Below are 129,411 nucleotides of genomic sequence, written 5' to 3' on the forward strand. Positions count from 1 at the left end.
GTCGCCTCACGGAGTGGGCAATGCGGCTGCTTCCCTGAGGGGACTGACAGGGATATCCACCCTCTTCGGTGGAAGCCCAGAGGGTCCCCGGTTTCCTCAGCAGCAGCTGCAGCCAATGTCTGCGCGCAGAAACAGGCCGCGCTGCCGGACCTCAAATCCCGGCCGCCGCGTCGGCTCCTGAGGGGTATTCCCTTAACTGAGTTACTGCCGAGCTTTCCCGCTCCTCCAGCCCCTAAAATGATGCCTGTACTGCACTGCCTGGCAGGCACACAAGGCCCCCTAAGAAAAGAGGGTTGCTGATATGTTTGGAGCCGGCTGCAGGCCTGCGATTTCGCCACTAGGGAGTGAGCCACTCGGGTTCGGACCGGAGCGGCGCTGACCGCGTGTGCAGCCCTGAGGGGAACTGCCCAGTCCTGCGGGAAGAGAAGAAAGCCTCTGGATTATGATGCCGGGAGTGTAGTTGAGCCTGGCTTAGGGTATCAGCCCAGATATGCCTGGGAAGGAGGAAGGCGGGGACCTTGGCAGCAGGGACCAGGTGGCAGGTGCTGTGCGTTAATGAAAAGCAGTGGGATGGACAGGCCTCAGGAGACCTGGGTTCCGGTGCCGGCCTCACCTGTAATTGGCAGTGTAATATGAGTGAAATCATTTCCTTTTTCACCGAATACTCAGTAATAATAAATGATATTTGCACAAAGCCATCTTCATACATATGTTCTTATCTGGTAAAATGAAGATAAGCTCTGGTTATCCAGATTTCTTGGGAAAGGGTTCTTTCTTTTATCACACTGTGTTTCCATATTAAGCCGAATGCCTCCAGAAAAGCATTATCAAAGTCTTGTGTTTTAGCTTTAAAATTCACGTTTCCATTCTATTCCATAAATCTCTTTTTCGCTTTAATTAAAAAATAGCTTCTCCCCCGCCCCCCAAAAAAGATCTTTTAGTAAAATTGAAATATTATGTACTAGGAAGGGGGCTTCCCTGGTGGTGAAGTGGTGAAGAATCCGCCTGCAATGCAGGAGACCTGGGTTCGATCCCTGGGTTGGGAAGATCCCCGCAAGAACGGCATGGCAACCCACTCCAGTATTCTTGCCTGGAGAATCCTATGGACAGAGGAACCAGGGAGGCTGCAGCGCATAGGGCCGCACAGAGTTGGCTAAGACTGAAGCCCCTTGGCACCGCACAGCACATACTAGGAAGATATATCTATTCATCTTGTAATCTTACATATTCATTTTTTGCCCCAGCAACTATTGCATATTTATGCCAGACAAGGTCCTTGTTCTCCCAGAGCTCATAGAACAATGGAGGAAACAGATATTAAAACAATCAGATGAATAAGGGCAACTGTGATGTGTTCTCAAATGCAAAGGTGCTGAGGGTTTACAAGGAAACCTAATATGAACTACAAGATTGGGTAAGGCTCTACAGGGAAATGACTTTTCAGTTTGCCCAGGAGAGGCACTTCCAGGTAGACAGAAGGAAATGTGCAGAAGCCCACCCAGGTGCGCCTGAAGTGAGAAGGAATGAGAGATGGGCAGTTGCAGCCAGAACCTTGGGGGCCTTTTTTGAATAAGGATTTTATTCTGTGTGCCTTGGAAGGTCACTGCAAGACTGTAAGAGTTGGGAGTGAGTGATTATGATCACATTTTAGTTTCTTAAAAATGGGTGAGGGAACTATGTGAAGAAGTGTTTCATGGAGGGTCGAGACATCCATGCCTGTATATTCGGTAAATATTTAGGGTTTTCAGTTTTTACACGGACTGTTCTTCTGTTTGTTTTTAGTTACTGCCTCTGCTTCCATTCATACTAGTTTTGTGGTCTTTCTGTAGTAGTGCCTACTTTGTTACTTTTAATCTGCTGTGTTTTAGGGAAGAAATGAACTAATCTTGTGAGAATTTCAGGTTGAGTAAGAGGCTTTTTCTGTGCATACACTTGGTGTCATTTGGTTTGTTAGGCTTATTTTCTACTTTTCTGTTGTGCTTACATTGAGGCAAAGTTCCTTGATTCATGAATAAGAGATACATTATTGCTTTAATAATGTAATATATTTTCCTCAATCTTGCATCACAGGATTTTTGTGCAGATTAAAGAAAGTGTGTGAAATGACTCTGCAAAGTATTAAGTGCCATATAAAAGAAAGTAATCATTGTAATGGCAGCTTCAGTTCAGTTCACTTCAGTCGCTCAGTCGTGTCCGACTCTTTGCGACCCCATGAATCGCAGCACGCCAGGCCTCCCTGTCCATCACCAACTCCTGGAGTCTACTCAAACTCATGTCCATTGAGTTGGTGATGCCATCCAGCCATCTCATCCTCTGTCATCCCCTTCTCCTCCTGCCCCCAATCCCTCCCAGCATCAGGGTCTTTTCCAGTGAGTCAACTCTTCGCATGAGGTGGCCAAAGTATTGGAGTTTCCACTTTCGCATTAGTCCTTCCAATGAACACCCAGGACTGATCTCCTTTAAGATGAACTGGTTGGACCTCCTTGCAGTCCAAGGGACTCTCAAGAGTCTTCTCCAACACCACAGTTCAAAAGGATCAATTCTTTGGTGGTCAGCTTTCTTCACAGTCCAGCTCTCACATCCATACATGACCACTGGAAAAACCATAGCCTTGACTAGATGGACCTTTGTTGGCAAAGTAATGTCTCTGCTTTTGAATATGCTATCTAGGTTGGTCATAATTTTCCTTCCAAGGGGTAAGCGTCTTTTAATTTCATGGCTGCAGTCACCATCTGCAGTGATTTGGGAGCCCCCAAAAATAAAGTCTGACACTGTTTCCACTGTTTCCCCATCTATTTGCCATGAAGTGATGGGACCAGGTGCCATGATCTTAGTTTTCTGAATGTTGAGCTTTAGGCCAACTTTTTCACTCTCCTCTTTCCTTTCATCAAGAGACTTTTTAGTTCCTCTTCACTTTCTGCAGGAGACCCGGGTTCGATCCCTGGGTCGGGAAGATCCCCTGGAGAAGGAAATGGTAACCTACTCCAGTATTCTTGCCTGGAAAATCCCATGGACGGAGAAGCCTGGTAGGCTACAGTCCACAGGGTCGCAAAGAGTTGGACACGACTGAGCGACTCACTCTCTTTCACTTTCTAGAGACCTCTAAACTAACCGCTTACCTAACTCCCTCCCTTCTCCTCCCCTGAACCTTCCACAAAAACCCAGAAATGCCTGTTTTCTTTTGGTGAGCACAAATGTTGTCCGAAGTGCTCAAGTTACTCTTTGTGCCTTGGCTGACAGGAAACTCAAGCCTAATTTGCAGGTCATTGTAGGAAAAGGGTAAATTCATATGGCATTCTTATCTATGTCATAGCTCTTCCTTTGGTCTTGTTTTTCTATTCTATCTATAGTTTTCCTGTGCCTGCTTTATTGGTATTTTCTATTTTATTATAGGTATTCTTATAAGCATTTCAAATATGTGTACCCACCTAATTTTAACAAGGGTCAGAACTGCACTTCAAGGTTTCAGAAGCCAGTATATAAAACACTGACACCCTGCCAGCCATTGTAGCAGGTACAATACTATAGAAACTGTGCCAAGTGACTTGGGTTTAAATTAGGCCTTGTCCAGGATTGCATGTGGATATGAAGTCTCTATGCATGCCAGTCTAGAGCCTCCTATATATAAGCAAGCCAAGTTTGTCTCCCAGTGGCTTATAGATAATTTCATAATTTTCTTTAGTGTGATCTCCATGTTCCCAAACTCCATCACCCTGCTCTGTACTTACAAGTATATCTTAGTGGCACAAACACTGTCTGTCACTGGTAAGAGGGCAGGGATCCATGAACTGTTACTCATTTAGGTTTCTTTTCATCAGCAAAGACCTGAAGATTCTAGGATTCACTAAATTCATTCACATTTTAAAAGAGTGTGACCATATCTTTCATCCTCTTTTATGATTCTGGACAGCCCAAACTGGACATGTCTCATTGGATAATTTGTTATTGTTCACTCGCTAAGTCCTGTCCGACTCTTTGTGACCCCATGGACTGCAGCACACCAGGCTTCCCTGTCCTTCACTATCTCCCAGAGTTTGCTCAAACTCATGCCCATTGAGTTGGTGATGCCATCCAACCACCTCATCCTCTGCTGCCCCCTTTTCTCCTGCCCTTTAGCAGCATCAGGTCTTTTACATTGAGTCGGCTCTTCCCATCAGGTGGCCAAAATATTGGAGCTTCAGCTTCAGCATCAGTCCTTCCAATGAATATCAGGGTTGATTTCCTTTAGGATTGACTGGTTTGATCTCCTTGTAGTCTCAAGGGCTCTCAAAAGTCTTATCTAGCACTACAATTTGAAAGCATCAATTCTTCAGCTCTCAGGCTTCTTTATGGTCCAGCTCTCACATCCGTATATGACTACTGGAAAAACCATAGCTTTCATTATACAGACCTTTGTCGGCAAAGTGATGACTCTGCTGTTTAATATGCTGTCTAGGTTTGTCATAGCTTTTCTTGCAAGGCTCAAGCGACATTTACTTTGGTAATGGTAGATTTTTTTCCTGGATTTCAAGTCTGTATCAATTGCATTCTATCTCAGGCCTTGAGTTTAAGTCTTATGAGCTGAGTCTGTGTGTAGAACAAATAATCAGCAACCTTTGGGTAGTGAGGTTTTTCTTGAGGATTTCAGCTTTGTTAGCATTAGATAATCTAGCAACCTTTTCAATTTGTTACTTTTGTCACAGAATTTTAAGTATATGGACAAAATAAACAATTATGAAATGTGTATCTCCTAAACTTCCATGAATCTTTTACACATCAATTCTTATTTCACCAGCTTTTCCTCTAGATATACATTCTGTCCTGGTTTCAGCCAGATCCTTGTCTTTTCTATTCCTCAAATAGGTCAGGTTCCCTCTCTCTCTTCCTTGAATCACATTCACTGTACCCTTTAATGGTTCCTATCAGAATTTTGTACTGTAGCTATGTGTATCTGATGCACTGGAAGATATTCTGGTTCCGCACATAGTAATTCTACCACTGAAAATGAAGTTTCTGAATGAGAAGTGTCATGGGATCATATTGTCTTATTTAAATGGTTACGTGCCCATTCCTGAACCAACCTCCATGGCTAACAGCAAGGCTCCCACCCCTGTAGCTGGGTCAGTTCTCCCCAGACCACATGGTTAATAATAGAAAAAGACCTAAATACTACTACAAAGAGGGGGAAATGGACAGAAGCAAAGGAAAACAAAACAACTATCTTGTTCATCTCAGGCTTGTACTAGAGAAAAACGAGAAAATTTAATCCAACTGTACAATAATAAGGGAATTAGTACATAGATGAATATGTCTTTATAGTGTTATATAATGCAGCCATTAAAAATGTTATGTCCATAGATTTTTTTAATAATATGGAAGAAATACAAGCTTATGTTCTCATCATAGTTTTTAAAAATCAGGATTCAACATTAGGTAGAGAGTTGATCAAAACTTTTGAAAAGTGCATAGAAAAAAAAAGGTACATCAAAATGTTGGCGGTAGTCCACTTGAGTAGTACTGTTCTTTTCCTCTTTCTGTGTTGTAGTAGTTTAAAAAAATTTTACACTATACACATGACCTTAACAATTTGAAAAAATAAGGTTACTAAAAATGTGGTTGTAAAAATTAACATTACCACCAGATGCCTAGTGACATCCCAAAATAACTATTGGGTCACTTTGCATTTCTAAAGCAGTTTTCCAAATTTGATTTATCCTTCAGGCTTATTTCAAATACCACATACTTGAAGAAAATGTTTTCAGACTGTGTTGCTATCATTGATGTACCTTACTATCTGAGCGTTTGTTTGAAGCACTGGGAGCCTTACCGCGTCTTTGAAATGTCAGGATATAAGTAGACAAAAATTGATCAAATTGTTTGCTCATTCTGTTTAACATCTGCTTATGCACTTGTTGTTTCCCATGTTATGTCAGTAGTAAGACAGCTGAATATTATGGTCATCTGGTTGGAGCAGCATAAAATATTGACATATTTAATTCATCATACACACTGGGAACAATTTTACTGGAAGAAAATATGACCATGTGTTCTAGATAAAATATAACATTGCAACCAGGAGTGTATTTACTTAAAAATAAGAAGTTGGGAAATTAAGTGCTCAGCAATTTCAGAAAAATTTTCTCTTAATATGTGTTTGCTATAGATTTATATCTTTTTGCCACTTTACTAATTTTAATAATGATTGAGAAAATTCTGATAACCAGTCCTTTTCTTTTATCAGTTTAAGAAATAGGCAACCATTATTCATTTCAGGCAGGAGATCCCCTCAGTGCTGCTTCAACACTAACACTAACACATGAAAGTGTAATTTAAAAATCACTGTTCTAGTCCTATTTTCTGTTAGGTATTTTGTTCTGGGTTTGATGTATCACCTCCCCAATTAGTTCCTGAAAACTTAAAGATTAGTGACTAAATGTCAGTTATATTCCCTTTGTGTTCCTTCTACCAAACACCTAGTATATTAATAAAGTATCTAGGAAGTACTCATCAAATATTTGTTGGCTGGTTGCTTTATTTGCTCTCATTCCAGTCACAGTTGGGTTGTTCAAGAAGACTATTGAAGTGATTTGCCTTTAAAATAATTTCCTTTTCCTTCGTTACTATTTTTATTAGAATTCACATGGCCTTAACAATTTGAAAAAATAAGGTACTAAAAATGTGGCTGTAGGTCTCTCTATTGACTCAAAAATAAAGAGCTCAGGTAAGGCTTTGAAGGTGAAGTTGCTCAGTCGTGTCCGACTCTTTGCGACCCAGTGGACTGTAGCCTACAAGGCTTCTCCATCCATGGGATTCTCTAGGCAAGAATACTGGAGTGGGTTACCATTTCCTTCTCCAGGGAATCTTCCCGAATAGTTTGGTCTACTATTAAAGCTGTAGTAGACAAAACCAGTGTCAGCAATTTTATCAGAATTTCATGCCCTTTGCCAGCCAAGAGGGGTAATGTTTTCTCTCCTTCTCTCTCCCTCCCAATCCTTCCTCCCCCTCATATTCAGGATGAGTAGTTAACAATATAAGGGCTTCTCTGGTGGCTTAGCGGTAAAGAATCTGCCTGCAGTGTAGGAGATGCAGGAGATGTGGATTCTATCCCTGGGTCAGGAACATCCCCTGGAGGAGGAAATGGCAACCCGCTCCAGTAATCTTGCCCAGAAAATCTCAAGGACAGAGGAGACTGACAGGCTACAGTCCAAGGATTGACAAAATAGTCAGACATAACTGAGTGACTAAACAACAAATAACACTATAACTAACAATTATGGCCATACTGACAGTTTTCAGTAGGTTATACTATCAAAAAGTCACTAAATACTGCATTTTCATTCCTCAAGCTGCATATGCTAGTCACTGTGGTAGGCATTTGTGAGACCAAGTCAAATACCACAATCTCTCTACCCTTGAGGACTTTTGTACTTTAAAAAAGGCAGACAGATCTATAAACAAATCATTTCAGGGGTTGTACTGGCTGTGATAAAATGAGGTGCAAAGGAGAACCTGGCAAATTTTTTTTTTTTTTTTTTTTGTTAACATCACTTTGTTTTGCTAGATACTATGTGTTTAGGGAATTAAATAAATTCTCTAGAAGTCAGGTCTGTCATGAAATGAGTAGGACTTTTTTTTCCTTAAAAGAAATTTTGTTTCCTAATTTAAAAAAATACTATAATAAACCCAAAGCCTTGTGAGTTTCTCCAAGATGAGAAATACATGTATTTTTAAAGCACCTATGGGCCGACCATTGTGTCTGCTTCCAGAAAAATAATTGAGATCATCTCCCTAATGAACAAACCTTCTGAAAGCTGAAAAAAAAAGGACTTAAAGTCTCTGACTTTTTCTGTCAAACAGAAAACTGACTCTTTAAAAAGGACATTAGTTAACATTAAAAAAAAAAAAAGAACTAACCACTTTCTACTTTTATTTCTCAAAGCAATTTATCCTTTTTCTGCCTTCCATCTCAATCTCATACCTTTTTATTAAATCTAACTGTGGAGATGCTTCTAAGTTAGGTCAGTTTTGCTGTGGATTGAAAGCACACTTTAATTTCAGCATTCATGCAGCCGAGCACTGCTAAATTGAATAGGCTGTGGTTATGGGAACTGCAGGAACTGAGATGGAACCAAGAAATCTGTTTCTGGAGAAACCTTTTGAGAGCTGACAGATTTTAAGTTACTCTTAATAAGGTCTGATGGGTTAAGGAATAACATGTTCTGGAATTTAGGAAAGCAGCTTTTCACCCTTCCTTGCCATTTGGGAATTATTTTCATCCTCAAGCTACTGCAAGCCTATCAAGAAAACTGAATTGAAATGGGTCTCAGTGAGCTGTGTAGCATAAATCTAAAACATGCAATAATAAAATTCTCTTGCCAAGTGAATAGGCAGGCTGTGTTGCTAGCATGCTCTCAAAGGGAATCAGGTATACATTTTAATTCTGTTTGTATAGAATATAGAGTAATCCTTTAGGTGTCTGATATATATATATATATACACACACATAGTTGAGAGATTTCATTTACAGACTCTTATGATCAATGTTGAATCTTAATGTAATAGAAAGTTAAGTATTTCCCAAATTCTTCTATGGATCACTAGTTCTGCGGGAAGATAGTAGTTATACAGTTCATTTCAGTTCAGTCGTTCAGTCGTGTCCAACTCTTTGCAACCCCATGGACTGCAGCATGCCAAGCCTCCCTGTCCATCACCAATTCCTGGAGTTTACTCAAGCTCATGTCCATTGAGTCGGTGATGCCATCCAACCATCTCATCCTCTGTCATCCCCTTCTCCTTCTGCCTTCAATCTTTCCCAGCATCAGGGTCTTTTCAAATGAGTCAGTTCTTCGCATCAGGTGGCCAAAGTATTGGAGCTTCAGCTTCAGCATCAGTCCTTCCAATGAATATTCAGGACTGATTTCTTTTAGGATGGACTGGTTGGATCTCCTTGCAGTCCAAGGGACTCTCAAGAGTCTTCTCTAACACCACAGTTCAAAAGCATCAATTCTTCGGCACTCAGCTTTCTTTATGGTCCAACTCTTACATCTGTACATGACTACACAAGAGAAAACTCTACATATGAACATCACCAGATGATCAATGCAGAAATCAGACTGATTATATTCTTTGCAGCCAAAGATGGAGAAGCTCTATACAGTCAGCTAAAACAAGACCGGAGCTGACTGTGGCTCAGATCATGAACTCCTTATTGCCAAATTCAGAATTAAATTGAAGAAAGTAGGGAAAACCACTAGACCATTCAGGGATGACCTAAATCAAATCTCTTACAATTATACAGTGGAAGTGAAAAATAGTAGTTATTATGTGGGAATAAAAAAGTTCCAGGATCACATAAATCTGAAGAACATAAAGTAAAATTTACAGTTTGTTGTTGCTTTGTTTTTTAATTTATTGCAGGACTTCTACAAGCCTTTAATTGTGAATTTCCAGGAGAATAGAGATGAAAGATCTAAAATATTTGGTATTCCCTTTGCAGGACATCTTTTAAGAGACAGACAAGGCTATATTATGACTTTTGCTGGCTCCTTCCTTCATAAAAAATAGTAAAGGATACATTTTATAACTATATTTGTACAAAGATGAATATATTAATTTATACAACAAAACATTTTCTTGGACTTAAAAGTTCTCTTTCATCTCCTATTTTAAAAGAAATTAAGACATCTTTATGGGTTCCTTAAAGTATTATGTGGAGAAGGCAATGGCACCCCACTCCAGTACTCTTGCCTGGAAAATCCCATTGACAGAGGAGCCTGGTAGGCTGCAGACCATGGGGGTTGCGAAGAGTCGGACAGGATTGAGCGACTTCACTTTCACTTTTCACTTTCATGCATTGGAGAAGGAAATGGCAACCCACTCCAGTGTTCTTGCCTGGAAAATCCCAGGGACGGGGGAGCCTGGTGGGACGCCGTCTACAGGGTCGCACAGAGTCGGACACGACTGAAGCGACTTAGCAGCAGCAAAGTATTATGGGCCTAAGGCATTGTACCTGCTCTGATAGGTAAGTTGGCCATAGATTTAGGTGCTACATAGGAGGAGTGAATCACTGCACAAAACCCACACAATGGAATTGAGAGGCATAACATGGCATTCAGTCTGAGGTACTAAGACGGTGGGTCACAGGGTCATTCCTTTCCTTCATGTTATGGGAACTGAAGAAACAAAAGGAGACACACTATGGCAAGACTGTGACAAATCTCTATCATTGATTCTTTTTGAACTCTATGGCAACCCATTCCAGTATTCTTGCCTGGAAAATCCCATGGATAGAGGAGCCTGGCAGGCTACAGTACATGGGGTCGCGAAGAGTCGGACACGACTGAGAGACTAACACACAACACATACACCTATGCAGAAGTGTTTCCTTAAACTGAAATACTGTATCTGTTTTTATATGTTCAGTGTAAATCCACACAGAATTAGGTACAATAGCTGGAAAAGGAGATTCTTAGTTTCTCACCTATGTATATGAATATAAACAGCCCCATTGGTCATATTCAAGTTCCATAGCTTAAATTTACATCACCAACCTTTACTATATACAGTTCTTTCAATTTGTGGTTCTATTATTTAGCCACAGTGAACTGTCTGTTTAGAGATAAAAAATGGACTGTATTGATCCTTACTTGACAAAGTAGGGGAAAGAAACTGTGGGTGAGGCCCAAGCTGACTTGGGCATCATACCAAATTTGACCTTTTTAGCCATGTTGACCATATTGCCCAAGACTGATGATTTGTCTTGAAAGATAAATTAGTAAAAGGAAATTTTTTATACAGTCTAAAGATGTTCAACTCCAGAACAATAGTATTTTGTTTTTCTATTAAAAGTGTGTTTACTCAAAGATAAATTGCCCCTTTATGGCTCAGAAGCAAAGGTAAATGGATCCCAGAGATACACAAGGTCTATATGAGAATTTAGTACATCATAAATGTGGCATTTCAAGTTAGTGCAGAAAGATGGATTATTTAATAACTGATATTAGGTCAGCTGGCTAGCCATTTGTGACAAAATAAACTGCATCTCCATCCTACTGTTTATACCACTTGGCCTGTAGGATCATAGTTTCTGGACCAGTGATCCAAAGGCATTCCCCTGCAGTAGAAGTATGGAGTCTTAAGCACGGGACCACCAGGGAAGTCCTTATCCCACTCTTTATATCAAAATAAAGTGGAAGTGGATTCACTCAGTCGTGTCTGACTCTTTGCTACTCCATGGACTATAGTCTACCAGGCTCCTCTGTCCATGGTATTCTCCGGGCAAGAATACTGGAGTGGGTTGCCATTTCCTTTTCCAGGGGATCTTCCTGACCCAGGGATCAAACCCAGGTCTCCCACATTGCAGGCAGACACTTTACGATCTGAGCCACCAGGGAAGCCCCATATCAAAATAAATTCTACATATTTAAAAGATAAACATGAAAAGATTAAAATACTTGAAGAAAACACAGTAGATATTATTTACAATCTTGGAGTGGAAAGGACCTTTCTCATCATGTCACAAACCCAGAATTAGAACATTCCAATAAATATAACTACTTTAAAATTAAAGAATTTCTACACCAAAAATTGAAAACAAAGCATCAAAAGAAAACCTTAGAAAATTATGCAAATAACATAATGAAGGGCTACTTTGCCTGATATAAAATCAGTTCTCACAAATCGCTAAGAAAAGATAAATAGAAATACAAAGGACAATAATGGTCAATTCCTAGAAGAAAAACAATTGACCAACAGATTGGTGAAAAGGTGTTCAACTTCTGTATTAATTAAAGAAATACAAAAGATGATAATATTTTACACCTATTAGATTGGCTAAAACAAAACTTGATAATAAACCACATTATTAAAAATGTAAGAAAACAGGTATTTTCATTAAATGCCTGCTTAGCTAATAAGCTTTGACCCTAAAATTCCATTCCTGGGGATTTATCACACAGAAATACTTGTCATGGATACTTATTGTAAAATAGTCATACAATTCAGATATTTTTTCATTGTACAAGTGTACAAAGACATGTACATATTCAGTGTAGCATTGTTTATAATAATGATTTGGTAACCAAAATGACTCTCAAACGGGAACTGGTTAAATAATTTATCAGATCAGATCAGATCAGTCGCTCAGTCATGTCCGACTCTTTGTGACCCCATGAATCGCAGCACGCCAGGCCTCCCTGTCCATCACCAACTCCCGGAGTTCACTCAAACTCATGTCCATCGAGTCAGTGATGCCATCCAGCCATCTCATCCTCTGTCGTCCCCTTCTCCTCCTGCCCCAAATCCCTCCCAGCATCAGGGTCTTTTCCAATGAATCAACTCTTCGCATGAGGTGGCCAAAGTACTGGAGTTTCAGCTTTAGCATCATTCCTTCCAAAGAAATCCCAGGGCTGATCTCCTTCAGAATGAACTGGTTGGATCTCCTTGCAGTCTAACGGATTCTCAAGAGTCTTTTCCAACACCACAGTTCAAAAGCATCAATTCTTTGGCACTCAGCCTTCTTCACAGTCCAACTCTCACATCCATACATGACCACAGGAAAAACCATAGCCTTGACTAGACGAAACTTTGTTGGCAAAGTAATGTCTCTGCTTTTGAATATGTTATCTAGGTTGGTCATAACTTTCCTTCCAAGGAGTAAGCGTCTTTTAATTTCATGGCTGCAGTCACCATCTGCAGTGATTTTGGAGCCCAGAAAAATAAAGTCTGACACTGTTTCCACTGTTTCCCCATCTATTTCCCATGAAGTGATGGGACCGGATGCCATGATCTTCATTTTCTGAATGTTGAGCTGTAAGCCAACATTTTCACTCTCCACTTTCACCTTCATCAAGAGGCTTTTTAGTTCCTCTTCACTTTCTGCCATAAGGGTGGTGTCATCTGCATATCTGAGGTTATTGATATTTCTCCCGGCAATCTTGATTCCAGCTTGTGTTTCTTCCAGTCCAGCGTTTCTCATGATGTACTCTGCATATAAGTTAAATAAACAGGGTGACAATATACAGCCTTGACGAACTCCTTATAGTATACCAAAAATGGAACATTTTAAATCATTAAAACAAAGGAGGGGGCCCATGAATTCTTTCAAGGGAAACTGTCTGCAATACATGGTTAACAAAGTTGCAAAATAGTATGTTTAGAATGATCCCATTATTATTTTTTAAGTGTTAGATATTCATAAAAATTTGGAGTAACATACACCAAACTATAGTAGAGTTAGTCACTGTATCATAAATACCTATAACACTTGAAATGTTTATAACAAGGATTTATTATTCTTATATTCAGAACAAGTAGTTTAGAAAACAAACAAGCAAAAAAATTACCATTAGCAGACATTATTTTTCTAAAAGATGCTTTTTCCTCCTCAGCCCCAACTAATCATCAGATGTCTTATAGCACTGAAGCACCAAGCAAGAGAATTTCTGGTCAAACTTTTTTTATATACTCAACTTCTGATGGCTCTTATTAATAGTTCTAGAAGGCATTAGCAAAACCATCATCATTGGCTCAAAAGTTTATATTGAATTTCATTAAACTCAGAAACCTGGAAATCTATAATAAGCACATACTGTGAGATTTCCCTGCTGCCCCAGACATAATAGTGATTGTTTATGAGTCCTACTATATATTATAAAATATAAGCTAATATATTCTTCTCATAGAAAATGTGACCCCATGGACTGTAGCCCACCAGGCTCCTACAACCATGGAATTCTCCAGGCAAGAATACTGGAGTGGGCAGCCACTCCTTTCTCCAGGGAGTCTTCCCGACCCAGGGATCAAAACCTTGTCTCCTGCATCTCCTGCATTGGCAGGCAGATTCTTTACCATCTGAGCCACCAGAGAATCCCAGTATATTCTTCTCATAGAGAACGAGGTAAATACAAGAATTGAAAGAACAAAATCTGTTACAGCTTCTCCACTCAAAGCTACTATAGTTAGCATCTACTTTTTAAAATCATTTTCCCCCAGTCTTCTTTTTTACAGGTATGTGATCATATTGTATAAACAATTTTGCATCTTACTTTCACTTAGCACATTTTGTCACATTATTTTAAAAGTTCTTTCATAAACATTTATATGGCTATATGATATTTTACTATTTATCTAATAATTCCCTATACAGCTTGACATTTAAGTTTTTTAAATTTTCATTAAAATATAGTTCTTATTGAACATTTTTATATATAAAGCTTTTTCTTTTGTTCACGATTTCTCTTTAGGGTGATTCCTAGAAGTGGGGTATCTGTATTCAAGGATGTCAGGATTCCTTACACAAATGACTAAATTTATTATTCTTATTTACACTCCCAACAATAAAGAAAGAGGATGCACCTTTTATTATACTCTTGCAAACATCTGATGTTATTACTAAAAACAAAACCAAAAACCTTTGCTAATTTGATAGGTATTGAAGTCTTATTTTAATCTGCATTTCTTTTCACAAAGACATTATTTTTCTGTTTATCTGTTAACTACCAGTTAACTACCTTTTTGTCTTTTGTGTGTGTGTGCTTGTGGATGTATGTACTGTCTGTTTATATTCTTTACCCATTCATCTACTGGGCTTTTAATGGTTTTTTTTTATCAAATTGCAGGAATTCTTGTATCAAGGGTGTTTATAATTTTTTAAAATAACCCTAAAGCTTACAAAAAAGTTGCAAATAGAATGTAAAGAGCAACATTCATTTTTGGCGTTCCTTGCAAGTATTACTTTTCCATTGTTTATCTTTCCGTTGTTAGGATTTTACTTTTAGATTTAAAATTTGAATTTACTGGGTATTTTGGGGGGCTGGTCAATTCTTTTTCTAACTGAAAGATAGTTAATTTACAATATTAGTTTTCAGTTAAGTTGCTCAGTCGTGTCCGACTCTGCGACCCCATGAACCGCAGCACGCCAGGCCTCCCTGTCCATCACCAAATCCCGGAGTTCACCCAAATGTGTGTCCATCGATCGATGATGCCATCCAACCATCTCATCCTCTGTCGTCCCCTTCTCCTCCTGCCCCCAATCTTTCCCAGCATCAGGGTCTTTCCCAATGAGTCAGTTCTTTGCATCAGGTGGCCAAAGTATTGTAGTTTCAGCTTCAACATCAGTCCTTCCAATGAACACCCAGGACTGAAATCCTTCAGAATGAACTGGTTGGATCTCCTTGCAGTCCAAGGGACTCTCAAGAGTCTTCTCCAACACCACAGTGCAAAAGCATCAATTCTTCGGTGCTCAGCTTTCTTTATAGCCCAACTCTCACCTCCATACATGACCACTGGAAAAACCAAAGCCTTGACTAGATGGACCTTTGTTGGCAAAGTAATGTCTGTTTAATATGCTGTCTAGGTTGGTCATAACTTTCCTTCCAAGGAGTAAGTGTCTTTTAGCTTCATGGCTGCAGTCACCATCTGCAGTGATTTGGGAGCCCCCCAAAAATAGTCAGCCACTCTTTCCCCATCTATCTGCCATGAAGTGATGGGACCGGATGCCATGATCTTCATTTTCTGAATGTTGAGCTTTAAGCCAACTTTTTCACTCCTCTTTCACTTTCATCAAGAGGCTCTTTAGTTCTTCCTCACTTTCTACCATAAGGGTGGTGTCATCTGCATATCTGAGGTTATTGATATTTCTCCTGGCAATCTTGATTCCAGTTTGTGCTTCCTCCAGCCCAGCGTTTCTCATGATGTACTCTGCATAGAAGTTAAATAAGCAGGGTGACAATATACAGCCTTGATGTACTCCTTTTCCTATTTGGAACCAGTCTGTTGTTCCATGTCCAGTTCTAACTGTTGCTTCCTGAACTACATATAGGTTTCTCAAGAGGCAGGTCAGGTGGTCTGGTATTCCCATCTCTTTCAGAATTTTCCACAGTTTATTGTGATCCACACAGTCAAAGGCTTTGGCATAGTCAATAAAGCAGAAATAGATGTTTTTCTGGAATTCTTTTGCTTTTTCGATGATCCAGTGGATGTTGGCAATTTGATCTCTGGTTCCTCTGCCTTTTCTAAAACCAGCTTGAACATCTGGAAGTTCATGGTTCACATACTGCTGAAGCCTGGCTTGGAGAATTTTAAGCATTACTTTACTAGCGTGTGAGATGAGTGAGATTATCAGACATATCATTTACAAATATCTTCTTCCATTTAGTAGGTTTTTTATTTGTTAATGGTTTTCTTTGCTGTCAAAAGCTTTTAAGTTGAACTCAGTCCCATATGTTTATTTTTGCTTTTGTTTCCCTTGCCTGAGGGGATAGATTCAAAAAAGTATTGCTGAGCCTTAGGTCAAAGAGTGTACTGCCTAGTTTTTCTTCTAGGAGTTTTCTGGATTTTTCATCTTTACATTTATGTCTTTAATGCATTTTTAGTTTATTTTTGTATATGGTTTCAGAAAATGTTCATTTTTTTATATGCAGCTATCCATTTTTCCCAACAACACTTATTGAAGAGACAGTCTTTTCACCATTGTATATTTTTACTGTACTCCTTTGATTAATTGACCATATGCATATGGGTTTGTTACTGGGTTCTTTATCCAAATTATTTAATCATTTCTAAGGTAAATAATTTTCTCCACTTCAGAAATTCAATATTCACTTTTATTTTTCTCAAGACTTTTAAAATAGTTTGACTTATTTTACATTTATGTTTTTATGTATATCTAAAAATGTGAGTATCTGAATTGATTTTTCCCAAAACATTTAATGAGTGTTTCCCAAGCAATTTATTGAATAATTTTTCCTGTTGTTACTGGTTTACAATGCTCCATTGACCACATATTAAATTCTCATCAACAATAGAGACTGTTTCGTAGGTGTGTCTGCCTACTCCTATGTCTATATATGTGTTAAATTACTATAGCTTTAGATATGGCTGTTCTTCCATTGAACAGTCATATTTATTTTTCCAAACTTTATGGTCATTTTATAAAGAAAATTGTTAGCTATATTAAAATTCAGTTAGATATATTAAATATGATAAACAAATTTACAAAATGTGTTTTCTCCATCAAAGAATGTGACCTCTCTCCTTTTATATCTTTCAGGAGTTTTGTGAGTTTCTTCATATAGGTCATTCATGTTTCTTAGTCTGTTAGAATACATGGTGAACAGAATCTTTTTCCACATTTTATTATGTTTGATAACTGATTTCTGCTGCTGTGTTGAGAAATAGCAAAAATGTCTTCCAATAACAAGGAACCAATTGCATACTTATTTTATGTCCAGCACCTTATTGAGCTTTGAATCTAGAAATTCCATTTTTTATCATGGCTTTTCTAGTATATAATACCATTCATAAGTAATAATAATTATGTTTCCTCTTTTCCAAAATTTAGATCTCATTTATGTGCCATGTATGGTTTGCACTAGCATAATTCCAACTCAGTATTAATAATGGTAGAAGTTATATACCTGAATTTTGTTTCTAATTTTAATGAATATGTTTCTGTGAAGAATTATGTGGCTTTTGGTTTCAGATAGATTTTGTGTGTGTGTGACTTATATTAACCTATTTTTTTAACCTTAGGATATTTCTTTATTATGAAAATAATACATGTCCATTAGGAGAAAAATTGAAAGTACAAATAAGCAAGAAGAAAAAGATGAAAAGAAATCATTAACAGCAAAACCATCACTAACACTTAGGCATTTCATTCTTCAGGTCTTGTTCTGAGCATGCTAATGCAAATAAACAACTATACATTTTATAAAAGTGAGGATATAGTATACATAGTCTATAACCTGTTTTACGACTTAAAAAACCTACAGCTAGTATGTTTCCATGTTATTTAATGTTAGTGTCCCCAGATATCAGTATTCATGACAACTCCTTAGGAATTATCACTTAGCTTTCTAAACATTCTCTTCTTTTAACTATTTACAAATTTTAACTGGAAAACATTTCTTTAAGTAGCTTCATGCATACGTTAGAATACCTAACCACATTCATCATTAGAATAAATTATTTGAAATGGAGATGTTGAGTCAAAGTTTTAAAGGTCTTTGAGTCTTGCTAAATTGCTGTCCCAATGATATGTGGGCTCCACCACCAGCAGGAAAGGGAAATGACTGTGTCTGAACCAACACTGCATGTTGTCATTGTATAAAAAAAAAAATTTATTTAATTGGAGGCTAATTACTTTACAATATTGTGGTGGTAGATTTTTTAGACATTACAATAATAGTTTTTGAGTCCTGGGTTATTAAGAGCTTTTTTTTTTTCTTTTTTTCTTTTTTCTAATTTTTTTTTAAACTTTACATAATTGTATTAGTTTTGCCAAATATCAAAATGAATCCGCCACAAGAGCATTTTTTTTAAAAAGACATGATTAATCTTGATTTTATTTTGTGCCTTTCAGCGTCAATTAAAATGATCTAGGTTTTTCTTTTTTCTTCCTTAGTTGGGCTACTGATCTTATATATTAATATATTTAAAAATATTAAACAATCTTTAAGTTCCTAAGATATGTAAGCTTCTCTTCTATATTATAATGTATTATCAATTAAATTATATATGTTTATCTATAAGAAATCATTTCCTCCACTTTATCTCAGTGGATTGAAGGCTGCTTTTAAGAGTATGTGCAATATAATAGGATAGCAAAAATTCAAAATGGGAAATGTTACATAGGCTAGGCCAGAGAGAGGTTAAGTGACTTGCCCATGTTCTCACGGCTAATTAAGTGATAAAGCCTAATTAAGTGATAAAGCCAAGTTCAAACTCAAAGCATATGCTCTTTACTACCACAGTTGCTCCAAGAGTACCTGGCTTTCTGATATCCTTCTAGCTTGATCTTGGAGCACAGGTTTTAAAAGTGCATGGATCTTTGTAGCCTTCTGAAATTCTCCGTCAATACTGTGTTTCTCAGCTGGAATTTTATTAATGTTGGGCAACAATGAACTTGCATTCCATAATGAGTTCCCAGACTTGTTACTTTATATTCCCGGCTAAACAGAAACACGTTTTCCGTAACAGACAATTCAACTGAGGATGGACCTATATTATCTTATGAAAACAAAGGAGCTGAAAAAGTTCTAGAGCTGTAAATAAAATGCCCTGCCTGATAGAAATGAGCAAGGGAGGGTTCCAGAGGCAGGGTCAAGCTTTTCCTTACAAAGAGCTTTGGACCCCCTCTAACATAGGTATAAAAGGGTGGCCTTTGGTGCCAGGTTTTGTTTATTATATCACAGGCATGATATTTTTAGTCTGCATATATATAAGGCAGTAAAACCAGATGCCTGCTTTAGGCATGAAACAGATATATTAAAAATCATTGATCACTTAAAAAACAATAACTTCTTAAAAGTTACGTTACTTCTAGGAGCACTATTCAAGGTGAATGTGTATAACAGACCCTGCTGCTGCTGCTCCTAAGTCGCTTCAGTTGTGTCCGACTCTCTGCGACCCCATAAATGGCAGCCCACCAGGCTCCCCCGTCCCTGGGATTCTCCAGGCAAGAACACTGGAGCGGGTTGCCATTTCCTTCTCCAATGCATGAAAATGAAAAGTGAAAGTGAAGTCGCTCAGTCGTGTCCAATCCTTCGTGACCCCATGGACTGCAGCCTACCAGGCTCCTCCGTCCATGGGATTTTCCAGGCAAGAGTACTGGAGTGGGGTGCCATCACCTTCTCCTAACATACCTCTATGTTCCTGGAAAGTTAACTGTGTGGGATTATTATTTTAAATTTGTTGAGTAGTGGGAAAGACTTCCATAATTATGAACTTTGTTTCAGAACAATTCATCTATAGTAATTCTGCTATGGCAATAATTAGGTAGCAGTGTCCATCGTCTTTAAAATCACTCTTGGTTTTATATAAAATTATAGTTATAGTATCTGCACATAAAAGAATGCTTTTCTTTCAACTGTTACATTCAGGTAAATCCCCAAATGACAGACTCATTAAAAACATGTTAAACAGCAATCCTGTTTTATCCTGTTGGAAAAATTTAACCATTTATGAAGGGGCTATTTCTTCTGCAAGTGTTTTTAAGTGTTGTTCTGTGTAAGACAAGTGTAAATGACTCTTAAAGTAATCAACAGAGGGTAGATTCTTCATTGGGGCTAGGCTATGTGAGTGCAGCTGGCTTAGAACAAATTCCTATCTGTGGATTCATAAACCAGGGCATGGAAATAAATGCCATAATCTAACATTGTTCCTGGAGATTTCTCAAGGTAGTAAAGAATATAACAAAGATTTGAGGAGAAACCTTTTGATTTTTGTATGTTGCTCATCTCACACGCTAGTAAAGTAATGCTTAAAATTCTCCAAGCCAGGCTTCAGCAATATGTGAACCGTGAAACTCCTGATGTTGGTTTTAGAAAAGGCAGAGGAACCAGAGATCAAATTGCCAACATCTGCTGGATCATGGAAAAAGCAAGAGAGCTCCAGAAAAACATCTATTTCTGCTTTATTGACTATGCCAAAGCCTTTGACTGTGTGGATCACAATAAACTGTGGAAAATTCTGAGATGGGAATACCAGACCACCTGATCTGCCTCTTGAGAAACCTATATGCAGGTCAGGAAGCAACAGTTAGAACTGGATATGGAACAACAAACTGGTTCCAAATAGGAAAAGGAGTACGTCAAGGCTGTATATTGTCACCCTGCTTATTTAACTTCTATGCAGAGTACATCATGAGAAACGCTGGGCTGGAAGAAGCACAAGGTGGAATCAAGATTGCTGGGAGAAATATCAATAACCTCAGATATGCAGATGACACCACCCTTATGGCAGAAAGTGAAGAGGAACTAAAAAGCCTCTTAATGAAGGTGAAAGTGAAGAGTGAAAAAGTTGGCTTAAAGCTCAACATTCAGAAAATGAAGATCATGGCATCTGGTCCCATCACTTCATGGCAAATAGATGGGGAAACAGTGGAAACAGTGTCAGACTTTATTTTTCTGGGCTCCCAAATCACTGCAGATGGTGACTGCAGCCATGAAATTAAAAGATGCTTACTCCTTGGAAGGAAAGTTATGACCAACCTAGATAGCATACTCAAAAGCAGAGACATTACTTTGCCAACAGATGTTTGTCTAGTCAAGGCTATGGTTTTTCCAGTAGTCATGTATGGATGTGAGAGTTGGACTGTGAAGAAGGCTGAGCACTGAAGAATTGATGCTTTTGAACTGTGGTGTTGGAGAAGACTCTTCAGAGTCCCTTGGACTGCAAGGAGATCCAACCAGTCCATTCTGAAGGAGATCAGCCCTGGGATTTCTTTGGAAGGAACGATGCTAAAGCTGAAACTCCAGGACTTTGGCCACCTCATGCAGAGGGTTGACTCATTGGAAAAGACTCTGATGCTGGGAGGGATTGGGGGCAGGAGGAGAAGGGGACGACAGAGGATGAGATGGCTGGATGGCATCACTGACTCAATGGACATGAGTCTGAGTGAACTCCGGGAGTTGGTGATGGACAGGGAGGCCTGGCGTGCTGCGATTCATAGGGTCGCAAAGAGTCAGACACTGATCTGATCTGATGTTGAATCATACAAAAGCCCTTCATTTTTACAACAAATCCTGCTTGAAAGTGAAAGTCACTCAGTCGTGTCTGACTCTTTGCGACCCCATGGACTTTTACAGTCCACGGAATTCTCCAGGCCAGAATACTGGAATGGGTAGCTATCCCTTCTCCAGGGGATCTCCCCGACCCATGAATTGAACTGGGGTCTCCTGCATTGCAGGCGGATTCTTTTCCAACTGAGCTAGCTTGGTTGTGGTATATAATCTTTTATATTTTGCTGGATTTAGATTGCTTCTATTTTTTTTTTTTTTTAAGGATTTTTGTGTCTATATTCATAAGGGATATTGGTCGTTTTTTGTGTGTCTGTTTTGGGGCTTCCCAGGTGGCGCTAGTGGTAAAGAACCCATCTGTCAACGCAGGAGGTCATGAGATGTGGATTCAATTCCTGAATTGGGAAGATCCCCTGGAGCAGGGCATGACAACTCACTCCTGGAGAAGTGAAGTGAAGTCGCTCAGTCGTGTCTGACTCTTTGCAACCCCATGGACTGTAACCTATCAGGCTCCTCCGTCCATGGGATTTTCCAGGCAAGAGTACTGGAGTGGGTTGCCATTTCCTTCTCCAGGGATCTTCCACTCCCAGGGATCGAACCCGGGTCTCCCACATCGTAGGCAGATGCTTTTACCATCTGAGCCACCAGGGAAGCCTGGAGAATCCATGGATAAAGAAGCCTGGCAGGCTATAGTCCATAGGGTCACAGAGAGTCAGACATGACTGAAGCAACTTTGCACACACGCATGTGTCTGCTTTTGGCATCAGAGTAATATGGGCCTTTGAGAATGGGTTCCTTCCTATTTTTTGAAATATTTTGTGATGGATTTTTATTTCTCCCTGAAACATTTGGTAGTGTTCACCAATGAAGTCATCTGATTACTGTTGTTTGTGAGAAAAAATTTATTACTGAATCAATCTTTGTTAGAAGTCTGTTTAGATTTTCTATTTCAAACTGAGTCAGTCTGAGTAGTTTTTTTTTTTTTGGCCATTTCGTATAGGTCATCTAATTTATTGTTTGTAAGTATTGTTTGTAAGTATTTATAATCCTTTATATTTCTATTAAGGTTGTTAGCAACGCCCCTCTTTCATTTCTGAGCTTAGTAATTAGTCTTCATTTTTAAAAAAATGATCAGTCTAAGTTCTTTACTTACATTGATCTTTCCAAAGAACGAACTTTGCTTCATTTGCTCTAGTTTTTTTCTATTCTCTATTTCTACTGTTGATTTTATTATTTTCTTCCCCCTGCTTATTTTAATTTACCCTGCTCCTCCCACTTTTTTAGTTTAGTAAGCTGGAAGTTTAAGCTACTGGTATGACATCTTTCATTTTTTTAAACATAGGCATTTACCACTATAAATCTTCCTCTGAGCACTTTTCTTTTGCTGCATCCCATAAGTTTTGGTATGTTGTGTTTTTGTTTGCATTTGCCTCAAATTATTTCATATTTTAAATTATGATTTTTGTCTTTGACCCACTTGTTATTTATGAGTGTACTGTTTAATTTCCATATATTTGTGTGTTTCCAAAATTTTTTTCCTGTTATTGATGTCTGAATCATTCCATGGTGGTCAGAGAATAGATTTTGCATGATTTGAACCTTTTAAATCTATTAACTTATTTTATGGCTTACCACATGGTCTATTTTGGAAAATGTCCCATCACACTTGAGAAAAATGTGTATTTTGCTGTTGTTGGGTGAAGTATTCTATAGATATTAGATTTAGTTGGTTTAGTGTTGCTAAAGACCTACTATGTCCTTGCTAGTATTCTGTCCAGTTGTTCATTATTGAAAGTGGCGTACTATGGTCTGTTAATGAATTTTGTTGAATTGTGTATTGCCCTTTAATTCTATTAATATTGCTTCATATATTTTGGGGCTGTTGTCAGGTGCATATGTAATTGGTAGCTCTCTTGATGGATAGAACCTTTTTAGAAAATGTCCTTGTCTCTAGTAACAAATTTTGTCTTAAAATCTATTTTGTCTGAGAGCTACCTGCAGTTCTCTTTTGCATATTATATCTTCCTATGTCCGTTCACTTTCAACTTACTTGTATCTGTTTTCAAATCTGAAGTATGAGTCTTGCAGACAGTTTATAGTTGGACCTTGTCTTTTTTTAAAAAACATTTATATGTCCAAATAATATCCATAAACATACATATGTTATGTTTTTAAACAACTTAAAAATTAAAGTGTCAAATATCTTGACACTTGTTTCCAAATTTCCATGCCTTCAATAAAACTTTCAAATTTGAAGTACTAAAATCACATTGCCACTGTGAGACTTTTTAACAGATTTTATTTTTTTAGCGAGGTTCTAAGTTCACAACAAAACTGAATGGACAGTAGAGATTTCCCATATAAGCTCTGTCCCTATATATGCATGGCCTTTGCCATTATCAACATCCCCCAACAAAGTGGTACACTTTTGATGGGCCTGTATTGATATCTCATTATCACCCAAAGATCTTAGTTTAGAGTTCATTCTTGGTGTTGTACATTTTGTGGGTTCTGACACAAGTATAATGGTAAGTATTCACCTACATAGTGTTATACAGAAGTTTCATGATCCTAAAATCCTTTGTGCTCTGTCTTCATCCCTCTCCTCCCTAACCCCTCAGTGATCTTTTTACTATCTCCATTGTTATGCCTTTTCCAGGTCATACAGTTGAAAGGCTACAAGAGGTAGGTAGCCTTTTCATATTGGTTTCTTTCACTTGGTAATATATTTATGGTTCTTCCACACCTTTTTGTGGCTTGATGGCTCATTTCTTTTTAACAGTGAATAATATTACATTGTCCAGATGTGCCCCAGTTTATCCATTCACCCACTGAAGGGCATTTTGATTGCTTCCAAATTTGAGGAATTACAAATAGGACTTCTGTAATACACATGTGCAGATTTTTATGTGTATATAAGTTTTTGACTCCTTTGGGCAAATACCAAGGAGCTTAATTGCTAGATTGTATGGTTAAGAGTATGTTTAGTTTTGTAAGAAACTGCCAAACTGTTTTCCAAAGTGACTGTAGCATCATTTTGCATTCCCACAGTAATGAGTAAGTGTTCCTGTTGTTCCATATTGTCATCAGCATTTGTTCTGGATTTTGACTTTTTAAATTGGTATGTGATTGTATCTCAGTGTTTTAATTTACATTTCCCAAATGACACGTGATGTATAGCATTTTTTCATATGCTCACTTGCCATGGTTCTTTTAGTTCTTTGAATATATTTAAAATAGCTGATTTAATGTCTTTGTCTAGTAAGTCTAATAGTTGTTCTTTCTCATGCTTTTTTCCCTCAGTATGAGTCATACTTTATCATTCCTTTCCATGTGTTATTTTTTGTTGAAAACTGGACATTTTGAATAATGTAATGCATCAAATTTGGGAATCAGAGTCTTCCTCATTCCCAGGGTTTATTGTCACTGCTTGTTGTTTACTGACTTTTCTTAATTTTGCAAAGTCTGTATTCTTTATGGTATGTATTCGTGTAAGTCTCTACTTAGTAACATAGTGGTCAGCTAATGACTGGAAACAGATTTCCTTGATTAACATCTCCCAGTTATAGATAGGACTATGTGTGCTTGTTAGGGCATGCCTTCCATATTACCCAGGCAATCGAAACTGTCTTAGTCTTCACATGCTGCTTTTGCTGTGCGAGGTGACAGCTTATGACCTTCTCAGGTCTTTCCTGAACATGCACACACTCTTATCCATTTTATGGCCTAGCTTCAAATCTTTTACTGATCAGATTTAGACCTTTTTGTGTCCAGTTCAATAAACTGTTTCTACCTTAGGGCTGGAAAACTATTCTGTTTTCTACTAATATTATGGGTTATTAGTTTTACATTCTGTTCTATGATCCATTTTTAATTAACTTCTATAAATTACAAGAGGTTAAGTGTTGAGGTTCTTTTTTTTCCATATAGGTATCTTGTTGTTCCAGCACTATTTATTAGATTTCCCCATTGAAACGACTTTAGTACCTTGGTCAAAATTCAGCTGACTATATATGTGTAAGTTTGTTTTTGGGAACAAACCTATTCTGTTCCATTGATTTGTCTATTCTTATGTCAAAAATCAGACTTAATTACTATAGCTTTATAGTAAGCCATCTTTTCAAAATCATTTGGTTATTTTAAAACCTTTTCATTTCCATATAAATTTAAAGTAATTCATTAATTTCACTGAAAAAACCCACTGGAATTTTGAAAGATTGTTCAATCTACAGATCAATTTGGGAGGGATATTTTATATGCTGTCGAGTTCATAAATATGATACTTTAACTTAAAAATAACTTTGTACTCAGATTTTTAAATATTTTTGTTCTATTATTGTGATAGTAACAATGAGCAAAGCGCATAAAACATGTGTCCATGATCCAGTTCAAGACAAAACCCCATCAGCATCCCAGAAGTTCCCCATCTTGATGCAATCCTTGATCATGTTCCATTATTCCCCAACTAGAAATAACCATTACCTTGACCCTTACAACAGGTTTTTCTTTTGCTTTTTTCATAGGTTTAAACATCTATTTTAAACATCTTACATGAAAGGAATTACATATATATGTAAAATCCCTCAAATACAATTTATATACAGAATTTTATATATAACTTTAGTAAGTAAATTTAAATAAAAATGTAATTATTTTACTTAATATATAATATTGGATTGGAAAAAAAAAAAAAATTGGGTTTTCCCATAGTAGCTTATGGAAAAACCTGAACAAACCTTTTGGCCAACCCAATATATATAATTCCTCAAATAGCTTTTTTCTGTATATAGATTTCTATAATGGCAGTTATGTCATTCCAGCACATTGAGCTTACCATTCCCACTGTCTTTTGACTTTAAATGTTGCTAATGAGAAGTCAGCACTGGTATAATGTCTTATCATCAGTTACTTTTAAGGTTCTATTGCTGCTGGGTATCCTGCAGTTTCAGTATGATTGGATTTCTTTTTATTTATCCTGCTTTGAAGAAAAATTTTAGTATTTTTTCCCAAGAGCTTTAGTTGTGTCCAGTTGGGAGAAGGCAATGGCACCCCACTCCAGTACTCTTGCCTGGAAAATCCCATGGACGGAGGAGCCTGGTAGGCTGCAGTCCATGGGGTTGCAAAGAGTTGGACACGACTGAGCGACTTCACTTTCACTTCTACGCATTGGAGAAGGAAATGGCAACCCACTCCAGTGTTCTTGCCTGGAGAATCCCAGGGATGGGGGAGCCTTGTAGGCTGCTGTCTATGGGGTCACACAGTCAGACACGACTGAAGTGACATAGCAGCAGCAGCAGTAGGAGTGTTGGTCCTGCCACTACTGGAAATGGGAATTAATCTTAATTTTTAAATAAAATTAGAATCTTATATACTTCTTTATAACGGTAAGGTACGTATTATGCCACAGTAGGAAAATGCCAATTTACTGAATCTCTTACTGTTGTGTATTCAGGTTGTTTCTCATTTTTTACTATAGTAAATACTACATGAAATACTTTAAAAATTTCTTCACATGGAATAACTAACATTAAGACTTGTATAAGATCAATGTCACAAATTAGATGTGTCACCCCTTAGTGACAGACAAGAGAGAACTAGTGATTATTTTTGCTCCAGGGGCCCTTAGTAGGTGTGAGCATGTGAGTGAAAGTTGCTCAGTTGTGTCCAACTCTCTGTGACCCCCACAGACTATAAAGTCCATGGAATTCTCGAGGCCAGAATATTGGAGTGAGTAGCCTTTCCCTTCTCCAGGGGATCTTCCCAACCCAGGGATCGAACTCAGGTCTCCAGCCTTGCAGGCAGACTCTTTACCAACTGAGCTATGGTGGGGAGACTACAAAACTTCCTTTAAAGTAAAATAAATGGGGTGTTTAATGTGGCAACAATCCCACTTATTCACTCACTTTCCAGTATCCTCTCAACAGTGTGTCTAGGGAGATCACTAGCAATTTAAGAAATATTAGAATACAGAAATCTGATGGAGGGCCATTTCAGCCCATTTCTCCCCTACACAGAAAGCTGACCTTGCGTTAGTCACCTGTAATTACTGTGAGAGGTACACAAGGAATCTAATACAAGAGATTTATATATCTTCAGAGGATTTATACATATTCAGAGGATTCCAATAATAAAAGTGTAAATTCAAAAGTATTATCTGTCTGCTCATATAATTAAGGAGTGGTAAGGAAATTCCTCCTAGCAACCAGGATTATTCTAAATATCTTTCTTTGAAAGAAAAGACAATATAAAAATTATTGCTTCTATTTTCAACTTCTGCTGTAACATGGGACACATATAATAATATTGTACTTCTTATAAGAAAAAGGCTTACTATAACTTGTTAAATATAGTTGATGCCCAGTCTAGCCATTCTGGAGTTGAGTGAAATGACAGAAGCCATGCCATTTAATTTAAAAGGGGGGAAAAAAAAACACCAAAAGCAAAAAATTGAGCTTCCAGCATGAGGAAAGTGATACTGCCAAATACAGACAAATGATGAAAGGTTTATCATATTTAAAAGTTGTAACTGGCTAGTGTATTATCCTGCCTCTGTTATTGTTCAAGGAGCATTCTATTAAGTGAAGCACTTTGGTAATACTGTTGTCAGATTTCTTATGTAATCTGATTACTTGTTGAAATCAAGACTGTCTTTAGTAAACTACTTCCCTTCCCTAGGATATCAAATAAAAAACAATACTGTGGACTAAACATTGTTCATGGTACTTGACCCAGTGCAAAATAAATTCTGTATCTTGCTGTGTGCTTAATTGCTAAGTCATGTCCGACTCTTTGTGACTCCATGGGCTGTAGCCCACCAGGCTCCTCTGTCTATGGAATTCTCTAGGCAAGAATACTGGAGTGGGTTGCCATTCCCTTCTCTAGGAGATCTTACAACTAGGGATTGAACTTGCTTCCCCTGCATTGCAGGCAGATACTTTACCGCCTGAGCCACCATGTAAGCCTATATCTATATCTATCTATATCCTATTTACAACCAAAAACAGATGTAGATAATAGTAGTGCATTATTTAAAATATAATCTTTAGTAGTCATGGGACAAAGTAACAAAGGCCTTTTCCCACAAAACATCCTTTTGAAACATACATATATATATATTTTTTTTTTTTGGTTACACACACGAGGCATGTGGGATCTTAGTTCCTTAATCAGGGATCGAACCTGTGCCTCATGCAGTGGGAATACAGAATCATAACCGTTGAACCATGGAGGAAGTCCATGAAATATTTAAAATTTGAGTTAAAAAAAAAGTGTCCATTTCATCAAATACTTTTTGGAGCTTATGTATGTATTATACATTTTAAGTAACTCTAACTCTAAATGCTCTGTCTTATATAGAAGTGAGACTCCAGATTAAGAAAACATGGGATACACCACTGAAATAATCAAGTAATTCCCTGTTCTATACCTTTATTTGAAATATATAGGAAGAAGTATATCTAGTCATATTGATGATTTCGTTAAGTTGACTATTCATTATCAATGCAGTTTAGAGACAACTGTGACAATTTCTCTCATTTGTTTTTGGCTTTTTGTTTTAATGTTCTAGATACAAATGATATTTTAAAACTCTGTTTGCAAATGTTAATCAGATCATTGGTTTCACACAGACAACAGCTCACACCTCCACCGCAATTAAATAAGACAGGCTGGGGGACTTAAGTTGAATTGTAAAACACTACAGGTAAAAATAAAGTCATACTTAACACTCATTTTAGGAGATGAAAAGTTTACTTTAAAATTGCAAACATTTAGCAAAGATAAGACATAAACGCTATTTTCCATATTCTACAGAAATATAATTTATAGCTGGCTTGGTACATGGTAACATGATTAAAAACAAATCTAATGGAAAAAAAAGAATGGTTTCATTCTACTTTTCTGCAACTTATTACAATTTAATAAGTGTACCAATAAGTACTGGAGGACAGCTGCATGGGAAGATTAGAATCCTAGGGCTATTTGCTAAATACACATTATTGTATTATAATGATAAGAACAAAATAGGTACAGATATACAATAAACATGCAATTTAAGCTATTATTTTGAAGAAACAGGACAGAATTTAGTGAACATATTGAAAAATGTATTATTAATAATGTGTGGTTATAATCAGTATATTATGGTATTTTACAAGGCATGGAATAACTTCCTCAAATAATGCTTGGCAAAATGAAACAGGTTGAGCCAACTTCTAAAGAAAATTTAAAACGAAGGCAAAGAAAAACAAGTGGATAATTCAGTTCGATTCTCTTCTAAGTATAATAAATAATTTTCAATGTACCATAATTTCATGCCTACCTCAGCATCTCTAATTTAAAATAAAGCCATACTTTGTACTCTATGAATCTGCTTTGTCCAACAGAGCAGCCCCCAGCCATAAGTGGCTTTTTGAGCATTTGACATGTAGCTAGTCAGAACTGAGATGCTCTGAGTGCAAAATACACGCTGAATTTTGAGGACTTTCTATGGGAAAAAAGGTAAAACACCTCAATTCTGTATATAGGTTACACATGTAAAAGAATATTTTTAATATACTGGGTTAATTAAAATATATTATAAAGCTAATTTTATGTATTTCTTTTTTTAACGTGGCTACTAGCTTTAAAATTTTAAATTACGTTATGTAGCTTACATTTGTTTTTACTGGACAGCGCTGATACAGAAAATCTATAGTCATTATATCAGCCTTAGAATTTAGCATCACTCTTAAAGCACTCTGGACTATTAACTCACAGAACACCATAAGCACACACCGTAAATACATTATTTCAAAATTTATTTTTATCCCTCTGCAAGGTACACGTTTTAAGTGTAAAAAGAATTCACAAAATATTTAATTCTTAAAAAACATCAAGTAGAATATGGTAAATGCCAAATGAAATTCAATGCCGACTGTAATACTGGGGGAAAATAGTTTAAGAAAAACAGCAGTGCAATCAGAGTGAAGACAATTGGTATCTTCAGTAAAATAAGTTAGTCAAACTTATCTTTAATATCCAGGATCTGACCGTGCACCACAGATCATACATGTAACTTGTCCCATTTAATTATAACCTACACTGTTCATTTAATCTTAACACTGACTGCAACACTCCATTTTCTGGAAAATCTTTAAGCATGTAAAATTAACAGACATGGTGAATTCTAATAGCAGAATATAATATCTGAGAACTATACTTTAAAGTCCCTCAGTGTTAAAGTAAGCAACTGCCTAGTGTCCAAGAGACTTGAGTCCAAACAGACTTCGTGAAAAAAAAATTTTTTAGAAGCTATGAAGAAAAAATAAGATCACTGCTCTTTTAGCATTTTCTTCTTTTTAGTTTCTTTGTAGCAGGGTGTATAAATATTTGGTGTATTTATAATACCTCGTCTTTTATTTTGTCCAATTCAAAAACAAGTTAATCTGGTACATATTCCATATATACACCATTATTCTCCTAGGAACAACAAATACCAGTACACAATACCCACAGTGGTCACCTCAGTCAGAAGCCAGTGTTCGTCATGCATCAACAATCTCATCAGGAGGCACTGCCTAACTATGCCCGTGCTGCATATTCTGCTTGTCACATCTCAGGATGGAATGCTTGTTTTTAAATTGTTTAAATCTGTTTGAATTAGGTAAACTCTGTCAAAAATGCTCTGAAAGTCACAAATTAATAGACTCAAACTACTAGATTATTCATATAAATTTCTTCCTCATTTTGCTATCACTACTTTTAAGACACTGAAAAGTAACCAAGACTTAGGGAGAAATAAACAGAACTTATACCAGAAAACAGAGATTCCCAGATGGTGCGTGCCAATACAGGAGACAAAGAAACGTGGGTTTGATCCCTGGGTCAGGAAGATCCCCTGGAGTAGGAAATGGCAACCCACTCCAGTATTCTTGCCTGGGAAATCCCATGAACAGAGAAGCCTGGAGGGCTACACTCCCATGGAGTTGCAAAGAGTCAGACACAACTGAGCACGCACGCACAGAGAGAGAGAGACTAGAAAATACTAGACCAACACAGAATCTGACTGCAGAAGACTATAGCAATTCTCTCTAGAGTTCAGCAGCCTATTAAGACATTTAATCACATTCATGAATGTGCCTTGCACAGAGATACTACTTAAACTTTTCATATCTTCAGACCATTTCTACATAAACGATTAAAAAAATTTTATTACATGTTACTAACTCCAACTTAAATAAGCCTAATTCATGTCAAATGAGAAAAATTTCCAGTTTCAAACATATATTACTATAAAAATATACTCTTCAATGAAAAGATGACAACAGTCTCCTTTCTGAAAGCTGTTACACTGATGTTAGATCAATAATCCACCAAGTATTTATTGAGCACCTACTATGAGTGCATTCGTTCTTTAACTAGTAAGAAAAAAAATCTGCTCCAAATGCAAGATGACATTTGTGAGGGAGGATAAAGTATTAGCATTTCTAACAGACTGCTGTATGAATCAATATCTGAACGTGTGAAACTGTTCATCCCTATGACGTTGAAAAATCTCAAATTTATTATTGATCGCTTTATAAAGACAAACATTTGAAGTATGCTGCATAGTACTTTGAGGAAAGTGACTGCCATACATAAAATTAAGGCTGATTCCCTATATGTATGGAAGAAGAGTCAAAATGTCATGGTTCATAAGCAACCGAAGACTTACTATGAACAGTTTACACCAATATCTGGTTAATTCAAGCAAATGGGCACTTGTGTTAGGTTTCCAATTTTGCTTGACGGGGGCTGGTGTAATAAAGAAAACTGCTTTTAAATAGGAGCACTTCAAGCAAGTATGAAAATAAAAGTCCTTTGGATAAAATTCTTTGTAAAACCACTATATAAGCTGAAATTCCAAATCTCATTTAAATATATATACATATATATATGTGAATACACACACATATGTATGCCTTAAAAGTATCTAAATTTCACTTACAATGTTATATAGCTGTATATCATTGCTGTGTATGTTTGTACCTGATTATGTATCTTAAACACAATACTGTATTTCTCCTGAAGCTAAGAATATGGACAGTGATAAGATAAACAAGCTAGTTTTAACTTTCTAGCCTGTAACAATTCTGACCTGTTGAGTTCCTGCCAGGCGCAAGGCGTTACGCAATGTACTGAACATGTACACAGACCTTTACGCAAAACACTCTCTCGGGGAGACTGAAGTTTTAAGAAGCATAAGAGTTATCAGTTTGAAAACCAACAGTAATCATTTTTTCAACAGGATTTCCAAAAACTGAGACTTATGTCAACTAAAACACCCCTACCTTTGCTAAACATGGAAAATAATACAATACAAAAGTCATTTCTGTAGAAGACATGTGTAAGAGAACATTCATAATAGAGCCACAGGGACTGAAGCAGCGAGAGGAACGCGGAGGCAGTCACCGAGCGCCTATGAGCTACTGCGCTGGTAGTAGTTTATAAAAAATACTATCTATACTAACATTTTTAAGAGCTAGTAATATATTAGCATATTTTCACTTTTTTTGCCACTGAATATAAAGTTTTGTCCTAAATTTACTAATTTTTCTACACCCTGAGGAATAATAACAGATTAATAAAAGAAGTGCCAGGGTTAAGCTTTGTGGGCCATATTATTGTGCAGAAAGCACAAACTCTATATAGCTAATATGCTTGGAAGCACAAGATTTCATCAACAGAGTAAGCTACTGCTATTTTTTTCTTCTTTCTTTTTTTTAAGTAAACAGTTTGGTTTTATAGTGTTAACATGGCCTGGTGAGAATACAGAAGTCAAAGTTGGAAGCCTGAGGTCCCTAACCCCCAGATCCACAACTGACACGATAGCTTTGTTTCCACCATAAACATGACCTATTGCTGTCCTTTAGGAATACATATTCAACAGTTCTCTGAAAAGCACTTTAGAATCTTAAATATAATTAACAGTTATTTGCTATCTGGAGATACGGAATTCTGATCCTTCCCCTCTTCACACCCAAATACATAAAAAGCCACATTTTAAATTTCATGTCATTATTTACTTCTGTTCCTCCAATATTTGAAAAAATTAAACTTCCATTTCCCCCCCCTCTCAACTATCATCCATAAGCCTGAATTTGGGAAGGAGTTCTTAAAAGTCCTTAAAATGATGCAAAGGATTCACTTAGGACAACCATATGGCATTTCTGTTAGGACAGAGGGCCACTGTTTCCCTTTAAGCATGGGCTATACAGGTTTCAGGCTGATCTTTAGTTATGAATATGCCATCCTCTAAACGTGATGCCTCCAACCCCCAAAAAGTTAGCTGTTACTGAGAAAGAACTAATTCTTCTTGGTAGGGTGCTTGAAAATGCAAACCAAAACATCCTTCTTGCTCATATCAGTAACTCACTTAAGGATAAAATATTCCACTAGACCATGTCTAGCAGTTGGAATAAATAAAATAATCAATCGTTTAATAAAATTTTCACCCTTTGATTTTTACTTAAAGGTTAATTAAACTTAAACATAATCTTGCTTCAGCGAAAAGTAAGAAAGGCACTCAAAGAAACACAGTATATGCACAGTTATTTTTTAAAAGACACTATGTGATGGTAAATGCAATTCTCAGGGTTGACTTTTCCTGCTCACTGCCTTCAAAACACTGAACTTGCCTAAGCTTTCCTCTGCTTTCATGCACTTCTCTACTGAACAGGAGCACATCACAGAGTATACCCAAGCACAGGAGGGTGGCAGCATGTAAAGTGCTAGGGTCTGTTAGCTCTATTTGAGAAATTTACTTAGAAGACAAAAAGTTCAGTTGTTACAATGCTGTTCAAATTTTCTAGCATACTTTCAATATTTTAAAGTTTTAAAATGTAATTTTCTAGTAAGAAAATAATTAAGCTTACAAAAGCTTTTTGCAAAAAAAAAAAGTGTTTTCTAACTTCCTTTGATAAACTAAATCTTTAGCATCTTCTGTAATACAGGGGAACTAAGGTCGAAATTAGATTGTTGCATAGCAAGTGGTAGCATTCCTAACTCATATTTAGCCCTCATGTCTGATATCATCTTGTGCTATTAAGAGAAAAATACTAGACTGACAATTTGTTCTCAAAAATACTAAGTTTTACACACACATACATGTATATATCTAGACAAGCATAAATTCACATGACCTGAATATATCTAAATGATAGTGTATCACTATATATATGCATTCCTACAAAAAAGCCACATAAAAATCCAAGAACTTCTGTTGGCATGTCTTGTGTTACTAAGTCCTTATCTGAAGACTTAAGTGGCTATGTGTGACATCTTGTATATTTAATCTGATAAATAATGAAGCCTTGAATTTAAATTAGAATTGTACCACTGGAATAAGAAATATGACTCAAAGTCTGGGCCCAGAGAAAAAATGCTAAAACATAAAAAAGAAAAAGGGGACACTAAAAGGTATCAAATCCTTAAGTTTAAAAAAAAATGACTCACGGGTTTAAGAAATATCAAAAAAGTTCAAGTTGTGGAGGGGAAAAGGAGAAGCATAAAATGACTACTTATGCATAGATACAGATCAACAAATCTTTGAAATCAGTTTCCTCAGATACCCCAAAAGTGGCTCTGGCTCTATGGGCAAGATCTGTCCCCCAACATCATAAATGAATAGAAAGTAGTGTTCTTAATGAAAATGGTCTTCATTCTTCTATGAATTTTTAATATATATTAAAGTACAGTTAACTGATATTATACAGCTGCATTTCTTGGCTGGGATTTAACAAGCATAAACAAAGTAGTTCAATGAAGAAAAAAATCTAAATTAACTTATTCTATATGCAATAGCTGCTCCTAAGTATCATGAAGGCAGAATACATCATTCATTGACAATTCAGTGCTCTACTCCATCAATTTCTCAATCATAACTCACTCTATGCATCCTGCATGATTAATTTTCCCATCTTCAGTTAATCATTCATAAATTTAATAAATATTTAATAAGTCCTTACAATATGCAAGGCAGACAGAATCTGGGAACACATTACCAAAATAGGTACACTTAAAAAAGTAAAAGATTGGGGAGGAGTGATTGTACAGATATTTTATCTGTAAGATATTTACAGATCTTATTGCTTTTTTTTTAACTTGTCAGTAGTATTCTTGACCTAGGATGGTCTACAATTCTTCCAGTAAAAGTTGGATGAAATGTGTGTTAATCTAAATCATCTTTTCTTTTAACAGTGACATATTTATCGAAAAGTAAGTGAAGACTAATGAGTCTCTAAAAATAGACACATCCTTTCCACTGCATGAGCTCATTCAGTCCAAGAGATATTATCATGCTACAGCTAGTGAGCTGGATGTCCACCACTCAGAGTAAAGCACACAACTACACAGGGCAATATTATGTTTTTCTGTGAATGAACACTTGAAAACTACAAATTTTAGAAATAAAGTAGCACACAAGAGTCAGATACAAACTGTATCCTTTGGATATTTGTATTTTTACTTGGTACTTAAAACTATTAGGAAGACAGGAGACCAAGGTATATTAAAGGACTGCATGGCTTTGTGCAGGGGTGAGTTAAGAGACTTAAAACACAAGAAGACAGTTAACATCAAAGAAGGGCAAGAAACTTTGTGGAAGATATAAAAAAGTGTGGAACATTATAAAATTTAGCTGATGTTTCACAGGAGATTGTCTATACTCATGTCTTGACACTCTCACACTCACACACCAAAGCATAAGAAGCCCTATCAGTCAGGATACTTAAAATGATTCTTGGAAGAAAACTAACAGTGAGGCCAAAATCTGGCAACGTACATTAGAGGAACTGACTGGATCTCCACGTCATCTGTGTGTAGTTTACCCCTTAATCCCTGCAGCTGCTAAAAATCATAAAGTAATAGTTTTATCCAGAGGTCTAGGTAGACCTTGAGGTATTTGATTCAAAATATGCTTTGTACATAAAAGGTTATAAAATTATGCTCATAATGCCAATCATTTTCTCACCTAAATACTACAAAAAGTTATAAAAGGGTAATTTTTGCTCTAGGAGAGAAGAGCAGCTTCTGTCTATAAGTACCAGCCTAGACAAGCTTTTTGGTATTCTTAAGTCTCACTTGACAGTTTGCCACTCAACAAAATCATGATACACAAGTAAAGTACCTATTCTTTTCCCTTAAGGCAACGTTCCTCACTCAAGTCTAGAGTCTCCATAACAGTGAGATAGAAGAGGTCTGTTTTCCCTACATGTCTTCTTACCCTACAGGCAGCCTAGCATAAAAAGAGGAAAACAGGCAAAGCATGGTGGTCACACTGTTCCAGCCACTACTACATTTTATACACACAGGATAATAAACTGCCCCCCTAAAAGTTACCCAATAACATTATTAGGGTAACTTTTAGGGGGGCAATTTATACTCATATTTGTGTGTGTTTAATGGGGTATGGAATTAACTGGAAACAGGAGAATATCTTTAGTTTACATCTATGAAATATAATAGACAAGGAAAAATATACAAAAGTGAAGCTGACCAAAAAAAAACCACGGATGGGGAAAATAAAGAGAAAGGTATGTGGAAAGAAGAAATGCAAAGCACTGTTTCATATCAAGAAATCAGATATTACCTGATATTACTTTCAGATTATTATCAGATATTACTTTCACCACATCTGTCTCACCTATTTGAAAAATGCAGCCCTTATTATTGAAAAGGTAAGATGGATACTTTGGTACCTCATCCCTGATAAATTCAGTATCAAAGTTTCTAAATTGTTTTATTTTTTAAAATAAAGACTGAAGAACCAACCTTCAAGACTATTCTTTCCCCCTGGCTTTTGCCAGTAAACTTAATAATCCCTTCATAAAAATTTTGTAGTTTATCCAGTGTATCCTCAGTAACTTAAAAACTTTACAAAGGAAGGTTTTTAATGGATACATTTTTATGCATAAGCCTGCCATATTGCATGGTGAATTTGGAGGAAAATAAGTAGTAATAACTAAAAATGGCGTTCTAGGTTTTTTTAAAATTGACTTTAATTGATTGAGGTAAAAAAACTTATCAAAGCTAGTAGTAAAAATAAGTTTCCACTACAATTACATAAACTCATAAAATTAGTTTTTTAAAATAATTAGTTTAAAAATGGATTATATTAGAACTACGTTGTTCATATAAATTCCAATACTTCTGACTTTGGTTACGTTGGCCTATGACTCGAGTATAACATGCTAGTGAAAGAGAAATGGTGTGTATTTTCACAAATTCATCCATCTGGCCATCTGATTCTCAAAACAGCAATTAGATCGAGTAATTCTGAATTTGTATTGTTCTTAAGCTAAACTACAGCATAACTTTTTGATTACCAAAAAAAAAAAAAAAAGCCTATACAGCAACTGCACTGAGGTGGGCTGAGGTGTGTGTGAACCAATCTGGAGAATCAAATGAGCAAAGTCTCAAAGACAGGAATATACAGGATGAGAAGTTAAAAAGAAAAAAGTTAAGACTCACTGTTTAGCAAGAAGGAACTACACAGTTATTTTATAGCCAAAGGAATGCCAGTTCTTAACAAAATAAATAAAATGAAAGATTTCCTAGGGACTTTTAGCCTAAAGATGAAGATCACATAGTTAGCCAATAGTAGCAAACAGTTCATGCAACTATGTAAATAAGAAAGAAAAGCCATATTGCACTAAAAACGGGAACTTTGCAGGACTAATTCACCTCTTTCATTGACTCAATGTAACCAGCCATTTTCTGTATGCATTGGCAAACCTGGCCTGTTCCACGTTCCGACAGGTGGACAGTACTTGATCGATGAACCTGTGCTCCATTTCCAGGCCCAGGGAGTCTGGAGCTGGGGTCCGCTTCAGGCGTTTGATTTCCTGGGAATAGCCTTGCTTGCTAAAGTCACTGAGTCCATCCACCTCCATTGCCTGAGACGTGTGGGGGCCTGCTGGGATACCGTGCAAGTCACTCAAAGTTCCCCCAGGACTGTCGGCAGGTGACAACTGGATCACGCTGTGAGGAAACCTACCATTTAAGTGATGCTGAAGGTAGAAAACATGCCGTCTGTGAAAGAAGAGGAGGAGGAATAAAAGAGAAAAGAAAAACCACATCACAATGTCAAGCTTTTCAGAAGAAAACAGAAAAGTAAGTTAGACAATTTCCAAACACACAGTAGTGTTCAGTCTCACTGCCTCCGGTAACCCAGAGCGATCTGGGGAAGGAGAGTAGTTAAGATGTAGTCTCTGGTATTCGAACAGAGCTTCACAAGTCCAGATTACTAGTTTGTTGAAATACTACCCCAAAGGTTTTTAAAAAAACGTTGACTGAGATGAGGACAATCACCTGGTGCTGTTACTCTCTGTAACTATAATATGAAACCAGAGATGCGTTTTTGCCCAATCTCTGCTATAAATTAAAATATAAAACAAAACCAAAATTAACCTCATTGATAGCCTAAAAGACAAGTGATTTTCAGCAACAAGAGGATTAAATAGCTCCTCTAGAGGATTAGTCTATGGCCTCTATCCAGTACTTTCTTTAATAAGAACAGAACTGCTGCAACTGGACTTACTTATCTTAGAAACCCTCTGAATTTCCCCCTAATCCAGCACTACAGTCTCATTAAACATCCACATGTGCTAGAATGTGCTGGGCTCTGAGAAAAGTATGTTAAAACACACAGTTCCTGTTCTTCCCCTAAGGAGAGTTTTCCTGCTCTTAGAATCATCTGTAGTTATTTGTTAAAAATGAAGATCCATATGCCTAATTTCCAAAAATTGTGACAAAATGGGGTCCACATCTTTGTACAAAATAAGGTAAACTACATAGATTTTAGGTTGTTATATCTCATTTATATTAACAATTCTAAGCCTTTAAAAGAGAATTCTATTCATTTTCCTAGCTTATTCTGGAACAAAGGAGCATATAACATATTCATTTTACAGATAAATCTTAAAGGACAGAGAAGCAGCTTAAGGGCACTGAATCAGTAGAAAACTGGTCTGTATGATATATAGGTCTTCCCAACTGTCTCTTTTCCCCATTCCAAACTCCCATTAATCTTATGAACAAAGAAAGTTTCTGTTCTAACAATCTAGCTATCTTCCGAAAACAAATATAATTTTTAATATTCTCTAAGCCTAGCTATTAATGTGTCTAAATATGAAACAGCAACAAAAATCTAACACCAAAATATGCAAGTCAAGATCTCTCTCCTTTTCTAAAAATGTGGAATAAGACTGTCTTGTTTATAAGAGAAAAAGACAATTTTGTATTTATGAAGGTGCCAAAGAGGGGAGATTGTCTTTCATCTTCTAATATATCTTCCAAATATATTTAGTCTGGAAAAAGGGAAAAAATTTCAATTAACTTAAAAAAATACACAATTATTTAAAATGCCTACCTCTTGCCTAACACAGGCAAGTCATTTGTCTATAAGCATAATCTTGTAACTTGAAGTAAAATCTGTATATTTAATGCCAGAGATGCCTCCAACTAAGTGATAATCCAAAATAAACCAATCAGGGGATTTCCATACTTGGATTTCATTTCAAAATGAGAAGTACTGTCAAAGGTACTTAAAACTCAAGTTATGAGGTTGCTAACCCTCGTTCACACCTTCATAATAATCCTGAATAGTAAAATTAAACAAATATTAATAAAATATATTTTATTTTACCTTAAAAATAAAAAAAAGTCAAGAGATTATACTCAAAGTAAATTAATCTGCAGGCCATCATGGCTGAGAAGAACAGTAAAGCTTAACTATCTGTGTGTGCTCAGACGTGTATGACTCTCTGCGACCCCATGGACTGTAGCCCGCCAGGCTCCTCTGTTATGGAATTTTCCAGGCAAGAATACTGGAGTGGGTTTGCCATTTCCTTCTCCAGGGGTATCTTCCAGACCCAGGGATCAAACCCATGTCTCCTGCATTGGCAGGCAGATTCATTACCACTGAGCCATTTGGGAAGCCAAAGCTTAACTATTCGCAGGGTCTAATCATTGATTTCAACCCTGACTATACATCAAATTTACCTGTTAGGGTTTTTGCTTTGTTTGTTTTTTTTTTTTTAAAAGACAGATGGCAGCACTCTATCACAGAAATGCTAAGTATCAGGATCTCCAAAGATGGAGTCCAGAAACATTTTTTAGTTTGGAAGTAACACATGTTATTCTGTTGCACAATCAAGGATGAACACCACCATCTTGAGCCATTGGCAAAGATCTGTGCAAAGAACCTCATGCTCATGAAGACTGTGAGGAGGAGGCTATGGTAACACAAAGTCCTTTGAATCACTCAGGCAAAGTTCCATAGTTAAATTACCGTATTCACCCAAGGAGGCTCCAGTCAGATGTAAGACCTTCTGTAGCTCTCATAAGGACACACAGAGTTTCATGCAGGAAATACATCTTCCTTCTCTTACCTATGGCACCAAAGGGTTTCATGTCCTGGGTAGGCATCAATAAGATCAGTGCTGAATTCAACTTCTTCTTCTAGAAGATGGGGAAGATTTATCCTTGATTCCTCTGCTGAAGCCACTGCTTCTTCATCTTTTGGGAGAACTACAGTTGACTCACTTCTCAAAGGACTTTGCTCCAATACAGAACCGTCAGTCACAGTTTGGCTAATCAAAGACTTTAATAAAAATTGGCGGTAGTGAAATCCACTGTGGTCTGAAACATGCATGGATGCCCAGTGTTTAGTAGAAGATAGTTCATCAAGAAGAATCTTGTAGGAAGGAAAAAGGGAAGTGAAATGAGGAATTGCTAAAGGTTTTCCTTTCTCTGTTAATACTTTGAATTTCTTTCATTCATTCCTTGTTTTGATAATGCCATTCCTATCAATATTTTGTACATAACATCCAACACAGTGTTGTTGCTTAATAAATACTCATGTTCCATTTCTTTTAGAAAATAATAATTTTTTTTAATACTACAGAATTTAAGGACCTTTCTAATTGGCATACACATAGAACAGTCAGATTCTAAAATAAGGAAAGACTCTGGGTATTCACTTTTAATTTAATGCTTATACTGAAGGGAAAATATAAATTCAGAGGTCACTTTGATGGAAACTTTTTTTTGCATTTAATCAATCTGTACTGTATCTATTTGTTCAACAATAGACTCGGTGTAACTATTTCTTTGGCACTATTAAGTGTCATCAGGGCAGAAACCATGTCTATTTCGTTCACTACTTAATTCTAAGGGCTTAGTACAAAAACATGATGCATGAATAACAGGAATTTTCAAGTGCTCATGACTTTCACTATTTGTCTCAAACTTATCATCAATAAGTGACTTTTTTAAATAGGTAAGACAAAATTCAGCAGTGAATTGTTTAAATCTGCAAACTAAAGAATTTCAAATGGAGATAAAAAGGAAAGCAGCATTTCTGAAAAAATAAATTATTTGGCAGTGTCTCAGACAGGTTAGCAAACGAGTTTTGATCAGAAAAAGGTGTATTGAGGGCCTACCACATCTGTCAGAGAGAGGATTTTCAGACCACCTAAGGAAAAATGACATGTACTTATCAACAGTGAACCATACAGACCACACAATGCCAAAAAGCTCTTTTACCTGCTCTTCAGGGAGCTCAGGCAAATGCCTTCTCCTTAAGCAAGATCCCTCTCTACTTTTCATAGAGAAAACCAGAAGTCTTCCCTCTTCTCAGCCTCCATAGTTCTTGTATGTTCCATCATATATATTATAGAAATTCCTGTACACCTTTTCATCCCCACTAAACTATACAAGTTTTTTAAGATACTTATTCATTTCTAATTACTGTTCCCATCACCCTATACCCTATATAAAAATGTTTAATGAATGAATGAACAATTTAATAAACAAAGTGACTGGTAAAGACAGATATGATTACTCCCAGCTAGGATGGTCAAGTTTTATCAGTGAAATGTTTTAAACATCTCCTTTAAATTATAATGAGTTAATTCACAGCCACATAAATTTATTTCAGAGGCTATTGCTAGTGAGTCTCTGAGAAATGGATAACGAGATTATTTGATTTAAAAGGTGGGCAAAATAAACCCACCAGATAAACTTCTACCTGCAAAACAAAAACTAATCTTAAGGTTTTTGTTTTGTTTTTTTTTAATTATATTTTTGAAGACTTAACCTGCAGGAAATTCAGGCCATAATACAGCAGCATTTTAATTATGGTACAGCTTCTTACTATGTATTGAAAAGAATAGAAGACTTGTTTAAAATGAATTTATATAATGTGAAAAACATTTAGATTATTTCTACTATATATTTTCTACATGTAAAAATTAAAAATTCATTGTAATTTTGAGGCAAAAATAGCATATATTTAAAAGGTTTTCAACAAAACTAATTCAATTCCTAAAAACTCTTTTCTGAGACTATTTAAGAGAAAAATTCACTATATTCTTTTCCCTAAGATATAAAATGCCTACTAACTAAAGAAGAAATCTTTTAACAGGAATTTCAGGGTGTTTTCTTAGTAGAATAAAAGGCAGTGATTTTTTTTAAAAAGAAAGCAATTATTTTTAAGTGATCTTAAAGATACTGCACAAAGATATGGCTTAACCGGAAGGCACTGACAGAACAAATGACCTTTGTATAATTATTCTTTTCCAACATTCCACATAAAAATGAGTTAGTGAATAAATAAATTATAAGAAAACTATGGAAGCAGGGCTATGAAAGAGAAGATAACAGGTTTAAAATGAAAGACTACTAGAAATGCTAGTTCTTATAGACACATACACCATGAGTTCTGTACATTTTTTAAAAAACATTTGGTTTTTCTTCTGATTATACAAGACGATCATTATAGAAAAATGTAAAAATACAGAATATAAAGAAGCAAAAAAATCCCCACATCATTCATTATCCTACTGACCAACAATGACTAAACTTTTAATATTCTACCATACAACCAATCTCAGCTTTTTGCAATAATGCATCTGTATAATTTACTTAACACAAATTTTGGATATCTTTTATATCAAAATTTTATTTTACTTAAATTATAAATTTATTCCAATTTCATTAAGTATTATTCTACAACATAATTTTAAACTTTTGCATAATACTTCATCCTAAAGATTATCACAATTTAAACCATTCCCTCCTTTTGTTTCCACTTTGCGTAAGTAACACGCCTATGTATACACACATTTTAATCTATGTACATGTCTTATTTTTATTTAGGAGAAATTTCTAGAAGTACACTAACTGGAACAGTGAGAAAAATTCTGTAAAGTTCTTGATGTGTATTTCAAACTGCCCTCTGGAAGGCTGTATAATTTATGCCCCTATTGGAAGAAGATCTTAATGTTTGTTTCCTAAATTCCTCACCAATACTTTAGTTTTAGTTAATTTAGTAAGTGGAAGTCAAAGTTAAAGTTGCTCAGTCATGTCCGACTCTTTGTGACCCCATAGACTATACAGTCCACGGAATTCTCCAGGCCAGAATACTGGAGTGGGTAGCCGTTCCCTTCTCCAGGGGATCTTCTCAATCCAGGGATTGAACCCAGGTCTCCTGCACCGCAGGCGGATTCTTTACCGGCTGAGTCAACCAGGGTAGCCCAGTAAGTGGAAAATCACATTTAATTTACATTTCCTTAATTATGATTAAAGCTAAATATTTTTCCTATTCACTTATCTTTGTTTCTTTTACAAACTGCCTGTTTGTCTAATTCTCTTTTATAATTTGCTCAACTTATTCTTTGTTAAAGTCATTACTGTTCTTATGGGTTTGAGATCTTTATATATTAAAGGTATTAAGTTTCTGTGTTGTAAATATTTTTCTTAATATATTACTGCAATTGATTTTTTAAATTCCTTTTTTCTTCACGTTTTTATTTCACTTAAGAGTTCAGGTTGGTATGTGAGATTAAAATCTAACCACTATTTTCTAAAAACTCAATCTTATTAGCATCACAAATTGAAAAAAGAATCCCTTCTCCAATCATGTGAAATGCCATATTTATCATCAATGAAATTTGTACACACTGTGCACTGGAATTAGTTTCTAGGCTTTTATACTCTCTCTACTGTGTCTATTTTTTGAGCCATATAGCAATATGTTTATATATTTAAATGTTTATAGAAATAGACATTAAAACTGTAGTACTGGCTCAAAAAATAGAAACATATAGCAATATCACTCTAGTACTCTTGCCTGGAAAATCCCATGGATGGAGGAGCCTGATGGGCTGCGGTTCATGGGGTTGCTACGAGTCAGGCACAACTGAGCGACTTTTCACTTTCCTGCGTTGGAGAAGGAAAGGGCAACCCACTCCAGTGTTCTTGCCTGGAGAATGCCAGGGATGGTGGAGCCTGGTGGGCTGCCATCTAACGGGTTGCACAGAGTCGGACACAACTGAAGCAACTTAGCAGCAGCAGCAGCATAGCAATATACAGAGTTCCTTATTTTTCCTTTTTTTTCAACAATTTCTTAACTATTCTTGAAGCTTTATTTATTAGAATTAATTTTTGAAGTTGAAAAAAAATTCTGATTTTTAGTATAGTCACAGAGTTGTATAGCCACTGCTGCTGCTGCCGCTAAGTTACTTCAGTTGTGTCCGACTCTGTGCGACCCCATAGACGGCAGCCAACCAGACTCCTCCGTCTCACTACTGTCATCTAATTCTGATACACTTTCTTTTTTCTTTTATTGATATATAATTGATTTACAGTTTCAGGGGTACAACATAGTGATTCAATATTTTTATAGACTATACTCCATTTAAAGTTACTATAAAATGGCTATATTTCGCTGTGCCACACAATCTATCTTTGCAGCTTATTCATTTTACATATAGTAGCTTTTACTGCCTAAATCTCCTACTCCTATCTTGCTCCTCATCCCTTCCCTCCCTACTGGCAACCACTAGTTTGTTCTCTGTATCTGTGAATGTTTCTGTTAAATTCATTCGTTTACTTTATAGAGTCCACATATAAGTGATAACACACAGTATTTCTTTTTCTCTGTCTGGCTTATTTCACTACGCGTAATACCCTCTAAGACCGTCCATGTTGCTGCAAATGCTGAGTAATATTTCATTATATATATTTATATACACATATATATCAATCACATTTTCTTTATCCATTCATCTGTTGATGGACACTTAGGAAGGTTTTGTAGCTTGACTTCTATAAATAATGCTGCTATGAAAACTGGGGTGCATGTACCTTTTCAAATTAGTATTTTTGTTTCCTTCTTTTCTATTGCTGAGTAATATTTCATTATATATATTTATATACACATATATATCAATTTCATTCTTTTTTATTGCTGAGTAATATTTCATTATATATATTTATATACACATATATATCAATCACATTTTCTTTATCCATTCATCTGTTGATGGACACTTAGGAAGGTTTTGTAGCTTGGCTTCTATAAATAATGCTGCTATGAAAACTGGGGTGCGTGTACCTTTTTCAAATTAGTATTTTTGTTTTCTTCATATACATAACCAAGGGTGGAATTGCTAGATCATATTGTAGTTCTATTTTTAATTTTCTAAGGAAATGTCATACTGTTTTCATTACTGTCTGTACCAACTTACATCCTTATCAACAGTGTACAAGGGTTTCCCTTTTCACTGTCTTTGTCAACACTTTGATGACAAATATTTTGATGACAGCCATTCTGAAGGGAGTGAGGTGATATCTCATTGTAGTTTTGATTTGCCTATGTCATTATTATAATTTCAAAACATTTTCATCACCTTCAAAACAACCCTTATTCCTATTAGGAGTCCTCTAATTCCCCATTCCCCCCAGTCTCTGGCACCTACTAAACCGCTTTGCTTGTTCTGAATATGTCTCATAAATGGAATACTACTTCTAACTGTTTTCAACTGTGACTGTTTCCCTCCACCCCACCCTGAAAAAATAGATTATTTTAAAATTTATTTCAATATATGTCCACTGAAAAATACAAACATCATAGGGAACAAAAAATAGAAAATTAAAACCTCTTATAATTCTACCCCATAGCACTAGTAAGTATTCTTTATTCTGTAATCTATTTTTTTCCTGACTAGAAAACACATGCTTATAGAAAATATAACAAAATATATCCATAATGGCACTGTGTTGGTGTGTATAAATATCTGTTGCACACTTATAATATGCCAGGTACTATTCAAAATACGTTAAATATTATTCAATGCTAATAACATAAAAAATTATTAGGCCCATCTCATATTTAGTTTTATATCCTTAACTTATAATTAACATTTTCCTTTAAATAAAAAGTATAATTTCTAGTAGCAACAAAATATTCTACTTTGTGATGAACTGCAGTGAAATGCATTCCTTGTTATTAGACTGTTACCAGTTTTTCACTATTATATACAGTATTTTTATATATCAAACTCCCATATTTAATATAATATTCAATGTTTACTGATCACTTAGTATCAGCACTAGGGACAGCCACTTTATGTGGATTCTCCTACTTAATTTACATCACTCGAGGAGGTAGAATTGTCATCATCCCCAATTTACAGATGAGGAAACTGAGGTTAGAGACGCTAAGAACCCTTTTTAAGGCCACATAGCAAATTGCTAGTAGAGTTAGCATTCATATCATGCTTGTATGACCACTGAGTGGAGCCTTTAATCACTATATCATACTGCATCTCCCATTTTTTCTTTAGGATGAATGCCTAGAACCAGAATCGCTATATTAGAGATAACACACATTTTAAGGTCTGGTAAATGCTGCCATGTTGCCCTTTGGTAAGATTTTTATCAATTTCTATAATGCTTGTCTTTATATTATACCCTTCCTTTGTGGTTCACCTGGTAAAGAATCTGCCTGCAATGCAGGAGGCCTGTGTTCGATCCTTGGGTTGGGAAGATCCACTGGAGAAGGAAAAGGCTACCCACTCCAGTATTCTGGCCTAGAGAATTCCATGGACTGTAGAGTCCATGGGGTCGCAAAGAGTCAGATACAACTGAGTGACTTTCACTTTATACCCTTACCAAGCTAAATATGAGCACTTTAAAAAATCATTTTCAATTTTCTAAGTAAAAAAATGCTACTCATTTTATATGTGTTTTTAAGCTGCTCTAGACAACTAATACTTTTGTGATTACTTCCTCTAACAGACAAAGCACTGTAGGACATGATCTCCCTGTTGTTCAGTTGTGTCAACTCTCTGTGACCCCATGGACTGCAGCACACCAGGCTTCCTTGTCCTTCACCATCTCCTGGAGCTTACTCAAACTCATGTTCATTGAGACAGTGATGCCATCCAACCATCTCATCCTCTGTTGTCCCATTCTCCTACTGCCTTCAGTCTTTCCCAGCATCAGGGTCTTCCCCCATCATCATGATCTCCTAGCTGGGCCCAACAGCTTATAAGAACAGAAAATGGATTTTGTAAATTCAGCACCCTTCACTGAGAGTAAGAGATGGTGGCAGTGGTGATAGGAAAAGTGCCAAGATCCCCAAGGCAGAGGAGGGCAGGCTGACAACATGTAAGCCTAGCAGTGGACCAGGGCAGATGAGTTCATACATGACTTATGAGATGGTCTCAAGGAACCAAGAATTCCACCTTGGCCCTGTGTTTCTGATATATGGACTGCTTCTTTAAAAGGTCCACATCAAGGCAAGAAAGTTTCCAAAGAGCTCTCAGCTCACCTGGACTCTGCCTTCCTTTATCCACAACCTTCCCCTTTCCTTTCCCTACCTCCCACAGGACACCAAGTTGTGCAGCTGAGATGACTGACTTTAAAGCACTCCATATCCCCTATACCCACCAGATAACTTGTATTCACTGCTCCAGGCCCCTGAGAATGTAGCATCGCTCCCTCTCGCAGCTGTTGTCAATGAGCCCAGTCAGAGGAGACATTTCTGTGCTCCCAATGTGCCTGGAAAATTCCCTCAGTTTCAGCAAGTGTTACCCTGCTTTGTAACTGTCAGTATCTGTTTCAACTAGATTTTCAATTTGTTGGTAGTAAGCTTTTTGTCTTTATGCCATATCCAATGTATAGTACAGTGTCTGGTAACAATAAAATTTCACTACTTTTTTCATGAATGAATTGCACTGAGTTAACCTAGCTGGCAGTCAAGTTCCACCTAAGTTTTCTACCTATGCGGAGCAGAGAGAGGAATTCTGTGAGCCTCTACTAGGTGCCCAGTACTTTATACACATTAACACAAGTAATTTTCACAATAATCCACGGAGGCAGGCAGCAGAGCCCCTATCTTATAGATGAAAACATTAAAGCCTTACTTTACACAAAGAGCTAATAGGGCCAGAATCTGAACCTGGGTTAATGTGATTCTGTTTCTCTTTCCATTCCATTAGGTGGCCACCCCTCCTGAAATGCAAAGCCATGTAAGCTGCAAAGAATGCCTTCTCTTTCAGAATCATTGGCTTAAAATCCCTCAGAAGCGAAAGCTCTCCTATTTATTCTGGAGGAGTCTCTGGCTAGCACAGAGAGAGAGGAGAGGGGACCTGAAAGGAGATACAGGAAGGGGAGGTAAGCAAAAATGGAGAATGCGAGCCCATTAATCTAAAAGCGCCATGTGAGACATTCTGACTCCTTTAAATTGTCTTAAGCCTGGAAAGCTTTTGGAAGAGTACTCTAGATTCTAAAGCACTGATACCATAAGAAGTGAAGAAAAAATAGAGAAGCTGTAGTATGTAAGAAGGAGTACAGGGATACCTGGCTCTCATTCTGATGAATAATAAATGATACAACTGTGGCTGAGTCCAAGCCATTAAAATTCTCTGGAAACTTCCATCTCCTCATTTCTAAACTAAAAGGATTAGGCAGTGACAGTTCCCAACCTGGTTCTGCATCCAAACAATCCCCTGAGCCTGTGAAAAATACTGATCTTTAAATCCTACCCTCATTTCGATTCAGTAGATGTAGGGTAGGATGTAAGAATCGTCAGGTAATTTACAGACTCGGCCAAGTGTGGGAACACCTGGGTGAGATCTCCCTCCCCAAGAAAAGAGATTGTGAAAAGGCAGCCAGCTGATCTAGCACATTAAGTCACATAACAAAAGGCTACCAAGAAAGAACAATTTCAATTGTATCAAGTTTAATCATCTGTTCCTATTTCAGGGCAAAAGGAGTTATACTCAGTCTTCCTTACTGCTTAAACCTTCTTTGTTCTACCAGTACACTAGCCTTAAACAGTGCCAAAGCTGTGCGGGTGAGGGATGCAAACTTGTTTTAAATTGCCAGTTTCCCTCGAGGTATCAGTTGTTGCAATCCTCTCTGGGCTACTGGGCCATTACTTCTCTAAAAGCTCCTCTGAGAAGGAATTACTACATACTACCAGATGATTTAAATGGCAGACAGACACGTGCCTAGGGACACAAAATAACACCCTACCTTGGTGTCTAGCTTAGCCAGGTGCTGTAAAACCCAGATGCGATGAGACCAGGCATTATAGTTGCTTGGGTATCTCCCTGCTGCTTCACCACAGACCTCCATCTCTTCTCGTATTAGTTGCTGTGTCCTTTCTGCAGGAATTATTCCCAAGTTTCCTTTGGTCATAAAGGAAGGCAAGGAGGTTTCCTGAATTAGCTGTTGTAGCACCCATCGCCTGTTAAGGTAACATGTGGGCAAGAAATGAGTAAAGAAAATAAACCAGAGAGGGAAACAACCAGAGTTCTCTTTGTTCTCAATTTAATTTCTATTCATAGACAATGCAAAGTAATGCCCAGTATTCAAGGGTCTTTTTTGGAGGGGGAGAGTTGTTTGTGTTTTTAATGATAATAATTTCAGCACCATGGATGTAGGCAGGGTGTGGAGGGGTAGTGGGGGTGAGGATAAAGGACAAAGATTATAGAAAAAGCATTCTAAAATGTTAACATCTGTCAAAAAGAAAACATCATCAATTTGGAAATGACAACTCCAAAACTTCATTTGGCCAGGAAATGTAAAGGCAACAGGACTGTTTGTGTGTGTGTGTCTGATTGGTGGTACTGTGGGTATGGGAAGGAGTGATATTAATTATTGGCTGGTAAATACTCAAAAGAAGCACAGTTCACTTTTAATTATATGTGCATGCCTCACCCTTTGTGTGTTTGCAAAGAAGAAGCTGCATTAAGCTTTTATAAAGCAAAATTTCTATATTATAGCATAGAATCTTCAAGAAAAAAAACCAATATAATTAGTGAAACCATCACAGAGGTTTTAAATTTCTTCATCTATAATCTTCCCCTTATCTAAGATTTTTATTAGCATACATTTAAATGAAAAGCACTCAAAAGTGCCTCTAACCACTTACTGTCTTTAGTTTTTACAAATATTTTCTCATAAGAAAGCCTTCTTTATAGATTAAAATTTTCAAGCCAGGATACAGGAAATTGAGTAACAAAATTCACTTTTGTCATTTTCAAATAATGTTATTTTTAACAACCAAAACTTGCTTTATAAAACCTTAGACAAGTCAATAAATCGATGGATGCATCTATGTTAGTAATAACTCCCTTCCTCTACCATCACCCCTTTCCTAGTCTCCATACACATAATCATACACTTCTCTGTAGTCTGCTATCCCAATTTCTAATAGGGAGAAAGTACAACCAACTGCATCATTTGGAAGCAGCTGCTCTGCAATGCTCGAGTAAGGCAATGGCACCCCACTCCAGTACTCTTGCCTGGAAAATCCATGGACGGAGGAGCCTGGTAGGCTGCAGTCCATGGGGTTGCTAAGAGTTGGACATGACTGAACGACTTCACTTTCACTTTTTACTTTCATGCATTGGAGAAGGAAATGACAACCCACTCCAGGGTTCTTGTCTGGAGAACCCCAGGGACAGGGAAGCCTGGTGGGCTGCCATTTATGGGGTCCCACAGAGTCAGACACGACTGAAATGACTTAGCACCAGCAGCTCTGCAATGCTAGCCAAAGGCAAGGTTACAGTTAAGATACCTTAAACTGACTTTAAGATCCTAAAAATGCTCAGGATTTAAGAAAAGTTAAAAGTGGCTTAATAAACTAAGAACAGATTTCTTCAGAGAATCTCCCCATTGACCCCAACCAGTAAGCCCAGACCATCTCATTTTAGTCAAAGATGTTATGTGTGATTCAAGAGTAAAATGCTTCCAGATAGCCAGGATTTTGAAAAGAGTTCTTACATGCACTTCAATTATCTGCCTCAGCTTTTAACCTAAAAATACTCTTTGCATTTATGGTCTTAGCAACTTTAATTCAGTCTACACCCCATTCACCTCAGTTGCCTTTATTTGGTTGATTTTAATAACCATAACAACCACCACCACCATTTTTACCAGGAACACACCTGACTGAATTAAATCCAAGTTTAATTAAAACTCAAGTTGCTCATTATAGTTGAATATCTAAGTGCAATTTCCATAACTGCTTCAGGTAGTTAGTAATAACATAAAATTTACTGAGTATTTAACATATGTCGAGCACTGTGCTTGTGTTTACATGCATTACCTCAAGTAAAACTCAACCACTAACTCTGAGATAGATGTAATTATTATTCTCATTTTACAAATGATAAAACCAAAGCCTGAAGAGATTAAATAATCTCTAGATATCACCTAAGTAGAAAGTGATGGCATCTAGGCTTGAATGTAGATATAATCTGACTTCAGAATTCAGTAATCAGTATGTGACCTGCTTCATATTCTGTTTTTTTTCCTCCACCCGTTCTAAGCCCTAAGAATTCTGTGGTGTAAATTAACCACACCTGTGAATCCACGTTTCTGGACTCTTCGGAAACTTAGTTAAGGCCAGTTTTCCCAGATGTAAGTCCTTAATTGGATTTAAAGTACCTGAGAGGATCAGCTCTTTTCTGTAAAAGAAAAATAAAAAGAACTATTACTTTATTTTTCTACACAATTGCATGACTATTAATATAACCTCATTGTGAAGCAAGTTTCCAAGAATTAAAAAAATAAAACTCTCTTAAATGTTACACACAGTAATCAAGAACGTATTCCCATAATCTTGAAATAAATTAAAAAACAGAAATGGAAGCTCTTAAATCAGCAGTGGAACTTTAGTGGTCTATTTGGTAGAGGGCAAAGGAGTTTTCTGGCTTGTATCATTTCCAAAACTTATAAGGCCTGACTTCAGTATATGCAGGGCAGATCCCATACTAATCAAGAATTATTCTAACTTCCTAAGTAGGACTCGATATGGTCTTGTTCATTACCAAAACCACACATACAACAACAAACACATTGGATTGAGATGTAAGGGGAAAAAAAAATCATTCATTCAATAGCCATCCTAACAAACTTTATTTTTGAATTTTTCCCTTCTACCTTTCCTCATATGCATCTATATTTTAACATGCGATTTTATATTCTGTTCTTATATCTCGAGAATTATTTCTACAGTTCTTTATAATCTTTAAACATTTTAAATGGTCACATAGTTTTTGTTCGGAGAAGGCAATGGCACCCCACTCCAGTACTCTTGCCTGGAAAATCCCATGGATGGAGGAGCCTGGTAGGCTGCAGTCCATGGGGTCGCTAAGAGTCGGAAACGACTGAGCAACTTCACTTTCACTTTTTACCTTCATGCATTGGAGAAGGAAATGGCAACCCACTCCAGTGTTCTTGCCTGGAGAATCTCAGGGACGGGGAAGCCTAGTGGGCTGCCGTCTATGGGGTTGCACAGAGTTGGACACGACTGAAGCGACTTAGCAGCAGCACCAGCAGCAGGCATTCTGAAACAAAAACCTCTGCACTTATAACTTCATTTGTACTACTACTTAGGGTAAGTTTCCAAAAGACATTACCAGGAGAAATACTTGAATGGCTCCTGATACACTAGACCATTCCTTTTTGAAATATAAACAAAAGTAAAAGGAATAGGAACTTTTTGTTATTTTAAAACTGTTCAAAGCTTCAGTGCAATTATAAACTATGTCACGCAAGAGAGCCTCACCTATTTCTCAGGTTAATGTAAGTTTAGATTGAATTTCTCAGGTAAGTTTTTGATAATAAGCTCTGATATTACTGATTACACTTCGATTTTTCAATTTACCTATTGTTTTATAATAAAATTAGGTCATTTGCTAGTTTTTATTAATCTTACCATGTCTTTCCTGTAGTAGGGGCTCATCATTTATTTTAGAGATGTTAATCTCAAAACCAGAGCCCAGACCATATATCTCACCTACTTAGATGGACTTAGTTCCTAAAAACCGCAATACATTTCCTTCCCAACAGATTCTTATTTGATAAGGAAAAGAACTTCCTTTTTAATGAAAATACTAAATAATGATAATAAATACTTGCATTTTACAATCAATTTTATTTCAGGTAAGTAACTTAACTCTGTAAAATAGTTTGAAGTGATACCAAGGTTTATGGTTTAAAAAATGATTTATGATTTATTGACTATTTTTCTTTCAAGGTACAGGAAATCTATGTCATCAAAGGAATATTTACCACAATAGCCAGTTACTTTTATAGCTCTAGATCCTTTTTCTTTTGAAATATGTAATGTTTTGTTCAAAGGCAAAATGCTACTCTATGTAAGTTAAGCTGTTTAGTATTTTGTAGGCACACTGTTTCTGAAAATAGTGTCCCTAACTGCAATATCATCATCATTTGGAACTTAAGCCTCACCCAGGCACACTGAATCAAAAAGTCCAGTGGGGCAAAGCAATGTGTTTTAACCAGTCCTCCAGGTCACACTAGAGTTTAAACACCACTGCTGCTGCTGCTGCTAACTTGCTACTGTAGACAATTTACTATATTAAGCCAAATTTCCATTTACTAAATTTAAACCTCTCCTTACTTACAACTGCCTACCTATATTCCCATATATGTCTATGTGTGTTTGTGTTAGTCACTCAATCATGTCCGACTCTGCGACTCCATGGAATTCTCCAGGCAAGAATACTGGAGTGGGTAGCCATTCCCTTCTCCAGGGGATCTTCCCAACCAAGGGATCGAACCTGGGTCTCCTGTACTGCAGGCAGATTCTCTACCATCTGAGCTACCAGGGAAGCCCATATATATCTATACATATAAGAGGAAATAAAATTTTCTTCAGAAAAAAGGAAGTTACCCTACAACTGAATCTTTATAAAGTTTCTCAAATAAGGGCCATCTCTTAATCTCTTTATTTTGAACAACAAAGTTATACTTGTAAAGATATCTTAGTCTGAAACAACCTCAATCAATGGTATAGATGGATGCTTAAAAAGACTGCCTGGCAGAATCATTAAAAAAAGAAGGAAAATTTTACCATCAATTTAAGAAATATTCCTAGAAGGACTGAACATTGCAGGTGCTGGAACGTTATAAAGAAGTTTTTAAAAGACCATATTAAAAAGAAATATTGTAATTGGTTTAAGTTATAGCTATCAGCAATCACATAACCTAGAGATCCAACAGAAAACACCTACTTTAATGTATTCAAGTAGGAATACAGCTTGAGATAAAATTTCCAGTCACACGTGAATTTGGAAAGTACTGTATCTGGAACAACTTAAATGTAAGTAAGCACAATATGCTCTGGAAAACTGTGCTGTGTTGTGCTTAGTTCTCAGTCATGTCCAACTCTTTGCGACCCCATGGACTGTAGCCCCCCAGGCTCTTCTGTCTGTGGGGATTCTCCAGGCAAGAATACTGGAGTCGGTTGCCATGCCCTCCTCCAGGGGATCTCCCCAACCCAGGGATCAAACCCAGCTCTCCTGCATTGCAGGTGGATTCTTTACCATCTGAGCCACCAGGGAAGCCCAGAAAACTGTGCTAGATAACTCAAAAAAATAGTTCTCATGATGACAAAGTCACTGATGTTAATAAGCCATGTGAGAAGATTGAATTAAACTAATTAAATATGTAAATAGGAAAATGAAGAATTTATAAATTAAAATATTTCATGTTAACATGATAAAGGTTAAATTGAAAAATTAAATATCCTAAGAAGTTAGTTATTTCATGTACTTATACCTTGAAGTTTACAAATTGTTATTTGCATATTTCTGCAACATTTATCTTATTTTATAAAGTTTTAATATTTTTTCTCCCTTCTCAAACTATTAGGGGTTCTCTCTGCTGTCACTCTAATCAAAATTTGTAGGAAACCAGGGGCCATGTGTATTATGTCCATGGCTAAATCTCCACTGGTTAGCCCAGTACTTGGTATACAGTAAATATTGACTAAACATATGCCACCTTTTTTTCACTCTTTAATCTTAAGTTATTGTGTAAAATAATAATGATAATAATAAAAGTCATCCTCATAAAAACCACCACTTATTGAACACTTCTCCTGAATAAGGCACAGTGTTAAGTGATTTACATATATTTTCTACTTTAATTCTCACAAAAATCCCATATTATGTTGAATAATATGAAATTGCCAACGTCAGTTTTTCTAAAAAATAAACCTTTTATTTAGAATTGCTTTAAATTTATAGAGAAGTTTTTAAGAATGATTAAGAGAATTTCTGTATGTCCTGTACCCAGTTTCTATTATTAACATTTTATATTATTATGATACAACTGTCACAACTGATGAACCATTACTTATAGATTAGTATTGGAAGTCCATACTTTAATTAGAATTGCTTCATTTTTTACCAAATGTCCTTTTTTTAAATTCCAGGGTCCCATTAGGATATCACATTATATTTGGTTGTTATATCTTTGTAGGCTCCTCTTGGTCCCTTAGCTCCACCTTGTTTTTGATCGCCTTGACAGTTTTGGAGAATACTGATCAGGTGTTTTATATATTTTTTCCAGGGTTAGACTACAGTTGCGAGTTTTGAGGGGACCACAGAGGTAAAGTGCTATCTTCATTATTTTGTATCAGGGGTATGTAATATCAGCATGAGTTGCCACTGTTGATGTTGACCTTGAATATCTGGCTTAGGTAGCATATGATTGATTTTTCCACTCTACTTTTTGGGAAAAGGTTACACTTTAAGGAGTAGGGAGATATGCTCCATTTCCTTGAGGGAAGTTATCTAGATAAATTATTTGGAATTCTTCAGTACTGAAGAGTTGTCTATTGTCTCTGTTTATTCAAGCATTTATTTATATCAGCATGGACTTATGGATATTGATTTTATACTTTGTAATAATCCATTATTACATTATTTTATTGCTCAAATTGTTTGAGCTTTGGCCAGCAAAAGCACTGCCTTACTTTCTGGCTCTCTTAAGATGTTCCAGATTCATCTGGTACATTTCCTGACCTGGTCCTAGAATCAGTCAGTCCTCTAAGAAGCCCAGTTCCTTTTATTAGAGAATGGTGTTAGAAACCAGGATCTGGACATTTGGACTTAACCATTTCTGACCTACAAAAAGGATGATTTCATATGGTGCAGCCCAAAGTTACCTCAGTTTTACAGATAAGGAAACTGAAGCTGGGGGAGATTCAGTAACCTGCTCAAGGTCTCCACGCTGCAAGTGTCTGAACAAAACATCAAATCTGCACAAAGCTACCAATTTAAATAGGCTGAGGAAAGACTATGAATCACTGGAGCCTGGACACAAGCTCTTGTAGTTGCTCAAGGATGTTTTGCTTACTCTATGTTCACAGACTGGAGGAAAAATAGGACGTTATTATGAAGTCAACCTCTTTCGTCCATTAATTCACCAATTTTCAAAGCAAATTCAAAGCAAAAAAAAAAAAAGTACTAGTCATTTTTTTCTAGCACCAGCCAGATTTTTAAACTATATGCATCATATACTATAATTACAGATCAGCTCAAAAACTTATTGTCTGTATTTTTTCCCTAAGACTGCAACAACTACTGATGTGTTACACAATCTTTTAGCTGTTTATAAAATACAGCCAAAAATCATTCAATGCTTCCTAAAGTTACGTCAGAAGAAATGTACCAACAATCAGACATAAAATGCTGAGTATTTGATTTGTGAGACCTTATAGGGTTAGATCAGTTTACTTTCAAAGTTGTTCGTTTTTTGCTCAAAATATACTCATGATTCTATGTCTTTGTACGTCAATCTTACTAATATAAATTACAATTTACTAGAACACATATCTACAATGGATTTTTTTAAAAATCACGATTTCCTTCCTACTCATCTAGCACAAAACGTACTAAGTCACCTTACTAGAAAAGCTTCAAGATTAACAGATATTAACATCATTAAAGATAGATTTATGGAGCAACTTCCCTTCATAAGACTAAACCACACACAATAAAAACACAGACCAAAAGAATCATACAAAAAAAAAAAAAAAAAAACCACCTTATTCAGATCTTTTATTTCAAAGATATGAAACCTAAAAGTCCTGAGAAGTTAAAAGTCTTGTCAAAAGTCAACTGCTTGCTAGTTAACTGATGAACTAGGACTAAGATCCATACATCTAAGAACTAGGTTCTTCACCACTAAACTGCACTATGAATATACAATGAATTATGTGTTTGTGTATATACATTATGCTAATAAAAATCCTTTTTTGTGGGAGGATTTTTCGATTCCTCTGTAATGATGAGGAATATGTGAACATAAAAATGGTACTTCCACTTCTCTATTACACTCATTCTTTTTCACTGAATTTAATTATTTTCAGTGCCAAGTCTGCAAACAGGATCTGTTATATACCAGGCACTGGAGTGTTAGAGGCTAGGGAAAAAAAAAAAAAAAGACAACGACGACATTGTCTCTACCCTTAAGAAAACTCTCAGTTTTAAGTTTATAGTACCTTCCTAAAAGTCTCCTTTGTTGATTCTTCCTCATCTCGCAAACTCTAGAACAGGGCTGTCCAACAGAAATATAATGTGAGTCATACATGTGAGCCATATATGTGATTTAAAATTTTCTAACAGCTACATTAAAAACAAGTATAAAGTAAAATTTTATTTTATCAATACATTTAAAATATTATAATTTCAACATGTAATCAATATAAAATTATTAATAAGAAAGATATTTTACTTTGGGGGGTTACTTAGTCTTCAAAATCTGATGTGTAGTTTACATTACAGCACTTCTCAATGGAGACTAGTCATATTTCAAAGGCTCAATAGCCACATGTGGCTAGAGACTACTATACTGAAGTGTGCTGCTCTAGAAACCTGTAGTGTCCCAGTGTTTAGTCTTTGGACTGGTTCTTTTCTAATATCTATACCCACTACTGGTATCTCAAACAATCTCAAGGCTTTAACTATGATACATTTTCCACTGACTCCCAATTATATCTGGCCTAAAACTCTCACCTGAAATTTAGTCACACACAGCTACTTGAACACAAACCTATCATGTCCCAAACTGAACTCCTGACTTCCAACCAGCAGACACCCCTCTGCTCTTCTCCCAAACATCCCCATTCCAGTAAATAGCAACTTCAACCTTTCAGTTGCTCAGGCCAAAAACCAGAGTCAAGACTGACCCTCTTCATTCTCTCATATTAAATGTATCCTCTGTGTCTAGGACCTAGCATAGTAGTTAATCAATAAATATTTGATGAACAAATGTTGACAAGTATTGTGTGGACTAAATGAGATAATGTATAAAGTTGTAGTATGGTCCCTGGAATAGAGTAGCCACTCAAACATTTAGTCTACTCCCTTACTTGGAGTTTCCCATAAAAGAAAATGAAAATTCTAAACTTTGTAAATTTTTAAAACCTTCTAACACATTCCATCCTTGCTTACTCTTTAAACATCTGATCATTAGTCAAAAGAAAATGTAAAACAAATCAAGAGGTTACCTAAATTTAATAAAACCAGCTACAAATATAAAATTCAGTAGGTATTATAAAACACTAACTTGGAATTAAAATTCACAGAAAATTAAAGCATTCTTTAAGTCATATTTAAAGATAAAGAGCTATAATCTACGGCTCTTTCCTACAAGAAAATTTTAAATGAATTCACAATGTTCAACAGGACTTTACTTTTATTTATCTATAATTTGTATCTTGCTTTCTTATAAGAAAACTTGTGTTAGTCTAAAGAACCATCAATTTTTAAAAACCATACACACTGTTTAACTGAGAATTAAAAAAAATAAACCTGGTCTGAATTTTAATATTTCTATAATGTATTCTGTGTTTAAAGCTACAACAATCAGAATTAAAGAACTTAAGACACTCATAAACTGTGGTTCCTCTCCAAAATACTGAGTGGAGAGATGTCAAATGATCTGCCCACAGGGGCCACAATGTGACTAACCTAACAGTTTGTGACCTTTAAAGCTTACCTTTACACATTCCATTGCACTGCTGTGCTTCTCAAATACACTAACCAACACTTTATAATCCAAACAATTATACTGATTCCCTCTACCCCCACTAAAAAAAAGGAAGTTAAAAGCATGTATCAAATGGTATACTGTAATTCAACATGAAAATTTATATTTTCATGAATTTGAGGGAGAATAGACATAAACATGCAAAAAGGAGTAAAGTGTATATTAGAATTGTCATGGAGATATTATAAAGAAGAAATAAGTGTAAGATGCCATGAATATGTGATTTATATTTCACTTTTCAAAATGCTAACAATTCCTGGTCTTATATGTCTTCAGAAATTTCAACAATTTCATTTTATCACTGATGAGAATGACGTACCTTACGTTCCACGCAGTGGTAAAGTCTGGATTTAGAAGTAGCAGGGTGCATGTGACATCTATCAATTCTAAAATAAAGAGAAGTCATATTAAAAACAAACAGTCCTATCCTTGAAGATGTGACTTCTCTTTCAAGGTCCTCTTTATTTTATATATATATATATATCTCACATTATACTTATATTTCATGTCACAGTAATTTTAATGATAACATTTTTCTAAGCTGTCAGAGATATGAAGATTATCCTCAGGTACAAAGATATGAAGATTTTCTTCTACATACAATAATGTAACTTTTTAAAAGTTGACACTGAAATTATGTCTGCAAAGAATAATCAAACTAACCTATTCATTCTGTCAGTAGTTTTGGGCACAAAAAAAGAAACAGAATTTCTATACCACTATTCATTTAATTTCACAAATATTTCAAGAATTAACTCTGTGCAAATTTTTAAAAGGGAAAAAGAATCACATATAATTCAACTTAGTTAACAGTTCATTTACATTCCCCTGCAAAATTATTCTTTTTTACATACATTTTTACACAGTTATAGCAATGATAAATTCACAATTTGTTCTACATTTTTCACTCAACATTATTTCTTATATGCATTCTCCTATACTACTACAGTATACATTTTTAGTGAAGTCACTCAGTCGTGTCCAACTCTCTATGACCCCATGGACTATATATATAGCCCACCAGGCTCCTCTGTCCATGGGATTCTCCAGGCAGGAATACTGGAGTGGGGTTGTCATGTCCTTCTCCAGGGGATGTTCCCGACTTAGGGATTGAACCTGGGGCTCCTGCACTGCAGGCAGATGCTTTACCCTCTGAGCCACCAGGCAAGCCCAATATATTTTTAACTGCATAACAATTATTTTATCATTTATCTTATTCTTTAGGCTGTTTCCTGTTTTCTTTTTACTTTTATGGATAGTATTATCACAAACATTTTAAGCACACTTTTTGTCTCACAGATTCATTTCTTTGGATATACTTCCAGGAGTAGAACTGCTATGTCAAACAATATAAATATCAATATGGCTCCTAATAAGCATTTCCAAATTGTCCTCCAAATGAACTATATCTATTTATATCGCCAAGAGTAACATAGTATACCTGTGTCCCTATGACTCTGATTTATACAATTATATTTTAAAAAATGAATGTGGCAGGTAAAAAAAACTATGCTTTGTTTTTGTTTTAATCTAATCTTTAATTATAATTATTAATATGAACATCTTTTCATTTTACTATTTTCTATTTTCATTGTATAGTCTATTCATACTCATTATGTATCTATCATGATCTTAAATAACCTTCATAAACCTATATTTAATAACACAAAGTCAATAATATTTAGACATATCATCTTCATTTTAGTAAAAGTGAAAAAGAGAATTTTAGGATAAGATGATCAAGCTAGCCATAATACTAAATACAATAACCTCTAGCAAGCTCATATTAAATGCTAAGTAAATAAAATAATAAAAACTTATAATTATTTAGAATTATTGTGTACCAAGTAAATTATTATTTATTCACATTATTTCATTTAATTCTCACAATCATAATCCAAGATACCTTTATTTCACCTTACAGATAGGGAAACTGATATTTGGAGAGTTTAAGCAATTTCCCCAGATCAATTAGTATGTGGCAATGTCTGTATCTGACTGCTTTTAATAACTGCAAATGAAATGTTTGTCTACAATAAATAATTGGGACATTCTCAGTGTTTGAATAAAAGAGAAAATTTAAAAATCTGAGAGTAAATACACATAAACACATTCCTATTGTCATTTAAAAATATTTTAGTGAACACTAAAATCAGTTATTCTATTCTCAATCATCTTAGTAAAAGATGAACACTTATTGTTAGCAATGTGGGAGACCCGGGTTCGATCCCTGGGTTGGAAAGATCCCCTGGAGAAGGGAAAGGCTACCCACTCCAGTATTCTGGCCTGGAGAACTCCATGGACTACAGTCCATGGGGTCACAAAGAGTTGGACACAACTGAGCAACATTCACTTTCACGTTCACAATGTACTATAACTTTACTAAACGAGCAACAAAAGGTAGGATTAGCACACATTTTACTTTTGACCTTTACCTTCCTCATCATAAGTATCATGGTCAATACTAATACTTACTATGTTACATCAATGCATATACTATATAATGTCAATATGTCCGTAAAGAACAATCTAATAAAATTCTTCCTTCTTTCACTTTTAGGCACTAATTTAGTATTTACCAGGGAAATTAAATACAATTTTCTATACCATTATTCCTTTAATTCCAAAATATTCCAAGTATTAATTATGTGCAGAGATTCAACTGGGCCACAGGACTGAAAGAATGGATATTATGAGAAATGGAAGACCTGATCTTGCCTTATAGAAGGCTAACCTTTAGCTGGAGAGAACATGTAAACAGTTAGAAGGCAAACTAAAATAACTGAAATAAAAACATATACCACATTGTGAGGACCACCAAAGCAGCCGCAATTAATTCTCAGTGGAGTACCCAGGAAAGACTATAAATGAGTCAAGACAGTAAAGGGCACTGCAGACTGTGCTTTGAAAAAGTATGAGCAAAGGTAAAGAGGGACCTTCCCACACAGGCTGCTCTTAAAAGATTATGGGTTCCACATGGTGACTAAAGCTCAGGATGCTGGAGAAATATACCTGGAAACTAGAATCTGGTCCGGATCTCCTCATCAGGCTGGTGTTCCATTACTTTCGCTTTGTGTGCTGTGCTCCAAACCCCTTCATTCCCTAAATGTACCGCCCACCTGCCTACCTTTTCTTCTTTGGCTATTAACTCAGATTTATCTGCTTGCTATTCTCTCTGCCAAAAGTGTCCTCCTATCCCTGAACTTAAAAAAAAAAAAAAAGCACCTTTCTTTATAAAGGCCTTCCTCAGATTTCTCTGGTGGCACAGTGTAAGAATCTGTCTGCTAATGCAAAAGACATGGGTTCAATTCCTGGTCCAGAAAGATTCCACATGCCACAGAGCAACAAAGCCCCCGTGTCCACCACTGGGCCCTCAAGCCACTACTACTGAAGCCTGCATGCCTAGACCCTGTGCTCTGCAACAAGAAAAGCCACTGCAATGAGAAGGCCACGCACCTCAATGAAGTGCGGCCCCTGTTCACTGCAACTAGAGAAAGCCCACACAAAGCAACGAACATCCAGCACAGCCAAAAATAGATAACAATTATTTTTTTAAAACAGGAAGGCTTCCTAACCTACTCGGCTGAAAGCAGTCTTTCATCTCTGTGTTTTGTGTATATCTTACCTGGTGGTTTAGTCACTAAGTCGTGTCTGACTCTTGCGACCCCATGGACTATATATAGCCTGCCAGGCTCTTCTGTCCATGGGATTCTCCAGGCAAGAATACTGGAGTGGGTTGCCACTTCCTTCTCCCTATCTCACCTAGTTAACCTCATATAAATATTGTTCTCTTAATGAGGCTATACATTTTTTGGATGCAGGTCCTCTTTAATACATCTTCAAATTAGCCATTCAATCATCAAAGATGAAAAAAAATATGGTCTCTGCCCCCCAAAAATTCCATGTCTGCCCACAGCAAACACCTTAAAGCCATTCTGCCTGGGTTCAAATCTCAACTTCTCTACTTATTGCCCATGTAACTTAATGTCTTTGAATTTCAGTTTTCTTATCTGTAAAATGGGGATCATAGCATTAACCTTAGTGTTATAAGCAATGAGATTCATCCCATTTCTCCAGAGTGGTTTGACACACAGTTTGACTCAATAAATATCTGTTCAACTAACCACCATTGCTACTTACCAAGAAATGAGTTTTTTCAACATCAATTAATCAGGAGTAAAAAGAAAAAAAAGAAGCAGTTGTTCTCACAATGAAACGGTTTAAATTTCTAAACTTGTATGATAAGCAATAACCAAAAACCAGTTGGTTATTAATTGACTATATGAAAATGTTTGTACATGATGGCAAGGTCTCTGGAATTTTTCTTCAAGTCCACAGTTTTTCAAAATCTACCACACTACCCCAGATAATATGATAAACTGGTATTTAGTTTATTTAGTTTCTGGGACTCCCCTTTTCTGCATTAAAAAATATGTGTACGTGATCAATCGTAGTTGCTATTTGTTCATACTTCTAATGCAACCCATAAATGAAGATGACTTCATCCTCCACAAGATACTTCCCATAGCAGCACAGGCAAAAACTAACACAGAAAATACCCAAGTCCCCACTTTTCAATTTGTGGCTGTGTGGAGAGAGAGGAAGGCTAATCAAAGTAACATTTCTTTTATTGGAGGGCAACAGCAGCTGCTGTGTTCAGAGCCCAGGTCTACTGGTAGCTGGGAAATTCCTAGGCACATCACTTAATCTTTCTGTGCCTTAGTGCTGTCCTCATACATAAAATTGAGCTAATAATAGTGCTATCTCATAGGGGTATTAGATGATTCATGCCCATGAAGTGCTAGAGCAGTACCTGACACAGGGAAAGCACTCAATGGTAACTCCTGTTAGAAAGCCTGTATCTAGCCCAGTTATAAAGGATATTGGCATGGGATGCCACCAGAGGGATGAAAAGAATCTCTTAAGCTGGTTGAGCAGTGAATGCTGAGCACTCTCTCAAACCACCACCCCACTGCCCCAATTTTCTAAACACACTTGTTCTCTAAATACATTACAAACTGCTAACTCTTCCTGATTTAAGACTCAAGTTCAGATGGGACTGCTTTTAGAAAGCATTCCAGTCAGATCCAAGAGGTGTGGGTGATGTATTGATAGAATATCTGAAATGGGAAAGGGCCAAGGAAGGAGAAATAATTGTTATAAATACTGGACATAATTAAGAATCCTTCCCGTATTACTTGTATTTTTCTACTCTTCTACTGGCTCTGGATAAATGAGAGAAAGGAAATCTGTGTTTCTTGAGTCTATGGCATGCCGGTTTCTGTGCTGGATGCTTTAATTAACATGTGATACTTACAACAACCCCCTGAGATCTGTTAGAATTCTCTTGGTGTGGAAATAGGAGGTTAAGTTATTTGCTTAAAGTCACTGTTAAATGACTTCAGTGTGCTAATACATTGAGTCTAAATCCAGATATGTTTCTCGTAAAGAAGATGCTCCTTCCAACCTAGCACACTGTCTACCATTACTCTGCTGTCTTCCAGTAAGGGCTGAACCAAAGATCTAAAGATAAACATGCAAAAATCAACAGTTGACTCTATATTTCATCAATTATATACCAAGATGTGAGCTACTGATATCCCTACAGTCCCTTGAAATTAAACAGATCTCTATCTAAACACCAGAACATATACCAGCAAATAACTGTTTCGTGTTACACTCACTCCAATATATGACTGGCTCATCATCACATCACAAGGAAAAAATGAATTAGGGTACAGTATACACAGGAAAAGAAGTAGCTAAATTTCACCTGTAACAAGAAGATGCAAGGATGCTATAGAACAATCAGTGAAAAATCAATATGCTTTCTTGGCTCCACTGCATTCTAGAAATGGCCCAAGGTGAGCAGTCGCCTGGTATGGGTCACTGGGTCTGACAACTGTTTCTGAGAGAGATACGTTTCCATGCATCGAAAAATAAATCCAAGGTCAACGTGGACTGATTAATCTTTCCTCTAAAATACATGCAGGTTAGCACAACAAAAGAGGCTTGAGGTAAGGTTATGTGGTAAATACCAGAAAGACCCTTTTATTATTATAGAATACGTCACCGAATCAATAGCCAGACTAAGCTAAAACCTCTTGCTTACCAAATTCTTGTTATTTATCTGACAAATGTCTACTGAACACGTTCAGTTCAGTTGATCAGTCGTGTTCGACTCTTTGCAACCCCATGAACTGCAGCACGCCAGGCCTCCCTGTTCGTCACCAACTCCCAGAGTCCATCCAAACCCATGTCCATTGAGTCGGTGATGCAATCCAACCATCTCATCCTCTGTCGTCCCCTTCTCCTGCCCTCAATTTTTCCCAGCATCAGGGTCTTTTCAAATGAGTCAGCTCTTGGCATCAGGTGGCCAAAATATTGGAGTTTCAGCATCAGTCCTTCCAATGAATATTCAGGACTGATCTCCTTCAGAATGGACTGGTTGGATCTCCTTGCAGTCCAAGGGACTCTCAAGAGTCTTCTCCAATACCACAGTTCAAAAGCATTAATTCTTCTGCGTTCAGCTTTCTTTATAGTCCAACTCTCACATCCATACATGACTACTGGAAAAACCATAGCCTTGACTAGATGGACCTTTGTTGGCAAAGTAATGTTTTTCAATATGCTGTCTAGGTTGGTCATAACTTTCCTTCCAAGGAGTAAGGCTCTTTTAATTTCATGGCTGCAATCACCATCTGCAGTGATTTTGGAGCCCGGAAAAATAAAGTCAGCCACTGTTTCCACTGTTTCTCCATCTATTTGCCATGAAGTGAAGGGACCGGATGCCCTGATCTTAGTTTTCTCAATGTTGAGCTTTAAGCCAACTTTTTCACTCTCCTCTTTCACTTTCATCAAGAGGCTCTTTAGTTCTTCCTCACTTTCCGTCATAAGGGTGTCATCTGTATATCTGAGGTTATTGATATTTCTCCCAGTAATCTTGATCCCAGCTATATTAACAGTGATGAATAAATAAAGACAAGCCACAACCCTTCTTTCTAACAAACTCATAACCTAGCTGGGAAAAGCATTGTTTAAATAACCAACTACAATAAAATGTGATACGTTCTACTACGAATTCCTAATGAATAAGGACTCCCACAGGAGTGCAGAGGAGTAATTATTGCTTCCTGGAGTAGTCAAGATGCTTCACAAGTGTGTGTATTAGCAAATACAACAATAACAACATTAGACCTGAACCTGACCTCTGCGAAGGCATGGAGTTAAGGCAGTGGTACACAGCAAAGTCCAAGAATGGAACAGTGGTATGACTGGAATGTATAGCAAATAGCTGCAAACTCAAACGTTTCTAGGGTTCAAACAAATGGCAAAAAAGAGGCAAAGCAAACCTAGTAAGTAGTAACGATACTGCCTCAGTGTCTGAAGGACATGGGAAGTTGTGGTCAACTAGAATAGGCTTGTCTAGTCAAGAAAAGCAGAAGCTATGATGCCGACAAAGATCCGTACAGTCAAGGCTATGGTCTTCCCAGTGGTCACATACAGTTGTGAGAGCTGGACCATAAAGAAAGCAGAGTGCTGAAGAATTGATGCCTTTGAACTGTGGTGCTGGAGAAGACTCCCGAGAGTCCCCTGGACAGCAAGGAGATCAAACCAGTCAATCTTAAGGAAAATAAACCCTGAATACTTGTTGGAGGACTGATGCTGAAGCTGAAACTGCAGTATTTTGGTCATCTGGTTGGAACAGCTGACTCATTGGAAAAGTCCCTGATGCTGTGAAAGATTGAGGGCTGAAGGAGAAGAGGGCGTGAGAGGAGATGGCTGGATGGCATCACCAATGCAATGGACATGAACTTGGGCAAACTTCGGGAGATGGTGAGGGACAGGGAGGCCTGGCATGCTGCAGTCCATACGGTCTTGCAAAGAGACACGACTGGGTGACTGAACAACAAATGATTTCCAACCAACCACGGCTATGCAAAAATGGACATACCCAACACTTCTGATGTTTCAAGTGAAGAGAGAAATCCAGATTTCCATCCTAATTTTAAAAGTTCATCACCATTTAGAATGTTAATCCGATTAATTTTTTAAAATTTAACAACATTATATAAGCTGAAACTAAATAAACATGTGGGCTGGCTTCAGCCTGCGGGTTGAGAGTCTACAACCTCTGATGCTGACTATAAAAGAGGAAAAAGCTGGGGATGTAGCCTACAGACAGTTCATGAAGGCCCTTGCATACTATGCCACAGAGAATGACTCAACCTTAACCCTGTAGACATCAAGAAATAAGAAGATAGATATTTCAGTAAAGAATCTTTCAAACTGTGTTTCTAAGAAGTGTTGTTTAAAATGCTTCATTAGTGGTATGATAAACACGGATTAAAGAGAGACTAAAAATGGGGTAGACTAGCTATGAGGTGATAATATTCGTCCAGATGAGAAATAAGTGAACGGATGAAACCCGTGCTCTGTGACAACCTATAGAGGTGGGATGGGGTGGGAGGTAGGTTTAAGACAGAGGGGACATATGTACACCTATGGCTGATTTATGTTGATATATAGCAGACACCAACACAATATTGTAAAGCAATTATCCTTCAATTAAAAATAAATACATTGGAAAAAAAAAAAGAAGTGAAGGGTTAAGGGAGAGCTCAGTGATGAACTGACAGCAGGTGTTGTGAGAAAGAGGAAAGAGCAAAAGAGAAGGGGTGACTTGGGGATAGAGTATGGGACTACCAAGTCAGAACTCCGATGCTATGGACTGCTCGAATGGACTGCTATAGAATTACAGTATCTCACCTCTCTCAAACCAAACATGGCTATTACTGCAGCAGACTTTTAAAAAATATTAGTTTCTAAGTTACTAATCAGGGAGGCTGTGATGGTTAGTTTTGGTTAAACTATGGTTAAATGTGACTGGGGTGCACAGATTAAACATTATTAAACATGATTTCTGAGTACATCAGTGTGAGGGTGTTTCTAGATGAGATTAACATTTGAATCTGCAGACTCAGTAGACAGCCCTCCCACTGTGGGTGAACATCAATCTGTTGGGGTTTCTGAATAGAACAAAAGGAGGAAAACAGAATTCAGCCCTGTTTTGCTTCTTCTCCGTCTGCTTGTGATAGGACACCTCATCTTATCTTCTCTAGCTTTCAGACTGAGATTTAAACCATTGGATTCCCTGCTTCTCAGTCCTTCAGACTCAAGGAATTAAATCACCAGCTTTTCTGGGTCTCTAGTTTGCAGAAAGCTGAGTGTGGGACTTCTCAGCCTCCATAATCATGTGAGCCAATTTGTCATAACGAATCTTGTTTTTTGTACATATAAAACTCTACATATATGTAAAATTTTTTCTATTGGTTGCTGCTATGGAGAATCCTGACTAATACAGGTGATTTCCAAACACCTAAGGAATTCAGCACATTAATGAGAACACAAATTCAGTTTGGATAAAAGGAAAAACTTATGTCTACGGAATAAAGGTCACCTGCAGTTAAAGATTACATTCTTAGGGGAATGCCTAGGATTTTGGCATGATCAATCACACAGACACTGACATTTCTGAAACTGTTTTTAAATTGTCAGCTTTCTTCATGTGGTTCTTAAACATGTATATCTACAAAAACAGTTTTAAAAGTATAACATTTTCATGAAACAACTGCTTTTTCCTAATATTTTTAACTTTTTTCCTGAGTAAAATTCACTACTGTGTTCTTCAGTTCTCAAGTTTAGCAGAGTATTTCTATGTTAGTTAGTTTGCATTTTCAGGTATCTTTTCTGGTCAATCAGAAACTCACTTCCATATTTTTACCAATACAATATGCAACCTAAGTAGTATATGACACCTCACTGAACCATGCTGTCCCTGCTCCCCAAAAAGTGATATTGAAAACTACTTCCATGAGGATACAGGTTAGGATAAAACCAAGTTGCTCCTGTATACACGCACAGTTGCATCAGAAGTCAAATCTTAGACGTCAGCTATTCATGTGAGTGAGCTTAACTGTTTGATCTTCTACCTGGGTTCTCCTGGGTTGATCAAGATAAAATTATATGATGAGATGATTTAGCAAAGCCTACAGTGCATTGCCCAGAAAGACAAGAAACAGGGAAACAGAGACAAGAACTTGGAAGACTACAGGAAGAAGGCAGGTTCGGCTAGCACACGTCAACGAGCAAAAGCTAATGATCTGAAACAACAGCCTTTGACACTAAAAATTCATACTTTTCTTCTATGCAAGATCATCATTTATCTTCCCCATACAGAATTAGTTACGTATTGGCTCAATTATACATTTCTGTGTGCCAGAATATACACAATATAGCTTTGTTAGGCAAAATAGTAACAACTTCATGGATTCACATGGTGCTACTTTGTAACTTAATGTCACTGAAAACTACAGTAGGGTAATGGAGAATGAAAGGGGATCTACCAACAGATCAATGTCTTACCTTTAAATTTATGCCTAACCTATGCCTTTAAATTTTTGCCATAAACTTAATAAACTTAGACATAGCCTTATAATTAATAAATAAATATCAGTGGACTAACTGATTGAAACACAGGAAGTAGAAAATACTTCACATTAAATCTTCAAATCAGATTCTTTTTCCTACTGGTCTAAACAGGGAAAGTGCTATTAACCTGTAATGACAATACATTAAGGACAATGCCAAGAGGAACACAAGGAAATCAATATGTCACTTTTGGCAACACTGTTCTCTACTAAGAGATTGTTTTTCATTCAACTGGAAGCTTTCTGAGTAAAGGAAACATGTATTATGCATCTTTTTATCCTCCACAGTACTTAGAGCAGCTTCTGGTATGAGTAAGCCCGTAGTAATGGCTACTGAACTTATAATTAAAATTCTCTAAGGAACACAGTTTTTATTCAAAATTAGCCACCAGGCATACCAAGACATTTAAGGTACTGGTGTATGTGGGAAGGGAAAGGAGCTTTATAGAAATCGTCAAAAATATGACCTTGGATGAGTATTCTCCAAAAAAGTGAGAACTCAGGTCTCTCTTTTACCTAAAATATAAACAGAATTTGTGTACATGTAGGCTTAGCAGCCTCTGGAGAAGGAAATGGCACCCCACTGCAGTATTCTTGCCTGGAGAATCCCATGGACAGAGGAGCCTGGTGGGCTACAGTTCATAGGGTCTCAGAGTCAGACACGACTGAAGCGACTTACCAGACACAGGGGGAAAACAAGGAAAAGACACCAGGTGGGATGAACAGGGATTGTCTGATGCAGCAAAGAAGTTTCTCTGCAGAGAAGCAGAAGAAAGGAAGGCTGGGATGATTTTCTTTTGCTCATTTCAGCACAGAACAGGACACAGAGGGCCAGAGCTTAACTGGGATCACAGTACAACAGCACCACCGTAAACCACTGAGCTGCTTCACAGTATTACCACCACCATCAAACCTTGGTTATCTCACATGAACTGTTACTAAATGAGTTCTGTTGCTCATAACTTACTTAAGGATTAGAAACCAAAGAATCAGAGCTTGTAGGGACTAGAGTTCACTTCACAAATTTTCAAACCTTTTTTACTCATATATTTTCTTCAAATACCTTACAAATGACTCTAGTACATTAAAAAAAAAAATCAGAAGTAGGGAACCTGGCACCATGGTTGAAGTACCTTCCAGAGAATCACAATGGATGCAAAATTAGAAAATGAGTGATGAGTCCAAACTCATTTGACAGAGAAGTTAAGAGCCTGCCCAGTCAATGAATGAAAAAGCCAGAACTAGAATCCAGGAATGTCAACATCACAGAGGGTTCTTCCTACAATACTTCATGCTGCTTCTGAAAAATCAAAGAAAAAGGACAGTCTCAATACTTACCATCTTTGTTCAGCCACTGCTTTCTTGTTCTGTACAAAAGGAGCTTGTTGTGGACATACGGTAAAAGGAACTTGACACACCAGCTCTCCACACCAAGTTTGTTTTCAACCAGGACTATGGGACTCCGGTTATACCTAGCTTCAGGACATGGGATCAGGCCAATTTCATCTCTTAATATGTAAAACATAAAAAGAATTAAAGGTAAGAATACTAACTTTAAAAAAAATTTTCAAATCCTACAGAGTATTAAAAAACTGCACATATTTCCTTTTCTTACAAATATTCAGTTCACCCACTGGATTGGGAGAATTTAAAAATTTCCTAATACTCACAAGAATATGGAAAAAATACTATTTGTACTTGTAGTGACAGGAATGAAAGCTGGTCTAATCTTTGAATAGAGATTTGAAAATATCTGTCAATTTTTAAAGTACATATACACTTTGACACAGCAATTCTACTGGTCAGAAATTATCCTATGCCAAGATATAAGAATTCATTGGCTATTCATAGCAACATTGCAATAAAATTTGTTAATACTCTAAATGTGTATCAAACAATGTAAGACTGGTAAAATAAACATGGGCCATCCATGTGATACAGTGGTAAAAAAAAAATGAGGTAAATCTGCATATGCTGGTATGGAAAGGGTGAGAAGATGTATGACACACAAAAAGCAAAATACCAAACACAGTGTACAGCACAAAGCCCTTTTAAAAAGATACAGAGTTGCATTAAAAATTTCCTTTCTATAATCTTTTAAAAAGATACAGAGTTGCATTAAAAATTTTCTTGGAAGGATACCAAGAATCTTTGGGAGAGAGGGTTTTATTTTTATATAGTTTAAATTTTCTAATTATTTGTGCATATTAGCTTTGTTTTTTTAAAAATGTCAAAATGTATTTATGCTTGCCTGCTAACAAATATATGTAGGCCAAATCACTAATAAAATTATATTATCAGTGAGACTGTGAGCCATTTTTTGTCTTCTTTATAATCCTTTACACATTTCTAAAATAAAAAAAATATGCTAATAAATGTTGTTAAACCACAAATATTTCAAGATTTGATCATTTTCCTCTATGGTGGCCTCGAAATCCATTGATTCACCTCAACTTAAACTGAAAATTTACATTATTGGCAGAGATTTAACAAACAAGAGGGAGAGGACATATGTATACCTCTGGCTGATTCATGTTGATGTTTGGCAGAAAACATCAAAATTCTGTAAAGCAATTATCCTTCAGCTAAAAAATAAATACATTTTTAAAAATTTGATAACGTGGGGGGAAAAAAAAAAATACATAGGGCAGTTGACTTACACAGTAAATGAACCAACAAACACCAAAATGTTTTTGTAAAACTTGTACACATGCCTTTCAACTATATAGAATTTACAGTTCTCATCTATAAACATCCTTTCTCAAACAGTATGTTCTTCCCTTAATTAATGAATAACAAAAAGCCTTTTAACAAGAGCAGTTGACATAAATACTTTTAGAGTGTCTAAGCAGATTTTTTTTAATGTGTTTTTAAAAAAACAGAATAAAGAACTGTTTTTCAGAGCTTGTGTGTGACATTATCTATCATGCTCTTGGCTTCCTCTGCCAAAAGTGTGTTGGCTGATAGATGCAAAGAGGAAACTTGTTCGATTACAGATTATAAGAAAAGACTCCTCTTTTTTGGTTAGGTCACCATCACAAGCTGGTGGGAGGCTGTGGAACTAAAATAAAATCCATCCTGGAAACTCTTAACTGCATAGTTCAGAAGTAACCTACTTTCTACTGATCACTTCTTTAGTGACACAGGCATATATCAGTAAAAGAGGGTGTGCTAGGGGTTGCAAGTCACTATTCTTTCAAGCTGATCTAACTCCCAAGAAGACTTTGGGACCTAAGGCTTTTTGTCCTGACAACTTACTCAGCTGATTCAGGGTGTTTTGGTACACCTGAATATGCCAATATTACCTAAACATCTTCTGAATACTACAATGAATTAGATACTGCATTAGGTTCTGAAAATGCAAAAAATGAATAAAATAAGGTGGTCCCAGACTACACAAAGCTGATGGTTTTGCTGGGGAGTTGTGTCAATATCTGTAATAAAATGTTAACACACTTTGCCATTCCAGTAATATAGATAAGGTTTTTAGGAAGAATAGGGCAATAATGCTGAGGGCATCTAAGGCCAATGTCCAGTATTTCTAAATATATTTTTGTATTTGGTGATATGAAATCTAATCTAACTCACTACTGGGATAACTAGCCACATGGTCTATAACTGACTAAATACATGATTGAATTGCTGATATTTTCTGGGGTTCAGGTGTTACTATGTAAAATATTTGTTTAAAAACAAATAGACTTATAGTAAAGAAAATAATAAACTCAGTGTAATTATTTCAAGAAAGTCTGTTTTCTAAGATCTAACAACCACTTACAACACTTAAAAAGCTGCAAAAGTCAATATGAATGTTAGAGTAACAGGAATAAAAGAATTCTAGCTTCTGGGTACAGTCCATTTTGGGGGAGTATTTTTTACTTAAATTCACAATGTAAAAACCTGCCTTGTTCACGACACCAAACATAAAATGCCCAACTAACAAACTGGTACCTAAATGAAAGGACAGAACCATTTGCACAAATAAAAAACACATTTCTTTAGTTTGGCTACTATTCTTCCAAGAAATGCTTTTACAAAACAAGAATGCCTTGGATATAGCAGGTGGCCAACAACTGCTACTGAAATGCTGATTATCAGTGCACTTCAGTGTTATATTCGAATAAACAGTTTTCAAAAACTATTGCTTCTTGACTCTCCAAAAGAACATTACCTCTGACTTCCTTCTAATGCAGGTCCGAATCCTAGTTCTGTCAATATGATATAAATACATCTCTCTCTGTATATATCATTATCTCTGTCTCCTATCATTTGGCCCCAGCAGACCTCCATTTTTTTTCATTTGTAAAATGGAAGTATTACATTATATTTCTAAATAAGGAAAACAGGCTGCTAGGTTTCATCCAGCTTTCAAAGTTTATAACCTAGAAACCCAAAAACTATTCTCATGCAAAGAGAATGAAAATGGTCATATCAGGGAATACAAAGCACTAGGGTGGGGGTTGGGGGATGGGGATAAAAACATTAGAAGAGAGGTAGCAGGATGCATAGACCTTAGTCTCCATTCTACCACTGATCAATGTGGACCTGAGTAGGCACACATCAGTATCCTCATCTGAAATACAGGAATGACAACCCTTTCCCTGCCACTTATGAAAGCAAGTAATACAATGTAAAGGATGTGGTAAGCTACAAAGTATCAGGCAAAGATGAAGTATATTATCATTAATTCAGTTAAGAGCCTGAAGTCAACCAGAAAAGTTCATTGGTTAGCAGATAATAGGAAGCTAAAGCAAAGAAAGCTAATAAGCCTTTGTCAAGTTATTTGACCCTAAGATACAGTGCTATGCTGCTTCCTAAAAATATAACATGTACTTTATAAAGGCAGGTAGGTCAGTAAGATTCCAAATAAGTGTGTTTGACTTCAGACTTCGCCTATGCCTAGTCCCACTTTTTTTCAGACACTTTAGAATTCCAGAATCATTCTGAAATTGGAAGGGGCTTCATTCCTCCAGTCTCTCATTTTGTCAGATGAGGAAACAGATCCACTAAGGTTAAGTGATTAACCAAGGTCACAGTGCTTATGGCTTAATTCAAAATCTTAGTCACTCCACATTATATGGTTCAGTTTTACTATTTGGGGACTATCCTTCCCTCACCAACAGGAAGCTGGTAAATACTACTTTTATAAATAATTGGACCTATTTCAGCTTAAGTGATGTTTCTGAAAAGTAGAGATAAGAGACGCTCTCTAAACATGAGGAATAAGGTCAGTCTTATGTCTCCATCTAGATCTGCGCTGTGCAATACAGTTGTCACCAGGCATGTGTGCCCATTATGTATGAATCAATCAAAATTAAATAAAATTTAAATTTTAGTTCTTCTTTCACACTAGCCACATTTCAAGCACTCAACAGCTATATATGGCTAGTGGCTACGATTTGGATAGGACAGATTAAGAACATTTCCACCATTATAGGTATTTCTGTAAGTGCCTAAGTATAAGAACTGTATTTTATACTTCCTATTTCTTTTTTTAAAATTTATTTTAGTTGGAGGCTAATTTTTACTTTACAATATTGTAGTGGTTTTTGCCATACATTGATATGAATCAGCCATGGGTTTACATGTGTTCCCCATCCTCAATCACCCCCCACCTCCCGCCCCATCACATGCCTCTGGGTCATCCCAGTGCACCAGCCCTGAGCACCCAGTCTCATGCATCAGCAGAAAAGATGGTAGCTCATAAACAATACGAGTTCAATCAATATTATAGTAATAAAAATTAGTAACTTTCTGGACAAGAGAACTTTGACATGACTCTAACTGCACTGTAAAAAGCTGCCCTTCACATTAGCACAGTGTCTGTCAGTTCAGTTCAGTCGCTCAGTCACATCCAACTCTTTGCAATCCCATGGACTTCAGCACACCAGGTTTCCCTGTCCATCACCAACTCCCGGAGCCTACTTAAACTCATATCCATCGCGTTGGTGATGCCATCCAACCATCTCATTCTCTGTCGTTCCCTTCTCCTCCCACCTTCAATCTTTCCCAGCATCAGGATCTTTTCCAATGAGTCGGTTCTTTGCATCAGGTAGCCAAAGTCCGCACATTAAGCTAATACCTGTTCTCTGGGTCAAGCCGTCTGTTGTTTTTCCAAAGTATTCTCTAGGAGTCAACCATACAAACATTTGCATGGTATTTTTCAGTTTATAAAGTGTTTCACATTCATCATTCAGTTGGCCAATATATTTTCTAAGAAACACAGGGATTCAAGTTAAGTCTAATATTTATAGTAGTTAAGTCTGTAGTGGCAACTAAGGGCAAGACACTGCGTGAGGTAATTTTCCTGTTTTCAGGCTGAGAAGGGGTAACCTATCCATGCTGCTGCTGCTAAGTCACTTCAGTCGTGTCCGACTCTGTGTGACCCCATAGACGGCAGCCCACCAGGCTCCCCCATCCCTGGGATTCTCCAGGCAAGAACACTGGAGTGGGTTGCCATTTCCTTCTCCAATGCATGAAAGTGAAAAGTGAAAGTGAAGTCACTCAGTCGTGTCTGACCCTCAGCGACCCCATGGACTGCAGCCTACCAGGCTCCTCCGTCCATGGGATTTTCCAGGCAAAAGTACTGGAGTGGGGTGCCATTGCCTTCTCCGAACCTATCCATACCCACCAGTAATAAAATCCACATTTCACCCACTGCATCTTCAACTCCTACTGGTTAGAAATTTTCAGAGACAAAGTCAATATGTTTACTACAGTAAATGTTGTCCAATAAAATTATAATCTTATATTTGTAGGAAAGAGGAAAACAAAAAAAAAAAAGAAAAACTTTTTTTTATAATACTGAACAATATAATTAAGTACTAATTTTGATGTTAACTAGTGCTTTTTCTTTTAACTAGAAATAGACCCTTTACATTTTGGAAGTAAAAGCATTAGTTAGATGAGGGGAAGAACTATGAACAATTCTGAAAAGTCCAAATGTCCAAACACATTTTTAAAGTTACACTGTAATACTACTGAAGACATTGTTACTACGGGGAATATGCACTAATATATAGCTGAATATTAAATAACAAGTTAAGCTATTTACATTTTTCAGTTCTACATCATTATTTCATATTATTTCTAATGCCCAACTTATTTCAAGCTTTAAAATATTGTATGACCCAAATGCTTATTAACAATTTTAAGTTATGCATTGACAGTACATCGATGAGATCTCATCATAAAAATGCAACTGGGAGGGGGCAATTAAAATCATTTATGAGTTTTAATAAAAGCGCTTCCCAGGTGGCTCAATGCTAAAGAATGCCTGCCTCCCAATACAAGAGACTTGGGGTTCAATCCCAGGATCGCGAAGATTCCCAAGAGAAGGAAATGACAACCCACTCCAGTATTCTTGCCTGGGAAATCCCATGAACAGAGGAGCCTAGCAGGCTACAGTCCATGGGGTTGCAAAGAGTCTGACACAACTTAGCGACTAGAACAAGAAGCTTCAATAAATTATGATCCAGAAGAATTGGGATGTGTTCCAAACTGCATTGTGTCAACCTGCCAGGCCAATGAACACTCAATCTCAGGTTTTTCAAACTAAGATGAATACTGTACATTAGAATTCTTTCTAACCTCCTCCTTAATTTATTTAAGAAATTAATTCTTTAAGAAAAATAACCCCAAATGATAAGAAAACAGGCCCTTCGTTTGTCCAATTTTTTTCCTTGAGGATGTCTCTTATTTGCAATAAAGCTCTCATTTTCAAAAAGGAACTGAAAGACTGATATACAACAAGGCATCAAAGCATTCTTTAGAAGGCCCAGTACCCTCTATGGTTACTGCCAGGAAATGATTCCAAACACTCTCATTCTGAAAAAGGCACCAGTCACAAGGGGAAAGGAAGTGGATGCTGTCAGAGGTGGCAGGTGTGTTTTGAGGCCAGCAGTGTCCTGTTTTTAATGAGGCACAGCTGCACGTCTCCAATTGTGTGCCCCAAGGGAGCAAGACATCTGAGAGCATCACCCTGAAGGAAAAGAACATTTCATTTAGATGAAGGTTTGGCATCTCTTTTAAGCAGAAAAACTGAAGGAGTTAGAATGCTTAAAAAGAATAATTCATGCGTTCCAGTTTAAAGAACAACAACAACAAAAATAAACTCCACAAGCAATTAGATAAAGTGAAAATAATGTATTAATAAAACGGGACTCCCTGTTTATTTCTTTTGAGGAGAGGAAAGGAAGGACAAGAAAAGAGCTACACTCTTGGTTCTTCCTTATTCTTTTGTATAATGTGTAAATATATCTCTCCTTTAATACTTTCCTTTTTACTGGTTACATAAAAACAGAAGTATCAGAGTGAATAGTTTCTTCTGGGATCTTCCCGGAGAGCTCTTAAGTAAAATGGAAAGGAAGGAGGGAAAAGATACATGTGCCAGTTTCTGTGGTGTCCTACTTAAAGAGGGTAGCAGCTTTTGAATTAAAAAAAAAAAAAAAAAAAGAATATGCTCCCTGCAACTATGAATCAACTAATGCTAAAAAGTATCAAGGTTTCTTTCATTTACTTTACACCACACAACCTGCGCTTACTGAAGCCACACTCTTGAGAATGCCCTGTTAACCTTTTAAACAAAATGCTTCATCGAAATCCCTCTATAATCTTAGGACAAGTGAGGGCAAAGTCAAAAGCAGCCTCAAACTACCTTGAGCTAGTAAACTGAGGGGTTTTTGCACCACAGAGAAGAAGATGATCGGTAACCCCTTCTTACCAAGGTCCGGGATGAACCTCAAGAGCTGTGTTAACAAAGCACATAACAGACCACACCGAGTGCCTGAAACGGATGTAGGACGTGGACACACGGGTGAAATCTTTCGAGTTTCGTGAACTCCTGGGAAAAGGGTTGGAGGGAGGAGAACCAAACAAAGTCACTACGATTTGATTTTCCGAGGTCACTTCTAAGGATGAGCCCGCGAGCGAGTTCCGGTAGCGGAAAGCTGGCCCCTCGGCGGCCGACAGCGGTCGGGGACCGACCAGGTTCCATCCGCTCTAGCGAGGAGGGCGCGGGCCAGGACCCGCCATCGGAGGTCAGCTCCAGGCTTGACCCCGCCCCCGCCCGTCCCCGACGACCCCCGCAAGCCGCGGAGGCGGGGGCATAGTCGGCGCGCGACTCACATGTGCGGGTTTCTCCTGAAGGCATTGGTGATGTCCTTCACCACCCGCTGCACCAGCACCGCCACCTCTTCGCTCGTCTCAGCCATGTTGGCGGCGGCCGCGGCGGCTCGGGCGCGCCTCCGGGAGAGCGCCGAGCAGCCCGCGGGAGTTCCGCGGGGAGCGCGCGCGTGTGCGCCGGTTTGGCCGCGCCCCGCCCCCACCGCCGAGGCCGCCGCAGAGCACTTCCGGGTCAGGCCACCGGCGTTAAGGGTGTGGTCGTTAACCGGGCTGGAGTAGGGTGTTTGGTCGCGGACTTCCTCTAGGCAGCGAGTTTCAAAGCGTCCGAGGTTATGCTGAAGATTCATTTGCAAAGTTACCTCAGGTCGCTGTTTCCACACATTTTATTTTAATTTCTAGTCCACTCGGGGCCGTGGAGGGGTCCTAAGGTCACTTCCAGAGCCGGAGTCTGGCCTGAGCACCCTGCCCAGACCACCAGTCTTCAGCCTCCTCAGGCCTTGAGGAAAGGAGCCGGTCCCCAAATGCTCATGGAGAAAAGTTCAACTGAGAGTGAAGGTTCTCTTCAACAGTTAGTCCCTTGACGTTCTGAGAGTTCGTTCCCTTTATCGGAATAAGTTGGAGGGATGAGGCCGTTCAGAGATGCTCTTGGTGAAATGAGTCCCAGTGGGACTATATTGGTGACCTTTTGTAACTCCGTGCCAGTTTCGGCCACTGAGTAGCCGTTTTCAAAAAGTTAATTTTAAAAAGTTAATAAATGGATTAAAGGAAGAAGGAGAAAAGTAAAGGAAAGTTATTTGCTCTTTCCATATAGGGAGTTGAAGTACAGAGCTATTTTAGAATTTTTTACTTTGTACTTCGTGTTGCACATCCTTTGATGTCCTTTAAACACTGCATTTTAATTTTGGAGTTTAAAAACAAAGTCCCTGGCAAAGTTTGCTCTTAATAGCTATTTGCCTTCCTACAAACAATTTGTGTAAGAAAAACTCTTGCAGGTAGGGGGACCCTCTTCTAGGGCCTGCGAGTTGGCTCTTGTCTAACATGCAGAAATGTCAGAGGACACACACATGATGAGGAAGCAAGAGACTTCTTGGGAAGGGGCGCCCTGGGTGGAGAACAGCAGTGTAAGGGAATCCAGGAGGGTTGCTTTGCCATAGTCTGGGATTTTTGGTGATAGGATTAGTTTCAGGGTTGTCTTTGGCCAACCATTGTCACTCGAGGTCCTTCCTCGTGACGCCCGCATCACTCAGGCAAGAAGGATTCCAGCATGGAGGATTCTGAGATGTTGGTAGGACATGTGGACTCTTGTCTCTTTATGACCTTTTCTGAATTCTTCTAGTTTGGTGGTGGCTTATTCCATGTTTCTTATAACTCATGCAAATGGTTACTGTGGCCCCTGGCCAGGATGGGCATTTTTCAGTCAGTGTTGCCCCTAACAAGGCTGGCTTTTTAGTCCATTTGGATTTTGAAATGCAATAATTCAAAATTTCATATATCAGATTTTCTTTCAGTCTTTGTGTTAGAAAAATCCAGCTGCTTTTGGTTCAGGTATTTTTACTTAAACCTTGAAATCTTGCCTATTAGAAACTTTTGTTCTTAAAGCAAATTAAGAATCTGTTACGTAGAGCATTTGAAGTAGGTTTGAAGATTTCGAAAGTAAAATTGTTCATTGGATGCAAAATTATAAAGCAATGAATGAGAAATAGGTATTAATCATATTGATTTGTATCCCTGCTGCTGCTAAATCGCTTCAGTCGTCTCCGACTCTACGTGACCCCATAGACGGCAGCCCACCAGGCTCCCCCGTCCCTCGGATTCTCCAGGCAAGAACACTGGAGTGGGTTGCCATTTCCTTCTCCAATGCATGAAAGTTTAAAGTGAAAGTGAAGTCGCTCAGTCGTGTCCAACTCTTAGCGACCCCATGGACTGAAGCCTACCAGGCACCTCCATCCATGGGATTTTCCAGGCAGGAGTACTGGAGTGGGGTGTCATTGCCTTCTGCATAGACATTGGCCTTCTGGTTTTAAAAGAAATGATAGAGAAATTTCATAAAATTGTAGAAAAGCAAGATGGACAGGTTTGATTTAGTAAAGTCAAACAAACTTTAACCTATTGACAGGTTCTCAAATGAGGCAGTGAAGTGAATTTGTGTTTAGATTCCAAGGCCAAAGACAACTTCAAATGTCCTAATTACTCTTAAAATGAAATACAGATGTTGAAATGGTTTGAGTTCACTGATCAGTTTTCTTCATATTCAATTAATCAGAGCCCTGCATCCTTTCCTAATCAAAGTGGAAATAAATCCTGACTTCTGGGGCAGAGCTTAATGGAACACACTCATAAATATGACATTTTTAAAAATAATTCATTTTTATCTTAAAAATTAGTGTGACTTTTGTATTTCATTCTACTCTTTTTAAGAGGAAAAACTAACAAACTTTGTCCCTAAATTCTGAAAGGAAATTGATACTCCAAAAAGACAATTCCTCTGAATGATTTTGTATGTCCCCTTCCCACATGCATGACACATGCACATACACACACTATTTGTACTCATTTGAAAGGTATGAATTATATGTCTCATGTTTCTTCTAAGAGTTCCTGAGTTGTTTCAACCAATTATTAAAGATATGCTATGTTTAGAACTTGAATTTTTTATAGTTAGAACATACTAGAGCTCTGTCCAAACCCCGCCTTTTTTGCAGATAAGGAAGCTGAGGTTCAAATAATTGAAATTCATGTGATTTCAATAATGATATGTTTATAAGACTGTGTGTGTGTGTGTGTGCATGTTAAGTCGCTTCAGTCGTGTCTGACTCTTTGCAACCCTGTAGACCATAGCCCACCAGGCTTCTCAGTCCGTGGGATCCTCCAGGCATGAATACTGGGGTGAATTCCCTTGCCTTCCTCCCGGGCATCTTCCTAATCCAGGGACAAGAAACTTTGTAATCCAGGGATAAGAAACTGCATTGGTAGATGGGTTCTTTACCACTAGTGCTACCTGAGGAACATGAGGATATGATAAATTTAGCATGATTTTGCTGAAGGAGTCAAAGATTTATGTTTAAGAATCTGTAAAATACACTTACTAATATTGAAATATTGTAAATAGCTTAAATGAAATGCTCAATATTGGAGATTGATTAAATTATAGTAAATCTATGTGATAAAATAGTTTAGTCATTTAAAAGCTCATTGTAACTAGGACAGTATGTACCAAACTCTTAGGCAAGGTAAATTTAAAGGAGAATTTTACTTTCTAAGTAACACAAAGAACAAAATAAAATTTTTGTAATTAAATAAAAATGTTTTCAAAGTATACTTTAATAAAAATATGTATATATTTATTTGTTAATTATTCAACAATCTCTTATTATGCTTATTAATTTTCTTAGAGATTGATTTTTAAGTAACCATGACTCTTGTAACTCCCTCATACTGCCCCCAATTATGCCTTTCATAGCTTAGAAGACTATTTGACAGTCCTATGAATGTACTTGATAATCCTTCCATACCCCACCAAAATCATTCTTTTTGTATTTTAGAAGAATATTTGATGATGGGGAAAGGTGTGTGTATGTGTGTGTGTGTGTGTGTGTGTGTGTGTATATATAAAATAAATGACAAGTACCAAAACAACATACAAGACAGTTATAGACAAAAATTATGCAATAGTCGATCTAAGAAAGAAATGGAAAATTTTATTCAAGCCAATGACTGAGCACACACACACACAGACACATTACACACAGACACACAGATACATTACATGTTAAACGATTTATCATAGACAGTTTACATAATCCAGTTCTGCACATACAAAATAAATAATGAGTCATGGGTCATCATGGCCCCTCACAAGATTAAGAAGGAAGGTTATTTCTTAAGAAGTTGTGACTCTGTGAAATTAATAAGTAACATCTCCTAAGGAGGTCTGGCTAACACAAATTCACAGCACATGCTAAGGAGAGGGAGGAAGCCCAAACAGGCAAAGAAAAATTTTATGTTTAAGTATTTCTCATCTAGCCTTAAAAATGAATTTTATTTCATCATATATGAAACAAATTGTACATCATATTTATATGTATTAGACTGGGATGTTATAAACTAAAATGTTAGCAATAGTTATCTCCATATGATAGAACTACTATAGATGATTAGGACCTATAAATATAGATTCTTTATATTACTCTGGATGTTCGAAACTTTCTAGAGTAAAAAATCTAATGTGAAGCACTATACAAATTATTGCTTATTTCTATGAGTAGACACATCAGTATTAAAACATAGTAGTAAAGCTAATACTAATTTTCAAAACAACTCTATTTTAATATTCTAAAGAGAATTATACCACTATTACAATTAGTTTCCTAGTTAAAATATGAACTTTTTTTTAACATATCAGAAAGTAGATAAATGTTATAAAGATGCTAATCATGTTGATGACTTTAAATGATCAGTTGTTAGAATCCATGATGATAGAGGAATGAAGATACTAGTAGCATAGTGTGGTTTTTGTTGCTGAGTAAAGTGCTGTTTTATATTTATTGATATTTAATAGTTCCAAAATGTTATTCTTTATCTTCTTCCTATCTATAGGCCCATGATGTAATCTTCAGAAAAGAACAAGAGAAAATATCTGAAGAGAAAATATCTGGAGAGAAAAAGAGCCAATCCAGGCCTTGCATATGGAAATGGCTAGGGAGATGGGTATGTCTCCATGATGGATTCAATGTTTCTCATGTACAGAAGATATCAAAATTTTTGTAGGGATTTCTTATGCCGTTTAATGGATGACTAAAGAAAAGAAGTATCCAAATATGAGTACATTCTTAAGGAGTTATTTTTTGCTTTATGTTTTTCTTATTCTTCAGTGTAAATATGATAATAATGTAAACCATAGACTTAGGTTTAAAAAATCATAACTGAAAATTTAGGAAAGTAGTAAAAGCTTTAATTTTACTACAGAAGAGGTTTACTCTGAGTCTTCCTCAGTAACTGCCTGAAAGTAAGAGAGGGCTATATTTCCTCTTCTTTCATCTCACTTCTTTTTTGGTATCTTTTTTCCTTTTTCTGGCTGTGTGTCATGTGGGATCTTAGTTCCCAGACCAGGGATCGAACCCCATCCCATGCATTGGCAGGCAGATTCTTAACCACTGGACCACCAGGGAAATCCCCATCTCACTTCTTAAGCTAATTTTTCAACTCAGATTTTATAATCAAAAATGTACTTTATTTCTCAGTTTCTTTCTGTTTCCATGTTTTAAGCCACTTCTGAGACTTAACAAAATTAACAACAGCCCAAAATCACCCATAGGAAATGATGAAATTTCTTTATTAAATGATGAATTATGCTCTAACTTGTATTAATAGTATAATATTTATAGAAACTGACAGTCTGAGTGTTAGGAAAGAATGCCAAACAGTTATTCCCCAATTAACATCTTCTGGCTTTAGGCACTTGAATTTCTATGGAGAGTCCTCAAGAAAATTGGAGATGTAAAGGGAACATTTCATGCAAGGATGGGCATAACAAAGAACAGAAATGGTAAGGACCTAACAAGCAAAAGAGATTAAGAAGAGGTAGCAAGAATACACAGAAGAACTATACAAAAAAGATCTTAGTGACCCAGATAACCATGATGGTGTTGTCACTCACCTAGATCCAGACATCCTGGAGTGTGAGTTAAGTGGGCCTTAGGAAGCATTACTACAAATAAAGCTACTGAAGTTGATGGAATTCCAGCTGAGCTATTTCAAATCCTAAAAGATGATGCTATTAAAGTGCTGCCCTCAGTATGTCAGCAAATTTGGAAAACTCAACAGTGTCCAAAGGACTGGAAAAGGTCAGTTTTCATTCCAAATTCCAAAGAAGGGCAATGCCAAAGAACCTTTAAACTACTGTACAATTGCACTCATTCAACATGCTTCAAAATCCTTCAAGCTAGGCTTCAGCAGTACATGAACTGAGAACTTCCAGATGTACAAGCTGGATTTAGAAAGGGCAGAGAAACCAGAAATCAAATTGCCAACGTTCGTTGGCTCATGGAGAAAGCAATGGAATTCCAGAGAAACATCTACTTCTGCATCATCCACTATGCTAAAGTCTTTGACTGTGTGAATCACAACAAACTGTGGAAAATTCTTCAAGAGATGTGAATACCAGACCACCTTACCTGTCTTTTGAGAAACCTCTATGCAGGTCAAGAAGCAACAGTTAGAACTGGACATAGAACAACTGACTGGTTCAAAACTGGGAAAGGAATACAACAAGGCTGTATATTGTCACCCTGCTTATTTAACTTACATGCAGAGTACATCATAAAAAATGCTGGGCTAGATGAATCACAGGCTAGAATCAAGATTGGTGGGAGAAATAGCAGCAACCTCAGATATGTAGATGATACCACTCTAATACCAGAAAGTGAAGCGGATCTAAAGAGCCTCTTGATGAAGGTGAAAGAAGAGAGTGAAAAAACCTGGCTTGAAACTCCATATTCAAAATCTAAAATCATGCCATGTGACCCCAAGACTTTATGGCAAATAGAAGGGGAAAACTAGAAGCAGTGACAGATTTTCTTTTCTTGGGCTCCAAAATCACTGTGGATGGTAACTGCAACCATGAAATTAAAAGACGCTTGCTCCTTGGAAGGAAAGCTTTGACAAACCTAGATAGTGTATTTAAAAGTAGAGACATCACTTTGCTGACAAAGGTCCGTATAGTCAAAGCTATGATTTTTACAGTAGTCATGTACAGATGTGTAAGTTGGACCTTAAGGAAGGCTGAATGCCAAAGAATTGATGCTTTGAAATTGAGGTGCTGGAGAGTCCCTTGGACTGCAAAGAAATCAAACCAGTCAATCCAAAAGGAAATCAACCCTGAATTTTCACTGGAAGGACTGCTGCTGAAGCTGAAGCTCCAATACTTTGGCAACCTGAGGTGAAGAGCTGACTCATTGGAAAAGACCCTGATGCTGGTAAAGATTGAAGGCAAAAGGAGAAAGGGGTGGCAGAGGATAAGATAGATAGCATCACCATACTAAATGAACATTGATTTGAGCAAATTCTGAGACAGAGCGCAAGACAGAGGATACTGGTGCATTGTAGTCCTTGAGGTTGTAAAGAATCAGACATGAGTTAGAGAGTGAACAACAACAAAAACAGTTCTAACCATATTGTTCCTCAGGGCCCCCAAAAGTCCAATCTACTTATGTCTGTGTCTGAGTGAATAAGGTTTTTCATTGTCATTGATGACATACATTTGAGCCAACAGACCATACTATAATAATAGAACCATCTTTAATAGAAGCTATCTTTTAATCATTTTTTTCATTTTGAAAGTCCTTAGGTATGTTCCTGAAATAGTGCCAACTCAATACCAGCATCAAGAAAGGGTTGGCTCTTTATTACTGGCTCTAACAGAGCTGACAATTCTCTTTATTTTCAATAAGAAAAGTGTTATTTCATTAATTTTTTTCAAGAAGAGGGGTGAAACCATTTTAGAAATTAATTTTATACTCTTCTTTAAAACTTAAATGATTATCTAAGTAGGGTCTAGTGATAAACCTAAATTGTAGAACTTTAATGCAATTTTTCATAGCTAGAACTATTAAATAATTACTTCTAACTTGATGCAATTAAAAAGGTGATTTGTTTATGGTTAGCAGCATCCATCTTCACAGAAAACATTCTATTTAATGAAGTATTTCAATTGAGCAAACATTTGCTGGGTGTCTGCTATATGTATGGCATGTCCACAAAGGTGACATTGATGACCAAAACTAGACCTTGCCTCTCTAAAACAGATTATCTTATTCACCTATAGTCTTCAGTTCAGTTCAGTTCAATCACTCAGTCGTGTCTGACTCTCTGTGATACCAGGAATCACAGCACGCCAGGCCTCCCTATCCATCACCAACTCTCGGAGTTCACTCAAACTCATGTCCAACGAGTCGGTGATGCCATCCAGACATCTCATCCTCAGTCGTCCCCTTCTCCTCCTGCCCTCAATCCCTCCCAGCATCAGGGTCTTTTCCAACGAGTCAACTCTTCCCATGAGGTGGCCAAAGTATTGGAGTTTCAGCTTCAGCATCAGTCCTTCCAATGAACACCCAGGACTGATCCCCTTACTGGTTGGATCTCCTTGCAGTCCAAGGGACTCTCAAGACTCTTCTCCAACACCACATTTCAAAAGCAACAATTCTTTGGCACTCAGCTTTCTTCACAGTCCAACTCTCACATCCATACATGACCACTGGAAAAACCATAGCCTTGATTAGGCGGACCTTTGTTGGCAAAGTAATATCTCTGCTTTTGAACATGCTATCTAGGTTGGTCATAACTTTCCTTCCAAGGAGTAAGCGTCTTTTAGTTTCATGGCTGCAATCACCATCTGCAGTTACTTGGGAGCCCCCAAAAATAAAGTCTGACACTGTTTCCACTGTTTCCCCATCTATTTCCCATGAAGTGATGGGACCTATAGTCTTATTTAGATGCAAATCTACTTTGCATACCAAGACTTCCTTTTGAAATAGTGCAAATGAAAACTTCTTAATATCCAAGCATTAGATATTCTGATCTTTCTGATTGAAAGATCAGTAACTCTCAAAATAGTATGGTTCTAATAAAGGAGATATAATTTATTTAAACAAAATATATTCAGGCTTTTATTTAAAAACTTATATTTGGAAAAATCTAAACTGCTGCCTAATACCTTTTTGAATATGTAAATAAGGCTTTTTCACTTTAAATTATAAACCAGAATTGAAACTCCATGTCATACAATTTAATTTCTTTGTTTTTAAGAGGGAGTTAATTATATATTAGTAGCAATCAAGTGTAGATTTTAAAACCAAGATGACTTTTAACAAACCTGGGTTTATCTTTTTAAACTCTAGGACAGGATTTTACAAGCAAGCTCTCAGTTCATTACTATACATATGTTGGTTTTAAAACTAGAACATACATCTCTAGGATAAGTAATTTTCTAGCCTAGGATATTTTTAAGCTTTTGAGAATTCCTAGAGGAGAATTTGGAGAAGGTGATGGCACCCCACTCCAGTACTCTTGCCTGGAAAATCCAATGGACAGAGGAGCCTCGTAGGCTGCCGTCCATGGGGTCATGAAGAGTCAGACACGACTGAGCGACTTCACTTTCACTTTTTACTTTCATGCATTGGAGAAGGAAATGGCAACCCACTCCAATATTCTTGCCTGGAGAATCCGAGGGACGGGGGTGCCTGGTGGGCTGCCGTCTATGGGGTCACACAGAGTCGGACACGACTGAAGAGACTTAGCAGCAGCAGCAGAGTAGAATTTACATTATTTTTGATAGCTATTTGCTAGTAGATATGATATGGAAATCCATGAATTATCTGAATGGGGAAAACTGGTTTACTTTTTCCTAGATTTCCACCCCCTCCCCCCGCTCTTTTTCTACCAACATATAGATTGACTCTGCTGCATGAAGTAGACTGGAACTATAAAGCTCCAAAAGTTGTATTTTGAGGCATCAGTGTTGACTCTCTGTGTGTGAGTGAGTGTGTGTCTATATGTGTGCATATATGTGTGCATTTTAAGATCACTCATTTAGAATAGTTTGTTTCATACCACTGGCCACCACTCTATATACTTGAACATAATTAAATTGATATGTTAAGGATATGTTAAGGACTCTATATACTTGAACATAATTAAATTGATACGTTAAGGATATCGATGGAAATATTTTAAAGATTATTTTCAATACTTGCCTTCCGTATTAGGCAGAATTCTTAGCTTATTTCTTCTTCTCTTGCTGGTATTGATTGTGCAGGTCATATCTCCAGGCCAAGCCTCTTGCTAACCCCTACAGAACTCCCAAAGTGGTTTTTCTAATACTCTTTACCAACCACCAAAGAAAAACCCAGATTTTTTGCTAATGATACAAAAAGCTTCCACAGTCTGACCAAATCTACCATTTCTGGACTTAATTCTCAATGTTAGACTTTGTGATAGGATTGAATAGACAGATGAGAAGTGGATCTTTAAAAATTCACAGATTATAAACTGGTGCTGCTACTCAGTAGCTGTAATGGCCTGGTTAATGCATAAAGCAGGAATCCTCATGTGATTATGTCCAGTAAACAGGCCTGTATTGGTCATAATAAGGAAGCCTGGAATTGCCCTGGGAAAAGAAGATGGGTGTCAGGAAAATGAGCCTTGAAAAATTATAGTAATAGAAAAAGTATAGTAACATTAATAGGAGGAGGCTCTGCTGATAGTATTACCACTCATGTGTCTGCAGGTAGAGTAAATAATTATAATCCATGTTTTATGCAAAAATACCACCTCTTAATCCTCTTATTTTATGTAGTCCTCAAAAATACAATCTTATCCGTATCCTCAATTCATAAGTAAGGAATGAGATGAAATTACTGTATTCAAGATTAAACAGCAAATTAAGTTAAGACTTGCCTCTGTCGCCAGATTGTATGGTCGTCATGAATAAAACATCAAGGTTTACTCTCTGATCCAAGACCAAGGAAATAGAAAGGAACTGTATTACAGTTTCTGGACCTGAGCCTTTCCTAAGTCATCATGAAGCAGCCTCATGTAACTATCTGTACTCTTCATTGTGACAAAACCAAAACAAGAGATCATAGCTGTGTTTACTTTGTGCCTGGCACTGTGTTAAAGTAGCTTTACATATATTGCCTTTAACTATCAGCAATCCTATAAGGTAACTGCTTTGTTTTCCTCCATTATCTAGATGAGGAAAGTAGGGCTTAGAAAAGTGGCTTAACCCAAAGGCACATAATGAGTCAGTGGCTGAGCTGGATCTGGAACCAGATCAACTTTGTGACAGAGCCCATGTTCTTCTGTTGAGCCTCACAACCCAGTGCATGCCTTCCTCTAGAGAATGATTAGAAATTTGGTGGGTTTTTTTTTTAATTGATGATAGCAAACTCTAGAATTCTGAATCACACACAGGATCCCTTCTCTTTTCTCTTTGGCTCAAAGCCACATTGATTAAATGAAAGGGTTTGATGACAGCTTGTTTCTTCTTTCATTCTTCTCATATCCCCAAACTTAGCTTCAGTTCAGTTCAGTCACTCTGTCGTGTCTGACTCTGTGACCCCATGAATCACAGCATGCCAGGCCCCCCTGTCCATCACCAACTCGCGGAGTTTACTCAAACTCATGTCCATCGAGTCAGTGATGCCATCCAGCCATCTCATGCTCTGTCGTCCCCTTCTCCTCCTGCCCCCAATCCCTCCCAGCAACAGAGTCTTTTCCAATGAGTCAACTCTTCGCATGAGGTGGCCAAGTATTGGAGTTTCAGCTTCAGCATTAGTCCTTCCAGTGAACACCCAGGACTGATCTACTTTAGAATGGACTAGTTGGATCTCCTTGCAGTCCAAGGGACTCTCAAGAGTCTTCTCCAACACCACAGTTCAAAAGCGTCAATTCTTAGGTGCTCAGCTTTCTTCACAGTCCAACTCTCACATCCATGCATGACCACTGGAAAAACCACAGCCTTGACTAAGTGGACCTTTGTTGGCAAAGTAATGTCTCTGCTTTTGAATATGCTATCTAGGTTGGTCGTAACTTTCCTTCCGAGGAGTAAGCATCTTTTAATTTCATGGCTGCAGTCACCATCTGCAGTGATTTTAGAGCCCTGAAAAATAGTCTGATACTGTTTCCACTGTTTGCCATCTATTTGCCATAAAGTGATGGGACCAGATGCCATGATCTTAGTTTTCTGAATGTTGAGATTTAGGCCAACTTTTTCACTCTCCTCTTTCACTTTCATCAAGAGGCTTTTTAGTTCCTCTTCACTTTCTGCCATAAGGGTGGTGTCATTTTCATATCTGAGATTATTGATATTTCTCCTGGCAATCTTGATTCTAGCTTGTGCTTCTTCCAGCCCAGTGTTTCTTATGATGTACTCTGCATATAAGTTAAATAAGCAGGGTGACAATATACAGCTTTAACGTACTCCTTTTCCTATTTGGAACCAGTCTATTGTTCCATGTCCAGTTCTAACTGTTGCTTCCTGACCTGCATACAGGTTTCTCAAGAGGCAGTCAGGTGGTCTGGTATTCCCATCTCTTTCAGAATTTTCCAGTCTATTGTGATCCACACAGTCAGAGGCTTTGGCATAGTCAATAAAGCAGAAATAGATGTTTTTCTGGAACTCTCTTGCTTTTCCATGATCCAGGGAATATTGGCAATTTGATCTCTGGTTCCTCTGCCCTTTCTAAAACCAGCTTGAACATCTGGAAGTTCGCGGTTCACGTATTGCTGAAGCCTGGCTTGGCGAATTTTGAGCATTACTTTACTAGCATATGAGATGAGTGCAATTGTGCGGTAGTTTGAGCATTCTTTGGTATTGCCTTTCTTTGGGATTGGAATGAAAACTGACCCTTTCTAGTCCTGTGGTCACTGCTGAGTTTTCCAAATTTGCTGGCATATTGAGTGCAGCACTTTCACAGCATCATCTTTCAGGATTTGAAATAGCTCAACTGTGATTCCATCACCTCCACTAGCTTTGTTCGTAGTGATGCTTTCTAAGGCCCACTTGACTTCACATTCTAGGATGTCTGGCTCGAGGTGAGTGATCACACCATCATGATTGTCTTGGTCATGAAGATCTTTTTTGTATAGTTCTGTGTATTCTTGCCACCTCTTCTTCATATCTTCTGCTTCTGTTAGTTCCATACCATTTCTGTCCTTTATCGAGCCCATCTTTGCATGAAATGTTCCCTTGATATCTCTAATTTTCTTGAAGAGATCTCTAGTCTTTCCCATTCTGTTGTTTTCCTCTATTTCTTTGCATTGATTGCTGAGGAAGGCTTTCTTATCTTTTCTTGCTATTTTTGGAACTCTGCATTCAGATGCTTATATCTTTCCTTTTCTCCTTTGCTTTTGGCTTCTATTTTCACAGCTATTTGTAAGGCCTCCTCAGACAGTCATTTTGCTTTTTTGCATTCTTTTTCTTAGGGATGGTCTTGATCCCTGTCTCCTGTACAGTGTCATGAACCTCCATCCATAGTTCATCAGGCAGTCTGTCTATCAGATCTGGTCCCTTAAATCTATTTCTCACTTCCAATGTATAATCATAAGGGATTTTATTTAGGCCATAACTGAATGGCCTAGTGGTTTTCCCCACTTTCTTCAATTTAAATCTGAATTTGGCAATAAGAAGTTCATGATCTGAGACACAGTCAGCTCCCGGTGTTGTTTTTGCTGATTGTATAGAGCTTCTCCATCTTTGGCTGCAAAGAATATAATCTGTCTGATTTCGGTGTCTACCATCTGGTGATGTCCATGTGTAGAGTCTTCTCTTGTGTTGTTGGAAGAGGGTGTTTGCTATGACCAGTGTGTTCTCTTGGCAAAACTCTATTAGCCGTTACCCTGCTTAATTGCATACTTCAAGGCCAAATTTGCCTGTTACTCCAAGTGTTCCTTGACTTCCTACTTTTGCATTCCAGTCCCCTATAATGAAAAGCACATCTTTTTTGGGTGTTAGTTCTAAAAAGTCTTGTAGGTCTTCATAGAACCGTTCAACTTCATCTTCTTCAGCGTTACATGTCAGGGCATAGGCTTGGATATCCGTGATATTGAATGGTTTGCCTTGGAAACGAACAGATCATTCTGTCCTTTTTGAGATTGCATCCAAGTACTACATTTCAGACTCTTGTTGACCATGATGGCTACTCCATTTCTTCTAAGGAATTCCTGCCCACAGTAGTAGATATAATGGTCATCTGAGTTAAATTCACCCATTCCAGTCCATTTTAGTTCATTGATTCCTAGAATGTCGATATTCACTTTTGCCATCTCCTGTTTGACCACTTCCAATTTGCCTTGATTCATGGACCTAACATTCCAGGTTCCTATGCAATATTTCTCTTTACAACATCAGATCTTGCTTCTATCACCAGTCACATCCACAAATGGATATTGTGTTTGCTTTGGCTCCATCCCTTCATTCTTTCTGGAGTTATTTCTCCACTGATCTCCAGTAGCATATTGGGCACTTACCAACCTGGGGAGTTCCTCTTTCAGTATCCTATCATTTTGCCTTTTCATACTGTTCATGGGGTTCTCAAGGCAAGAATACTGAAGTGGTTTGCCATTCCTTCTCCAATGGACTACATTCTGTCAGACCTCTCCACCATGGCCCGTCCATCTTGGGTGGCCCTACATGGTATGTCTTAGTTTCATTGAGTTAGATAAGGCTTTGGTCTGTGTGATCAGATTGGCTGGTTTTCTGTGATTATGGTTTCAGTGTGTCTGCCTTCTGATGCCGTCTCGCAACACCTACCATCTTATTTGGGTTTCTCTTACCTTGGTCATGGGGTATCTCTTCATGGCTGTTCTAGCAAAGCACAGTCCTGCTCCTTACCTTGGACGAAGGGTATCTCTTCAGGGTCTCCCCTCCTGACCTTGAATGTGGAGTAGCTCCTCTCAGCCCACCTGCGCCTGCGCAGCCACTGCTCCTTGGATGTAGGGTTGCTCCTCTTAGCCTTAGTGTTCCAATATTACTAACCCATTAGATTGTGGAAAATCCAACTATTATTGCCTTTGTGTAAAATTTCTAGAAAATAAGGATTTTATTGTGTAGTAAAAGTAGCATAGAATAGAAAAAAACACCAAAATTAGAATCTGAAAACCTGATTTTCAGTCCTGATTCTGCCCCTTTCTAGCTAGGTGTCTTTAGTCCAGCCTTTTGAAATTTTTTGAGGTGTCTGTTTTCTTAAGTTTAAATTGTCAATAACTGTTTTCCCTGCACCTCCCTCACAAAACACATGAAATATTAATCCAGTCAGCTCAGTCCATAATTAAGCAAAAACAAACAAAACAACCTTAAACATCTGTATCGTAAATTCTATCACTTTTAAATTTCTAAGAAAACCGTTGGAGTACCATGTAAAAACATTTTAAGAATTTCATTGATTCACTCTGGGAAGCTAAGCCTAACTGATCTCTCTGTTTTTGATTTGGAGGTTTTAAGTTAGAATAGAAAATAGTTTTTAAAATAGTGGCAGTGTATCAATCACTTTATGTTGAAAATCAATATTTAAGGCATATACTCAGAGGGAAAAGGCTCTTGAACACATTTTTCCTCTCAGTTCATGAATTGTAATTATAACAGTTAAGCAGGTGTGTGAAAAAGTGAAAGTTTTAGTCATTCAGTCGCGTCCAACTCTATGGGACCCCATGGACTGTAGCCCACCAGCCTCCTCTGTCCATGGAATTCTCAAGGCAACAATACTGGAGTGGGTAGCCATTTCCTTCTTCTCCAGGGGTTATTCCTGACCCAGGGATCGAACCTGGGTCTCCTGCACAGCAGGCAGATTCTTTACTATCTGAGCCACAGGGAAGCCCAAGGAAGTGTGTATTCTGTAGTTATTATGAGAGTCCTGATGAATTCCCCAACACAGTATAAGAAAAAGTCATGAATAATATTTTCCTTCTTCAGCCTCCCCACAATTCTTTATTTTCTGATTCTAAATAGTATCCTTTTTTTTTTTTTTTTGCCATGGCATATAAGCCGGAATCACTTTGACCTTGGCCAGAGCAAATAGAAGATTGATGAGATAGAGCTGACCCTTTGCTTCTGAATGACAGAGCTAGCTCAACATTCACAACATTCACCTTTTTTTCAATCCTTTTGCCCAGGAGTCTCGATTCTTTCCTTCTGACCCTAATGTTCTCCTACTTTTCATGAGCTAGGGGAATTCCTTTATATGTTGACCTGGAAATCTGAATTTCAGTGGTCATTTTGGTGTGGATATAGTACTTGTAGGAGCAAATGAATGTGAAAGAAAAGAACAGTGTCAACAGAATAATGCTGCGCATGGAAGATCTCATTATGTCAATTTAAATGTATCACACCAAACAATTTTCTTGTTGGTATTTGAAAGATTTTCATAGCTAAATATATAATTACACACATACATGAAGTCTGACATTTACTGCAAAATCTAAAGGCTTAAGACCTTTAAAAAGAATGAATGGATATACTTGATCTCAGAGTAAAAAGTCTTCTTTTACATGTTATGCAAGGCAGAAAATAAAAAACAAGATTGACAAATGATATACATATGTATCACATTAATCAAATTTGAAAGACAAAGATAAAATTTAAAAAGACAGATAATCAACATCCTTAATAGATAAATAGCCCATATAAAAATCAGAGATGATAATCTAGTAACTATCCAATGAACATGTTATTATTGTTCAAAGGGAAATCTTTTAAAAAGAGGGGAATATAAATTATTAAATTACTAAATTATTAATTTACTAATGTAAATAACAATTATTATTTAATTATAATTAAAATATTTAATTAGTAATTAACATGGAAATGTTTGCAGAAAATGGGTTAAGATAAGGAGGAGACATTGTAGAGCATTTATTGTTGCAAGGGAGTTCAAATTAATGGAGCTGATAGTCTCATTAGAATATGTTATGTGGGTTCCACTATCAGTGGCACCAGGTATTCCCTAAGTTAATGATATTGTAATAGAAAACCCGTAAGAAAATAAACCAAAGGGTAACTGCAGTTGAAGCTATGTGTTATCTAACTTGTTCTATCTTAAGGAAAATTCTGGGGACAAGTTTGGGAGAGAAATAGTACATATTATAATATGAAATTACAAGGGGTAATAGTGAGCTGTCAGCAAAACTTAAGGAACTTCTTGGGAGCTGTAACCCTATTGACTCTCCTGCCAATGAAAATGTGATTAGTGCACATAATGTTTTCTGGATTCATATTGCCTCACCTGTTCTACTGAGCAGCCATCAGTGCTTGGGTGAAATTCATGGATTTGGCAATTATAAAGAGACTTCTGATGTGGCTTTTGTAAACTACTTGAGAGTTTAGTATTGATGTCAGCTTGCAAATTGGATTCCTTTCCTTTTTCTCTTCTTTTTGTATGCCACCAAGAATGTCTGTGCCCCCACTAAAGCAGTTTAAAATGAGAATACAGAGCAGAACATGAGAAAATATTAATGCAAACTAGTGGTCAAATGCAATTTCAAATAATAACTCTTCATCAAACAAATTTTCAAAGATTTTTAAAATGTTAATACTCCATATTGTCATATACTAAGGGTTTTATCCCAAGATCACCCCACCTCAATTTTTTTTTTTTACTGACAGAATCCTCATGTTTATTCTAGGAGAGACTCCAGATATGTGTAAGGGTTAACTGTAAAGTCTTTCTGGTGGTTCCATTCTCGTTATCAGTGACTGGCTTACAAGAGGGCATGTCACCCACTTCCATCCAGTGAGACCTGAGGTAAGTTTGCTATTTGGTTCCTGGGAAGTATTTCCTCTTCCTAGGAAGGAGACACAAGGAGATATGATCCATTTTTATCTCTGGTCTGGTTTTCCTGGGATGTTCAGCCCAGAACTGCTTCAGCTATCTTGTAATCTTGAGGGGACTCAGCCTGAGGGCAATGCAGAGAGAAGAAGAATGACTTTATTGAGCCATTTAATCAAGCAGTACTGAAAACTGCTCTATCACTGGTCCTTTTTAATTGAGATATTTTTCCTTATTAACCAGTTTTCACTGGGGCTTTCTTTTCCTTTTAGCTGAATGCAACCTAGTATATGAAATGACCACAAGAACTTTAGTTTACTGCTAATAGACAGTTGGTTTAGTATTTTAATATTTTCAGAAGGAAATTTGATGAAACCAAAAAAAGATTTTGATCCAGCAAAGCCACTTTAGTAGGAAATTTTAATAAGTATATATTAGCTTCGAGTTTACATATGATAATATTGCTTATAATAGTGAAAAATTGTAAAAATTAAATTTGCAAAAATAAGGGACAATGATTAAATGAGTTTAGACTATTCAAACAGTGCCATGTTCCTTTTCACCAATCAAAATAAAATTATTTAAAAATAAAGTAAACTCCGGCCTCTTGACAAACCTATATGCAGGTCAGGAAGCAACAGTTGGAATTGGACATGGAACAATAGACTGGTTCCAAATAGGAAAAGGAGTACATCAAGGCTGTATATTGTCACCCTGCTTATTTAACTTCTATGCAGAGCACATCATGAGAAACACTGGGCTGGATGAAGCACAAGCTGGAATCAAGATTTCCAGGAGAAATATCAATAACCTCAGATATGCAGATGACACCACCCTTATGGCAGAAAGTGAAGAGGAACTAAAAAGCCTCTTGATGAAAGTGAAAGAGGAGAGTGAAAAAGTTGGCTTAAAGCTCAACATTCAGAAAACGAAGATCATGGCCATCCTGTCCCATCACTTCATGGCAAACAGATGGGGAAACAATGGAAACAGTCAGAGACTTTATTTTCTTGGGCTCCAAAATCGCTGCAGATGGTGATTGCAGCCATGAAATTAAGAGACGCTTACTCCTTGGAAGGAAAGTTATGACCAACCTAGATAGCATATTCAAAAGCAAAGACATTACTTTGCCAACAAAGGTCCATCTAGTCAAGGCTATGGTTTTTCCAGTAGTCATGTATGGATGTAAGAGTTGGACTGTGAAGAAAGCTGAACGCCGAAGAATTGATGCTTTTGAACTGTGGTGTTGGAGAAGACTCTTGAGAGTCCCTTGGACTGCAAGGAGATCCAACCAGTCCATCCTAAAGGAGATCAGTCCTGGGTGTTCTTTGGAAGGACTGATGCTAAAGCTGAAACTCCAATACTTTGGCCACCTCATGCGAAGAGTTGACTCATTGGAAAAGACTCTGATGCTGGGAGGGATTGGGGGCAGGACGAGAAGGGGACGACAGAGGATGAGATGGCTGGATGGCATCACAAAATCGATGGACGTGGGTTTGAGTGAACTCCAGGAGTTGTTGATGGACAGGGAGGCCTGGCGTGCTGCAATTCATGGGGTTGCAAGGAGTCGGACATGACTGAGCGACTGAACTGAACTGAACTCCTTAGTTATGGCTATAATGATTATATGTATATGTAAGAAAATATGTTACCACAAAGAAAATATGATTTTAGTTGATCATGCATATACCTTGTGTTTTTTTATTTTGTACACTCAAACTTTTTGAGTGTCAACAGTATGCCATTCAGGTAGCTGCTGGTGATAACAGTGGTTTTATGAAAATTAAGTCTCTATACTCATGGAGGTTACATTCTAGCAAATAAGACAACAACCAAGTTAGAAAGGAAATAAAGAAGATTGTTTGGTTTTCTAACAAAGGAAAAAATAGGGTTATATGATGGAGAATTAATGTATTGGTGATTGCAGGCAACTCAGAAGGATAGTCTGGGAGGCTTTTTCTGAGGTGGAACATGATGGGTGAGATCTGTCCATGCATAAAGTGAGGAGAAGAGTGACTAAGGAGGTGGAACAGCAAATTGAAAAGTTCAAATGTGGAAAAGAATGCAGCAAACAATAGAAGTAGAATGATACCAGAGTGGTTGGTGACAGATGATGGAGGGGGAAAGCAGTACCAAATGGCATCAGAGAGTTGGACAGAATCCTACTTGTGTGTAAGGGCTTGTAAGCCACATAGTGTGTTGAGATTTCATTCCAAGAGCCAGAGGATGCCACTGAATTATTTTAAGCTGCTAATGACATGTTATGACTATCATTCCCTGGCTGCTATGTAGAGAATGGATTGTAGAAGCAGGGAGAACAATTAAGAATCTATGGTCAGATGAGAGATGGCCGTAAGAAACAGTAATTTGGAGAAAATTAGACCAGGTAAAGATATATTTTGGAGGAAGAATGAAACATTTTTTCTAATTGGCTTTATGTTGGTGTGATGTATGTTGCTGTATGTTGGTGTAGTGGTGATGAGAGAAATAGCTAAACAAGTGTAAATCTCAAAATAGGTTTGTCACATATGTAAATCTGGCGTTCAGGGGTAATATTGAGGCTGAACACTGTATCCAGAAGGTGGTACAAAATATTGATTTGCCTTTCCCACTGAGTCACCTTTCATCCTATTTAGAGTCTTTCTTAGATAAACATCTAAGGACTGATTTTCATTTTCCTCATTGTTCCACCCTCCATGCCTTTTTCTGTTCCTGTGCTTTCCCCCCAAAACCCTTGATCAATCCTGAAGAGGCTAAATTACATCCTTCAGATTCTGTGTATCATTGATCCTTTGGATGCATTGTAGTGAAATGTATGTAAGACAAACTTTTCTTAGGAAAACTCTGGTGCATTACTACATTAACAGGTGACATGAGTTAGAAAGGAAAGAAAGGCCAAAACATAATACTCAGACAAAGAGGGTATAGGAAAATGAACACACTCATGCATTGCTGGAAGGAGTATAAATTGTTAACAACCTTTCTGGAAGGCTATTTGGAACATAGATCAAAAGTAATAAAGATATGCTTAACTTTTGAGAGATAAATACAATTTCTGTTACAGATACAATTTGTATGATACACATGTATGATAAATACAATTTCTCTGTTACAGATGCCACGCTTTTTTTGATGTGGAAATCACCATGCATTCAGGAAAATATTTATTTATGGGGTGTTAATGGCAGCATTCCTTATAATAATGAAGAATAGGAAACAATAAATATTTAACAATAGAAGACATTGTATGGACTACCCAGACTTTGAAATGTACTCCTGTTATTAACATTTACATTGTGGAATGTTTAATGTTAACATATAACTGAGTAAAGAAAGTTATAAAATACTTTGTATGTTGTGATGACATGACAACAAGTACAATTGGAAATTTTTATACCCAAATATTAATAGTGATGTTGGTATTGTGACCTCCCTCTCTTCCTTCATTCGTTTTGTCCCTCCTTTCCTCAGTCTTTCTTTCCTTCTTTCCTTTGTTCCTCTTTCTTTCTTATTTTCTACAATGCCTATATATAGGGCTTCCCTGGTAGTTCAGTCGGTAAAGAATCTGCCTGCAATGTGGGGGACCCAGGTTTGATCCCTGGGTCAGGAAGATCCTCTGGAGAAGGGAATGGCAACCCATTCCAGTTGCCTGGAGAATTCCATGGACAAAGAGGAGCCTGGTGGGCTCCAGTCCATGGGGTCACAAAGACTTGGTTGCAATTAAGTGACCAAGACACACATATATAGGACAGAAAAATCTTGAGGTTTAAAAAAGAAAATTGCTGCTATTTTAATGATATGTTGCAAATTGACAGAATCAGGAGCTCTGTTACAGATGCTGACATGAATATTAACAACCATGATTAATATCAAAGAAGGAATTTGCAAGGCAAAGAAAGAAGTATGTTTAGCACATAATTGTTTTTACCTCATCTTCCCCTTGAAAATATTTGCTGACATATTTAGGCCTCGAAGATTGAAAATGAACATCTGGACCATGTCATGATCACACTTAGAGTCAAATGAGCTGTTGGTCCTTGTGCATTGGGCATGAAGGAAAACAACAGATGAGAATTCTTGAGAGCTCAGTTCAGTTCAGTTCAGTTCAGTCACTCAGTTGTGTCTGACTCTTTGCGACCCCATGAACTGCAGCACGCCAGGCCTCCTTGTCCATCACCAACTCCCGGAGTCCACCCAAACCCATGTCCGTTGTGTCGGTGATGCCATCCAACCATCTCATCCTCTGTCATTCCCTTCTCCTCCTGCCCTCAATCTTTCCCAGCATCAGGGTCTTTTCCAATGAGTCAGCTCTTCGCATTAGGTGGCCAAAGTATTGGAGTTTCAGCATCAACATCAGTCCCTCCGATGAACATCCAGGACTGATCTCCTTTAGAATGGACTGGTTGGATCTCCTTGCAGTCCAGGGGACTCTCAAGAGTCTTCTCCGACACCGCAGTTCAAAACCATCAATTCTTCAGTGCTCAGCTTTCTTTATAGTCCAACTCTCACATCCATACATGACTACTGGAAAAACCATAGCCTTGTCTAGACAGACTTTTGTTGGCAAAGTAATGTCTCTGCTCTTTAATATGCTGTCTAGGTTGGACATAAAGCAAGCGTCTTAATTTCATGGCTGCAATCACCATCTGCAGTGATTTTGGAGCCCAGAAAAATAAAGTCAGCCACTGTTTCCCCATCTTTTTGCCATGAAGTGATGGGACCAGATGCCATGATCTTAGTTTTCTGAATGTTGAGTTTTAAGCCAACTTTTTCATTCTTCTCTTTCACTTTCATCAGTGGTGCCTATATAACCAAAAGTTCAGTTCCTGTCTCTGAGTCTGAATGAGAATAATGAGGACAAAGCTTTGAGGATAAAAGAAAGAGAAATTTATTAATTTGCCAGCAAATGAGGAAGGCAGCAGACTACCATCCTACTCTCTAAAAGAGGGCAGGTCTATTGAAAGAGAATTTTGAGGGTAGGGGTCGCAGAACTACATAACAGGAGACCTTGCTGGGCTGGCGCTACTTCTTTTGATATTTCCGTTGATTCACGGTCATTGTGGCTGTCAGCCTCCAGTCAAGATATTCTGTTTTTCTGTTGACTGCTTGATCCTATGCACCTATGATTCAAGAAGAACTATTCAAATGAGACAGCACTTATCAGCATAACTAGCCAAGAGAAATAGCATGTGTACATTTTTTGATTTAATGCATGAGTTAAAAGAGATGGTTAATCAAATGTTTAACTCTATATTCAGCTATAGATGTTGCTTGTCCCCTTAATGCAAGAGAACCCAAGAATAAATAGTGTTTTAAAACCTCCCTCAGGGCAAAGTTCACTTCAGGGTCTTTCCTTCTCCTATTCCCTCAGCTTGTAGAAGTTGGAAGTCTGCATTTGAAGTTTGATGTAAAGGATATGGCATCTTCTAGAGGCCTATGAGATGCACAACACTGCTCTCGTGTCCCTGCCTCCTCACCTTACTTATGCTGCCCTCTCTGCCTTTACTGCCCTTTCTTCCTCAAATGGTACCTGGCTCCAGGTAAGAAATACTACTATTAGAAGTTATCTAGAAATTCTAGCCTTGGACAGAAGACAAAAGTCTTTATATTCCTCTATAAAATATACAAGCCCTGCCTACCTAATCTGAGAAGTAGAATGTGCACAGTCACTATATTGACAGTGTCAGTTGGAAGCTCAGACTGATGGAAAAACTAGATACATGCTCCTTGGGTAAATCAAGCAGGGTTTAACTATCTAGAGTATGTAAAAGAAATCAGCACAGCCATGGTATACATCACAGAGGTCAGCAACATATTTCAGGACAGATGGGATTCCACCTTTTGAAATCCTCACTATTGGGTGCCTGAAAGCGGATAAGGTAATCAGATAGTGAAGTGAAAGTCGCTGAGTTGTGTCCGACTCTCTGCGACCCCATGGACTTATATAGTCCATGTAATTCTCCAGGGCAGACTACTAGAGTGGGTAGTCTTTCCCTTCTCGAGGGGATCTTCCCAACACGGATCAAACCCAGGCCTCCCACATTGCAGGTTGATTCTTTACCAGCTGAGCCACAAGGGAAGTTCACTGGGTGCATAGGTACAGATAATAATATCTAAATAAAAATCATTTCAGTCTTCATAGTCTTTCTCTTTACATTTTGACTAAAGTACCCAAGAGTGGATCAGTTCTCTAAATAGACTAGCCTGGATATGTGCTGGGGACCATTTCTTTGAAGCCAGGAGCACCTTTTTAAACTCAGATTTATACTGTAGAAATAAATGTAGACTAATCAAATGAAAACAAGCAAAGGCTATTTATTCAGAGCTTGCTATAGTAAGCGAGTCAGTCACTGTCACTTGTATTTTAGCAGAGACTCAAAGGCAGACAGTTCAGTTCAGTTGCTCAGTCGTGTCCAGCTGTTTGCGACCCCATGGACTGCAGCATGCCAGGCTTCCCTGTCCATCACCAACTCCTGGAGCTTGCTCAAACTCATATCCATCGAGTTGGTGATGCCATCCAACCATCTCATCCTCTGTTGTCCCCTTCTCCTCCTGCCGTCAATCTTTCCCAGCATCAGGGTCTTTTCCAGTGAATCAGTTCTTCACATCAGGTGGCCAAAGTATTTGACTTTCAGCTTCAGCATCAGTCCTTCCAATGAATAGTCAGGACTGATTTCCTTTAGGACTGGTTTGACTGATCGTCTTGAAGTCCAAGGGAATCTCAAATGTCTTCTCGAATACCACAGTTCAAAAGCATCAATTCTTCAGTGCTCAGCTTTATTTATGGTTCAACTCGCACATCCATACATGACTACTGGAAAAACCATAGCTTGGACTAGCTTTGACAGAACTTTGTTGGCAAAATAATATCTCTGCTTTTTAATATGCTGTCTAGGTTGGTCATAGCTTTTCTTCCAAGGAGCAAGCATCTTTTAATTTCATGGCTGCATTCACCATCTGCAGTGATTTTAGAGCCCAAGAAAACAAGGTCTGTCACTGTTTCCATTGTTTCCCCATCTATTTGCCATGAAGTGATGGGACCAGATGCTATGATCTTAGTTTACTGAATGTTGAGTTTTAAGTCAGCTTTTTCACTTTCCTCTTTCACTTTCATCAAGAGGCTCTTTAGTTCTTCACTTTCTGCCATAATGGTGGTGTCATCTGCATATCTGAGGTTATTGATATTTCTCCTGGAAATCTTAATTCCAGCTTGTGCTTCATCCAGCCTGCCATTTCACATACTGTACTCTTCATATAAGTTAAATAAGCAGGCTGACAATATACAGCCTTGACATACTCCTTTCCCAATTTTGAACTGGTCTGTTGTCCCATGTCCAGTTCTAACGGTTGCTTCTTGATCTGCATACAGATTTCTCCAGAGGCAGATAAGGTGGTCTTGGGTGTAATGCAGTACTTGGGTGCAATCTGAAAAAGACAGAATTATCTCTGTTTTCAAGGCAAACCATTCAATAACACAGTTCAGTTCAGTTCAGTCACTCAAGTTATGTCCACTCTTTGTGACCCCATGGACTGAAGCACACCAGACCTCCCTGTCCATCGCAAACTCCTGGAGTTTACTCAAACTCATATCCATTGAGTCAGTGATGCCATCCAACCATTTCATCTTCTGTCATTCTCTTCTCACCTGCCTTCAATCTTCCCAGAATCAGGGTCTTTTCGAGTAAGTTCTTCGTATCAGGTGGCCAAAGTATTGGAGTTTTAGCTTCAGCATCAGTCCTTCCAATGAATATTCAGGACTGATTTCCTTTAGGATGAACTGGTTGGATCTAAGAGTCTTCTCCAACACCACACTTCAAAACCATCAGTTCTTTGGTGCTCAGCTTTCTTTACAGTCCAACTCTCACATCCATACATGATCAGTGGAAAAACCATAGCTTTGAATAGATGGACCTTTGTTGGCCAAGTAATGTCTCTGCTTTTTAATATGCTATCTAGGTTGGTCATAGCTTTTCTTCTGAGGAGCAAGCATCTTTTCGTTTCATGGCTGCAGTCACCATCTGCAGTGATTTTGGAGTGCCCTCTCCCCCCAAATAAAGTCTGTCACTGTTTCCACTGTTTCCCATCTATTTGCCATGAAGTGATGGGACCAGATGCCATGATCTTAGTTTTCTGAATGTTTAGTTTTAAGTCAGCTTTTTCACTCTCCTCTTTCACTTTCATCAAGAGGCTCTTTAGTTCTTCACTTTCTGCCATAAGGGTGGTATCATCTGCATATCTGAGATTATTGATATTTCTTTTTTTATATATATTTATCCTGGCAGTGTTGATTCCATCTTGTGCTTCATCCAGCCCAGCATTTCTCATGATGTACTCTGCATGTAAGTTAAATATCACAGTAATCCAAGTCTATGCTCCAACCAGTAATGCTGAAGAAGCTGAAGTTGAATGGTTCTATGAACACCTACAAGACCTTCTAGAATTAACCCAACATAGATGTCCTTTTCATCACAGGGGATGGGAATGCAAAGGTAGAAAGTCAAGAGATACCTGAAGTAACAGGTAAATTTGACCTTGGAGTACAAAACGAAGCAGGCCAAAGGCTAATAGAGTTTTGCCAAGAGAATGCACTGGTTATAGCAAACACAAGAAAAGACCCTATACATCACCAGATGGTGAATACTGAAATCACATTGATTATACTCTTTGCAGCCAAAGATGAAGAAGCTCTATACAGTCAGCAAAAACAAGACTGGGAGCTGACTGTGGCTCAGATCATGAACTCCTTATTGCCAAATTCAGACTTAAATTGAAGAAAGTAGGGAAAACCACTAGACCATTCAGGTTTAACCTAAATCAAATCCCTTACGATTATACAGTGGAAGTGACAAATAGTTTCAAGGGATTAGATCTGATAGAATGCCTGAAGAAGTATGGGCGGAGGTTCATGACATTATACAGGAGGCAGTGATCAAGACCGTCCCCAAGGAAAAGAAATGCAAAAAGGCAAAATGGTTGTCTGAGGAGGCCTTCCAAAGAGAAAAGAAGAGAAGTGAAAGGCAAAGGAGAAAAGGAAAGATAATTCCATTTGAATGCAGAGTTCCAAAGAATAGCAAGGAGAGATAAGAAAGCCTTCCTCAGTGATCAATGGAAAGAAATAGAGGAAAACAATAGAATGGGAAAGACTAGAGATCTCTTCAAGAAAATTAGAGATACCAAGGGAACATTTCATGAAAAGATGGGCACAATAAAGGCCAGAAATGGTATGGACCGAACAGAAGCAGAAGATATGAAGAAGAGGTGGCAAGAATACACAGAAGAACTATACAAAAAAATCTTCATGACCCAGATAACCATGATGGTGTGATCACTCACCTAGAGCCAGACGTCCTGGAATTCAAAGTCAAGTGGGCCTTAGGCAGCACCACTATGAACACAGCTAGTGAAAGTGATGGAATTCCAGTTGAAATATTTCAAATCCTGAAAGGTGATACTGTGAAAGTGCTGCACTCAATATGCCAGAATTTGGAAGACTGAGCAGTGGCCACAGGACTGGAAAAGGTCAGTTTTCATTCCAATCCAAAAGAAGAGTGATGCCAAAGAATGTTCAAGTGAAAGTGAAGTCGCTCAGTCATATCTGACTCTTTGCGACCCCATGGACTGTAGCCCACCAGTCTCCTCCATCCATGGGATTTTCCAGGCAAGAATACTGGAGTGTGTTACCATTTCCTTCTCCAGGGGATCTTCCCAACCCAGGGACTGATCCTGGGTCTCCTGCATTATAGGCAGATGCTTTACCATCTGAGCCACCAGGGAAGTCCAAACTACCCCACAATTGCACTCATCTCACACGCTAGCAAAGTAATGCTCAAAATTCTCCAAGCCAAGCTTCAATAGTACATGAATCATGAACTTCCAGATGTTGAAGCTGGATTTAGAAAAGGCAGAGGAACCAGAGATCAGGTTGCCAACATCCTTTGGATCATTGATAAAGCAAGAGAATTCCAGAAACACATCTACTTATGCTTCATTAATTATGCCAAAACCTTTCATTGTGTAGATTACAACAAACTGTGGAAATTTCTTCAAGAGATCGGAATACCAAAGGCAGACAGAGGAGTGGAAAGAAAAAAAGGCTTCAGGTATGCCCTGATTGGAAGCTGTTGGCATGGGAAACCTGTGGCCAGGTTATGGGGAAATATTAGGAATGCTGTTAATTATTCATCAAATCCTGGCCATTTGAAGTTGATTGTTATAGGGGTTTCTATTTGTCTCCCTAGACTGTCACTGGAGATAGAAGTTTGACTTCCTACAAGTCTGACTTATCACAGGCTGGCTTCCTGGGGGTGGTTGATTTCCTGGCCAAGTTGTTGCAGGTGGTGGGTCAGAGATCTGTTTTTATATACGATTTGGTCATTGTTAGCTTTACATTCGGAGAAGGCAATGACACCCCACTCCAGTACTCTTGCCTGGAAAATCCCATGGATGGAGGAGCCTGGTAGGCTGCAGTCCATGGGGTTGCTAAGAGTAGGACATGACTGAGCGACTTCACTTTCACTTTTCACTTTCATGCATTGGAGAAGGAAATGGCAACCCACTCCAGTGTTCTTGCCTGGAAAATCCCAGGGACGGGGGAGCCTGGTGGGCTGCCGTCTATGGGATCACACAGAGTCAGACATGACTGAAGTGACTTAGCAGTAGCAGCAGCAGCTTTACATTAAATCTCTCAGTGCAAAACACAGTATGATTATAGGAGGCAGTACAGTACAGGAAAGGGCTTCCCAGGTTGCTCAGTGTTAAAGAATCCATCTTCAAATGCAGGAGACATAAGAGAGGTAGGTTTGATCCTTAGGTTGGGAAGATTGCCTGGAGAAGGAATTGGCAACCCACTCCAGTATTCTTGTCTGGAGAATTCCATGGACAGAGAAGTCCTGATGAGCTGCAGTCCATAGAGTCACAAAAGAGTCAGATACAATGGAGCACATCAATACAGTAAACCCAAGCCAGCCTGAGCAGCCCCGATTCATTACCCTTGCTGCATACTGTATATCCTGATTTTAGTATATTCTTAAACGTAGCAATGTGCGGCCCAAATAGGGGTCACTTTGCCAGAAACCTCTGGGAGTCATGCTAACAAGCCCTTTTAAATCAGCTGTAAGCTTATCCTGAAATTAGAAAGGTAATGTGACAAGAAAGGAAAGCAAACAGAAGTGATAACTGCTTTTTCTCCCCAAATTCCTTCATGGCCATCATGTTTCATCCACAAACCTCAATGCAACCACTGTATAAGCCTTTGAAATAATTCTCCATTGTTCTCTCTCAGATTTAAATGATTTAGGGCTGTGTCACCCGATAAAGCTGTTCATACAGCTTTAGTGATAAGTTGGGCAACTTGCTGAAGAACTTGATGATATATCCTGACAGTTAAATTGCCCTTGGACAGGATGCAACATACAGGTGCTCAGAGACTCTGGGAATTATAGAGGCACTGCTATGTCCATGACATGGGAGTTTAGATTGGAAAGGAGCATAAGACACTGAAAAGTAAACGAACCAATCAGTCTGCCTTGGGTTTTGTTTGAACAGGAAGATAGATTGATTGTCAACCACTGAACAGATTTTTATACATACCTTTAAAAATGTAGCACTTCAATGAGTTTCAACAATGAGTAGTAACAATATGAAACTTTGACAGTGCTTTCTTACCATTCATTTAGAAACATTTCTGCCTGCATTACCAGAGGCCATATTATTTAAACTCCCCCTGCCCCACTGCCGTCAGCTGTCTGAGATGTTGCATGAATCCCGTGTCTCAAATAATTTCAAATGAGATTGAAGAACAAATTGATTTCAACTCAGTCTAATCAAATAAGCCTTTGATGATGGCATACTCTGTATTGAGCAGTGTCATATTACATGTTATTAAGAGGTGATATTTTATTCCTGATCTCGAAACATAAGGAAGTGCAAGTTAAAGACTATGTTGGAAAAACTTCATAACCACTAATAAAATTAAAACAAGTATTTTTACTTTTGACATCAGTGGGAAATATAATACCAAATAAAGCATAGTACATGGAGTAGACAGAAAAAACAAAAACAAGAAAATATTGAAAAGAATATAATGTAACTAGGAAAAAAAAATTAGATGACAAAGTATTAAATTTCCTTTTTGAAAAGGAGAGATTAACTATTTTCTTATCCATAAACGAATCCCATCCTAAATTATGCTAGGTGGCTTAGAAAGAAACTGAGATGCACCAGGAAAATCTAAGTAACCATAGAGTAGATGTTGCAATACTAATCTCCAACAAGTATAATTCAAAGTCAAAATAATTAAAATGGAACAAAGGACTCTACATTGATGAAAACAGCAATCAAAATATCCTCTTTTAGTAAAGATTATAAGAACTACAGTCTTCCCAGGTGATGCAGTGGTAAAGAATCTACCTGCCAATGCAAGAGATGCATGTTCAATCCCTGTGTTGGGAAGATCCTCCAGAGAAGGAAATGGCAACCCACTCTAGTATTCTTGCCTGGGAAATTCCATGGACAGGAGAACTTGATGGGCTACAGTCTGTGGGGTCGAAAAGAGTTGGACACGACTGAACTGCTGCTGCTAAGTCACTGCAGTCATGTCAGACTCTGTGCGACCCCATAGACGGCAGCCCACCAGGCTCCCCCGTCCCTGGGATTCTCCAGGCAAGAACCCACAGGAGTGGGTTGCCATTTCCTTCTCCAATGCACGAAAGTGAAAAGTGAAAGTGAAGTCGCTCAGTCGTATCCGACTCTTAGCGACCCCATGGACTGCAGCCTACCAGGCTCCTCCGTCCATAGGATTTTCCAGGCAAGAGTACTGGAGTGGGGTGCCATTGCCTTCTCCGGACACGACTGAGCACACACACATAAGAACTAGGCTCGTTGGAGAGTATAAACTAGCAGACTTTTTTCAGCCCTCCTCTTCTATTCAACATCAGTAGTATGGGGGCCATCTGATACCACTCACTTGACCTTTCCAATTCACGTACTGCTCATTAGGGATACTTTCTGTACCTCAAGATGTGGCTCATTATCTTTAGGTATTTTTTAGTAGTACTTTCTGAAATATCACTTATTTTAGTTTTCTATTGCTACATAAATTACCACAGAATTAATGGCTTATGACAACACTCATATAATAGCTGATAGTTCTGTAGGTCAGAAGCCTAGGCTGACTTCATTGGTTCTCTAAAGAGGGTTTCACATGGCCAAGATAAAGGTGTTAGCTGAACTGGGCTCTTTATGGAGTGCCTGGGGAAGAAATCACTTTCAATCTTATTGTTGTTGGCAGAACTCTTTTCCCTACAATTGTAGGACTGGAGTGTCCTTTTTCCTACTAGCTATCAGCTGTGGACCACTATTATAGCTCCTAGAGGCCACTCTCCCATCTTTTATGAGGCTCCTCCATCTTTAAAACTAGCAACAGTTCCTTGAATCCTGATTTCTCTGAGTTTCCCTTCTTCCAATAGACAGAGAAAATTGCTTTCAAAGAGCTTGTATGGTTAGATTAAGTTCACCTGGATGGTCTCCCTTTTGATTTTCTCAAAATCAACTGATTAATACTCTTAATTGCATCTACAAAATCTCATTTGCTATAGAATATAAGGCTTCTCTGTGGCTCAGATGGTAAAGCACCTGCCTGCAGTGCAGGAGACCCGGGTTCGATCCCTGGGTCAGGAAGATCCCCTGGAGAAGGAAATGGTAACGCACTCCAGTATTCTTGCCTGGAAAATTCCATGGATGGAGGAGCCTGGTGGGCTACAGTCCATGGAGTCGCAAAGAGTCGGACACAACTGAGCAACTTCACTTCCATAACATAATCACAGAGGTATTACTGAATTCATCATATTCATACTCAGATTAGTGCAGGAAGTCTAGGTTGGGGAACAGTGAGGGAAGCATGAATTTTGGAATTCTGCCTATCACATTACTCTTAGGTTCTTCTGCACTTAGCACCACATGAATCCTCAAGACTCAGCAACCTTTGTAAATATTTTGTAGTCTCTATCTTAATTTTAAATAAAATTAATATTTTTGTTGTCTACATACTTGTGACTTTCATAAGATTTCCATAGTAAGAGGGGAGAACTACTGATTAATGCATCCATGTTCACATTGAAAGTTTCTCTATTTTTGACAGTGATTTATCCCTTAATCAGAATTCTTTATTATTCCAAGATTTGTTTCTTTAGAATTTCCATTCAGAATTATCTCACATGCTGCATATAATAATTTGAATATGTGATTTAGGGGGTGGTTGAGGACCTAAATCTATCCTTGTTGTTTTTGCTCACCCTAGCTTATTTCTTTCTGTGTTTGCCAATCATTTTTTGTGAACTCACATTTGTTGAGTTTAATCTGGGGGAATTCTGAGAGTCTAAATTGGGGATAGTTTGTTTTAGAAAGGATTTTCATTTTCATAGGCTCCTTCATTTGTTGCTTCCAGAGCCCTGGACTTAATGTAGGGTCAGATGTCCAAAAGCTTTGTCTCCAGTTGGTAGTTCTGATCCTAGTATTAGCCTTGGGATATACATATATTTTCAGAAAAGGCAGAGGAACCAGAGATCAAATTGCCAACATCCGCTGGATCATGGAAAAAGCAAGAGAGTTCCAGAAAAACATCTATTTCTGCTTTATTGACTATGCCAAAGCCTTTGACTGTGTGGATCACAATAAACTGTGGAAAATTCTGAAAGAGATGGGAATACCAGAACACCTGATCTGCCTCTTGAGAAATTTGTATGCAGGTCAGGAAGCAACATTTAGAACTGGACATGGTACAACAGACTGGTTCCAAATAGGAAAAGGAGTATGTCAAGGCTGTATATTGTCACCCTGTTTATTTAACTTATATGCAGAGTACATTATGAGAAACGCTGGACTGGAAGAAACACAAGCTGGAATCAAGATTGCTGGGAGAAATATCAATAACCTTAGATATGCAGATGACACCACCCTTATGGCAGAAAGTGAAGAGGAACTAAAAAGCCTCTTGATGAAAGTGAAAGAGGAGAGAGAAAAAGTTGGCTTAAAGCTCAACATTCAGAAAACGAAGATCATGGCATCCAGTCCCACCACTTCATGGGAAATAGATGGGCAAACAGTGGAAACAGTGTCAGACTTTATTTTTCTGGGCTCCAAAATCACTGCAGATGGTGACTGCAGCCATGAAATTAAAAGACACTTACTCCTTGGAAGGAAAGTTATGACCAACCTAGATAACATATTCAAAAGCAGAGACATTACTTTGCCAACAAAGGTTCGTCTAGTCAAGGCTATGGTTTTTCCTGTGGTTATGTATGGATGTGAGAGTTGGACTGTGAAGAAGGCTGAGCACTGAAGAACTGATGCTTTTGAACTGTGGTGTTGGAGAAGACTCTTGAAAGTCCCTTGGACTGCAAGGAGATCCAACCAGTCCATTCTGAAGGAGATCAGCCCTGGGATTTCTTTGGAAGCAATGATGCTAAAGCTGAAACTCCAGGACTTTGGCCACCTCATGCGAAGAGTTGACTCATTGGAAAAGACTCTGATGCTGGGAGGGATTGGGGGCAGGAAGAGAAGTGGACGACAGAGGATGAGATGGCTGGATGGCATCACTGACTCAATGGACGTGAGTCTCAGTAAACTCTGGGAGTTGGTGATGGATAGGGCCTGGTGTGCTGCGATTCATGGGGTTGCAAAGAGTCGGACACGACTGAGCGACTGATCTGATCTAAATTTGTCTATTTCTCCCTGATTTGATCTCAGTTCATCTATTTTCTGTTTCTCTCTCCCTCCCTCCCTATCCTCTTTTACTTTTTACCTCCTCCTCAGCCCACCAGGCTCCCCCATCCCTGGGATTCTCCAGGCAAGAACACTGGAGCAGGTTGCCATTTCCTTCTTCAATGCATGAAAGTGAAAAGTGAAAGTGAAGTCACTCAATCGTGTCCAACTCTTCACGACCCCATGGACTGCAGCCTACCAGGCTCCTCTGTCCATGGGATTTTCCAGGCAAGAGTACTGGAGTGGGGTGCCATTGCCTTCTCTGTCCTCTCCTGCTTACTGCTGCTGCTGCTAAGTCACTTCAGTCTTGTCCGACTCTGTGTGACCCCATAGATGGCAGCCCACCAGGCTCCCCCGTCCCTGGGATTCTCCAGCTTAGGTTGTGCTAATAAGTGCACAGAATCAAATGTATGGGACACAGTAGCTTCACTGTACTCAGCACTGGGCACTGGTGGGAGTAAAATATTATGCTGTGTTCCAATAAGACTTTTTTAAAGGAGATCATGATCAAAGTGATGCACATCTAGAGATTTAGCCATAATAAAGATGAAAAACAAGTAAGTTTCTTTACTTTGTTTACCTGGGAAAAGAGAAGTCATGTATTAACTGTTCAAATATCTGAAAGGATCTTGTGCTTGAGAGAAATAAGGGTTATCTTTTATCTTTAAGAAGCAGAATCAACAGGTGCATCAAGCAAGGAGGTAGCACAACATAAGATGGAACTTATGATTATACTTGTACAAAATTGGAATGGGCCGCCTTTGTGAAGTGTGCCCTCTTGACTCTGAGTTATGTGGAGGTTGGATAAGTATTTTCAGTAATAGTGTAGGAGCCAGGAATACATTTCTACTTTGGCTAAGATGCTGTATCAAATAACCTTTACTCTTCCTGTGAGTTCAAATTCTAGGCTTTCTTATTCCATGACTCTTATACATTTAGATTAAAAAATAAGAAATGATAGCCATCTGGAAGAGACATTTATCCTACATTCTGACTATGATTGAAGGAAATTTTGTGTCACAGTATTGAAGAAAACTTTCAAATTGATAAGTCAGAGAGTAGTCATTAATATATTTTACTTCCAAATAGTCCTCATAATGTGCCAAGAAAAAAGGCAATTAATTTTTATACAAAATATTCTCCTCATATCCACACTTAGAGAAAGTATGATACATTTTTAAATAATGATAAGGTTCACTCAGTAGTTTAGTTCATCTTAAACTAAATAGAGTAGACATTGGTAAGTGAGACGAGATGACACAGAAGAGCTATGTGATTACATTTAAAATACATTTCAGGGTAATTTCCTTTAATATTAAATATTATTCTTCATATTACTAGATAAAGGCTTTTTGAATAATTTTGTAGATGATATTGAGGTCTTGGTATTTTTTTTCTTGGAGTTTTATATGAAAATAAAATCATACCTGTTCTAAAATTGTTGCTTTGGGAAAACAGCACATTTAACCTTCCACTGTAAGAATAAAGCTTATGTTGAAATGTTTTAGAACTTCAGATACACTTTTCCATCTCTGGATTCTAGAGTGACAAGAGAACTCTGAGGAAGCAAGACTCAAGTCCTTTGGTCCTCTCGTGGACAACAGACACAACACGGAGGGGTAGGGGGTGGGTGGGATTACTCAGAGAAAGGAAAATCAATCCAGTCACAGGGAAGATGAGAGCAAAAGAAAGGCAAAATGTGAGCCAGATTCTCTTGAGGACAAAATGATATTTGATCCCAAATGACAAGACAAAGGGACAAGAGATCCTTGAGTATGCTGTATGAAATCCTCAGGGTATTTAAAGTGTAATTTCAGAGGAAATTAACAAGGAGGAATTTTGAAAACATATTGCTAATCTAATGAATGAACCCAGTGCCTTAGGTGGAAAAATTATATTCAGGGAGACAAAAATTATAAAGGTTAAGCTGAAGAAATAGTCCTATAGTCCTAGAGACCAGATTCCTGTAATCCTTGGAGTCTAAAGATGACTTTGCTCAACATTGTAAAGCAATTATCCTCCAATTAGAAATAAATTTTAAAAAGACTGGCTTTGCTTCTTACTGAATGTGTGGTTTAATCATCTTAGAAATAGAAATATTTGTAAAAATATTTTATAAAGTGATTTTATGGATGGGATGTCTTATTGTCTATCGTGGTCTATAGTAGGATATCTGTTTTTGCTTTTTGCCTACCAGACATGCTTTCCTCTTATTCTGAAATTAGCAACCTATTTTTTCCTTTAGTCCAAACCCATACTTTTGGTCTAGATTGCTCAGAAAGGGTAGACTTCACCGTGGAGGGAAATCCATGACAGATCAAGCTGGGGAGAGTACCACATCAACTCTGGGCCTGGCACTAGTGATTTTTTCAGAATAATCACAAGAGTGCATTCAGGTCAGTCGGTGCCCAGGGTTTATGTTGGAGATCAAGGAAAGATAAATACCTTACATTGTGAGAAGTAATTTAATTTACAAAATTGGTGGCCATTTAGCGGGAGTGGGGGGGAACGTGCCTGAGAATAAGCTAACTCTAGAAGGAAAGCATGAGAAGGCAGTGGCACCCCACTCCAGTACTCTTGCCTGGAAAATCCCATGGATGGAGGAGCCTAGTAGGCTGCAGTCCATGGAGTCACTAAGAGTCGGACACGACTGAATGACTTCACTTTGACTTTTCACATTCATGCATTGGAGGAGGAAATGGCAACCCACTCCAGTGTTCTTGCCTGGAGAATCCCATGGACAGAGGAGCCTGGTAGGCTGCCATCTATGGGGTCGCACAGAGTCAGACACGACTGAAGCAACTTAGCAGCAGCAGCAGAAGGAAAGCAGAACCAAGAAATAGTGGACCAACATCCCAAAGATAATCATCAATGCCTGGGATTCAGATATGTTGGAAACCAGAAGTGCCTCTGGAATTTTCAGTTACATGAGCCCATAAATTCTTTCTGTACCGAGGAGTTTAATTTAGCTTTCTGTTGTTTGTCATCAACATTGTACTAGCTGAGTCACTGTTACTAGGAAAACTAGAAACCATTAGTGTTACTTGGAAAACCTCTGGACCTAATTTATACTAAAACAATTATGTGACTAGTTCAAAAAGGCTTCCCTTGTGGCTCAGCTGGTAAAGCATCTGCCTGCAGTGCAGGAGACCTGGGTTCGATCCCTGGGTTGGGAAGATCTGCTGGAAAAGGGAAAGGCTATCCACTGCAGTATTCTGGCCTGGAGAATTCCATGGACTGTATAGTCCATGGGGTCACAAAGAGTCGGACACGACTGAGCGACTTTCACTTCACTTCAAATTCAGTCCTAAAAGCTTGGAAGTTTTAATTTCCTTCTGTATTTTTTCCCTTCAGACTTGGTTGGCAAAATAGAAAGGTCTTAAAGACATAGAAAAGTTTCCTTTTGGTATAATGCTACTGAGTTTCTTTCAAAATAGTTTGAATATTAAATTTCAGCCTATCTTTTATTATTGCTAATCTTTCATAATTATTTGGTGGATGGTGTTAGTTTTCCTTCAAATATTTTTAATTATCATTTACTTTTTCATTAATCAGACATATATTCAGACTCCTCTAAGCCAGGCTTTCTCTTGGTAGAAAGAAAAAAGTAGATTAAGGGACAAATATACAGCAGACTTTTGAAAAATTAATAAGTAACTAAGAATTTAGCTAATATTTAATAAATTACTTATATGTTTTACATTTAAAACCAGGGCTTCTTGACTGTTTTGGTGTCTGTGAAATGGACCTTGTGAGCATCTGGTGAAGTATATAGACCTCTTTTCTGAATAATGATTTTTAAATGCGTAAAGTAATTACAAGTTTACGAACTTATCCAAATCCTAAAAATCCCCACAGATTTTTATATAGTATTATATGTGATTATTTTTTATTAATGCCTTAATTAAAAAGAACCAGCATGGATCTAATAATCAGAATTTCAAAGTACAATGAGTATAAATGCTATTTTGGAATATTTGCAACAGCAATAATATTATAAGAAGATATCTATGATTTCTGTTTGTGACATATGTGCTAATGCCATTCTAGTCTGCTGCCTATATTCATAACAAAAGGAAATATAAATTTCAATTGGAGGCTAGAAAAATAAAGCTGTAAATTGTTTGTCTGAGATGTGAATTCTCAGTTAAGAATACCTGTTGTAAATGTTTTTATATAGATGATACATATTAAATAAAATGTTAAAAGTAAATTTAGAATAAACTATAGTAAAATATGTTTAGATGAAATTTAAAAATTAATTTTGATCAACATTTAAAATTAATTTTAATCAATTAGAAATGAAGCCATGGAGAACAAGATGGCAGTGGAGTAGGTGGACATGGAGTACACTTCTCTCCATGGATACATCAGAAATACACCTTCAGACACAGAAGTGCATGCAGAACCCCTGCTGAGAGTGGACAGGAGTACCTGACCAGTGGAAAAGAATATATAGAACCAGGCAAAATTAAGTAGGAGGAAGGAACTAGGGGGAAAAACAGAAGTGTTAGTAGGACTGGACCTACCTTCAGCAAGTGGGGGAACTGAAGCAAAGGTCTGATCCCACATTGGGGAAATTGTCTGAGTCAGAGGAGAAACATTTAAGGCTGAGAGTGAAACAGCTGATCCATGGCAGCCTAAATGGAATGAGAATCAGATAATCCTCATTGCAGCCATACATACCCTGGACAGGAACGCCAGTCTCCTGGAAGGCGCAGTGGCTGGGGGCTGGAGTTTAGGGATTGTGGAGCAATCCCAGGTGAGGACTGCTGTTGACTGCGGAGAGATGGATTGAGGGGATGTGAGGGATGAGACTGTGGTGGGAAATGCTGGTGGAGGAAGGCCAGGCAGCCATGGAAGCAAGGCGATACTGCTGAGTCATGCTTAGGGGGTGGGGCCATTACCTAGGACTCTCTCTCCCCACACACCAGCATTGGCATCTGAACAATAGTGAGGCTGGCCCATCAAATGCCTGACACCCTGAACTACAGAGTAGGACCCCAGCCAGGGGGCCCCTCTATGTTCCTGATGCCACAAACAACAGAGAAGGACCCCAGGCAAGGGAGCCCTCTACGTACCTGAATGGGTGGAGCTACAGAGAAAGACTGACCAAAGAGGCCTTCTGATCACCAACTACTAGAGTCTTGAAAAAAGACTCTGATAGGACCATAACTCCTGCAGCCGAGGCAGTCCATGTCCCTGCACACTTAGTACCACCAGGGTCCCCACAAGCCAAGCAGCTGTGCCACCTTCACACTTAACTCTCACTGGGGCAGAGCTGCCATAGGGAAAAAAAGTCTTAGTCTATGCACACAGGGTTGCTTAGGTAGTGTCCAACTCTTTATGATCCTGTAGACTGTGGCCTGCCAGGCTTCTCTGTCAGGGGTTCTCCAGGCAAGAATACTGGAGTGTATTACCCAATACTGGTTGCCATACCCTTCTGCTGCTACTGCTGCTGCTGCTGCTGCTAAGTCGCTTTAGTCGTGTCCAACTCTGTGAGACCCCATAGACAGCAGCCCACCAGGCTCCCCCATCCCTGGGATTCTCCAGGCAAGAATACTGGAGTGGGTTGCCATTTCCTTCTCCAATGCATGAAAGTGAAAAGTGAAAGTGAAGTCGCTCAGTCGTATCCGACTCTTAGCGATCCCATGGACTGCAGCCTACCAGGCTCTTCCATCCATGGGATTTTCCAGGCAAGAGTCCTTGAGTGGGGTGCCATCTTATTCTCTGTAAATCTTATCTACCTCTATTTAAATTTGCATATCTATTCTTTTTCTTTTCTTTCTCTCCTTTCCTTTCAACATGTTTGTTAGTTTTATTTTCATTGCTTTATTCCCCAGTTGGCATCTTGCTTTAGTTTAGTTTTCCAATTTGTCCTTTAATTACTTTTATTCTGGTAGATATAATTTTTGGTTTCCTTTGTTCACCAGGTCAATCTATTGTACTTCATTTTTCTTGGACTGTTTTGATTTTGCTTATGGTTGTATAGGTATATGTGTATATTCAGTCACACTTTCTTCTGTTATAAACCTCTGTCTCTATGTTGGGCTTTTGCAGTTCTGTGGAGTTTTCATTTTTTTCCTCTTTTTTCTTTCTTCCTTTTTTTAAAAAAAATAATTCTAATGTTTATTTTTTTAACCTGTTATATTTTTGTTACATTTATTCCTTTGTTTGCCTTTCCTACTGTTCTTTTCCACTTGCAGTTAATCTTTAATGTATAGAAATCTTCATCTACCTCTATTTAACTTGTCTATTAGCATATCTATTCTTTCTCTCTTTTCTTTATTTCTTTTCCTCTCAACATATTTGTTAGTTTTGTTTTCATTGCTATATTCCCCACTTGGCACCTTGCTTTAGTTTTGTTTTCCAGTTTGTGCTTAAGTTAATTTTGTTCTTAACTGGTAAATTTAATTTTTTATTTCCTTTGTTGACTGGGTCAATCTACTATATTTTTGTTGGACTGTTTTCACTTTGCTCGTGGGTGTATATGTATATGTGTATATTCGATGATTTTAATTATTATTTGCCTGATTTTGTAACTGCCATTTGTCTGGGGTTCATCTTTGCTTTCTCATTTTCGGATATTTGTTTTAATCTCAGTGCCATAACAAGCCACGCGTGGAATCTTCATTCCTGAACAGAGATCAAGCCCTGAGCCTTTGGAGTGGGAGCACTGACTCCAAGACCCTAGACTACCAGAGAACTAACCCTAGGGGGTATCAAATAGTGAGAACTCACAGAAAGGAAACCACTTGAATATAAGACCCGGCATCACCAACCACCAGTAGCACCCTGTGCAAGACGCCTCATCTAAACAACAAACAAAACAAAAATACAAACCCAATCAGCAGAAGACAGGATCACAACCTCACTCAGCCTTGCCCATCAGAGGAAAAACAAACAAACAAATAAAAACTCAGCACAAATCTCACCCTATACAAGCTCACACAAACCATTGGACCAACCTTCAGTTCAGTTCAGTTCAGTCGCTCAATCGTGTCCGACTCTTTGAGACCCCATGAATCGCAGCATGCCAGGCCTCCCTGTCCATCACCAACTCCTGGTCACCCAGACTCACGTCCATCGAGTCAGTGATGCCATCCAGCCATCTCATCCTCTGTTGTCCCCTTCTCCACCTGCCCGCAATCCCTCCCAACATCAGAGTCTTTTCCAATGAGTCAACTCTTCGCATGAGGTGGCCAAAGTATTGGAGTTTCAGCTTCAGCATCATTTCTTCCAAAGAAATCCCAGGGCTGATCTCCTTCAGAATGGACTATTTGGATCTCCTTGCAGTCCAAGGGACTCTCAAGAGTCTTCTCCAACACCACAGTTCAAAAGCATCAATTCTTTGGCACTCAGCCTTCTTCACAGTCCAACTCTCACATTCATACATGACCACAGGAAAAACCATAGCCTTGACTAGACGGACGTTTGTTGGTAAAGTAACGTCTCTGCTTTTGAATATGCTATCTAGGTTGGTCATAACTTTCCTTCCAAGGAGTAAGCATCTTTTAATTTCATGGCTGCAGTCACCATCTGCTGTGATTTTGGAGCCCCCAAAAAATAAAGTCTGACACCGTTTCCACTGTTTGCCCATCTATTTCCCATGAAGTGATGGGACCGGATGCCATGATCTTCGTTTTCTGAATGTTGAGCTTTAAGCCAACTTTTTCACTCTCCACTTTCACTTTCATCAAGAGGCTTTTGAGTTCCTCTTCACTTTCTGCCATAAGGGTGGTGTCATCTGCATATCTGAGGTTATTGATATTTCTTCCTGTAATCTTGATTCCAGCTTGTGTTTCATCCAGTCCAGCGTTTCTCATGATGTATTTTGCATAGAAGTTAAATAAGCAGGGTGATAATATACAGCCTTGACGTACTCCTTTTCCTATTTGGAACCAGTCTGTTTTCCATGTCTAGTTCTAACTGTTGCTTCCTGACCTGCGTACAGATTTCTCAGGAGGCAGTCAGGTGGTCTGGTATTCCCATCTTTCCACAGTTTCTTGTGATCCACACAGTCAAAGGCTTTGGCATAGTCAATAAAGCAGAAATAGATGTTTTTCTGGAACTCTCTTGCTTTTTCCATGATCCAGCAGATGTTGGCAATTTGATCTTTGGCTCCTCTGCCTTTTCTAAAACCAGCTTGAACATCTGGAAGTTTGCGGTTCACGTATTGCTGAAGCCTGGCTTGGAGAATTTTGAGCATTACTTTACTAGCATGTGAGATGAATGCAATTGTGCGGCAGTTTGAGCATTCTTTGGCATTGCCTTTCTTTGGGTTTGGAATGAAAACTGACCGTTTCCAGTCCTGTGGCCACTGCTGAGTTTTCCAAATTTGCTGGCATATTGAGTGCAACACTTTCACAGCATCATCTTTCAGGATGTGAAATAGCTCAACTGGAATTCCATCACCTCCACTAGCTTTGTTCGTAGTGATGCTTTCTAAGGCCCACTTGACTTCACATTCCAGGATGTCTGGCTCTAGGTCAGTGATCACACCATCGTGATTATCTGGGTCGTGAAGATCTTTTTCGTACAGTTCTTCTGTCTATTCTTGCCGTCTCTTCTTAATGTCTTCTGCTTCTTTTAGGTCCATACCATTTCTGTCCTTTATCGATCCCATCTTTGCATGAAATGTTCCCTTGGTACCTCTAATTTTCTTGAAGAGATCTCTAGTCTTTCCCATTCTGTTGTTTTTCTCTATTTCTTTGCATTGATCGCTGAAGAAGGCTTTCTTATCTCTTCTTGCTATTTTTGGAACTCTGCATTCAGATGCTTATGTCTTTCTTTTTCTCCTTTGCTTTTCACTTCTCTTCTTTTCACAGCTATTTGTAAGGCCTCCCCAGACAGCCATTTTGCTTTTTTGCATTCTTTTCCATGGGGATGGTCTTGATCCCTGTCTCCTGTACAATGTCACGAACCTCATTCCATAGTTCATCAGGCACTCTATCTATCAGATCTAGTCCCTTAAATATATTTCTCACTTCCACTGTATAATCAAAAGGAATTTGATTTAGGTCATACCTGAGTGGTCTAGTGGTTTTCCCTACTTTCTTCAATTTCAGTCTGAATTTGGCAATAAGGAGTTCATGATCTGAGCCACAGTCAGCTCCTGGCCTTGTTTTTGCTGACTGTATAGAGCTTCTCCATCTTTGGCTGCAAAGAACATAATCAATCTGATTTTGGTGTTGACCATCTGGTGATGTCCATGTATAGAATCTTTTCTTGTGTTGTTGGAAGAGGGTGTTTGTTATGACCAGTGCATTTTCTTGGCAAAACTTTATTAGTCTTTGCCCTGCTTCATTCCGTATTCCAAGGCCAAATTTGCCTGTTACTCCAGGTGTTTCTTGACTTTCCACTTTTGCATTCTAGTCCCCTATAATGAAAAGCACATCTTTTTTGGGTGTTAGTTCTAAAAGGTCTTGTAGGTCTTCATAGAGCTTCTCCATCTTTGGAGAAGATGGAGCTTCTTCAGCATTACTGGTTAGGGCATAGACTTGGATTACTGTGATATTGAATGGTTTGCCTTGGAAACGAACAGAGATCATTCTGTCGTTTTTGAGATTGCATCCAAGTACTGCATTTCAGACTCTTTTGTTGACCATGATGGCTACTCCATTTCTTCTGAGGGATTCCTGCCTGTAGTAGTAGATATAATGGTCATCTGAGTTAAATTCACCCATTCCAGTCCATTTTAGTTCGCTGATTCCTAGAGTCGACATTCACTCTTGCCATCTCTTGTTTGACCACTTCCAATTTGCCTTGATTCATGGACCCGACAGTCCAGGTTCCTATGCAATATTGCATAGCATCGGACCTTGCTTCTATCACCAGTCACATCCACAGCTGGGTATTGTTTTTGCTTTGGCTCCATCCCTTCATTCTTTCTGGAGTTATTTCTCCACTGATCTCCAGTAGCATATTGGACCCCTACTGACCTGGGGAGTTCCTCTTTCAGTATCCTATCATTTTGCCTTTTCATACTGTTCATGGGGTTCTCAAGGCAAGAACATTGAAGTGGTTTGCCATTCCCTTCTCCAGTGGAAACCACATTCTGTCAGAATGTGGTCCATGGGACCAACCTTAGGAGGGCAGAAACCAAAGGAAGAAAGAATTCAACTTTTCTTCAAACCTGGGAAAAGTAGACCTCAAACACAATAACTTAAAAAAAAATAATAATGAGGCAGAGAAATACTGAAGGAACAAACTAGAAACAGAAAAGTCCAAATAAATGAAGAGGAAATAGGCAAACTACCTGAAGAAGAATTCAGAATAATGATAATAAAGATGATAATAAAACTTGAAAACAAAATGGAGAAAATGCAGGTATCACTTAACAAAGATCTAGAAGAATTAAAGAATAAACATACAGAGACAAACAACACAGTTACTGAAATTAAAAATACTCTAGAAGGAATCAGTAGCAGAATATCTGAAGCAGAAGAACGAATCAGTGAGCTGGAAGATAGAATGGTGGAAATAACTTCTGAAGAGCAGAATAAAGTAAAAAGAATGAAAAGAGCTGAGGACAGTCTCAGAGATCTCAGGAACCATCTCAAAGACACCAAAATTTGAATTATAGGGGTCCCAGAAGAAGAAGAAGAAGAGAAAAAGAAAGGGTATGAGAAAATTTTTGAAGAGATTATAGTTCAAAATTTCCCCATCAGGGAAACAGAAATAGTCAATCAAATCCAAGAGGCACAAAGAGTCCCATACAGGATAAACCCAAGGAGAAACACACCAAGACACATACTAATCAAACTAACAAAGACTAAACACAAAGAAAGAATATTAAAAAGCAGCAAGGGGGAAGCAACAAGTAACATACAAGGGAAACTTCATATGCTTAACAGCTGATCTTTCAGCAGTAACTCTGCAGGCCAGAAGGGAATGACAAGATATATTCGAAGTTCTGAAAGGGAAAAATGTACAATCGAGATTATTGTATCCGACAAGGACATCATTTAAAATTGATGAAGAAATAAAAAGCATTTCAGACAAGCAAAAGTTGACAGAATTCAATACCATCAAACCAGCTTTACAACAAATGTTAAAGGGACTTATATAGTCAAGAAATACAAGACAAGAAAAAAGATCTACAAAACCAACCCAAAACAATTAAGACAATGGCAATAGGAACATATATATCAATAATTACTTTCAATGTAAATGGATTAAATGCTCCAACCAAAAGACACAGACTTGCTGACTGTATACAAAAACAAGACCCATATATATGGTGTCTACAAGAAACCCACTTCAGACCTCAAGACACACATAGACTGAAAAGTGAGAGGGAAGAAAAATATATTCCATGTAAATGGGAAGCAAAAGAAAGCTGGAGTGGCAATCCTCATATCAGAGAAAATAGACCTTAAAATAAAGAAGATTACAAGAAATAAGGAAGAATACTACATGACGATCAAGGGATCAGTCTAAGAGGAAGACATAACAATTGTCAATATCTATGCACCCAACATAGGAACACCTCAATACATAAGACAAACACTAACAGACATAAAAGGAGAAATTGAAAGTAACACAGTAATAGTAGGAGACTTTACACCCCATTCACACCAATGGACAGATCATCCAAACAGAAAATTAATAAGGAAACACAAGTCTTAAATGATACACTAGGTGAGATGGATCTTATTGATATCTTCAGGACATTCCATCCAAATGCCTAAAAATACACCTTCTTCTCAACTGCCTATGAAACATTCTCCAGGATAGACCATATCTTGGGTCATAAATCAAACCTCAGTAAATTTAAGAAAATTCAGATCATATCAAGCATCTTCTCCAACCACAACACTATGAGACTAGATATCAATTTCAATTAAAAAAAAAAAACTGTAAGAAACACATGGAGATTAAACAAAACATTTCTAAATAACCAACAGGTTACTGAAACCTGTAAAAGGGAAATAAAAAAATTTCTAGAAACAAATGACAATGAAAACATGACAACTCAAAACCTATGGGATGCAGCAAAAGCAGTTCTAAGAGGGAAGTTTATAGGAATACAATCCTACCTCAAGAAAGAAGAAAAACATCGAATAGACAACCTAACTTTACACCTAAAACAACTGGAAAAAGAATAACAAAGAAACCCCAAAATTAGTAGAAGGAAAGATCATAAAGATCTGAGCAGAAATAAATGAAAGAAACAGTAGTAAAGATTAATAAAACCAAAGCTGGTTCTTTGAGAAGATAAACAAAATTGACAAACCTTTAGCCAGACTCATCAAGAAAAAAAGAGAGAAGAATCAAATCAACAAAATTAGAAATGAAAAAGGAGAGTTTACAACAGACAGTGCAGAAATACAAAGGATTATAAGAGACTATTATGAACAACTATATGGCAGTAAAATGGATAACCTGGAAGAAGTGGACAGATTCTTAGAAAAGTTCAATCTTCCAAGACTGAACCAGGAAGAAATAGACATTATGAACATCCAATTACAAGCACTGAAATTGAAGCTGTGATCAAAAATATCCCAAAAAACCAAAGCTCAGGACCAGATGGCTTCACAGGAGAATTCTATCAAACATTTAGAGAAGAGCTAATGCCTATCCTTCTTGAAATTCTTTCAAAAAAATTGTAGAGGAAGAACACTTCCAAACTCATTCTATGAGGCCACCATCACCCTAATACCAAAACCAGACAAAGACAACACGAAAAAGAAAACTACAGGCCAATATCACTGATGAACATAGATGCAAAAATCCTCAACAAAATTTTAGCAAACAGATTTCTGTAACACATCAAAAAGCTCATACACCATGATCAAGTTGGATTTATTCCAGGGATGCAAAGATTCTTCAATATATGCAAATCAATCAATGTGATACACTATATTAACAAATTGAAAGAATAAAAACCATATGATCATCTCAATAGATGCAGAAAAAGCCTTTGACAACTTTCAACACACATTTATGATTAAAACGCTTCAAAAAAAGGGCATAGAAGGAACCTTCTTCAACATAGTAAGGGCCATATATGATAAGCCTACAGCAAACATTATTCTCAGTGGTGAAAAACTGAAAGCATTCCCCCTAAGATCAGTAATAAGACAAGGGAGTCCACTTTTGCCACTATTACTCAACATAGTTCTGGAAGTGCTAGCTACAGCAATCAGAGAAGAAAAAGAAATTAAAGGAATCCAGATCAGAAAAGAATTAAAGCTCTCACTGTTTGCAGATTACGTGATACTGTTCATAGAAAACCTTAAAGATAGTATCAGAAAATTACTAGAGCTAACCAGTGAATTAGCAAAGTTGCAGGATACAAACTCAACACACAGAAATCATTTGCATTTCTATATACTAACAATGAGAAATCATACAGAGAAATTAAGGAATCAATCCCATTCACCATTGCAACAGAAAGAATTACATATCTAGGAATAAACTTACCTAAGGATACAAAAGAACTGTGCACAGAAAATTATAAGACACTAATGAAAGAAATCAAAGATGACATAAACAGATGGAGAGACAGTCCATGTTCCCAGGTAGGAAGAATCAATATTGTGAAAATGACTATACTACAAAACACAATCTACAGACTTAATGTGAGTCCTATCAAATTGTCATTGGCATTTTTCACAGAACTAGAACAAAAAATTTCACAATTCATATGAAAACACAGAAGACCCCAAATAGCCAAAGCAGTCTTAAGAAAGAAGAATGGAGCTGGAGGAATCAACCTTCCTGACTTCAGATTATACTACAAAGCTACAGTCATCAAGACAGTATGGTACTGGCACAAAAACAGAAATATAGACCAGTGGAATAAGATAGAAAGCCCAGAAATAAACCCATGCACCTATGGGTACCTTATTTTTGACAAAGGAGGCACAAATATACAATGGGCAAAGACAGCCTCTTCAATAAATGGTGCTGGGAAAACTGGACAGCTACATGTAAAAGAATGAAATTAGAACACTTACTAACACCATACACAAAGATAAACTCAAAATGGATTAAAGACCTAAATGTAAGACCAGAAACTATAAAACTCTTAGAGGAAAGCATAGGCAGAACACTCAATGACATAAATCAAAGCAAGATCTTCTATGACCTACCTTCTACAGTAATGGAAATAAAAACAAAAGTAAAAAAGTGGGACCTGATTAAACTTAAATGCTTTTGCACAACAAAGGAAACTATAATCAAGGTGAAAAGACAATGCTCTGAATGGGAGGAAATAATAGCAAATGAAACAATTGACAAAGGATTAATTTCCAAAATACACAAGCAGCTCATACAACTCAATACCAGATAAACAACCCAATCAAAAAGTGAGAAAAAGAACCAAACAGACATTTCTCCAAAGAAGACATACAGATGGCTAATAAACACATGAAAAGATGCTCAACATCACTCATTACTAGAGAAATGCAAATTAAAACCACAGTGAGATGTCACCTCACACTGGTCAGAATGGCCATCATCAAAAAGGCTACAAACAATAAATTCTGGAGAGTGTGTGGAGAAAAGGGAATGCCCTTGCACTGTTGGTGGGAATGTAAATTGATACAGCCACTATGGAAGACTGTATGAATATTCCCTAAAAAACTAGGAATAAAACCACCATATGACTCAGCAATCCCATTCCTAGGCATATACCTTGAGGAAACCAAAATTGAAAGAAACCTATGTATCCCATTGTTCAATTCAGCACTATTTACAACAGCTAGAACATGGAAACAACCTAGATGTCCATCAACAGATGAATGGATAAAGAAGTTGTGGTACACAATGGAATATTACTCAGCCATAAAAAGGAGTGCATTGAGTCAGTTCTAATGAGGTGGATGAACCTATAACCTATTATACAGAAGGAAGTGAGTCAGAAAGAAAGATAAATAGTGTATTCTAGTACATATATACAGAATCTAGAAAATTGGTACTGAAGAATTTATTTACAGGGCAACAGTGGAGAAACAGACAAGAGAACAAACTAAGGACATGGAGAGAGGGGAGGAGAGGGTGATATGTATGGAAAGAGTAACATGGAAACTAAAATTACTGTATTTAAAATAGATAGCCAATGGGAATTTGCTGTCTGGCTCAGGAAACTCATACAGGGCTCTGTATCAACCTAGAGGGGTGGGATGGGGAGGGAGATGGGAGGGAGTTTCAAAAAGGAGAGGATATATGTATACCTATGGCTGATTTATGTTGAGGTTTGACAGAAAACAGCAAAATTCTGTAAGGCAATTATCCTTCAATAAAAAATAAATTAAAAAAGAAAAGAAGCCACAACTTTAACTGTAATAATTTTCTGTCCTAGGAGACAATATTGAGTAAAGACTGGATTGGAAGTCCAACTGACTGCATTCAAATCTTGTCTTCACTATGTAGCTTCATGATTTGGGGAGTCATTAAATTAACTAAGCCCTATTTTTCATCTTTGTAGTACATATAAAATAGATGCAACTTCATAAAGCTGCTATGATGATTAAATGAGATAATATATGTTGACATGCTTGGTATAGTACATGACAACTAGAAAGTACCCAGTGAATTCTGACTTTGTTTTTTCTCTACTACCATGCAGGTTCCAGGCATTATGCCACACATTCAGTTCAGTTCAAGAAAATAAAAGTCTGTCACTGTTTCCATTGTTTCCCCATCTATTTGCTGTGAAGTGTTGGGACTGGATGCAATGATCTTAATTTTTTGAATGTTGAGTTTCAAGCCACACATTAGGGATGCCAAAATGATGGTGTCCTCAAGTCACTCTAGTGGGGAAGATAAACATATAAAAATTTAACATATCTACAGTGTGATAGGCACCATCATAAAAGGTGTTCAAGATACTTCAATACAGAGAAGAGGGATTGATCAGTTCTGGCCAGAGAATGTAGGGTGGGCTGTGGGCAGAGGTGACAGACTTTCAAAGAAAAGTTGATACAATAATATGTGTCATCTATCTATCCACATACACACACACACACACACACACACACACACACACACACATATGAAGGTCAGACTGATGGAGGGGATGAAGAGCAGCAATGAGGATTTTTTTGGAGAGAGTTGGCATAATGCTATAGTTTTCTCTTCTCCCCTTTCCATTCAAGTCAAATATGATATTGTGATTTATAGTAAGAAATATATATTTGGTCTTTGTCCTTGGTTCCTGGTGCAGAGTTCAGTTCAGTCGCTCAGTTGTGTCCAACTCTTTGCGACCCCATGAATCACAGCACGCCAGGCCTCCCTGTCTATCACCAACTCCGGAAGTTCACCCCAACTCATGTCCATAGAGTTGGTGATGCCATCCAGCCATCTCATCCTCTGTCGTCCCCTTCTCCTCCTGCCCCCAATCCCTCCCAGCATCAGAGTCTTTTCCAATGAGTCAACTCTTCCCATGAGGTGGCCAAAGTATTGGAGTTTCAGCTTTAGCATCAGTCCTTCCAGAGAACAACCAGGACTGATCTCCTTTAGGATGGACTGGTTGGATCTCCTTGCAGTCCAAGGGACTCTGAAGAGTCTTCTCCAACACCACCAGTTCAAAAGCATCAATTCTTCGGCACTCAGATTTCTTCACAGTCCAACTCTCACATCCAGACATGACCACTGGAAAAACCATAGCCTTGACTAGACGAACCTTTGTTGGCAAAGTAATGTCTCTGCTTTTGAATATGCTATCTAGGTTGGTCATAACTTTCCTTCCAAGGAGTAAGCGTCTTTTAATTTCATGGCTGCAGTCACCATCTGCAGTGATTTTGGAGCCCCCCAAAATAAAGTCTGACACTGTTTCCACTGTTTCCCCATCTATGTCCCATGAAGTGGTGGGACCGGATGCCATGATCTTCATTTTCTGAATGTTGAGCTTTAAGCCAACTTTTTCACTCTCCTCTTTCACTTTCATCAAGAGGCTTTTTAGTTCCTCTTCACTTTCTGCCATAAGGGTGGTGTCATCTGCATAGCTGAGGTTATTGATATTTCTCCCTGTAATCTTGATTCCAGCTTGTGCTTCATCCAGCTCAGCGTTTCTCATGATGT

General features: G+C 37.8%; 1 protein-coding gene and 1 long non-coding RNA gene across 9 annotated transcripts; one reads left to right on the forward strand and one right to left on the reverse strand.

The window, feature by feature from the left end:
* Positions 1-35,175: 35,175 nt before the first annotated feature.
* Positions 35,176-79,650, reverse strand: PTAR1 (protein prenyltransferase alpha subunit repeat containing 1). 7 transcript variants are annotated; one of them, XM_086415474.1, is made up of 8 exons: positions 78,903-79,233; positions 71,519-71,688; positions 60,010-60,076; positions 58,141-58,196; positions 52,184-52,288; positions 49,848-50,061; positions 40,910-41,214; positions 35,176-38,549 (listed from the first exon to the last, which is right to left on the reverse strand). In XM_086415474.1, exons 3-8 carry the CDS (start codon positions 60,058-60,060, stop codon positions 38,207-38,209), a joined length of 1,074 nt encoding a protein of 357 aa, XP_086271600.1. In that variant the 5' UTR covers positions 60,061-60,076; positions 71,519-71,688; positions 78,903-79,233; the 3' UTR covers positions 35,176-38,206. The 7 variants fall into 7 exon arrangements, 6 of the variants coding, with proteins under 6 accessions (XP_086271600.1, XP_086271599.1, XP_086271597.1 ...); XM_086415473.1 differs by lacking the exons at positions 71,519-71,688; positions 78,903-79,233 and adding an exon at positions 79,307-79,650; XM_086415471.1 differs by lacking the exons at positions 58,141-58,196; positions 78,903-79,233 and adding an exon at positions 79,307-79,650.
* Positions 79,450-99,967, forward strand: LOC147367002 (uncharacterized). Of its 2 annotated transcripts, none has more exons than XR_015169697.1 (4): positions 79,450-79,667; positions 83,900-84,010; positions 96,479-96,597; positions 99,737-99,967. It is a non-coding gene; the product is annotated as an uncharacterized LOC147367002 (long non-coding RNA). The 2 variants fall into 2 exon arrangements; XR_015169698.1 differs by having other exon boundaries at positions 79,483-80,588.
* Positions 99,968-129,411: the final 29,444 nt, after the last annotated feature.

The sequence above is a fragment of the Bos grunniens genome, chromosome 8 (assembly GCF_055505025.1).
Source record: "Bos grunniens cultivar Pamir isolate PY7600 chromosome 8, Bosgru_T2T1.0, whole genome shotgun sequence".
Lineage (NCBI taxonomy): Eukaryota > Metazoa > Chordata > Mammalia > Artiodactyla > Bovidae > Bos > Bos grunniens.

Excerpts from the sequence above, each read along its gene's own strand:
- PTAR1 (XM_086415471.1), bottom strand. The coding sequence starts at position 79,650 with ATGAATCTTCAGCATAACCTCGGACGCTTTGAAACTCGCTGCCTAGAG. Across the intron at positions 71,689-79,306 it reads TTCAGGAGAAACCCGCACAT|AGATGAAATTGGCCTGATCC; the intron begins GTGAGTCGCGCG and ends TTACATATTAAG. Across the intron at positions 41,215-49,847 it reads TGGCTAAGCTAGACACCAAG|ATTCTTCTTGATGAACTATC; the intron begins GTAGGGTGTTAT and ends CCTTCCTACAAG.